At 39.0% G+C, this 144,179-nt stretch overlaps 2 protein-coding genes across 3 annotated transcripts; one reads left to right on the top strand and one right to left on the bottom strand.

Moving 5' to 3' along the window:
- Window positions 1-2,755: 2,755 nt before the first annotated feature.
- On the bottom strand, window positions 2,756-46,985 carry mapk8b (mitogen-activated protein kinase 8b). 2 transcript variants are annotated; one of them, XM_041816424.1, is made up of 12 exons: window positions 46,718-46,985; window positions 37,482-37,662; window positions 35,272-35,401; window positions 34,569-34,627; window positions 33,082-33,220; window positions 27,015-27,180; window positions 24,093-24,164; window positions 21,031-21,213; window positions 17,300-17,424; window positions 13,997-14,060; window positions 11,059-11,136; window positions 2,756-8,652 (listed from the first exon to the last, which is right to left on the bottom strand). In XM_041816424.1, exons 2-12 carry the CDS (start codon window positions 37,601-37,603, stop codon window positions 8,459-8,461), a joined length of 1,332 nt encoding a protein of 443 aa, XP_041672358.1. In that variant the 5' UTR covers window positions 37,604-37,662; window positions 46,718-46,985; the 3' UTR covers window positions 2,756-8,458. The 2 variants fall into 2 exon arrangements, with proteins under 2 accessions (XP_041672358.1, XP_041672357.1); XM_041816423.1 differs by having other exon boundaries at window positions 2,756-8,657.
- Window positions 46,986-47,062: 77 nt separating this feature from the next.
- Window positions 47,063-97,095, top strand: frmpd2 (FERM and PDZ domain containing 2). Its single transcript, XM_041816368.1, has 31 exons — window positions 47,063-47,127; window positions 49,348-49,377; window positions 56,054-56,175; window positions 56,326-56,489; window positions 56,615-56,680; window positions 56,764-56,943; window positions 57,056-57,131; window positions 57,502-57,586; window positions 57,770-57,926; window positions 69,553-69,624; window positions 69,764-69,938; window positions 71,740-71,875; window positions 71,971-72,109; window positions 72,601-72,753; window positions 72,866-73,051; window positions 73,156-73,315; window positions 74,061-74,259; window positions 74,496-74,596; window positions 75,415-75,495; window positions 77,038-77,145; window positions 77,579-77,695; window positions 80,446-80,630; window positions 80,840-80,935; window positions 84,119-84,206; window positions 84,678-84,763; window positions 87,870-88,068; window positions 91,318-91,532; window positions 93,557-93,623; window positions 93,907-94,086; window positions 94,467-94,538; window positions 97,017-97,095. Exons 1-29 carry the CDS (start codon window positions 47,105-47,107, stop codon window positions 93,942-93,944), a joined length of 3,504 nt encoding a protein of 1,167 aa, XP_041672302.1. The 5' UTR covers window positions 47,063-47,104; the 3' UTR covers window positions 93,945-94,086; window positions 94,467-94,538; window positions 97,017-97,095.
- Window positions 97,096-144,179: the final 47,084 nt, after the last annotated feature.

Raw genomic sequence — 144,179 nt, forward strand, 5'->3', positions numbered from 1 at the left:
GAAGGCCAGACAAACTGTATACAATTATTCAGACAATGTGACTGTATTTTACCATTTTTTCTTGAAGAAACATTAAGCCAATGTTGTTACATTAACCACTTTAAATGCACAGGTTTACAATATAATTGAGGTTTTTGTCTTCACTCCATGGACTACCACCACTACATTATTCTGAATAATCATCTTAATCTACTGCAGGTTCAACTCAAACAGACGTTTATTTCCCTTTATGTCTGTCTCATGACAAAGGCTTGGTGTTTTTAGTGCTCTGCTGATCATCTGTGGTGCTTATTTATTATAGATTTCCACTATTGTAATGAACGGACTTGTATGGGAATAAAGATGACAAAGATCATCAGAAGAAATCTGAGCTCTGGGGTTTCAAAGCTGACTGAATTTATTCTTTTTTGAGAGCTTTCAAGCTACATCTTCTTGTTAAACTACAACAATAATTCCAGAAAAAACAGTTACAAAATTGTTTTAGAAATGAAGCACCCCAGTAAGTTACTTTCCTGCTTAGTGTATAGAGCAGTGATACTGACCTGCAGTTCCTGAGCCACATATGACTCTTTGGTGACCAGTTGTGGATCTTATGTTTTGCTCACACCAGATGGGAGTAAAATCAATAATTACATTTAAAGACAATGTAAAGATGCGTGGAGATGAGAGCTCCCTCAGGTGGCAGATTGCATGCCAAAAATCATGCAAATTACTCAAGTCGTGCGAGTGAGGCAAATCTGCCCTTGTGTTAGTTTTACACCAGACGTAACAGCACCAGCTTCCAAAAAGTTCAACTTTTGTCTCGTGTTCATTGTGTTCATTGTGTTCAGCAGCAGGTTTGCCTTGGAACTCTCCCAACTCTCAAGTCATCAGCTGTTGGAGCATTATTCAAATTTTATTCAACAAACTTCACAATGATCACTTAAAAAAAAACTCAAAATACACTGTTCCACATTATTATGCACAACAGATTTTCAAAACATTTTATAGGTTGTAAAGAACTGAAAATGGTCATTTGTTGAATTTGCAGCATTAGGAGGTCATATTTACTGAAATCAAAAGCTATCTCAATCAAAAACATCTTAACAGGCCAAGTTACATGTTAACACAGGAGCCCTTCTTTGATATCACCTTCACTATTCTTGCATCCATTGAACTTGTGAGTTTTTGGAGAGTTTCTGCTTTAATTTTTTTTTTTTTTTTTTTTGGTCAGATGTCAGAATATCCTCCCAGAGCTGCTATTTTGATGTGAACTGCCTCCTACCCTCATAGATCTTTAGCCTGAGGATGCTCCAAAGGATTTCAATAGGGTTGAGGTCAGGAGAGGATGGGGGCCACAGCATGAGTTTCTCTCCTTTTATTACTATAGCAGCCAATGACACAGAGTTATTCTTCACAGCATGAGATGGTGCATTGTCATGCATGAAGATAATTTTGCTATGGAAGGTACTGCTCTTCTTTTTTGTACCAAGGGAGAAAATGGTCAGTCAGAAACTCTATATACCTTGCCAAATTAATTTTCACTCCTTCAGGGAGCCTAAAGGGGACTACCAGCTCTCTCCCCATGATTCCTGCCCAAAGCATGACTCCGCCAGCTCCTTGCTGATGTTGCAGCCTCGTTGGGAAATGGTGGCCATCCACCAACCATCCACTACTCCTCCATCTGGACCATCCAGGGTTGCACGGCATTTATAAGTAAACAAGACTGTTTGAAAATTAGTCTTCATGTATTTCTGGGCCCACTGCAACCGTTTCTGCTTGTGAGCATTGGTTAGGGGTGGCCAAATAGTACATTTATTTACAACTGCAAGCCTCTGGAAGATCCTACACCTTGAGGCTTGTGGGTCTCGAGAGCCACCAGCAGCTTCAAATACCTATTTGCTGCTTTGTAATGGCATTTAGCAGCTGCTCTCTTAATCCGATGAATTTGTCTGTCAGAAACTTTTCTCATTATGCCTGCATCTGCACAAACCTGTCTGTGCTCTGAATCAGCCACAAATTTCTTCACAGTATGATGATCACGCTTAAGTTTTCCTAAAATATCTCGTTTTCATGCTTTGTCCAAGGCATTGTACTATTGGATGCTTTTCAGCAGCGGAAAGATCCTTTTTCTTTCCCATAGTGCTTTAACTTGAAACCTGTGGCCTGCTTGATAATGAGGAACGTCCTTCTTAAGTAGTTGATTTCAGTGATCCAAAGAGCCCTCAGACACAATACCATCCATGAGTTTCATTGAAAAACAAAAAACTGAATGTTTAAGGCACTAAAATCCAATTTGCATAATAATTTGGAATGGGGTGTAAGTCGAGAGAAGCCTGCAGCTCTTTAAGATGCTGTTCTAGTTTCTTTGTGACGAGTCATCGCTTTGTACTTGGAGCAATTTTGGCAGGCCAGCCACTTCTGGGAAGTGGTTTGTTGGAGAGCCAAAGCCTTAAAATGGCTTTGCAACCTTTTCCAGACTGATATATGTCAGTGACTTGTTGAATTTCTTCAGATCTCTGCATGTGTTGCTTAAGATATTCTAGCCTACTTCACTTTATCAGACATGTTCTACATATAAAATATGGCATAAATATAAATGGAAATAAATAAATATAAAAGTTACATGACCAAAAAGGACTAGGTCACCCAGGTCACAATTAAAATACTCTGATTTAATAGATTCTCCATTTCCTTCAAATGCATCAAAGTACTAATTATGGCTACTTAAAAATACAGGAAAGAAGACAAACCACCATCAATCAAAGTGTTTTTTTTTCTTTTATTTGCAGTACATGTTTTTTTTAAACTTTTTTTAAAGAGGTGGCATCATCAGATCCCAGTGCATGTTTTCTAGTAGTGCACTTCTTTGTTGGTTGCGGTTTTTAGGACGCGCAGATCCAGGAATTCTTAAAACTACTTGCATGGCTGGATTCACTAGCAAACATAACAAACCAGCACCATACATATAATGATTTCTTGTACGTATTTACTCATCTTTTTTTGTGTCTATTAACATTATTACCCTTACCACATCCAAATCAAACTCTGTTGGCTTAGGCTGAAACCTGAAGGACTTCCTGTCTCTGTTTCAAACCTTAGCCAACAGGTTTGTATGGTAGGTAAGACTGATTACATAACATCATGACTATAAACAAGTCACAGAAATAAAAATCGATCTTATTCATAAAAAAGGAAAACATGGATTGACAGTACCAAACATTTTCTTTACCTTCAGGAGACAGCTAACAAAGGCTAGGCCCATCACATACTACTAGCACAGTTTGCTGAAGGTATTGCACATTTAGTTTAAAAACAAACAAACAAAAAAGAACAAAAAATACATATAACAATTCTCTTACTTCTAGGTGAAGTATACATAATGTACAAAACTAGAAGTCTGTTGAAACCAACAAATAGTACACTTTCAAATAAATAAATAATGGAATCTGTTATTCACACGTCTTCGATAGCTAATTCTGCAGGCGACTAAGTATTTATGTGAGAACTGGCAGAAATTCAGCATGAGGTAGTTCATCAAAGCCAACTTAAATCAGAATGACATTGTTTGGAGAGATGCAGTAATTATAGATAAATATATAAAAGCAAAAACAATTTAAGCAGAAGAAAAATAATTTGATTAACACCCCAACGCAGGGCCAAGAAAATTAAGAGCACTTTAGACAAAAGTTTTTTTCTGATTATTTTCGCTAAGATATACTGATTGATATGATAAATGGGCTAATATGACAAATGGATACATATTGTTTATTTTCTCCCTTAAGATGTGACACTCTGTGAGTAATAGTTTTACTCCTGTTTTACCATTTACTACAAGACTACTTCATACAAATTCAGGACTAATCTTATGCTCTTTAAATCTACAACAACTAAAAAGCAGACATAGTTTAGCTTTGTACTGTTCCAAACTTGGAAACTGGACTTAGAAATTTGCTGCCCTTCAGATTCAGGGAGAACTGATGTTCATGAACCAGCTGTTTGTGACTAAACTCAGTGAAGTACAAATACAGTTTAAGAAGATCGTTACATATTGAAACTGGTTGTGTCTTGACTTTGTATGATGTATAAAGACACGATACATCTCTACATTTTAAGAAAAATAAAGAAAGGGGTCAGGCTGCAGTCTGTTTATCGGAGACGCTGTACATCTCTAAAAAGGAAGCGCTGTAATTTGCCCGTGCAACGAATTTCCAGTTTGAGATTAAAAAAATGTAAACTTTATTCATAAACAAAGTCTGGTAGTTACACTCTTGAAATTACCGCATTGCAAACATTATGGACAAGGCTAAATTTATGAATAAAACAGAGAAAAAGGTCAGAGGTCTACTCCAGGATTAAAGTATGTACAGAAACGTTTTAGAGGTAAATACACAAATGGTGTCTCGCTTTAGCTTTGTTAGCTTAGCTAAAGCTAGCATGCTAGCTACGTAATCAATGTCGCTACAAAAGCAATGGATCTAAGTTAGCCTTAGAAACATGAGATTTAGCATACATAGCTAAAGCTAACTTAGCTATGTAGATAATGTATCTACGTAGTTCCATTATCTATAGCCCAATTAGCTTTAGCAATGTGAGCTTTAGCAAGCATAGCAAAAGCTTACTTAACTACGTAAATAACAAAGATACAAAGCTTAAGTAGCTGCTTTGTTAGCTGAACTTTAGCTACATAGCTCTGTTAGCTACGTAGCTTACGCACCTAACAGAGCTACGTAAGCTATGCTTGCTGCATTAAAATGTTTTCATAAAGGCAAGCTTTTTTCCATAAGCAGACTGTTTACTTGGCCGTATTAAACGTTTCGTGGTTTTGACTTTACAGGTCAGGTGTTTTACTTTTAACTTTTGGCATCCTATAACCGTTACTTAACACTTTTCCAACCCTTTATTTCAAAAAGTTTAAGCGTGTATTTCCATTCTGAGACATACGGCGTCCCACATGAACAGTCGGCAGCCTGTCTTGCAAATAAAGAAAAATATCAAGCACATGGTGCAATAGAAAAACAATGTTACAGAGGCTACAGAGGAAAACAGAAGTTGACTGACAATAATTAACACTGGTGAGGCAGACTCTGAAAATGAGGTTGTTAGCACTGCCGGGGCAAAAAACTGTGACTGTGGTTAGAGGCCCTTATGTAGCCTGAATTGAACTGGGTTGCATCAAGTAAACCATTTTTACAAAGAGATTTTACTAATCTTCACATTCTGTAACTACCAATTTCAACAGTTGCATAGCTAAATGAAATGACTAGCACATTGTGTGGCTAGTATCCTATATTAAATAATAGCTGCTGCATAGCAGCTGTCCATACTGGCATGACATTGTTAATACCTCTGCCAAGGAGGTTATGTGATCGGCAGGGTTTGTTAGTTTGTTTGTTTTTTAGCAACATAGCTCAAAAAGTTCTAGACAGATTTTGATGAAATTTTCAGGAAATGTCAAAATTGGCATAAGGAAGAACTGATTAGATTTTGGGAGTGATCCGGATCACCGGCTGGATCCACAAATCTTTTAAAGGATTCTATACTATTGGGAGATAGGGCTAATGGCGGAGGTCTGCGCTCTCTGGGTGCTTTTCTAGTTTTAAATATAAAATCTGTTGAAGCTAACTGACAAAGCCAACATTGGCTGAAAATGTTCAAGAAATTAACTGTTGTGTATTCCAGAGACATAACTAACATTAGCTTGCTCATACTTTATATGTAATGGATCTTGGGAGCTACTGACATCCTTTGTTCCGGATGTTTTGGTATTTTGCTGAATGCAAACAATTCAGATTGGAAGTCAGAACTAATCCTTATACATTAGCAGTATTCTACTCCATTCCAGTTAGTTTCTCTGATTTCTGTGATGCATGTAGCATACAGAGAAATAGTATTTTGCACATTAAGAGTTGCATGAGGAATTTGCAACTTTTTCAAAAACTACACTTAGCTAACATTTATTTAATTTCGATGCAACCGAGTTTAATTTACCACTTTACAAAATAAGTGTGATTAGAGAGATCTTAGAAATATAACATGTAAAGCAAACTTCCACTGAAATAGATTCACAAACAGCTTGTTCAAAATTCCAAGAGTTGAAGGGCAGAAGAAGCCACAGTTTGTCAAGTATATTCAAAATCCTGCTGTTCAAAGAATGATAACAATACATCTGTTCTAACCCCTTTTAGACCTGGCAGACAAAAACATGTTGCTTCAGAGCGTCTGCTTTGATCAGAGACAAAGTGTTTTTTGCACAACGACTATTCGAGCACAGTCATGTCCATGCCTCTGCTATCAACATCCACAACACCTGCTCATGATCGAAGGCGGCACAAACATCCTTATTGTGCCTCTTGCACAACCGGTTTAGTTATGCAAATCTTATAAGCAGGCAGCATTGGTGCATGAAACCTCGAAAGGCTGAGGGGAAAAATGTACAGACTCCTTGAAGTTGCCTATAAAAAGCTTAAGCTAAATTTGGCTTCCTTTCTTAGAGGGCCAAAGTCACCAGTCGCCTTTCAAGAGTAAAAAGAGTCCAAAATACTGACGATGATAAAATCTCAAAGTTCAGACTTTAATTCGATCCAGTAGTCAAATTTAAAACACATCTATCCTTTTCATTTTTCTCTCTTTAATCCTCATATTAAATTAGTACTCAAAGAAATTCCAAAAACAGTAACTAACCTATATTCAGTTACTGTCACTGCAAAGAAACGCTTCTTTTACTTTGATGAAAGACCTTATTACACTGCCTGTTCTTCTGAAATGACTCAAACACACGCTTAAGCATCTCAACGTATATGCCATCACCTTCTTACCCCTGCAAGATGAAGCAGTCTCTCGCTCGAGGGTTGAAAATCAAAACAAGTAGAAAAATATATGATACATTTGTGACAACCCCGTCATACATTATTAGCTTGATATGGAAGCTACCGTTGTTTTCCAAGAGAACCTAATGAAAACTCACATACTCAGGAATGAATGACAAACGACAGGCACTTTTCCTTTCAAAGCAAATCAAAAACACTCAAAAAGGGCACTCTTATTGCATACAGTAAGAATCATTAGTTTTGTTTTTTTTTTGACTGGTGGTTGTGCTGCTGTTGTTTAACATGCAAAGTTTTCGCTTCTTTTGATTTATTCACAACAGGAGGCATGTCTGGTACGCCAAGTTTGGCCAACTTTTAGGAAAAAAAATCACTCTAAATTTCCAAATTCACAAAATACATTACTAATAACAGGATCTGGTAGTAGGAAGTAGACATGTTTTTGCACCATCCATCAGGCTGCAGAATTACTTTCCACCCAAGACACTGAATATCATCACGTTCACAAGCTTTCTGAATAGCACAATCCCTACATCACCAAAGCACATTCTACTGACACCGCCAACGATTTTACAACCTCTCACAACTCATCTAAATCTTGAGCAAAACCTCTGAAAAAAAACATTCTCTAGTCCTTTGCCAAAATTTCCCTGTTGTGGGATCATTAAAGGTTTATCTTTAGCAATACCTCACTATCAAAGAACGCCAAAGAGCTTCTTCAATCCAGTCCTCCAAAGCCTTTCCACCAACATTCCAATTCCACAATGTCACAGCCTGTTGCACATAAGAGGAAGAGGTACTTTAAAGCACTTAAAAATACATAAGATAGTAATCAAAGAGCTCCAAGTTATCTCACGGGACCTAATGGTGCCATTATCATTCCCTTAGCTTAGATGTAATAGTCAATGAATCAAGTAAGTGAGAAAAACTATCATTTTTGGACAGGAAGAGGAGGATGAGCTAATCATAAAGCTTACTTTCAATTTAAATTTTACAATGTCTCAAAAGAAAAATGTATGATCGCTGTAAAAAAGATATGTCATATGCATTCAAAACAATAAGCATATTATGCAAGATAAAAAAAGGGGATTACTAAGACCGTACGTTTGTCAATTCAATTATGTTTCAATGGCTCACTGCAAACTGGTATCGAAGAAAAAACTACATCTACCATAAAATCTGTACAAACTGAATCTACATTTATATGGCAAGTTGTAAAAGCAGTAGCTTACCAGTGAAACAACAGAAAAATAGATCACATTAAAACATTTTACAGATACTTCTTTAAATTCTCACTGTCGGTTAATACAAACCGGAACAACGTGAAATCATAAAAATTCTCTTATCATCATCTTAGGTTTCTGAAAAATTAAGAAATGCCACAATAAATTACAGCTAGGACTCAAAGGAAGAGAAAATCCTTATTTAAAAAAAGACTATGACAGTAATAAAAAAGAAAAAAAAGATCTGTCCTTTCAGAAATATTTCTCAAACAGCTAGCTGGCTAATCGCTACACTACTGAAGACAAGCACAGACAGGGGGTGGGAGGAGGCCTATGCATGGGGGCGAGGCCAGGAGCCAGTGTTGAGCTTGTGGTCTTGGATCTGACCAGGTGGCTCTGCCCAGAATCAGGAGGAGGTGTAGATGATAGTCATCTGCAGCAGCCCGTGGGGGCAGCGGCTGTAGCAGCAGCAGCAATGGCGGCAGCAGCAGCGGAGGAGGTGCCGGCCGTCTTCAGGCTGCTGTCGGTGTCAGTCAGGGTCGGGTCGGTGGTCACGGAGGAGTAGGAGGATGTGGAGGTGTGGTGCTGGTGGTGCTGCTCGGGGCTGCTGCTCACTGTTGCACCTGTGCTGTAAGAAACATGAGAGACATGGGGTCAGCCTTTAAATGTGAACATACGGTGCTGTAGCCATGAGGTCAAAGGAGCTGCCTGCAGAGCTCAGAGACAGGATTGCTGACAGGCACAGGTCAGGTAAAGGCTACCTAGAAATTAATGCTACACTGGCTTTCATGTGGAGTTTTTTGCAAACTCCATGAGGGTTTTCATGTGTTTTGCACTGAGGAGAGGCTCCGTCTAGCCACTCAGCCATAAGCCCAGATTGGTGGAGGGCTGCAGCGATCGGGTATATACCAAAAATCTGACAATAGTACCTTTTACAAGACCCTCTTCCTACATTTTAAGACCCGGCCCTGCCTTAAATTTCTTACCCAATAAGCAAGCAACATAGGTGAGGGAAATAGAAAACTAAAAATTATATGGTAACAGCCAACATGGTCTTGCATTTCAGACTGCCTAATACATTGTATAAGCCTTCATGTTTGCAAAATCAACTTTGAATACTTTTCAAGACCAAACAGATACCCTGAGTGACGGTTGTCTCCCCCAATTGCTCAGTTTGGATGGGTGACCAGCTCTTGGAAGAGTCCTGGTAGTGGCGAGTCTCTTCCATTTGACTTATGAATTATGGAGGCCACTCTGCTCTTGAGAACCTTCAGTGCAACAGAACGTTTTTTTGTAGCTTTCCCCAGATCTGTGCCTTGCAACATTCCTGTCTCTGAGCTCTGCAGGCAGTTCCTCTAACCTGGCCTGGTCTTTGCTCTGATATGCAGTGTCAGCTGTGAGGCCTTCCATAGGGGTGTGTTCCTATCCAAAACATATCCTAACAATTTAATTCACAACAGGTGGACTACAATCAAGGTGTAGAAACATCTCAGAAAACATCCAAAGAAAAGGGAGGAACCTGAGCTAAATTTCAAGGGATTTTGCAAAAGGGTCTAAATCATGGGTCATCCCCTAAACTGCAGCTGCCACATTGTAATATTTTGGCTATATATTCCTGGGGCTGGCATGTTGTCATCACTGGGTTTGATGCTAAAATGCTATGTTGTGATTGGTGGGGGAACGGTCAGAAAACCAGTCCAAAATTTAACTCTCGATGTGCCTAAAGTGGAAAGTTGACATGGAAGACAGCCGTTTAATCAAGAACTAATTCATGAGTACATCCTCACCATGCATCATATTTATTAATAATGACCGATGGGTGGGTTTCTGTAAAAGGGATCCAACATTAAGCCAACATTTAAAACCTATTGGGATTTTTTTAAAACCATGCCCTAAAATACCACAACATATGTTTCCTCTGCACATTTTCTGATTTTAAAAATCTTCCGTGTGCCGGATGGGAAGCTGTGGTGGGCCTGATGTGGATCACTGGTCTAAATACTTACGTCTGATATTTCAAGGGTTTTCTTATAAATTCCCCCCAGAAATATTAAACTGTTTTCACGTTGTCATAATGGGGTACTGAGTGTTGATTAATGAGAGAAAAATATCTCTTTTTTTTGGTTGAAACATAACAAAACTGTAAAAAAGTTAAATCAATGCATTCTATATCACCATCAGTGATTTACTCAAACTATGCATACGTCTAAACTTTCACCATTACGTCCAAACGAGGAATTGTACTCCCAGTGTGCAAACTTTAGGAATATAGATGTAAACTAAGGGTCTGCTTAGAGGGCATAATGATCAGTTGAAACTTTTACTGACAGTTAAATATACAATGAAAATGCTATATTCTCTTTTTAATAGTAAAAAGTAATATAAATGCCATATATGCTGGATAAGTGCACTGATCAGAGTGAACTTCTTTGGCAGACACTACTAAGCTTGGGTAATATGGTGATACTGTTACCCAGCTTTATGGACACAGCCATCATGACAAAATCAGCTAAGTATACGTTTAATGTCCTAAGAGCGTGTGTCTGTTTCCAGCAGCAGCACTGTCTTTGTTTATGGATGCTTTAAACGTGATGACAGAACTCCTGTTACTGGTGAAGACCTTATATGAAAGTTGCTGCCCCTGTAACAATAAAGTATCCTTATTGTTTTTTAGACTCTGTGAAAAAAGCTATATTAAAAATTGGATACAGCCCAATCACACTATGTCCTGCAAAATTTCTATTCTACTAAATAAATCCTCTCTTAATAGAAGATTTATGCCAAACATGAGTAGATTCACGACATAGCCTAATGTAAGTACCATACAAGATGCATTAGTGTGCTAATTAAGTCAGTCTTCTGCACTGAGGTTTCATTATGAGACTTAGAGAAACTGAGCAGGAATTAAGGTAAGATTAAGAGTAGTGAATACTCCACAGAGGCATCTTTTGCATGCAATTAAGATTTACATGTTCAAGTCACATGCGATGTCTCTCTCCATACTCAAACTCACAAAAAACTCCACTAACCTATGGATGCTGGTTGTCCTCTGATGACACCGTTCTTTGTCCTCTCTTCCCAGTCCAACACTTCTTTGTATATTAACTCTGCAAAAACAGGAAACAATCATTTTATACAGTTAAAAGATGGAGAAAAATAAAGGGATGCATACGGGAGCAGTTCACTGCTTTCAAATAACGACTATTTGCAGTCACCATTTTGTTCTTCACTGTTTCCATACGTGATGTGATGTTCTTTATGCACAAATACATTTTTCTCTACCTGCTGAATAAAGTGGCAGATTTCACATGAAACACATTTTTTCTGACACACTGTAGTTGTGAATCCCCTGCTGTCAAAATCGCTCTGTCAACACTGAGAAGGAGGATGGTGAAATAGAGGAGACATCTCTGATTCCTCACTTTTCCCAACAATCCTGTTCAAAAACCAAGACTGCTGACATTTTAACTCACATGTTTGTTTTAGGTAAAATTATATAAGAACTGAACTGTTTTGCAGACTCCAGACATATTTTTTACCATTCCAGAAACTGTTGAGGTTATTTGAACATTCAAGGCAGTCAAATTAATATTTGAGATGATAAATGGCTGATTTAAATCACATTTAATCACTGATTTACAACAGTTAATCACAATTAATCATTTTGTAGCACACATCTGTGCATTATTTATAAAGTACTATTATGCAGTTTAGAAACGTTTTTGTGACACTTTTATTTTAAATTTCTGCAATATCGTACTTCGTTTACCTTGTCTTCGGATACAAACGTGCTTTTATTTTAAAATAAAATGAGGAATTTCAGGTAGAGTAAGGGATATGACAGTAATTTTCCCACAGAAAAATAGGGCAGATTACACATCACAAAGCAAAGTAAGCTATCTAAAATTTATGGTGAAAGAAGTTAAATGTTTGAATATCACTTTCAGCTCATCAGCTGAGTCATCTGGGAGTTTATTCTAAGTAAAATGACACATTGAAACGGGAAGCCAGGATTCCTACAAATATACGAAAAACAAATTTTAAGAAAATTTTAAGGCCTCAACTGAGAAAAATTAAGACCACTTTTCTTATGCAGAGCAAACAGGTAGGATTCTTGTTACACAAGACCAGAGCTGAATTTTTCCATTTAATACACCGAACAGTGCATTCAATGTCAAATGGGATGGAACAAAGAAATTTTTGGCCATAAATGCCCAGATTTGATGATTTCTGACACACTATAATACCTCTATTCTGTCAATATGCTACATGGTTCTTTTCATCATAACACATTTTAGCATGTTTCCTGACCTGAGCCAAAACAGTTTCAAAGTAGAATAACTCCTTTAACCAAGGGAAATGTTCAAATAAGGGTGAGAACTGGACAGGTGCATTACAGAGCACAGTGAATAAAACAAAATAATACAGGAGTTCTGGGGGTCCTCCCAGAAGTCTCTAAATTCTGAGGATATATCTTTACAACAATTTGCAGTTGATTATAAATTTTCATTAGCTTGAATTTGTGATTTTTAACATTTTGAAACTGAGTATTTTCACATTAAACACAAATCACAACAGTTCTGTTTACTGTTTTAACACATAGAAAATAAAGACCATCTAAAGCTAACCTACATAAATCCAAACCTCAAAGAGTGTAATCTACAAACTTCACCAAAATAAGGAAAATAATGTCTTATGTTGCTCAGGCAGACTTTATAAGTTTTGCAACCTTAGTAACCAACTATAGCATGCCAACTCCTCCTGTCTCACACTCCCTCCCTGCATTAGTGAATGGTTTCCAGATGATGCGTCATGTTTTTCTGCCATTCACATGTCAATACACTTTGTGTATTAATTGGTCTGTAATGCACGCGGACACACCTCGCAGTACGCCGGCTTTATAAAAAGCAAAAATGCTGGTTTGTTAACATGTGATTCCTATTTTCTCTGAACTGTTATGAGCCATGGTGTTCAATATCAGCTTAAAAAAAAGAAGTCAAAAAGCTCATTATTCTACAAAGAAAGGGAAAGAGACACAGTCATAAGGAAGCAAGTATTAACACATGAACAGACTTCTTGATGCTTACTTTACTTTGGCTGATTTCATTTCTTCTCTTCTTCTTTTCTTAAACTATTCCTCTAATATCTCTCTTAACAGGATCAGGATCCTCTCTGAGCCCCGCTCACACTGAGGGGGCAAGGCTAAGACACAGACAAGCTGCACTGCTGTAAATGCTTTTGATTGTTACATGTACAAGCATTTACGCAAAAAGATTTTTCAGAGTTGTATAATGTTGGCTAGCAATGAAGATTGGATTAAGACATGTCTTAGTCAATGTGCCTTCCAAAATCTAAGACCTCTCACTGGCGAAAAATTTAAGGCCTTAAATTTCAGATGTCCAACTGAACACCTTAAGACTTTTTAAGGCTCCTCAATGCCCTTATTTTTGGTCACAGTGAGAGCCTGAAGATGCTGCCAGGGCTTACCTACAGTGGACCTAAAGACAGCAGAACAGTGTAACTTAAAAGTAAAATAAATCTATTAATTTCTGACTTTGATCACAACCAGACTAATACCCTGCTTTCAAGTCATCACACTTAAACATATTCTTATAAAATCTGCAATGAATTATGGGGAGAATGGATTTAGTACATGAAAGATCTGTATGCAGATTATTTGTAATCCGAAGTGCAAAGTTTAGAAAGTGAAAACAGAAACTTGGAAAACATGAACGCAACATGTTTATAAAGTACGACCTGTTTAAAATGAATCTGTGCATCAAACAGTCATGCAGTTATAAAGTTAAAATATGCAGAGGGAAATATGTATCAACTTAAGAAAGAAGATTAAATGTCCCACTGGCTGCAAAGCATGAACACAGAGCAAACCTTATGCAACACTCTGCAAAAGAGCTAAGTACTTCTGACAGCTTATCAAAGAGGAGAGGGAACAGAAACTCTTCTTACCTTTCCACTCCTCAACTGTGTGCTCTCTCTCATCCAGCTGTTTGTCTGTGATCACAGGTGGTGGCTGGAAGAAAGTAGAGGGAGCCTGTCATTTATGCATTTACTCATTTCACTCTGCATACAGATGCTAAGTCTAAACACACATACCCGTTAAATACATTTTGACTCAAACAAAAACTGTAAAAGTCCCAAAATATCTCATAGAATATGAACATTATCTTACAGCCGGCACAAAGATGCACACAGAGAAGTCTGATTGTTAGGGCTAGTATTATTTTTCCAACAGTAACTTTCCAGGGAAAACTGACAGAAATCTCAACATTTAAAGACAAAACACAGCACACAATAAATGCATAATCTCCCAATGACAAAGTAAGAAAGGAAGTGCAAAATCATCCATGACAACAAGGCTGAGTCATCTTTTAAAACTGCTTCAGTCGAAGTTTAAATGATCCCAGTCTGGATCCAGTTTGAGCTCTGCTGGTAAAGCTTTCCACATTTTGATCCCCTGAATGGAAAATACTGTTAGTCCCAGTGAGGATTTACGAAAGGGCGCATTACAGTCTCTGTGGGACTATCCACGCGTTGCAGAGGCAGACACTCGGAGTGGAGCAACGAGTTCACTGAGCACCTGGGGGGCGTGGCTATTCAAACATTTATAAATTAGTTGTAGATTGGAAAATTTAATAGAATTATCAAAACTTAAAATTTTCCATTTTTCAAGAAAATGGCAGTGATGTGACCTTATTGGCTTTTTATCCAAGATTTTGATTGCTCTGTTGTAAATCATCACCAGAGGTTTGAATGTTGTAGGTGCAGCTTGTGACTAGGGGGTTACACATTAGGTGAGGCTGGAGAAAATCTTTGAGTGTGTAAAAGCATCTGCTCCATGAAATAGTCAACAGTCTCTAATAATCCTAAATGTGTGAAGGTTTGCTTTAGCAGTCCTGCCATTTTCACATGCTTCTTAAATTTAAGCTCTGAGTCTAACAGGAGACCAAGATACATTATTTCAAAAAACTGCACAATAAGTTGTCCATTTATTTTAAGATTAAACTCATTCATTTTAACTGAGAGCCAGGCATCTTTAGGAAAACAGACACTGTTTTCATTGTGTTACGTGTAAGACATGAGCTCTCAAGCCAAGCAGCTATGGACTGTAAACAATGAGAGAGATTTGTAGAAACGGATGTTTTTACCAAAAACATACAAGACTGTATCGTCTGCATACGTCTAAATACCTGCTCCTAGACATGACTGAGGTAAGTTATTGATTTACAAACTGAAAAGGAGAGGACCAAGAACAAAGCCCTGCGGGACACCTGTTTTAGTCTACAGAAAAGATTAAAACCGTTGTAGAAAACCATCAGAGCAGTTAAACTGTGACAATCTATGGATCAGGATTTCATGATTCAGAGGAAGGTTATTACAGTTCACTAAAACTAACATTCAAAAATCATTTTGGCTAACTGAAACTAAATAAAAACTAAGCTTTACAAAAAAAAAAACTAAAACTAAATACAACTGTATATTAAGCAAACCAAACTAAATAAAATAAAATAAAAATGTAGACAAAATGTCCTTAGTCTTTGAAACACCGATACTGACTGGCACCTACACACAAGTCAGAGAAGTGTGAAATTGCCTGATCTGATTGGTTAAGACTTCACACAGTGGTAGTTTAATGTCTGTAGCTGTATTCAACAAACAACTTCGAATAAATAAAATGATGAGTGAAGAGTAGCCTGTTAGAATATGCTTTTAAAAATCTATGACGTTCACTCAGCCCTGACATCTATCTGAAAAAAAAAAAAAACAACTAAAACTAATAAAAAGTAAACAAAATGAAGCGTTTCTGCAAAATAAAAACTAAACTAACAAACCAGCTGTAAAAACCAACTAAAACTAAACTTTAATTGAACATAGAAAGTGAGAACGAAATAAAAATAAAACTAGGTCAGAGCATCTCCAAAAGTGCGGCTCTTGTTAGCTGTTCTATATTAGTGAAAATGGTACAAAAAAAGTCAATTGGCAACAAGGTCATGGGCAGCCAAGGCTCACTGATGCACTTTAGGAGTCTGGCCCATGTGGTCCAATATGAGCTATTACAACTCAAACTGCTGAAAAGTTAATGCTGGTTCTGAAAGAAAGGTGCAAGAACTCGAGATTGGTCAGTGGCCCATGCTGAAGTCTGTTCTCTGACAAAGTATCCACGATGGACCTTCAGAGGTCTAGTGAAGACCGTGTCTAGGCTCTCTGGCCCTGATCTGAATAGAAGGGCGCCCAAAGCTTGTATGTGAAGGCAGTCATAATGGTATAGCTGTTCAGTTGGAACTGTAAACTTTGATTTAAATAAGTTGCTGTCTAGGTTCCTTGGGTTTTTCACAGTAGGCTAAAAGCATGTTTGCATACATCTCAACAGTACAGAAGATAAAAGGTGAACTGCACTTGAACTTTACTAGAAGAGGGAATAAGCAGCAGGAGCTAAAACTGAAAACATACAGACTCACACACCGATGTTACAAGTTAGACAACTGCTGCTTAGATGCCTCTGCATAAACCCACTTAATTCTGACATTAATTTTCAGGAATTTCAAAACCTCCTAAATCAAATTTTAAGCACCCACTGTGCTGGAATAAACAGCTAGAAGAGTTATCAATCCACCATAAAGTCATATAAAGGTTAAGTGTACAAATGCAGTGACACGGCAACATCTGTGTAAAAATCTACACTTTAAAGTATAAACAGTCAATTCTGCAGAGTCATTTCATGCCAGAGAAGAAGGGATGGGTGAAAGCAACAATTCACCTCATCTCTGCTTGATCAAAGGCAAAATCAATTTGCCCTGGCTGAGTCATTGTGCGTCCAAGGAGAGTGTGGTGGAATGACACCCGCCCCATACAGACACTGCTGCTTGCATGCAGAGCAACAACATTTTCAGAGAAAACGGGAAAGAAAACACATTTTCTCTATCAGCATCTTTCTCTGTGTGACTCCTGCATGTGGTCCTTCACCAACATCAATTTTTGGCCAGAATTAAAACAGTTCCAGTTCCAGTTCCACTTATTTTTTAAGTCTGCTCTCTATCTGCTTGGTAAAGTGGAAGAGGTGATGTCATTCATCGAAGTGCACCAATCAGCAACATCTGATTTAAAATCTTTTGACATTTTTTTGGTCGACTGCCCAGGTTGCAAGGCCACTGTCCATCAAATTTGATCACACGAGAACCAGGAAATGGTGCTAAAGCAGATTAGCCCAGGTTGAGTTTTAAAGTCTTAGATAATATTAATAAGAGCACTTACTGCCTCCACTTCAGTGGGGTCATACCACACATTGATGTAAGGATGCTGGAGAGCCTCATCCACTGAGATCCGCTTTGACGCGTCTATTACCAGCATCTTTGATAGAAGGTCTCGAGCTTGGCTCGCTGCAAAGAAAAGAGACAGTCAGTGGTTAATGCTTTGCTTTAAATTAACCTCATTTCTATTTGAAATAAAGTTCCTTAGAAAATGTCTTATAAAGCCAGGAATGACTGCTCAGAACTGGACGGTGGAACAGCAGGTAATACAGTTACAACCATTCAAAAATGATTAATTTCTCTCATGTTAAAAAAAAATGTGTTTTAACTTGAAATTAGTGTACAGAGTTTAAGTGCTCAGACATCCATCTCATTTAAGGGGAAATACATAAAAACTTTCTTCAAAAGTCCAGTAAGGATGTCAGAATTTTCAACACGTTGATACTTGTCAACACCACACTTTAAAAGGAAAGAACTGCTGTTAGATGAGCTTTGAAAAGCCCTAATTACATTATGGATTTTAAGTCTTATTTTTAATTTAAAACTTCCACAGGAGAAAGAGTAACTCTCTTCACGTATGCACAAAAGTCCAAAGATTTCTTGAGTTTTCCTGGTTCAGGTGTTAATGTAAACAGCTGAATTTTTACCCTGATTTTTTTTCCCACCTGCCCCTTAGCGTGTTTTCTACGTGAAGTCGGATAGAGGGCTGTACTATTTGGGAAAATAATCTTATTGAAATTTTTTCCCCAATATTACATCAATTATATATTATAACCAACACAATATTAGATAAAGCTAGGGCAATTTTGAAAAAATGTCTAATTGTGATGCTTTTGACTTGTGTTGCAAATTGGATATGAATTACTGTATTTAAGGGAATGGTAATTTTTATGTCATCCTCATATTTAATCAGAAAAATGTACAAAAAAGAAGAAAGTGGGATTTTTTGTAGATTATTTTAAAAAATGGCTCTTGAATGATTGTATGATATGTAATGCATAACATCTCTGCTGCAAAAAAAAGTTTTAAACTGTTTTTTTTTTTAACTCAAATATCAGGTTAAAGAAATATTGCACTTCTGCGATTTGAAAACTGCACCAGGCCATATTGCAATTTAATCTAATTAATTTCCCAGCCCTAGTCGGATATGAGCCGATGAGAGAATACAGCAGGAAATATTTAGGAAATTCATCATGGGTGAACGGGCAGGGGTGATGAAGAGAATGCACTGTATAACACTGAACAAGAACAATCTGTTTTCATGTAATGAAAAAGCTTCATTATGTTTTCTGTTCAGCAGTATGTTCTCCGCTCTTTTGTTGATATTGTGATTGTGCCGGGCCATGCATAGCACAGATATAAAGGCAAGAAATCTCACTGTAGCAGTGGACAGTGGAATCTGCAGCTCTGTCCTCCATTTTTGCATCAATATTTTAATGTCCAACAGGAAAAGTTTCCTGCTATGAGGTGCATATGTAATCAACTAATGCAACGACAGCATTTTTGGTGACTAAAAGACAAAAAAAAAATACTGAGTACTTAGGGTTTGTCTAAAATAGTCAAAATAGTCTGCACCATGGAGGTTGTCCATGGGGTGATATAACGCGCTGACATCGTGTATTAAAAATATTGCCCTGATAATATTCTTCTTTTGAAATCCATGGGGTTGGTTATTTGGGACTCTTTCCAACTTTTGGTAACGGATTGTGGTTTTTGCAAATAAACTTGTAGCCTGCTGTACCAAAGTGAACTGGAAAGCTCAGTGAAAGGACCTATTACTCACCGAGTTTATCTAGTTTATACTTATGTAAGAGTTCTTTTTACAAGTAAAATCTCAACTTGGCAAAACAATCTGAAAATTCAGTTATCTGTTAGATGAAAGGCTCCTCAAGGTTTCAGTTTTGCAGCATCAAACCCTGAGCAAACCAACATCCATTGTGATGTTTTCTTTCTGCAGCAGTTAAAGCAGATTTATTCTATGAATCAAGGCATGGGCAGAAGCATTTAAAGGACTTAGGGAATGCATGACATTTATTAAAGAGCAAGTAACATTATCAGGATTATTTTTATACTGTATCACATATAAGAAGAATGAACCCTGTTGGACTTATCCAGGAGTGTTTCAGATCATCATGCACATTGCTGCTAAACAGCGGGAATTTATTTCATAGTAGCACTGCAACAACTCTGTAGGTCTCCCAATCAGCCAGAGAGAAGAGAGAGTACTACCACACTACCACCATGGAATCATGGTAAGCCTACTGAAATTAAGACAATAATACATCATTTGTCTTTTGTCTGAGAGACATTAAAATCATAGATATTATAGGGTTGTTGGTGAGGCTGAGCTTTTAAATGAAATTTTAAAAATGTCCTGTTCAAATTGCAAAAGGTGCAATAGCTCTTTAACCTGAAATGTGAGTCAAAATACCAGTTTAATAGATTTTTCTGTATTTTCTACATGCTCTACACATCATGAAAACATTTAAGTGTTATTTTTTAGAATAGTTTGCAAGAAATCTGACTTCTTATCTTTGTAGGCTTTTTATAAACAACATGAGAGAATAAAATTTGCAATATAGCCAGAAATAATTACACTTATTTTATTTCAAAATCATTAATCCCTGATTTGGCATCTGATTTACCTAAATATTTTCGAAGTAGTAAAGGCAGGCTAATTTCCTTCCACTGCCAAGTTAGACTAATTGTCAATTTACTACTGTGACTGAAATAAATAAACACAAATATGTAATTGTAATATTGGAAATAAAAACTGCAATTAGGTTATTTTCCCAAATCGCTTCGACCTAGATGGTGGGATGAACTAAAGACAATATTTTGAGGCCACAGGACTTACTGATACACCTTGATTTTCATGTTTTGTCAGTCTTGTCGATTTGTTATCAAAGCTTCCAAAGCCAAATACTCGCAGTTCAACAGGAGTACTTCAGGGAAACACACTGCTGTCAAACACTCCTGCCCCTGCAAACTAATGAGGACAGAAAAAGATGGGCTTCTTTTTTCCGTGAGATGTCTTGCAACAGCTCCACCGCTCTTGCTGTGAGCGTTCCTGTCATCTTCTCTCCATTTACACATGAACACGCTGGAGGTACATTTTTCCTCACAGTAAACAACTTGGTCCTGAACTGTCAGCTCCCTTAATAAGTGCTTAATCTCAGGCAGCCACTGAAAAGTGATTTGTCACTCGGGCTTCGCTGTCGGCTGAGGTTTGTGCAGCTGCAAACACACAACGTGCGATGTGAACTGATGCAATTCAGAGAAAAAGTTCTACTCTCTGGTTTGTGAGAGCCTCCAGAAATACTCACTTGGCCAACTCAGATCCATCATATTAATCCTTCAATTACAGAAAGAGACATTTGAAAAGTCACACATGATAAGTTCGACATGAACAAAACTCTCTGAAAGAGCTTTTGTTCAGCTTTAAAGCAGTCTGACTGCAGCATATTGTAGCTTTAAAGTCAGGGCTCTGGAAGCAGAAACTGCTGTATTATTCACTGGTTTCCTAGATAAGATAAAGCAGCAATTTAAATTTTGAAATTCGTTACTCTTCATGCTGCTCATTTCCTGCAGCCATAATGGAAGATTCTGCACTAAAATGGTTTGAACTTGTGGCACAAGACATTTAATACAACCGCACACCAATTTTCTGTGCTCCAGGGAGTCTTTAGGAGAGCATTTTTACAACCTAGCATTACATGAGACAAGTATCTTTACCTTTCAGTTTGTTGTGTTCAGAGTCTGCAGGAAACAGGACATCAGGGAAGAGCTTCTCAAAGCTGTAGCCAGCATACCGTGGCCTGTTTTCCACGTAGGTCCTCACTGACTGGTTAAGCTTCATCAGGAACTCCTGAGACGGCGTCCCCAGCTGCTCGATCACCTTGTTCCACTGGTCGATATCTTAGGGTTACAGGGTTAAGAAAAGCGCTGGAAAGGCTTTGGAGGAAAAGGGTCTTCTCAGGTCAGGGTGAATCATTTTCAACAGCATCTTGAGCTTATAAATACTAAAAAAGAACTACCTGATACTCTGGTGTCTAATTCTGTGTTCTGCTGGTTTCATATATACTATTTAAATACAAATTTGCTGAAAAAAACACGTAAGTGTTGTTGGTGATCAAAGCATCTGTCCCCAGATGGCACATTTTAGAAGGGGGTATACCTCAAGTGGTTCAGATTCAGGAAAAAATTGTGCAACCCCTTTTAGCAGACCAAAACACAACCATAAAAACAGAAATAATATGAAGGAATCTACTTAGAGGACACAAACAGGAAGGTTTTTTAGTGTTTTATAGTAGGTTGTTTTATTATTTAAAAACAACACAGACAATTAATTTAATCCTCTCAATATGTGAAATACTTCCTCATACAAAGGGGAATAAGAAGTCACATCAAAATTAGAAGATGATGGGTTGGTCTTTCAAAAGGATGTATTTAACTGAGCAAAGCAAAACAGCATTAGAGCAACACTAAAGCTGAATCGACCCTAAACCCTCGATTTTGGGGTCTATCTGCATATTTTGATCCAAAATGCATCTGACTAAAGCAACATGTAACATTTGATGTGAATATCTGATCATCTGAATCTAAGAAGACAATAAGATTGCAGGATAATTACAGCAATCAGTGCCTAGTTTCCCATTAAGTTCCATTTATTTGCAGTTTTTAATCAAGGAATAATGCAAAATAATGCAATTAAGGACATATGTCTGTACAGGCAAATTAAATCTGAAGAAGTGCTGATTTAATTCAATTAGCAGACAAACTTTTACGTACATACATACTCTATATTCTTTAACAAAATTAAGATTTTCAAAACAACACTGGCCCTCCGTTCTTGGTCAAACAATAAATCCCTTCAACCACATGGCGAGATCCTGCATGAAAACCGTTTCTAGCATTTGATTTTATATGTAAACTTGAAAAAAGAAGTAAATTTGTGTTTGGTAGATTGTTTCTTTCATGTTAAATTGTGTCTTGCCAAAAAATCTTATATCATTAAAAGCCTGATTATTTCCCTTTTAAATGGTTCCATGTTTCTAAGGAACATGCATTTGTGGGATGAGCAGCAGAGCTGAGTATGTGGGCTGCACTCATGAAAAACATGCTAAATCTTCTCTGTCAGTGCCAAACAGCTTATTCTGCCACTGACTCTTGTTTGGTGGATTGAATCATTAAAGAATTTATTCATTTAACAAAGAGCAGCCTTAGTAGGGTGTGGAAGAGTCATGCACGGCCACAACAGCCTGGCACCTCCTCCTCATACTGGTCACACACTGCTGTGGGATGGCATCCCATTCTTCAACCAGCATTTGTCACAAGTCGGCCAACGTGGTTGTGTTGGCCACTCTGGCTCAAACAGCACGCCCAAGCTGATCCCACAAGTGTTCAATGAGGTTGAGGTCAGGACTGCTGGCAGGCCATTCCATCCTCTCCACTCCCAAATTCTGGAGGTAGTGTCTGATAAACCCCGCTCAATAGGGGCGAGCGTTGTCATCTTGGCGGATAGAGTTCGGTCTCAGACTGTGGAGATATGGGATTGCCACTGGCTGCAGAAGATCTCACTGCACTGAGATTGACTCCAATGATGACAAGTCTTGTCTTTCCAGTGAGGGAGATGCGACCCCGCTCCATTACACTGCCTCCACCAAATGACATTACTCTGCTGGTGCAGCAATCAGCATGCTATAGGCATAATCTGGACTCACCCCTGAACATTACAGGTGCCAGTTAGGCATTTGATTATCAGCACCTAGGGGTACCGGAAGCTAAAAACAAGAGTCAATAGCAATAGCAGAACACTTTTTTTGGCAGTGGAAGAAAAGATTTGGGCACAACCCACATACTCAGCTCAGCAGCTCAGCTGCTCATCCCACTCATCCTCACTCATCCGCTCATCCTTACAAATGTGACACCATTTAAAGGGTAATAAACAGGTTTTTCAACAGTATAAGATATATTGCCAAGAAGCAAATTTCCTTATTTTTGTGCTAAGTTTATATCAGCCATTCATACTGGCACTATATAACATTTATCAGCCTTAATGTTGACAAACTATACAACGCCACCATTGGATAAAGGTTGCCTTGAGCGCCACACACTCAAGGGGGCCCTGCATGAGCCCTGAACATTTTGAATGAAGCTCCAAATAGAAAAGAACTACCACTCACTTCCCTGCTCCTCTCAGCTCCCACAGTTGGGTCTGCAGGTAAGACTTCTATGTTGAAGACGTTCAACACTGCACACACCAGGAGCAACCATCATTATAAACTTGTACTTATAAGGATCATGATTCATTAATCTTAGCTAAATAAATTATTTTCAGCCATTTACCCCAGTGGAGGGTACACTATGATACAACTAATAGGGAACAGTAAAGGATAGAGAAGTGTGTTTCATGAAAAACATGCAAATAAACCTTTTACACAATGTTTAACATTTACTCACATCGTGTTCATTTGTTGACGAAAAGAAGGGTAAAATGCAGAAGTTAACTTCCATGGCAAGCATTTTAATACTCCATAGCAGGATAACAAAGGGTATAGTTTCACCTTTGCTTTACCTGCTATGATAAACAAAAGTGTTTGCCATGAGAAAGATTTATTCCTCTCTAACTGAAATGAATGTCGACACTGAAACATAGATGTCATCACTCATTGAACAGGAACAGCAGACTGGCAGCTTTCCCATCTGTGTTCAAAGACATGAACAAGATGTCAGACAGAGAATGAGACAAGACGGCATTTTTGGGGGGTTTGGATGGAGGTTCAACTTAAGGATACGATCAGTGCCTGGAAACAACACACTACCCCGGACCATTTCAGCCATGATGCAGCCAACAGACCAGACATCAACTGAAAAATGAAATGACAACCACCAAATTAGCATGCAGGACTGAAAAAACAAACATAACCTAAAAAAGAACAAAGGGGAAATTAAAAAAAACAGAAACATGATGTGGTGCCAGGTGATGTGTGAACAAGACAAATATGAATAGCATGCAGTTGAGTGCACTCTCAAACCTGGGTCAGCATCCCACAGAGCAAAGGATCATTCTTTTTATGTAGCATAAACTGTCCTTATCGAAAAAGCAGCAGGAGAACTTACAGATGGATGTATGTTTAAGATCATTTCTTCTGCAGGTACACTGAAAACTGAATCTATCAAAAGTAAGAGACTGATTTTTAAGGTCTTTTGAAAATGTTTCCTCAGTATCCTCTCTGCTTTTCTTAAACTCTTTGTGAGCCTGGCATTCTGATCTATATGGCGACATCTTTGAAATGTTTTCCCTCTTTCACACTGAACATTGCATATTCAAAACTCAAAATAGAGCGCCAGTGTATTCAGGGTTTTGGGAGCCAAACAAGCAACTCCTTTGCATCTACAAAGACATAAGGAGAGCATATGAGGATAAATGAGGATTTTTTTTGCACTTACAGACTGCCTATAGAGGAGCAAACTATTAAATTCTATTTCAGGTGTTTCAAGTGACTGTCGTGCTTGAAACAGAGAGAGCAGGGAGTCGTGTGAGTTCATGGATCTGTAGGAAGAGCATGTGGGTGGCTGCAAGTCAAGGTGTCGGGCAAATCTGAGAAATAGAATTTCTATAGTTGCTCTGAGGAAATGATCTCCATGCCATCAATTGGATGAAAAGAAAAACCTGGAGAGACTGAAGACGTTTGAGCGCTTTGTTTTGGTTTTTGCCAGACACTGCTGCAAGCAGCTTAAGGATACAATCCCTTCCTGGAAAAAGGATTTTGTGGCGAACCATTTCTGCCATTATGCAGCCCACAGCCCAAATATCCACTACATATGCGCAGCATTAAAGGAGGGAGAAGAGAATAAGCAAACAAAATGCAACAAGTCAGCAGGAATAAGTAGTGTCAGTGTTTTGGGTCTAAGGATGAGAAAGTATTAGTAATAACAAGATTCTCCTGAGTTCTGCTCTTAATGGGAGCATTAGGGTCACATAACCACCTCATTAAGATTTTTAATGGGACAATTAATTCTATGAGAACTTAAAAAATTCAGAAAGTTGAAATATGTGAACCTGGCTGTTAGGATTTTGTACATCTAACATTTCATGACATAAACATGTTTATTTGTTACAAAAAGTAGGGAAAATTGACACCACTTCCGAGTAAACCTGTGAAATATCAAGCTAAACAAGGCAACAGTGAGTCTAAATTAGCATAAAGACTGAAAACAGAGTAAGGCATAAGATATACTTGCTATTAACTACGTAAATGCAAAGGCTCAATGGCTGCTAGACATGTCGGCCTTGTATCTACTCAAAAATTAATGTCACAGAGCTTAAGAATTGGGAATATTCATATTTCCACACTTTGAACTCTTGGCAGTTAGAAACTGCTAAAAATATGGCCTTTTGGTAGCATTTCTCCATGCAAAAAATCACTAGTTGCATGACTTCATTTTTTTGTATGGCTAATAATGACTCTAAATTGGCCGTAGGTGTGAGTGTGAGCGTGCCTGGTTGTCCGTCTCTATATGTCAGCCCTGTAATTGACTGGCAACCAGTCCAGGGTGTACCCTGCCTCTCACCCAGTGACAGCTGGGATAGGCTCCAGCACCCCCGCGACCCTAAACAGAGTAAGCGGTACAAAAGATGGATGGATGGATGGATGGATGGCTGGCTAATAACATTAGTTCAAAGAAAATAAATGCCTTGACTAAATATAAAGACTAAAATGTCAGGCGCCGTTGTATCTCATCATGCGCTTTTTTAGAATTACCCCTCGTGGGGCTAATAAAGGAATATCTTATCTTTTTGGTGCATGTCTTCTCATATACCCTCTTCCCATTTTTACTGTCTCTCTTTAGCTGTCCTACCAAGTAAAGGCAAAAATGCCCCCAAGAAATAAATAAGACATACTAAAATGTAAGGACTTTTACTGAGTAAAACTGGACTGAAATGGTTCTGATTTGTTGTTGACTGAAACTAGACTAAAACTCTAAAGGTAAAAAAAAAAAAAAAGACTAAAATGTGAGTTACACTAAAACAGTTGTCAAAATTAACAATGCTAATAGCTAGCTTTTCTCTGTACAAAGTTAGAGACGAGTGTTTACCAGCACTGCTATAGCTACCAAACTGATACATTAAATTTTCTTGACTCCCTCACCATACCATAGTTGAAAACAAAACCACTCATAAATTCGGACAGGGCAAGGTTAGTTGATGCTAACAGCCCTAATGCTAAGCTAAGCTAATAGCCATTATATCTACAAATAAAAAGTGGTGTCAATCTTGCCATTAAACACTTATATATACATATTTCCCAAAATGTTGAACTATTCCTTTAATAGTGTGATAGGTTTGGAGCAGGAGCACCATGTGAAACTGCTGCAGCATGCACAAGTGCCTGTATTCATTCTGGCTTTTTTTAGCCAGGCTGTTAGGAGCTCAGGACAGGCAACCTCTTAATAAAACATCAAAGGCATGCTAAAGCACTGCTGGGAACTGGAGACCCCAGACAGGAAGTTTCCCACAAAGCACAAATGCCCAACATGCCAACTTCCCCCCTGAGTGTGACCTTTACAGGAACAAGGAGTGTGTGTGTGGTAGTGTGATTGGGAGGTGCTGAAGAAAAAACATCCTGGGAAGGGGGGCCATGCAGCAGGCCAGGCGCAGCTTGGGAGCTCCTTATTGGCCAGTCGCTGTCAAGAAGCTGCTTTCCCTCACTCACCGTTGGCCTGGTAGCCCATGCCCAGGATGACTTCAGGGGCGCGGTAGTAGCGGGTGACCACATAGGGTGTCATGAGGAGGCCAGTGGCTGCTGTCCTGGCTAAGCCAAAGTCCAGGATTTTCAGTGTGCAGTCTGATTTCACCACAATGTTGCTGGGCTTCAAATCCTGCAGAGGAAACACGTGCTGCCAGTTAAGAGCCTGAATCACACAAAAGAGGTACAAAAGTCAAACAGTGGTATTTTGCTCTGAGGGTGAAAAGAATAAAGACAAAAATGGTCACAAATGTTTTAGAAAAAGGAGGACCCCTCCTAACTTGATTCATGCGGGATGCACATAATAAAATATGAGGCCAATTTTGCTCCTGATTTCCCACTTTTAAATAAACAAAATCATTGTTTTCTTTCTCTATGGTTTAAAGGATCTTGATCCTTGATCTGCTTCAGACAACATTATGGATACACTGATTTTAAATCAGACATAGGGAAGTGCCAAGTTGAACCTTGTATCACATATCACAGGTTTGCTTCCTGACTCAAATAGCTAAAATTGATAGTTCGGCAATGAGCCGATCCTTGAGGCTGATCTACACAGTTCACCTTAGTTCTATGCTGACATGTAGCACATGTGTGCTACATCACTGTCCTCAGTTCTGTGGCAGGCCTGTGCATAACAGCAGTCACTAAGCATTTGAGATGTATTCCACATTGGTCAGGCTAACAACATCCACAGCTACAAGCAATATATGCAGAGCTTAGGCTTCGAGGAGTGGTGGTTTGACCACGAATTCAAGCCAAAAAAAAAACAACAGACCAAATAAAACTAAGCAATCAACTCTGATAGCTGTATTGCAAAAAAAAAATCTACTGACGGTTTGACAGGCAACCGGACACTTGTAACCATTATATGTTTTATTAGCCTATAAAAACTTTCCAGTAGCACTCTGCCTGGCATCTTCATAAATGTATGGGAACATTTATCAGCAGAGTGAATGGATGTTAAGAGCTAAAAGCTTCACCACAGATACCTAGAGCTATTATGTCACAGTTACTTATCATTTTATTACAATGCATGGCATCTTAAGAGACAAAGCTTGCAACATGGAAAAGCTGTGGACAACAACAGAATACAGCAGCTTTGACTGCTTTGCAATGACAGTGCAGCTCAATGAGGGTTTGGTGACAGCAGAAGATGAGTGATGCTATTGCAAGTAGTACACAGGTTGTGGGGCAGGCTGTGATCATTTCAGTTTATATGTATTTATTTATGGACGGACTGGTATTAGATCAGATGAGTATCTGCGGCTATCCAAAGCTCAAAGTCCAGATTCCTTACTTGGATATCAAATGATATATATGATCCAATGCAATGTTGTGTTGGGTGCCCCTTGTGGGAAACTCCAGGGAAAACCAAGGAGCCAAGCCCGCATTCTGTTTGTACTACAGTGGTACTTTTTAGCTGGGTTTCCATCAGGTAGTCCAGTTTGACTGAGTGCAGTTTGGTATGGTTCAGTATGGTGAACCTCAAAATGGTTTGTTTTTCCACTGATATTCATACCCTCGCTTGGTGGGTGGACTGTAGAGGGATGGTCATGAGCAGTCATGTTTTAATAGCTACATCTCGATAATGTTTACCGTGGTCAGTATAAATCCTGTGCTGATTAATATTGATTAATAGTGAAGTGACATGAGTTATTTTTGGTTTAATACTGACGTTATTTCCATGAATGCTTCATTTAGTGAGCGTATCAGAAGCTTTTACAGATTATATGACATAATATAAAAGTTGAGAGTTGTACCGTGTGAATTTGTCACATTAAAAATGAAATAAAGGTTTACATGGGGTTAAAATTGAACTATATCAAGTAAGACATCCTGGGTACATTGCTCTCATTCGAGAATACAACCTGAATTTATTGATTACCTAAAGTAGCTAAAAAGAAGTAAATGAATCACTGAAATCCAGAGAAACAGCTGAACTAAAGCTTAATAAATACAAAAATTTGACATTAATTCAGTTTTCCATCCATCACTGATGCACCAGGCTGTTGTGTGCCTTCAGGTCTTGCTACTGTGTACTCAAAATCAGGTCCATATAATGTCAGTAAACTCAGTTTATGACCACATATCAATGTCTGTGTTCCACTGCATCTTTCGGAAACCGTATGGATCTTTGTTGAGTCCGAATGTCCTTAATTTAAGCAGATATTAGTCTGTTTTTCTTCTGTTTTCACTCCTCATAGGGCAGGCAGAGAGCCATTTTCGCAGCCCAACTGAGCAGTCGTGTCACACGCAAAGTAACATACATGCAAACCCTCTTTTGTGTATGTACCTTCACCTTTTAGAATGATAGGCAAGCTTGGCATCCCTACCGAAGGGTGACAAAAATGGGACAGTGGAAATGCAAATAAATGCGTACCATGCCATACAGAGCTAAACCAGACCGCTCAGTGGAAACGACCAATTAGAGTTACCCAGACACAAGGATGGAAAGGATTAACATAGATTATTTGCTTACTACATGTTTGCTGGTGTACATTCTGTACTTCCTCATGTCTATCACCTCAAAACTTCTCTCAATTCTCCACCATGATATGCAAGCTAAAACTTTCAGGGAGCTATTAAAAAGTTTTTGAACCACCAGGGAAAATCCTCATATGTTCTGTGACTAATTCTGACCAATTAAATCCACGTCATGTTCTCTTGGTGTCTTCAAGCATCCAATCAGTGGGTTCTCCTGTTATAAGTCAAACTCGGTACTTGTCACTTTAATCTACTCATAGCTCTCTAGCTCATTGATTTGTTACAAGTCATTCACTAGCCAAATTCTTGAAACATGGTAGAGCATGACTAACATGGCATTTCACAACAACCATTATTGTCTTTTTTCTGATCTCTTCCTGGTGTGGAGAATTGCGCAAAGCCTGCAGCAACAGCCATCTAAGTGCCATCTTGTCCATCTTGTCACTGATGGTCTAGTAGGTCATAAAGAATCGTCATTGTACATCTAATGTTTTTCATTATTACTTAAAAATAGCTGAGAGTGATTAAAAGACATCTCTTTACTTCCTCTCCAGCACTGTTAGCTTGCAGCAAGGCATATCAGATCCGCTAGCCCATTTGAAAAACTGTGCCTATAGCTGCTGCTGTGTAGAGGGTAATGCTGAAAAAATTTAGTGCTTGTGTCCATGATTAGATCAGAATTATGTTGTGGGCAAAGTAGACCGTCTTTGTGAGCACTTGAGTACTCTACAATCATTTTCATGCAAGTACTTAAATATGGAAATGACTTATAATGCCCCTCTCATCCACTACAAATTGCTCCAGTCAAAATCATAAACATCCCCTCTTAACAATGAAAGGATCAAATGGTGGAGCTAAGGCACAGTCAATTGTGCTCGACTGCCTGGGCTGGTAGAAGAGCATATTGTTAAGGGAATGCTAAGCAACCATGAGCATCTTCAGGAGGACTTAGAGAGCTCTCAAAACTTAGACAAAGCCCACAAGAACAAGAGAGCTGAATCGTTGTCGATCCATGACTCATATTGCATCTGTTCACCTTCCGAAAGCTTTGCGTGCCGAGCCATGCTGATGCGAGCCGTGCTGGTTAGCTCCGCCTGTGGCTCAATTAGTTCTGGCTGGAAGAGCAAGAGGAGCTGTGCTAATCTACTGCAGCATCTTCAGCTGAGGGTGATTGACAGAGTGCTGGCAGTGTGTGTGTGTTACTGAGTCTGTGTGAGTGTGTTACTGAGTCTGTGTGCTTGATTCCAAGAGGGATCATTTGTATACTCCGACTGTGGCTTCAGGGTGTGTGTGTGTGTCATCCTGCATCTGTTCATTAAAAGTCACCAAGCACCTGAGTGTCTGTGTGTGTCTGAGTGTGTGCTTAACCTTCACTGGGGCATCCTTTCAGCAGAGTGACAACCTGTTCATGTTTGGCTGTGTAACTGCTGGGTGATAAAGCGTATAAACTATCGTGTCAATAAATATACATGAAATACTTTTCTAACTGCTCCCACATTGGGCAATGATCTGTGCAAATGGTTTGTTCATCTGCCTTGACCCAGGAGCATGCACTGTCTTTACCATCATTGGTAGACTGACAACAGGCGGCTGCAAAGTGTTTGGCTGATTTAATCAGAACTTTTTCTGTCATTTTTTGGATTGCTGGGACTTAAAAAAAAAACCTTTGTACCATCGCTTTATTCATGCTAAAGTCGCGATAGTTTATGAACAGTGGTGCTTGTTGGTGGATAAAACTCATGCTGAGGTCCGTTGGGAAAAGAAAAAAAAACATGTTTCAGTGTGGCTCTTTGCTCTTGTTTTAATGAAGAAATGGCCTAGCATTGGTAAAACTTCTGCTATACTGCAGCTACATCAGGGCTGGGTATTTCCTCCAGCCTCATAATGTGATACATATCATGAAACATGTAAAACATGTTGATTTTTCCTATACTGAATTCACAACAGCAATTATTGTAGAGAATAACAGAAGAGGTGTAGTTTTAAGGTTTTTATACTTTAAAACAGCTAGATTCAGATCATCAGAGATCCAAGTAAAATGAAAGTCTATATATAATCACTAAGCTATTAAGAATTTCAAATATAGTTATATTTTACTCTGTAGACCTAAAATGTTCCTCTCTGTTGTCGCTCTTATGATGCTTTCATACTTTTCATATAATAATCTGGTTTCACTTTACCGCAAGCCTACTTTATTTTTTCAGGATTACTTTTTGCTTTACATCTGCTTAAAACGTCACCGCTTTTTCTGTAGTGAATGGACGAGTGAAGATTAAAAAGCATTACCAACACTGCCTTAAGCAGCTCCTTGAAGCCTTTATCAGTGCCACAGTTTGGTTAATGTCTTTACAAATGAAGCATAAAGTGCCAGATCAGAAGATGAGAAAAATCTGAGTTAACAGCGTTGTTCTGGGCTGGTTTGGACAACACAACTAATAAGCCTTGTGACTTGTGTCTTTCTGCTGTTTGAAGAAACCCCAAATAATCCAGTATTTTTGCTTTTAACATACTGGCTATAGATAAACACTATGATCCATGTACCAGCCTGTTTTGGTGTAAGGAGTGAGACATCGGCTGCATCGTGCAGTTCTATGACTGCTGCCATCTACTGGCCTTTTTGTTAATTGCATGGTATGTTATAAAACTACCTTCATAGATTAACTGGATGCACCAAATAAAACTGTTTCTTGTATCTATTGCATGGATAAATTTCACAGTCATATGGGAAAGCTCTTTGCTCTTGTTTTAACTAAGTAATGTGGAGCAATTCTGATAAAACAGACACTTTTCTACAGCTGCATTTCAGCTAATTGCTTCAGCGATAGCATTATAGTACAGTACAACTCAACTCACCAAGTAATGATCGAAAACTCAAGCCAAGGCAGGTCGAGGAGAGTGAGAACACATTCTCCGTCATGAAAAACCTTAAATGTGGCTCTATGCTCTTGTTGTAACAAAGAAATGTGGACGAGTTCGGATAAAATGGTCACTATGTGAGAGCTAAATCCGGGCAAATTGCTCCACCATTGTATATACTGACTCATAGCACAACAGCAACAAGTCGGCAGAAGAGGGAAAACATCCTTTCCATCATAAAAAGCTTTCAGTGCTGTTCTCTGCTCTTCATTTAATAAAGAAAGGTCCAGTTCTCATGAAAGTGCCACTACAGGATAGCCATATCGGAGCTTACTGTTACACTGGCAGAAGTATTTCTAACGGCTTCAAGTTCAACTCAACCCCACCGTTAGCTACCGCCTCGTTCCCCTCAAATGATGCAGACTGGTCTGAACGGTGTAGACTGGAGCTTTACTAGATGGATTTGCCTGATGACAGACATGGAGTCTATCTCCTTTGCAAGGTTAGGTTTTTCAGGCTGCAGCAAAATAATTGAAGAGCTTTTACTGAAAGCTACCAGCATTTCTTTGTTCGCGGCTTTGACTTTTTTTAACCATTATTAGTCCTGATGTGTCATATGTGTCAATTTACAGCTGCATATTTTAGGCTTATGTTTATGGAGGGTATACATGAAAAAACTTGCGCGTCTTACTCTGTGTATGATGCCAGCAGCGTGTAGGTGTTTTATTCCACACAGCATCTGGTAGAGCAGGTAGGACAGCCTCTCGTGATCCAGCTCCATCTGAATCACTTGGCAGAGGTTAGCATCCATCAGCTCCATCACTAGATACCTGAAGGTAAACAACACAGGGTCCAAAAATGTTGCAAAGATGAAGCTTTTCAAACAGTATATAATGCAGATGAATAACAGTAAGTACACTGTTTATAGTTATCTGAAAAATTAATATGGAACTTAAATCCCACTTAATGTTGAATTAGTTTAAGTTTCTTAGCTACTATATTCACATCTAAGAGTAATTAAACTGTACTTTATTCTCTCGTCTTCTCTCACATAAGACTTTGTTTTCCTTGGCATTTAGGATGTGACAGTAAGTGTTCTTCTTCCCAAAACAGTGATGATGTTATTCTGTCTGGCAGCTGTTATATCACCAGCCCAAACAATCCTCCTACATACAAGAAGGACCTTCTGACATTTTTTCACTCTAAAAGAAACACTGAGGGAACAGTTTAGATTTTCACCATAAATAAAATAAAGAACTTCTTTATTGCTATAATGTATCAGTCAAAATGAATAACATACCCTGTCAAGTTACAGTTCTGTGCAAGGCCTAGAAAATGTGTATGGTGAAATCTATTTTAATGGTTTAATGCACTCTGTTATGAAAGTATACATTTAGGGACTCAAACACTGAGGCAAATGGAGTGTTTCTCCTTCATCCTCTTACTGTGCTTGCTCTGCAGCCCTCTGGCTACGATTTGTCCAGTTTCCTTTTTAGCTCAAATCAGGCAGACACAGTGCGCGCACACATACACAGAAAGCTTCTAGAGGATGGCATTAATCATGTTTGTTCCCGTCATACTTGGAGAAACCATCACTCCCCCCACATCTCAGTTTATAACTCCCCTCTCTGCAGTTCCTGAGCCACTTTTCACTCACATGGACGTCTTGTCGACTTGAAAACACATCAAGGCTGTACCAAATATACCTAAATGCTGATCTTGTTAAAGGCACTGTCCACATAGATTTACAATTCCCTAGGAAATAAGACAGATTCCAGAGGCTGCCTTTCATCAGAGTCTCATGAGGGTTATGGGCAGATTGTGCTTGATTTGAGCCTTGATATCAAATACGATCATACTGTCTGTCATTGCGGCTTTAGTCTGTGGTCTTGCTTACTTTTAGAGGAAACATTTCCACTGATTGAATGCTGCTTGTAAAAGCTGTTTAAATATTTAACAAAACCTTTCAAATTTATTGCAGGCATTTAGAAATATTCCTTGATTTACTGCATTATGCACTTATCGTATGGTGGAATAAAACACTAAAAAGGCATCCAGCTACACTGCAACTAGTCTCTAAAAGTCAGAGGGGATCATCTCATCCCCCAGCATGTTATATCCTGTATTGATTTTACAAACCAGCAACAAGCACATGTTATTTGGCTCTGAAATACTTACACATCTTGGAATTCTTCCAGTGTCTTCTGTGGTGTGAATACATTTAATAGGCCGATAATCTGCCAAAATAAAAGCACAGTTATTACTCTGTATGTCCGGAGGGGAAATGAGAATCTGCAATGCACTGACGTCATCGTCACCAGCCCCTCTGCATCCCTGAACCAGCAGGAACAGCAGCAGGAGCCGGAGCATCAATAATGAATAACAACAGGAAATTCCTTCATTTAAAACACTTCATATGAAACATGTAACAGCAGCAGGGAGGAGTGATGTAGTCATGAAAAGGTTTCCTGCTTTAGAGATCACTTGTCTGTCAGGCAAGGTGAGCAGGGTATTTTGTTACCAGCCATTCAGGCCTCTGCATTACTTGATAAACTAATCATAACACTTAATATCAATTAATCACAGGTAAAGCAGCCCAATGAAGCCCCGTCACAAAAGGCAGGTTGATTTAGAAGCTGAAAATGTTGTCATCAAAGTATCTTTTGCTAATTCTTAGGAGAAATCATTGCTTTCATTTTTTATTGCATTTCTTAACTGTTTTAAAAAAAAGCAAAGCATTGAAGCCATGACACAGGCATGGTTCAAGGAACCCAAGCATCTACCTAGGAAATCATCAAGGCACTACAGCTAAAAAGCTACCACACACAATGGAAAACACAATAAAAAGAACAGTAAATGTCAGAGAAGTCAGAGCTCTTACATTCTTGTGGTTGACACATTTCATAAGCACCAGTTCTCTGTAGGCCCTTTTTGCATGAGTTTGATTCTGAAACGGCCGGCTCAGCTTCTTGATGGCGACATTCCTTTCCAAGTTGTGATCATAAGCTGAACTGTGGTGAGAATAAAAGTAAAAAAAAATTTATCAACAGTATCAGATTTCAAAATCATACAGGCAACATGAAAACTGTCTTTCGTTTTTGAAGCCCCTCTCTAATGACACACTGATTTTTTTAAACCAGTTGCCAAACCTTTATCTGGTGGTTGAATGAGTGTTGAAGATGTACAGTAATGATGACCCAATGGTTGTGCCTTCAACATACTTAACAGCGGTTTACTTAAAGAAGTAAGTCCAAATTGACATGGCTTTTATTTTGTAGAACTTTAAATAGGAAGTGATGTCAAGTCACACTTAAAATGATAACTGGTGAGAGATCAACTGGCCAAGCATTTGAATGAAAAATGCAAAACAACATTAGCTGCACGGCAGTGTGGGGGTTAGCACTGTTGCCCCACAGCAAGAAGGTTCTTGGTTCGATCCCTGGTCATCCCCTTGTGTGTGTAGTTTCTGTGCATGCTTGGGTTCTCTCTTGGTATTCCGGCTTCCTCCCACCACCAAGATATGCTCGTTAGGCTAATTGATGTCTCTAAAATGGCGGTAGGTGTGAATCTGAGTGTGCCTAGTTGTCTGTCTCCATATGTCAGCCCTGTGATTGACTGGCAAACACTCCCCCAATTATTGGCTATAGTGATACTATTGATATGTATGGTCCATATCAGTAAGCCTCAAGAGAATGGACAAAAAACCGACATGAGCGTAGAGTATTGACAGAAAGGTCAGATGGCACAACCTGTGCATCACTTCACAAACACTCACTCGTCCTGCTTGCAAACAATACCAGTGTGTTGAAGCAGATGCCTAAAATACTGGCAAACACTCATTAACTCAACACGGGGCTGTATAGTGCTACAAGAAAACTGGTCTATGCTATGAGTTATTTGACCTCACCAGACCAGACAGGCATAGAGATAGTGAGGTGTGGCTGTGCTAGGCACATAGCTGTGATTGTTTGAGTCAGACTCAAGTATTTTTATGAAGGCATGTAGGCTATACAGTGTTAGAGCATATAGTATAAGTCATCATAACTTACTCATCTATCTAGGTTTCCCGCAACCACTCACTAAGTACAGTCAGTGAAATGACAGAGCATTAAGCCTCCACAGTAACTTCTGCTTAAAGTTTCATTCATGAAATTAAATACTTTTTCCTTCAATTATAATGTGTGTCCTGTTGATTTTTTAACGAGCCCATTCTGCATTTAAAATACACTTTCAATATGATACAGATAGCAAGAATGGAGAGAGTGATGAAGAGGATACAGCTACACTTTCGACTGAACAAAGCAGCATCACACTGAATGGACCTTTATGTATTTTGAGAGTCAAGATGAGTTTAGGTAACAGGTTAAATTTGTACAATTTAACTCAAATGTTACCTTCTTATTAAGCTACTATCACTCTGTGCTTCATTTATATTAGAAACATCAGTCAGGATCCAGTGTTATTATACGGATGTACTCAAACTCTTAAAAACTTCTAGTTGCTATCTAATGATGTTGGAAATACTTTACTGTTACAGTGAGTGCCATGACTTTGTATCAAGGTTGTCCAAATTACAGCTCTCAGGCCAACTGTGGCATGTCAATAAATTCAATAAATCAACTAAATTTAAGGTTATTTCTATTCAATTAGTGGGCTGTTTATTTATGAATATTAATAGGACCCTCTTTGTGGTAAAATCGGTGTAAAGGTAAAAAACTGAATTCCAAAAAAATTACAATGGAAAAAAACAGAATTTGAGGAAAAAATTAAAATGGTATTTGGCCATAAACAGCAATAGGGCCCTATGCTGGTAACATCAAATCATGTCCTCTGTGTGATGGTAGCAGTTTTGTTTCACGGATTCTGTTTCAGCATTCACAGGTATACTGATCACACTAGTATATAGGATGTAACCAGCTTTTTAAAATACTAAATGACAGTGTGACAAGCCATCTCCATTAAAAACTTGCAAACAATATTCACTGATGGAAATCATGAGATGATACACTAAAAAGAGTTAAAGCTACCACATTAATGGTCTGAAATCAGGACATTATTTGGTTTACTGGCACATTTTTTTCCTCGGCTTACCAGACAATTCCCTGTGCTCCTGATCCGATGGGCCTGAGGTTCTGGTAGCGCTTTAAAACCATAAACGTTGAATCACCCACATCTATACTGTAGTATTCTTTATCACGCTTGTTGCGGTTCATGGTGAAATCCTGGACCTGTGCTGTGGCTGGGCATCAAAGTGGAGCTCTACCCTCAAGACCTGCAGTGTGCAAAGGACAGAGACTGTTTTTATTCACTCATGTTTTGATTTTTCAGATCTACAGTGGTCTTAAATAGTTAAAATACCCCATTTAGATTACAGTGATCATGTTATTTCATACATGCTCATTGTGCATCTTCTGCGTCGTGAAAAGAAAATCATATTTAGCTGTATCCCAATGAAAACCCTTGGTTAAACACTGGGAAAAAAGTGATTTACCATGTGCAAGTTAAACCAGTCAGGCTTTAATCCTTGAAGTTGATCAATGATAATGAGGATGATATAAAACCCAAAGGTCTGAGCGATGGAGCAATGATGCAAGCAGTGAGAGAAAATAGGAAGCTGGGTTTCATGCTGGCTCTGAAGACCACGAATCATTAGTGGAATTTGGAACATTGTACTGAGAAGGTCGGCTTTGTCATGATAGCTGTACATTTCTCGGACAATGATCCGACCTCTAGAGTTCTGAAACAACAGCTAGCCCACCCCCTTCCTTTCAGTATCCATCAGCCTTCCCTTCCCCTCCGCGCATCGGCTGCTCTCATCTTCATCTTCTTGAAACCTTTACTCCAGTTTTTGCTTTCTCTTCTATTTGCAAGGCTGCAGTAAAATCCTTTTGAGTCGGGTTCAGAGCAGATAGAGTGGAAAGCAAGTCAAGACCAAGGCCAAAGCAATTAAAACCAAAGATCAGTGAGCATATGCGCTGCTTTCTCTGCATTCAGACACACTCATTTATGACTAGACACTTTGACACACAGGAAATCAAAGTCTAAAAGTGTCAAAAAGCAAAACAAGACACCAGAAAAGAAATCTTTACATTGAACTCTGCTTGTATATCCTCCTGCTGCCGTCTCTCCTACACTTCTGTTTAATCCTTTCTGCTTCTGCTCATCTTTGTCTCTCCTCTGTCTCAGCTGCAGACAGGGAGCTGAGCCAGGTGGTGCAGAAGCAAAGAGATGAAAAAAAAGCTTAGAAAAAAGAAGCTAAACTCACTTCTCTTATGTTGCACTGAGGGACATACTGCTAAATGTTAGTCAGAAGGCCAAGCACTTGACAACACCCAAAGCTACATGAATATGTTGGTCTGACTGTAACCTTTACAAACCTTATTCCTCAGCCCAACCCAAATATGAATCTGAACTGACATTTACCCCAACCTGTTCTCTCTGTTGATACTAACGCTCCTAAGCTGAAACTGAAAATGTAAATAGATGTATCTCAACCACCTACTGTTGTTTCATAACCACCCCGTGTTAAAGTCAAGGCTGTGGCTTTCCTCTGAATGTGAAAGATACAAAGTGGTTAGACCAAGTCATTCTGCTGTTGAGCTGAGTGGTAGAAATGCTAGCACAGGTGTTACACAGCCAAAACACAGTCTATGTAAAGAGGGCAGCTGGCAGTATGGAACAGTGTCGTGTGTGTGTGTGTGTGGGTGGGGGGGTGTGTGGGTGTGTGTGTGTGAAGCTCATGCTGTTAGTTAATATGTTGCACCTCTTTGTAATACACATACATAAGAGTGACTTAGCCTGTGTAAAATCATGTGGCACAAAAGTACAAAAAAAAGACCAAATAAAAAAATATATTGTGCAGGTAACTACAAAACTGTCACAAAAATTGAATAATGTCACTACATTAAGCAAAGCACAAATGTTCATAATCCTGTAGGTCCCATATTCAGTGTTTGCCTTAGGTTTAATTTCACATTTTTGCTCAACTTCCATAAAACAAAGAATTGTATCTATATTCTTTTTTAAGTTCTGTCTCTATATGTACATTTAGGATTAAGGCTGTTGGAATGAATTTTAGCAACAAATGCTGGTTGAAGAATGGGATGCCATCCAACAGCAGTGTGTGACCAGGCTGGCGACCAGCATTAGGAGGAGGTGCCAAGCTGTTGTGGCTGTGTATGGTTCTTCCACATGCTACTGTTTGTTAAATGAATTAGTTGTTAAATTGGCATTATGTCATCCAGTCCACCAAACAAGAGTCAGTCAGCTGCTTGGCATTGGCAGAGAAGATTTGGAAGAATTTTCAAGAGCGCAACCCACATACTCAGCTCTGCTGCTCATCCCACAAATGCATGTTCCTTACAAATGTGGCACTATTCATAAGAAAAGAGGAGGCTTTCCAATAGAATAGGATTGGTTGCCAAGAAGCAGTTACAACAAAGGAATAATCTACCAAACACACACTTCCTTACTTTTTGTGCTAAGGTAAGATATGATAAATGGGGACAGTAAGGGTTTGTAAATGATTACCATTTTGTGTGTCTGCACACAAACTTCATGCCAACCCTGGAAAGTCAGAGTCCCAGCTGGGCGCACCAGTCAAAATGTCTAGATCCACCCCTGCCTCTTCAACTAACACTTTTTTTTGTAAACCATTGCTACTGATGTTAAACCAATGCATGGGTGCATGTCAAATCCTGATTTTAGCCATAATCGAGCAAATACTTTACACAAACACACGGTGAATGTGGTTGGACCAGACAATGGTAATATAACTAGCTTAGAAAGCCCACTGAAGAACAAACTAGCTTATAGACAGAGTAATGCAGAGCTATAAAAATACACCAACACAGAGGTATCTAGTGTGCACAACTGCATAAGCCACTAAAGTGTAGAAATGATCCAGAAATATTTCAGGCATGAGGGTAGCTGGAAATTTTTGGATGAAGTTGGAACGAAGTTCAGAGTCAAATGTATGATAAGATGTGGAACTGACCACATTAATCCTGGAGAGGTGTTTTGTATTTTTCAGTTTATTGCATATCATGACATTATGTGACACTATGCCCAAAATCAGTCATTACTTTATTGTGAGATTATTGCTACTGTGGTCCATACTCTATATCACCAAACAGAACTAGATCAAAACCGCAATTTCCACTGAAATTGCGTGGGGGATGCTGCGAGCTGAATTGTGGAAGAACTGCTGAAAATAGCCAAAAGCACAAAAATAGATGAAGATAGCCTAAAAGTTGCTGAAAATGGCATTCATTGGCTGAAGAGGCATAGAAATAGTCGAAGATAGTAAGGAAATAGCTATATTTTAAAAATTATAAAGGTTTAATGATGAAGAAACTTAATCTTTTAAAGTTTAAATGGTATAGATACAACAAAGTTTGAAAGAGGAAATAGCCGGTGCGGAAGAATAATAAACACAATGGCTGACACGAATGTCAATAGTGTGGATGCTCAGCATCCCCACTAATAAAAAAACTGTATGCAAAAGCTAATGAACACACTTCAGTATGTGTCAGTTTTCACATGCATAAATAAACATATTGAATTATTTTATAGAGCACATTAAAGGTTTGTAGCTCATGCCTAGTGGGTAACCACGTCACACTTCATACTGATCCCCACAGCAGCAAAAATGTCAACTTCATTTCCAAGCACTACCAGGCTTCAAAGGAAGCAGAAATAACATGTGAGCCACTTCAAGTATGCTTTTCAGAAAAATAAATCAAATATAGGCCACACTGGTGAGAGGGTGTGTACTCATGTCAGGTTCTACAAGCTACAGGTAGGCTTTTTTAACGCTGTTGAATATGTGTAAGATGATGTTAGGCTTCAGCATGATGTGCTCTCTTATCTGAAGAGAGGAGAGGACGGGAGTGCTGCTGGGAGAGTATGTGGCTGCACATGAATATGGGGCTGGGGTTGTCATCCCTTTTTAAGTGTTGGAGGCAGATTTAAACTAGTGTGGCTCATGTGAAATTATACCCAAGGTGTTAAGTTTGTAGTTACGTTCAGTTCACTTAGACATGACAAAACTACAGTTACAACTACACTTTCCTTATCTGAGTAAACCATACCTTTAAGGGTCAAGGTTCGTTCAAATAGATTGATTAACACCAATGCATCTTTGTCATATACATGCATTGAGGGATCAAAAGCATCGTTGCAAACCACAGCTGACAATGTTGTCATCCTCTGTTTAAAAACACTAGTGGGGAGGGACTGTTCCTGACTACATGACAGAACAGAATACAAAGCTGTCATGTCATAAAGTGTCAGGTATGGCTTATGTACAGGTGAACACATTATCTGTGGCAGTCCTGTCCACATTTACACCGCTTCCTCCCTCACAGCTGTCCATCACACTGTGTCTGCAGGGAGTCGATCTGTCTCTCAGTGGAAATCACAGGTCAGCTCTGTCACTAACTGACTTTACTGTCCAGTTTTCGTGCAAAAAAAGGAACAAGGTTTGTGTTATCTGCAGCCCAGATCGAGACCGCCAGCAATCTGGCAGAGTTGGATTTTATCTTTGAACTGCTCACATTCAGTAGTAATGGCTGCTGACAAGAGCCATGAGGGCAGAGTCAGTGCCAACTTTGGGTGCAGATAAAGGCACTGAACCACATTTCTCTTCTCTATTTGTCAGAAGGGGCTTTTTAAAACTCAGACTCTCTTTAATCTGAACCCAACCTTAGCCAGTGTCCTCATAATTAAAGGAAATATCTATGCGCTATTGTGAGCGGTAAACAACACATGCTCTCCTGTAATCATGCTCAAATACAAATTATGTGGTCTTATTCTATGATATTGGATATATTAGATATAAGTCTTTTTCGCACTCCTGAAAATTCTCCCAAAAAATTACAAGCAGGTCCCAACGAAACCCTATGACTTGCTTGGATCCCAACGGAATGGAGGCAGATCCTGGGAGGCAGAATGTAAAAAGGACAGTGCAGACATGGCAGGTAAAGCAACAGAGTTACATGCTCTAGTTTGAGTTTTTGCCTTTGTACCAGTGCTGCTTGTTATTGGAAATATTTATAGAAACAACAGATGAATGGAGAAGAACATACTTGCAAGCAAGAAAAAAAAATAGGGAACAAAGTGCACATTACTATCTGTCTGGTATTCCAATGATGCCAATAAAGAAAGCATACGGCAGAGCAAGTGAAAGAAGCAGCAAAAAACCCCGGGCAGAGCAATGACAACAACTGGATTGAAGGAGGAGCTGGGGTGGAGGAGAGCAGAGTATAGCCAGGCGCAAGCAGTTTATAAGGCAGCATGAGCGTAATTAGCCAATAGCCGCTTAGAGCAAATCAGCTGGCTGTCAGCTGATGAGGACTTCCGTGATATCCACTGATTTCAATTATGGCAGCGCTCAACTTGGTGGCCCACCTAAACTAATGCTATCCACGTGATATTTTTGTTTTTTCCACTTATTTGGGACAAGTGGAACCCGTTCCTACTAGAAGTTCTTTCATAAGAATAAAATGTTATGGTTATTATTTAAACTTCTATGGAAATTGCAGACAATTATCTTAAAAATACAAATAGTGCAATGTAGGGCTGGGCAATTAATCGCAAATTAGATTAAATCGCAATGTGCCCTGCTGCAATTTTCAAATCGCAGAGGGTGCAATATTTCTTTAACCTGAAATTTGTGTCAAAATATCAGTTTTAAACTATTTTGCAGCAGAGACGTTTTGCATTGCATATCATGCAATCATCTATACTTCATCAGCTCACCCTGACACCAGAGATTTAAATAGGTGGCTTGGAGGAAAAATTCCAGGTGAAGACGGTGTGTAAAAATTTGTCTGTATGCATTTACACATGCAATTTACCAACCTGTTATCAATGGCAAAGATTTATGCCGAGACTCTTGCAATCAAATCCAACACCTAATAACAACAAATGCTGAAGACAGCAAGGCTCACCAGCACAACCAGGGGTAAAACTGGAAAGAATTATTCATTTTTGATTCCCTCTCTTAAAAAAAACAAATCTCACACCTCTGTTGCCTTACTTCATGACAGAAAAAAATTACAACACCTCAAAATGTTGACTTCAATTCATAGAGATGGCTGTTCTCAAGAAAATGTCTAATCCCTCAACTATGACCATTTGACATTTTGTATGCTGCTGTTATAATTCTATCATAGGTTGTAGCTGTCTGGTGGTTAATGCTGGATAACTAGTGCATGCATGTTTTTGGGCTCGACATGAATGGTATTAGGCCTGCATGGCATGACAAAAAATGTGTAATAGGATTGTAGAATACTGCATGGAAAATTTGACATGCAATAAAGTATATGTTCAAGTTAGCATTAAAGCGTTTATCTAGAGTAGCCACACATGGTACACAGCTGTGACATATACTGCGTATTCATAAAGAATTCAGACCCCCTTGACTTTTTCAGTTTTGTTATGTTGCAGCCTGATGCTACAGTGTGCCATCATGACAAAGTGAAAATAAAACTGTAGAAATTTACACCACTTTTTAAAAATAAAAACTGACTCTTCACATAGACCCAAGTATTTAGAAGCTTTTTAACGATACTTGAAATTTAGCTCAGGCGCCTCCCATTTCTCTGGATATTTCCTTAGATCTGTCTACACCTTGACTGGAGTCCACCTGTGATAAGCTGAATTGGTTTGGCGATATTTGGAGAGGCTCACACCTCCGTAGAAGGCCTCATAGCTCAGGACATCTGGCCAAAGTGAGCATAAGTAAGAGAGGTGACCAAGAACCTGATAGTTACTCTGACTGACCTCAAGAAATCCTGTGTAAAGATGGGGCAAAGTTCCAGGACAACCATCACTGTAGCCCTCCACTTATCTGGGAATGGCTAGACAGAAGCCTCTCGCTAGCTTTCATGTGGACTTTTTTTGCCAAATCAAGAAAAATCTCAGCAATCATCAAGAAAAATGGGAGGAATGTGAGTGAAATTTTAAGTGTTTCTGCAAAGGGTCTGAACTGTAAATGTAATATTCCAACTTTTTATTATTAATTTGCTAAGTTGCAAACATTTCTCCAATTCTGTTTTCGCTTTGTTATGACGGGGTACTGCAAGTAGATTACTGAAAATAAACTTTTCTTAACAGTAGCATCAGGCTCTAACACAGGGGTGTCAAACTCAATCACAGCAGGGGCCGAATTCGGGATTCAGGTCTAACCTGAGGGCCTAACAGGGTCAACATTTAACCATAACTGTCAAACTCATTTTCACCAGCAAAAAAAACTAAAAAAACAGCACTGATGATAGATCATCTGGAAATTCAAAAAGTAAAAATGATGAATTTAAGGGCTCATATCTGAGATAAAAATTCCAACTTATTAGTTCAAAATATCAGAACACAATATTAGAAATAGAAAGTTGAAATCATAAGTTTAAAAGGTGAAAATATGAGATCAATTTTGAAATCATGAGTTTAAGATTCAAAATATGATTTCAGATTTTAAATTGTGAGTCTGATAGTTCAAAATATGGGATAAAAAAGGCAAAAATTAGGAGTTGAAAATGTCAAAATATGAGCTAGAATTCAAAATGATGACTTTAAAAGTTAAAAATATGACTTAAATTCAAAATTGGGAGCGTAAAAGGTCAAAATATAATATAAAAAGTAAAAATTATTCATTTAAAATATCAAAATATGAGAAAAAAGATTGAAATCATGTATTTTAAAGTCAAAATATGGGATTAAAAAGCCAAAGTTAGGAGTTAAAAAGGTCAAAATATGACTTAAAATTTAAAATTGGGAAGCTAAAAAATAAAGTGTGACATAAAGTCCAAATTATGAGTTGAAAAGGTGAAAGTACGAAATGAAAAGTCAAAATCATAAGTTTGAGATGCAAAATTGAAAATATGAAATAAAACACCAATGTCTCTCTTTCCCCACATTCTTGACTTTTATCATTTTTTCTCACTCTTTAATTTTTCAGATTTGTATGGCTTAACAAGGATATTTTAAATAATCATGTTGAAGTTTACATTTTTATACTGGAGGAAATCTGCAGACCTCATACTGATGGGCCACTTATAATACAAATATGATATGATCTTGCGGGCTGGATATATTCATTCCACGGGCCAGATTTGGCCCATGGGCCTTGAGTTTGACAACCATGCTCTAACATAACAATAAGCCCATCCATTAAATAGATAAAAGAGCTAGGTATTAATGTTATTTTAAAACCATTATAAAAGATGAGAGATCTATGTTAACTGGTAACTAAACTGTGAAACTCTTACCCAATAGGACCTATAGATTTGTGGATGTATCATGAGTAAACTAGGACTCACGTTTTCATCTCTGCAGGCCAGCTTTCACTTTTGGTGCAGGAATCATATTTCTTAGTATTTGTGTTTGACCACTGCTGGTTTCTTGGCACGTTGCTTAGAAAGCTTTCCAAGCAATGTGCATTGCAGTGTATGGGCTACGGGAGCCAGAATGGACTTCAGGAATCATACGTTCACAACAAACTTACTATTACTGTTTAATAAAGGGTGACTGGCCATAAATCTGACTTTATCAGCTGGCCTGATAAGCATTTCTACTTCATTCAATTAAAAGTAGCTGATAGCTGAGTACAGTTAGATCAATATCACACAGATAAACCACACTACAACATTATGCAACTGCTAAGAAAGAATTTCTGGGTTCAAACCTAAATGTGTAGTTCACCGAGGGCTCTACTTTACATGCATAACATGCAAACAACATACACAAGCACGTTTAGCTCTGTATAAAGGGACATCTGATATTTTATATACGTGGTCTTATATTGAATTCTCGTAAACAGTGTGGAAACCAGGGTGGACACAGCTGTGCTCTGTCTGTGCACGTTTCAACCTGACAAAAGCATATATGCATGATAATAACATAACGCAGAACATTAGCAAACTGTTAGCCAAACCACAGGGTGTATTCAAAGGCGTGTACGTTATTCCTGCTCATACTGTTAATATCTTTAGCTAGCCACAGACTGACACACAGCATTTCTTTTAGACCTTTAGCTAGTTTTGTGACTGGCACAACCGGTTTCAGAGGTTACAGTATAACGGTGCTAACGTGTGTAGCATTACATGGAGAGGTTACAGTAGAGTGCTTCCCAGTGCCACTCGGTCTGGTTGTCTTTTACCAGTTAGGCCAGACCTGTCCTGCCTTCTGTGGTGGTCACCACATACTACAGTAACACCTACTTACAGTAACGAGTGTGACCCACATTTGACCATTCCCATCCCCCAACGGCTGACAAAAACACGTCAAACATGTCTTACAGGAAGAAAAAATCCATATGTCGAGCTCACCCCTCTCCGGTTAATTCCAACAGTGTCGACCCGCAGTCGCCGTTTGCTGCTTCCCGGAGACACAACCCGGACGGTTTTAGAGAGTAAACAGCTCTTTAATCCTTTCTTCCTCCAGAAACACTCCCGTCTCCCTCACTCTAGCAGGCCATGATCATCACAAAAAACATTAGTTGCTTCTTCGTAGCCTAATCTTTGTACTTCCGTGACACAAGCAGTTTCTGCCATTTCATACCAACGTCGTCGAAACCTTGCGATGTTTCCTCGGCTGCACAATGAGGACCAGGGAAGCGTTCAAGACCGCTTGCGCGTTCCCGGCAGCCACTCCAGGAAAGCGGAAGTGACGGTTTCGCAACGTTTTGAACTGAAACTGGAACTGGGACGTAAAAGATGCAAACTGGACCCAGTTCAAGGTGTGTTTTAAAAAAACACATTGCAGTGTACGTAAAAACAATCAACTTTACACCCAAATATTTTACATACAGAAGAATTATAAATGGTTTTTGCCTCAGGGTTAGCATTTAGCCAGCAAGTAGCTAGTAGCTGCTGTTGTTTTTTAGTCCTATTTAAGTCGTTTTAATTACTAGCTCTTCGAGACAAACCCACTTAGTATTTAGTAAATCCAAAAAAATACAATTTCAGTTAAGGAGGTTATAGCTTAACGTTTAACTTTGGCTCAGTATTTTACACATTATGCTTCAATCAGTGTAACTATTCTAATAATAGTCTATCATTTTTGTTCCAATTGCCTGATTAATTCCGTTACTACATTTGCTTTACTAAAAGTAGGGATGCTCAGTATTATCGGTTTGATTTGGCAGATATTAGCAAAACAGTGAATTATCAGTATTGATATTCACAAGTGATATTTTGTCTATTAAAACTGTCTATTACCTGCAAATGTTGGCCCTAAAGCAAGTAGGTTGTTGGAGTTTTAGTCTGTTTTTTTTTTTTTTTAATTTATTCATCATTCCAGACACTTTAAAATGTGCTTTCAGGACTAAACTTTATTAAATTTGGTCATCCTCAAACTTTAAATTGTGTTTTTTAAGGACTGAAGTTTCAAAGTATGGACTACATTTAAATAGCAGTATAGATATAAGTATTGTACGGTGGCCTGGAAATGAAATACAAAATTACAAAGTCTGAGTCACTTTAACTTAATTCCGTTTTACAAATTCCATTATAAAATTGCATGTTCTGAAACACTTTTATAAAACCTGAAACAAATATATGAAGTCCAATACAAAACTACAAAGTCTGAAACACTTTAACAAATCCTCAAATACATTTATAAAGTCCATTAAAAAGATGCCATTGTTTTTAAATTTGTTTCAAAAGTTATAGAAAATTTGGGCCAAGTCTGAGACACGTTTGCTAAACTTGTAATAAATTTACAAAGTCAGATATAAAATATCAAAGTCTGACAGTTTTACAAAACTTAAAACAAATTTACAAGTCAAATACAAAATGAACAAAGTTTGAAACACTTTTACAAAATTTGAAACTTGTGCATGTACTGCATTCCCTTTCCATAAGATAACTTTGTACATTTGTTTTGAAAGTCATTAAAGTGTTCTACAACTTGTAAATTTGTCTCAGCTCATGTAAAAATGTTTTGTCAAATTGTTTTTTTAATGTAAATTTGAAATTTTTAATGTGTCCTCTTCAATTCTAAATTTGTTTCATGAAATTTATTTATTTATTTAATTATTTATTTATTTATTTTGTTAAAATTTTTCAGACTTTGTAATTAGTATCAGACTCTGTTAATGTGTTTAATGTGTAAAAGTTATTGCTTATTTTGTTGTTTTTATTGGATTTTTTAGTTGTTTTTTTTTCTTATGTAAATTTGTTTTGCCATTTGTAAAAGTGTTTTGCAAATGTTAATATGTTGGATGAAATGTTAAAATGGTTTGGTTACTGTAAATTTGTTTCAGGCTTTGTAAAAATATTCCAAACTTTGTAATTTTGTTTTGCACTGCCAGGCCACCGTAGTTATCAGCTGAAATTATTTTGTAAATATCTGCATTTTTTTATATCCACTATCAAGCATCCCTAACTATAATTATGTAAGCCTTTAGCAGACATACATCCATATCTTTTATTTCACTCGTTTCTACTGTGATGTGTAGCCAAAATGTTTGTGCTTTTTTTAGATCTTGACTTAGCATAGCTATCTGTCATGATATTTCTGATTTCCTCCCAAAAGGTGATCTTGAGAGCGTTACTGAAATTAATTGTTTATTTTGGGGTAATAGGTGTTTTTTTTTTAAATAACAAAATAACAAATAAATTGGGCTCTTAAGAAGACAAAATGTATAGGATGGTATGTCCTCTTAGGGCTTCCATATAATTTATATTAATATCAAGTATTAGGAATCTATGGTGGACTTTCACTGTGTTATATGTTCTATCTTTCTCTCTGTCTAGTACTTCATTTCCAGTTTCTAAATCACTGATAAAAATAATACAATCTAGTTGTGTTCTGCAACATACTGTAGGATTAATACTTAAGACAAATTTTGAAAAAAACATTACATCCTTGCCCAAATAAGCTTTGTAGATAAACACAAGATACTTGTGCCCTGATGCTGTGTTTGACTTTCAGTGTCATCCATTGATCCTTTAAGGTTGCCATGGTTGCAGGAGATCCCATGCAGGTGAGGTCTTTGTGTTAAATACCCTTGATGCTTTAAGGGGCAGAGGCCTGGATAATACCTCAATAAGTTTTAAGGCTTTAACCAATGATGTAGCAAAGGGTGAAGCAGTGTGTGTGCAAATAGGCTACTTCATAATAAACATCAGCACAGGTTATCGCTTCAATGCAATAAACCGACACACAGAGACAACTGAACAAGCCTGGAGCATGTTCCACAAAACCTGCTTAGTCATCAAGCCTTGGGGACTGGCCAACCAATTGTGTGTTAATCTATGTACAGTACCAAAGAAAGTGGGATAATTAATGTGTCACTTGTCGCAGAAACATCAGATTAGCAGTACCGCCTACAATGGACTGGTCCTTTGCAGCCCCATCTGCCATTAGCTTGCCCTGCAAATCCAATTATGTTCTTATGTTCCCTCGGCTAAAAATAGTAGAAAATAAATGAAAACACAGAAACAACACGTCAGTAGCGCTAGGAGGAGGACAAATTATGTTATGGAGCTGATGTGTCCTTTCTGTGGAGACACTTGAGGTGCTAGGAGGGGATGAGTTATCAATGAAAGGCTGTCATGATAGGCAGTGCTCGGACCGGGGAGAGATGGCTGGAATGGCAGGAAGGGATGCATAAGAGGAAGAAGGATTAGGTCTGAAGGAACTTAAGAACAATCTCTTCAGATACTGGATGAAATAAGGTAGGACACATTTTGCGTCACAACCAAGTTTTCAGTCTGAAGTCATACCTTTAGACCTTGAAAAATAGTTTCCAGACATTGCAAGCTGCATTCAGCACAGAGCTCTTTATATATTTTTCTGCTGCTGTAATAAAATTCAGACAGTAACAGTGTGCACACAGGAGTGAAGAAAAATGAGTGACTAAGGAGTATTATGTCCAAAGCATTTAAGCATGTCATACAGTTTATGCTTAAAACATGGAAGAAGAGCCTGCATGCTCAAATTGTCTGGATAAATGAAGCTAGCAAACAATTCAGAGTAAGCTATTGCATGCCTTTTAGTTAACATAAAACAAAGAGCATTTCAGTGAGTTTTTATCATTTTCTTGTTTGAGATAAAATAAAAGGATAAACAAATGTTAGCCTTTCGATCATTCATACTTCTTTAAACAGTTAGGGGTACATATTAGTATGCATACTTGTGAAACTAATTCAAATAATCTGCTATTTAAGCTAAGACATACTGACATGTCAAAGTGGCTAAAGCACAGCTTTTAATAATGTCAGTCAACGATGGCTGTGTTCCATTTAGCTGCTCAAGTTTCAGGGTCCTACTCCTTTCACGCTGACTCACTTTGCAATGACTTATTCGAACACCTAATCAGGACAGAACCACACTAATGTCATTAGTTACTCATGTACCTTTCCTTTATTGGAAAAACAAAACGGCTTTGACTAATTGTTGATCGCATAGACATTTCACCCAAGGTTATATTGGCTGAATTAAATCAAAGTGTTCTTGATACTTGGAATTCTATCATGCCACCTGACATGCCACCGTAAGCTTGTCTGCTGTCTGTCCGAGTTTTAATTCTATTCATGTGTCCCAAAGGTCACCGAACGGAAATCCCAGTGACAGCAGCGGCAGTAGTAACTAAGACAGCACACTGTAGTGTAGTCACACTTATAGTAACATTAAAAGACACCGAAGAAGCATGTTATAAATGTGTTAAATAATAAATGCAAACATTTGTCTTCTGTTTTTGTTTACTAACTCTAATTTAAGAAGGAATAAGATGATTATGATTAGACAGTCCTTGGAGGCCGCCATGTTAACGTCCGGATGTTAATCTGATTTTGGAACCGAGAAGGAAAACTGTGCAACTGTTGAAAACAAGCTAACTCCTTATAGTGCTACATTTATGCAGTTATTAGCCACAAAATTATGCAAAGGACAAATAGATTTGAAGTCACTGCTTTCAGCCCAATTTCCATCCACCACCATAGGAGACTCCCTCTTTTCAGAGTTCAGTCTTATGCAGTCTGTGTTCTCTTTTCTAAAATAAAGGTGGAGCACAAAGTTTTGGCTCTTGATTTGCTGGAGCTATTTGAATTTGTAGCTTTTTAATCCTAAAGACAATATTTCGTATGCACAGGTGTCCTGGCACTATATGCATGAAGCCTTCAAAAATAGTTAAATCATTTCAGGTATTGCCCCTCTTAGTGTGATGTTACACTCAAGCCACCTATTACGGTGGCCCAGAGGTGCGATGAAAAATTACAAAGTATGTAAAAAAACAATTAAAGTCTGACAAAAGAAAAAATTACAGAGTTTGAAGCAGTTTTTTTTTTTTAATTCAGTTCATGTCAAAGTGTTTGGTAAATTTGTTTTGTAAAATGTAAGTCTAAGGTTTTACATGTAGTTTTTTTTTTATTTAAGATTTGTTTCATGAAATGTAAAATGTTTTTTGTTAAAACTTTTTCAGACTTTGTAATTTTGTATCAGACGTTGAAAATGTATTTCAAGCTTTGTTAAAATGTTTCAGACTTTAGACTTTTGTTTTGTACTTTCAGCGTATCAGATATTGGTTAAAAAATGCCTATCATGTGTCAAATTTACAAAGTCTGATACAAAATTTCATACTCTGAAACACTTAAAAACTTAAAACAAACAAAAGGACAAAGTCCAGTAGAAGATTAAATAGTGTGAAATGTTTTGGGAAACTTATAACAAATAAACAAGGTCAGATTCAGAATTACAAAATCCGAAACATTTCTACAGAACTTTAAACAAATTTACTAAGTCTAATACAAAATTTCAATGTCTGAAACACCTTGAAAAACAAACTTGAGACAAATTGACAAAGTCCAGTAAAAAAATACAAAACTTGAAAAACAGAGTTACAAAGTTGGACATAAAATAAAGTCTAAGGCACTCTACCAAACTTGTAACATATATTCAATATACAAAATAAAATAACAAAGTCTGAAACACTTTTACAAAACTTGAGGCAAATTTACATAAGCTGATAAAAAATTACAAAGTCTGAAACACTTTAATATTTTTTTAAGCTAATTTACAAAGTCCAGTACAAAATTACAATGTTGGAAACACCCTTACAAAACAAATTGAAGTCTGATACAAAATTATAAAGTATGAAGTACCTTTACAAAACTTGAAGCAAAGTTATAAAGTTTAATATAAATTGCAACATCTGAAACACCTTACCAAAACTTGAAACAAATTTACAAAAGCCAATACAAAATTACAAAGTCTGAAACAATTTAACATTTTCTTAAAAGAAATTTCAAAGTTCTGAATTAAAACTACAAAGTCTGAATAACTTTTACATTAATTAAAATACTTGAAATCTACAAAATTACAATGTCCAAAATATTTATACAAAACTTTAAACTTTGGTAACTTTCGGCATTTGGTACATTCCCCTTTTGTAAGATACTGTTGTCTGTAATTTTTGTTTCAGAGCTTTGTTGCTAAAGTAAATTTGTTTCATGAAATGTAAAAATGTTTGGGTTATGTAAATTTGTCACAAGTTTTTAAGTGTTTCAGACTTTTTAAATTGTTTTGCACTTCCAGGCCACCATAGCTTGTACTTTTCCCATCAATATTTATCAATATCCAGCTGTCCCTTGAGTTCCTGTCACAGAATTACAGAGTTCAGCAGTAAGGTTGTCAGTATTTTCTACCTTAATTTATGTTCACCCCACAACCAAATGTCTGAATTTCAATGCCAATATGCGCTAGTGAAGGAAGTGAGCATTATTATACTGTTTTTAAGGGGGTGGGAATTACTGAATTACTCATTAATTTGATCAGATATTGTTTGATACTGTTTTAAATTGTTTTTTTTTTTCAGTAACAATGAGAGTAAGTCCCAGGATGATTGATTCAGTTAAGTCTACCTGTGCATATTACGTCATGTATCAGTGGGGTGCCTGGTGTTCAGTTTGCTCAAAGGAAGAAGGAGGACTGCTGAGCAGCCCTCATCCGGATAGAGGTGTCCCATGTTTGGAGCTTTGTCACACCTGCATTGCCAAAATATTCTCCAAGCACTTGTCATATCTACCAGCCAATGTTTCAACACAACAGAAGCAATGCAAAAATAGAGCAGCAACTAACCAATCAAAAAATGGCAGTAGATTGACATTACAGTATTACAATATAAGCAAATAATATCTGCATATGACTTTAAAATGAGCTGTTAATGAGGGTATGCATTGTCATTCATTTTTCTTTTTTCACTCACATTATAAAAAAGTGAAAGCATATGTATTAAACCACTTGGTTTCAGTGTACTATCAGGAGTAAACTGGATATTTTCTGTCACCAGAATCCCCTCAGGGTAATTTACCGTTTCAGTAATCCTTTAGCCTAAGCACTTGAGTGCTTTAAAACTGCTCACTGGGAAAAACTGGACTGACTAGGTACAAGTAAATTTAGTATGCAGACTCTTAAAGGAACAACCAAATTTTACAAAAAATACACAAAACTAACTTGTGTATTTTTTTCTCAACCTTTTAATGCAACAACGGCAACTTATTGGAGTGATTTATTTGGTTGATTAAGCTCAGTTAAAGCTACTTAATCACTCAGATCATCATTTTCTGTGACTGTATTGTCAGTAAAAAACACTTTAAATTTAAATGTATAGAAATTGTAAGTCTATTAACGGAGGAGTTGGACGTGTGAACTATTAGATCTAATTCCACTAAACCCTAAGCTTGACCGTCTAAAACTCTGACCTCTGAACTAAAGATTCTCACTGTGTCTGATGTCTTAGGGGTTGCTCAGTGGGGCTTTGGCCAGTGAGAACATGTTGCCTGCTGGTTATTAATATTTCTAGAATAAAATACGATTTGCCTGAATTTGTTATGTCATATACCATATTTTGGTGTGATTACCACTGATTCTTTTATGATACCACTAATAGTTCATGTGTGAAAGTAGATATGGAGTGCACACTGCAAGTTTTCATTCATTCATTTGGCATTAGCGCCAGTGAACTTTAATTTCCATTGGTAATTATCTCCTGACAGGTGACAATGAGACACTGTACCCTATGTCCATTTACAAATGTATAGATACTAATAAAGTGAGGAAATTTGTGTTTGGTAGATTATTTCTTTGTTATAACAATGCTTATCGGCAATAAAGCTTACACCATTAAAAATCCTGTTTATTTCCTCTTTAAATTATGCCACATTTGTAAGGAACATGCATTTGTTGAATGAGAAGCAGAGCTGAATATGTGGGTTGTGCCTATGAATAATTTGCCAAGTCTTCTCTGCCAATGCCAAACATCTTATCCTGCCATTTACTCTAGCGTTGAGCTTCTGGTACCCCCAGGTGCTGACAATCAGGTGTCTGATTGGCCCCTGTTTTGTCCAGAGATGAGTCCAGACTCTGCCTACAGCAGTTGGATCATAGGATCAAGGTGTGGAAAGGATGCAGGGAACAACTGGTGATTTTGCAATCAGTGGCAGTCCCATATCTCCACAGGCTGGGATCTAACTCTATCCTCCTAGAAGACAACACTGGCCCCAACAGAGCGGGTTTTATCAGAGACTACCTCCAGAATTTGGGAGTGGAGAGGATGGAATGGCCTGCCAGCAGTCCTGACCTCAACCCCATTGAACATTTATGGGACTTGGCTGACTTGTGACAAATGCTGGTTGAAGAATGGGATGCCATCCCACAGCAGTGTGTGACCAGGCTGGTGACAAGCGGGAGGAGGAGGAGGTGCCAGGCTGTCGTGGCTGTGTACGGTTCTTCCACACATTACTGAGGCTCCTGTTTGTTAAAGGAATGAATAGTTAAAACACCAATATGTCTTTTATTCAGACTTTAATCATCCAATCCACCAAATAAGAGTCAATGACAGAATAAGCTGTTTGGCATTGGCAGAGGAGATCGGGCAAGCTTTTGCCGAAAAATTTGAGCTACTCTGTTCTCAAATTTTTCATGAGCAGCACAGACTTAGCTCTGCTCCTCATCCCACAAATGCATATTCCTTAAGAATGTGGCATCATTTAAAAGGGAAATAAACAGGCTTTCCAACGTTAAAAGATCTCTACCAAACACAATTTTCCTTACCTTTTGTACTAAGTATTGAATAGATGCACATAAACTATGGCTGTCAGAAGGTTAAAATTGTAATCACAATTAATCTTAGGATTTTTTGTAGTAAATGTTGATCAATTGCACTCTTTTTTTGCACTTTATTCTGCTATCTTAAACTAAGGGTAATTGACTTCCAGTTTGCATACTGACCTGCTTGTAGGTAGATTGAAGATTTTAACATGAACCTAACGACAAAAGAAGGAACTTGTTTTTTACTGAAAAGGAAATAAGTGAACAAAAAATAATAAATGTTTAATAACACAAGGTTCAGATGAACTTTGACCCGTCAGCTGAACTATCAGTGAGTTTTTTTTTTTTTTTTTAACTTAAAATGAGTCATTATGGAGCAGTGGTGGACTTACTTTACATCACTGGCTGCAGGGAGATGCTAAAGCAGGTTAACCAAAGTTTTGTTGAAACGACAATAAAGCATGCAATTTTTAAAAAAATACTTATAAAAAAAGTGTGCACTAATTGTGGGTCATAGTTAATTGAAAAGAATGTGATTAATCCTGACAGCCCTAACATAAACTTTTCCCTTCATGACTGTGTTTCCCTGGTGTTTGTGTATCTCCCAGCAGGATGGGTACATTTGTGACCCTGGCAGAAGTGTTGGAGGCTCGGGGTTCACCACTGGACGAGGATGAGGTCTGGTGTCTGCTGCTTGCCAGCACTGAAGCCTTACTGGACATTTCAAAAGAAGGTAACAACTTATCATTTACCATCTTCTTGTTAGTTAAAAGCAGCATTCAGAGTACATTGTATGTTAAAATAATTTCTTTATACAACAAGTATCAGATAAGATAGTCGCTTTGGTCAATGTCAGAAGTGTCTTTTCTTAATCTCTGTTTAGGTTCAGGTAACATGTGCAATGTGCTGAGCCCAGGCTCTGTGCTACTGTCAGCCAATGGCAGTCTGGCCTTTAAAAGCTGTGCCAGATATGAAGACGTGGCCTCCTTCACGGCACCTGAAGCTCAGCAGAGTCACACGCCCTCCTCCAGGACGGCAGTTGAAAAGGTTGGAAAACTCAAACTCAATAAAGCACTTATTACAAAATATAGACATGAAGATTTGGGGTTGAGGAGCTGGGAAAAGGGATTTTAAAGTGTTCTTACTACGTGACTCATTTCCTTGTCCCTTAGATGGTTGTGTACTCTCTTGGGATGACTCTTTATTGGTGTGTTGATTATCGTCTGCCTCAAAACCAGGTGATTGCTCCCACCTTCTATCTCCCACACATATCACATATCAAGTTCATGCACATCATTGGTTTTGTTTTGTTTCCTCCTAGCCTGTCCAGCTGAGTGCAGAGCTAGAGGGTTTGCTGCTCAGCATGTGTGAGGATGTGGTGGTCCGGCGAAATGACCTGCTGACGGTGCTGGAAACCTGTGAGCTTCACCATAAGGTCGCGATGTTGCCTCCTGCTGAGCAGCTGGTCAGACAGCTGGTAGAAGATGTCTACAGAAACTCAGTGAGTTTGAATTGCTTTGACCCAGAGATAGACGTAGCCGTATTCTGTTTTGCTAGCTTGTTTATTGGTGCTACATCTCCATGTTTCTTTGAACTTAATAATGTGATTGCAGGTGGATCATGTGTCAGTGTCTGAGAATGGATCCCCGCTAACAGATCGCAGTCAAATTGTCAGAGACAAATTGCACAGTAAGTCACTGATCCTCCCAATTTTAAAGTCTCTTTTGTCTGTAAAAACATGTTTATTAACTCTGTTCAACAATGAGGCTTAAAGCTAATAAGCTGCCCATAAAGGCTGAAGTGAAATACTGTAGGTACCCTGAACCTTCAGAATTGAGTGCTACGAGATACTTCCATGCAAGCCATGTTCATTTCTTCTCCTTTAAGGAGTGCAATGCTTGCTTTCCCCCCATTTCCAGTCTTTGTACAGCTGTTAAGCTAACAAACATCTGGCTTTACATTCACTATGCAGAAACAAGGGGCATCTACATATCTAATCTCCTTACTAGCAACCACATCAAATGTAAACATGGGTGATGTGGTGCGCGTTGCTTTTCAGGGGCCTCATTTAGTAACTCAACATGGGCTTCGAAGAGGATCTCTCGAACATTTTCAGGAGCATCTTACACATGTGAACCCATACGGTATGAATTTACATCTTAAAACAGAGCAATTCATTTCATTTTCATTTGTAAATGTTATTGTTGGGGTTAAGAGGTTCAGCTAACAGGCAAAAACAGTTTTCTTACTTCAAACTGTGCTTTTTGTCGGAACTATCATGTCATGACCGGCTCACCTTTCTTTATTGAAACACTTATTTTTGCCAGGATCCCCTCTTCAAGTCGTCACAGAGAGACTTACAGCAGCTGGCAGCAGCTGAGTCGGAGCCCCTGCAGTCCTTTCCTGGATAGCAATCGAAATTCCAGCACAAGACCGCTCACACAGTATGGTTCCACTGCGACTCTGTCTGACAAGAAATCAAAAGTAAGCCAGGTCACTGTGTTAGAAAATAAGACCATACTGTATTCACAGACATTAAAAGATGGACATGGCTAACATCTTTGGTTCGTGTGTTTAGTCACAATTAATTTGGCAATGTGATTAAAAAGACTCCTGGCTTATTGGAGCCAGAAAAGGTCAGGTAGATAGTTGACAACTCAACTCCAGGTCTCGCTGCAAACCGTCCATCTGAGGTGCCATCTCTGTCAGAGAGGAAGTGCCATAATTTGCCTATACAAAGTTTTAGGTTTTTTAAAATTAAACTTTATTCATAAACAAAGTCTGGCAGTCACATTCATGAAATGACCACATTGCAAACATAACAGACTAAACAACATTTCAATAAAAAAAACAAAAAAAAAAAAACAGAAAACGATCAGAGATCTAATCCAGGATGTAATTATGTATAGACCCGTTTTAGTAGTAGTTACCAGAATTGTGGCTCGCTATTGCTTTGTTAGCTTTAGCTAAAGCTAAGCTATAGCCCCGCAAGCTACAGTGCTTAACAAATTTATTAGACCACCGGTCATATTTGTCTTAGAGACCATCCAGCATCATAAAGTGCTTTGATGCGAACTCTTTCATTTCCAGTGAGCTCTCCACGTTTTACCATTTTGAACAGGAATGAGGGATTTCAAACTGAATTCACCCAAATTTGAGCCGGCTCACTGGGCTTCTCTGAGAAGTCAGAAATGAATCAAGTATAACTTTCAACCACTAAAACTCATTTTTCTGTTCAGGAATGCAAGTAAATAACTATAATTTGACACATTAATCAAGAAATGTTAATGTGTTTTACTATTTTTTCAGTTTTTTTGTAAATCAGTCAATTTGAAAATTCATGGATAACAACAGTAACTAGATCAAGATTGCAATTTCAGCTGAAATTGCTAAGGGGTGCTGAGAGCTGAACTGTGGAAGAACTACTAAAAATCGCAGAAAAAGCAAAAGATTTGCTGAAAATAGCATAAAATAGCTGAAAGTAGCCCGATAATAGCTCAAAATAGCCTATAATAGCTAAAAGTAGCATAGGCAAATCTCAAAGTAGCCTGATAATGGTTCAAAGTAGCCTAATAAAAGGTCAAAGTAGTCTAAAAATTGCTGAAAGTAGCATAAACACAGCTCAAAGTAGAGCAAAACAGCTGAAAACAGCAAAAGAAAAGCTCTGAGTAGCTTAAAAATAGCCTTAAAATAGCTGAAAGTAGCATAAGAATAGCTCAAAGTCACCCAAAATAGCTGAATATAGCACAAGAATAGCTCATAGTAGCCTGAAATAGCCAGAAATAGCCTAAAAAAGCTAAAAGTAGCATAAGAAAATCTCAAAGTGGCCTAGAAACAGGTCAAGGTAGTCTAGAAATTGCTGAAAGTGGCATAAGCACAGCTCCAAGTAGAGTAAAATAGCTGAAAATAGCAAAAGAATAGCTGAATATAGTCTACATAGCTCAAAGTAGCATACAAATAGCTGAAAATAGCATAAGAATGGCTCAAAGTAGCCTACAACGACTGAAAGTAGCATTAATATTGCTCAAAGTCGCCTAAAATAGCTGAAAGTAGCATAAGAAAAGCTCAAATTAGCCCGTGATAGCCAGAGAGAGCCTTAATATAGCTTAAAGTAGCGTAGGAATAGCTCAAAGTAGCCTTAAATAGCCAGAAAGAGCCTAAATATAGCTTAAAGTAGTATAAGAATAGCTAAAAGTACCATACAAATAGCTTTAAGTAGCCTAAATAAAGGTCAAAGTAATCTGAAAATATCTGACAGTAGCATAAGCACAGCTCAAAGTAGACTTAAATAGATGTAAATGTCATCAATGTAGCTCAAAGTAGCATAAAATATCTGGAAGTGGCATAAGAATAGCTCAAAGTAGCCTAAAAATAACTCAAAGGTTCATAAGCACAGCTCAAGGTAGACTAAAATGGCTGAAAATAGCATCAATATATCTTAAAGTAGCCTAAAATAGCTCATAATAGCATAAGAATAGCAAAAAGTCACTTATAATAGCTGCAATTAGCATAAGAATAGCTCAAAGTAGCCTATATATAGCTGAGAGTAGCATAAGAATAGCCTAAAGTAGCCTATAATAGCTGAAAGTAGCTTAAGAATAGTATAAAGTAGCCTATATTAGCTGAAAGTAGCATAGAAATAGCTGAAAGTAGCCTAAAAAGTGCTGAAGAAAGCAAAAGAATAGCTTAAAGTAGCCTATAATAGCTGAAAGTAGCATAAGAATAGCTCAAAGCAGCCTATAATAGCTGAAAGTAGCCTAGAATACCTCAAAGTAGCCTTTAAAATGAATTGGGTTCAAAAGTAGGAAAAGGTGCTATTTAATGGCAAAAGGTAGCTTAAATGGGTGAAAAGTGGAAAAAACGGTAAAACAGGGGCAAAAATAGGATATAGTGGCAAAAACAAGCTAAAAAGAGGAAGCAAGTGGTATTTAATTGCAACAGGTAGCTTCAATGGGTGAGAAATGGCATCATAAATGGTGAATAGGAGCAACTATGGGAGCTATGTGGAGATACATGTATGTAATAGTTAAGGGGAGTTAATCCTTGTGTCTGTGTAGGGGCTCCGAGGTTGCTATGGTGATCAAAGCCTGCATGACATCATTGTTTAATCAAGGCTGAGATCAAAGCATAATTAGAAACACCTGTGTTAGCTTCTGTTGAAACTGCACAGAAAGCTCAGTTTAGTGGCCAGAACATGCACTCAAACAAAGTCAATTTAAGCTGTTGTTGTGAAAGCTAGCAGAAAATCAAAGGTACCGTGAGAATCAGCAGAAGTTGAGGAACGCAGTGATATGTTTTTTATGTGTGGGAAGTGAAAAATCATGCTACAAGAGCGAGTTAAAAACAGTGGTACCGAAAGCTCTCACTCAGGAGTCGTTGATCAAAAAATGCATTGCTGCAGATTAGGAGCTGGAGAGGAGTTGGTCACGCTTTGAAGATCACTGTGCCAAAACCGTTGATCCTATTGACCTCAAATCTTTTTTGTGAGCAAGAGGAGAGGTGTAGCTACATTTTGCTGTTAAAATTATTTCTCTGGAGCCAATATTTGTCTCAGGAGAGCAGTTTGTTCACAGAGCTGCCTCTAGTTTTGAAGAGTCTGTTTCTCACTCTGGCGGTGATGTCATCACTCTAAGTCTCACTCTAAAACGTCTGAGAGAGCCAAAATTTAGAAAAAGTTTGATCAGCAAAAAGCATGATAGTTGAAAAAGTATAAATAGTAGAAAAGAGTATTATAGTTCGCAAAATTCTACAGAAGAAGCTGAAGAGTATGAGAGTAAAATAGTGAAAATAGCCCAAGGAGTGCCAAAGTTATGAGCAGTGGAAAAAAGTGCAAATTTGTGAATTTTTTGCCATCTGCTTAACATTGTTAAACAAAGTTAAATATTTTAAAAATTATAAAAGTTAGAAATGAGAAAAGTCATAGCAGTCGAATGGCGGAGAAATGTGATTTTTTGAAGTTTGAACGGTGTCGATACGACAAAGTATGAAGGAGTAGATAGCCGGCGCGGAGGAAGAATAATAATAAAGTTCAAGATGGCCGACGTGGATATCAATAGTGTGGATGCTTGCCAGCATCTCCACTAATTAAAGCTGCAAGCAGCATTGGACGGGTCCTTGGTCTGTCGCACGTCCCTCATGCCCGTTAGACCTCCACTTTGAGGGTTTCATCCCTTTTTGACCCTTTGACCTGCTCAAAGTTAGACTGAGGTGTGTACCTGCAGCTCTGTCAGAAGCCTCAGACTTTATAATGGGTGGGTATTAGACATTCCATTTTCCCGCCTTCGGTGAGTCACATGACCAGCTGCAGGGTAAGCTTATTGTAATGTTCAAAAAACCTGCATCTGTAAGACACACAAACACACACTCATGCGTGCTTTGCGCGCTAACACACACACAAATGCACCATCTCACCCATTCACTTCATATGGGATATATGTGTGGCTGTCTTTGGCGACTGACGTCGCCAAAGACTTTATGGGGGACTGTATGTGGATGAGAAGCCACCCACAGTCCCAACCATCCCGTTAAAGCATTGCTTAAATGGGCTGCTTTATTGGAACAGCTCCATGTGTGTGCGTGATCAGAGCTCATTAAAGGGCTTCCCCTGGTTGCCATGGTAACTAATGCCTGCATAGCAGCTGCTTTGATCTGTCAGTCAGTGGGTGACATCATCACCAACTGCTCTCTTGATCAGGAGTGAAATTGACTGAAATCTTTTTGAATCTCACCTCACAGATGCCACAATTTTGACCAAATCTCTCTAAAAATAAGATATTTTTGTAGTAAATTTTGTCAGGAATCTATCCATGTCATTTTTAAAGCTGTAGGACCTTTTTTTTTGTGTGTGTGTAGAGGCCCAACTGCCACAGCTTATGCAGAGCCCTCCCTGCTGCCCCCATTTATTTGAATGGGAGCAGCAGGGAGGGCTTCTTCTGGGCTGACCAATTTTGAGGGCTTGGCTTTTGGAAAACGTTTGAGAAACAACAAAATCCCAAATAACTTTTGATCAGCATGGCCTAGTGTGTCTTCTCTGCGAGTTTCAAGCTGATACAATTTACGGCCTAGGAGAAGATACATTTTGTTCGGAGCCCTTTTTCCTGGAAAATTTTATTTTGAAAGGCAAATTGCCGGCTTCCTGTTTGAGATAGGTTAGGGGTGTCAGTGCGTGATTTGTGGGTCTCGATGAGACGAGCGTTTCAATGTTGGTTTGATCTCTCTACGACATTCCTACTGGCCGTGAGGGCCTTTTGGGGTGCCTAGGTGGCGCTAGAGAGCACATTTTGGCATGTTTGGGGTTAATTTTTTCATTTTATCAAATTTTTGGCTGAATCTGAGGTGTGTGCCAATTTTGGTGAGTTTTTGAACATGTTTAGGGGGTCAAATTAAGGTTCAAAGAGGCGTGGGAATAATAATAAGAAGAAAGAAACGGACGAATAACAATAGGGCTAGCTCCTGCTAGAAGGGGTCCTTGGACCCTAATAATCCGAGCAATTATTATTAGGTCCCCGCACCACTCGGTGCTCGGGCCCTAATAAATATTGGAGTTTGGGATCTCGATCATTTTATTATAAAACAACTTGTAGCTTAAGAATAAAACTTTATATGCAGGAATGTAACATTGAAGGTCTTTTATTGTTTTCTTTATTTTATTTGTACAGTGTTTAACACTGCACCACCATGCTCCCTTTGGAAACTGTGTACTGAGGTGGAGAGGTGGAGGCGAGAGTCATTCAGATACAGTGCTTAACAAATTTATTAGACCACCTGTCATATTTGTCCCAAAGACCATCCAGCATCATGAAGTGCTTTAATGCTGACTCTTTCATTTTCAGTCAGCTCTCCACATTTTACCATTTTGAACAGGAATGAGGAATTTCAAACTGAGTTCACCTTTTTATACCCAAATTTGAGCTGGCTCACTGGGCTTCTCTGAGAAGTCAGAAATTAACATTCAACCACTGAAACTAATTTTTCTGTTCAGAAATGCAAGTAAATAACTATAATTTGACATATTAATCAAGAAATATTAATGTGCTTTAGTATTTTTTCAACTTTTTTTGTAAATCAGTAAATTTGAAAATTCATGGATAACAATATTAATGATATTTTAGCATTAAAAATATCATTTGGGTTAAAGAGCTTCTGCATATTGGTGTATTAACCATTGCAGAAACATAAACCTTACTTTGGGTGGTGGTCTAATAAATTTGTTAAGCACTGTAGATGATTTCTTCACATTTCTGAATTTCTCGTCTCAACTGCCTCTCACTGCTCCTCTAGTCGCCGACGTTTCCTTTTTGGAGGCATGAAAAGCTCTTGAAAATCCTGGAGTTCTTTGGAGAGCTTTGTGATTTCTTGGAGCTGGAGGGTGAGCTGGGACCTCAGCTCCTCCAGCTGCTTTGCATGCTGCTTCTCCTTCTCCTCAAGTTTCTGCTGCAGGATGGCAACATCTTGAGCAGACGTCTGATGCGGGGCGTCCTGCTTGATGACCTGGCTCTCTGATGTTTTCTGCTGATCAGCCTGATGTTTTTGAGAGAGAACATCAGACTGATACTTCTGAATCAGTTTATTATGAGCAGCTTCCATTCTCTGCAGCTTTTCCTCCAGAAGGTTGCTGGTATTTCTCTCCTGCAGGATCTGAGCTTCAAATTCCTCAGCACTGTTTTTGTACACCATTTGAAGCTCCTGGAAATCTTTCTGGTTGGGACGCTGGGATTGGAGTTGGGTTTTTTGGTTCTCAACCTCTGTCAAAAGCGTCTGCACCTTCTGCAGCAGGGCGTTGTTCTCTGCTGCCATGTGCTGACAGCGTGTGGTGTTTTCATTCATTAAGGATGTTACATATGACTGGAAGTGAGAGTCCTTGTCAGTGTGAGCCTGCTTTTGCTGTTGCAGCTCACGCTGAAGGCTCTCCAACTGCTGTCTGGCGTCCTGCATCTGGGCCTTGTGGCGCTCACTCTCTTCTGCCAGCTTTTTGTGTAGAGCATCCCGTTCAGCGGCCTGGTCCTGACACACTTTATTGACGTAGTCCTGCGCTGCTTTCTGCAGGTCACTTTTAAAGGTGTCCAACTGCCGTTCAGCATTCTGGATCTCGGCCTTGTGTCGCTCACTCTCTTCTGCTAGCTTTTTTTGCAGAGCGTCCCGTTCAGCGGCCTGGTCCTTACGCGCTTTATCAATGTAGTCCTGCGCTGCTTTCTGCAGGTCACTTTTAAAGGTGTCCAACTGCCGTTCAGCATTCTGGATCTCGGCCTTGTGGCGCTCACTCTCTTCTGCTAGCTTTTTTTGCAGAGCGTCCCGTTCAGCGGTCTGGTTCTGACACATTTCATCAGCGTAAACCCGCGCTCGTTTCTGCAGGTCACTTTTAAAGGCGTCCAACTGCCGTTCAGCATTCTGGATCTCAGCCTTGTGTCGCTGACTCTCTTCTGCCAGCTTTTTCTGCATAGCGTCCTGTTTGGCAGCCTGTTCCTGACACATTTGGTCAACGTAGGCCTGCGCTTGTTTCTGCAGGTCACTTCTCATGGTGTTGAACTGCATCTGATATTTCAAGTCAAGCGCTTTGAGATCATCTTTGGCTTTCTTCAGCTCTTGTTGCACAGGATTGAGACGTTTTCTTTCCCATTCTCTTTGTAAGTCAGCTGTACTCGTGCACATGGGTTCGGGGCTGTCCACCTGCATGTCTTCTTCGGTGTGGTACCTCTTTCCATTCTGTCCTTGCATGGAGACGTTGCCATTCTGCTGTTTCTCCAGCTGAGTGCATCGGCTCTTATAATATTTCTTGTCTTTTTCCAATTGAGTCACCTTCTTTTTGGTGTCCTCCAACTCTTTGATTAGCGCCTTCTTTTCCCGTATTCTTTGCCCCCTCTCTCGGTTGAGGGTCTGTCGCAGCCTCATCACTTCGTTCAAATCACTCCCTCTATATGGACCATTGGTCCTTCTCATCACCGGCGCCTTCCCAATTTGTTGGTTTGTGGCTGGCGCCACTCTTCCATTTCTCTTTATTCTCATTTTTCCTGGTTTATGTATTTAGTGGTGAAAAAAATCTTCTGACTGTTTCTGAATAACAGAAAATTGATATCAGGTCAGATGTCTTCAAAAATCGTACTCAGCATACGGACAAGTAGACAAGTGTTTAATGAACTCACAGTCTGAGCAGCCTCATCCTCAAGAACTGTGCTTTCATGTCTTTCATGTCACGTCATTAAAGGACAGAACGGAATTCCCCTTTGCTAAGCCCCACCCCCCCTTAGTTACTGTTGCTATGCTGATCAAGCTTGTTTGCCTGCCATATTGAATATGGAATTCCCCACATAAGTAGGGAAATTTTCAAGGAAATAAAATTCTAGAAATAAAAAATTTGATGACAGTAAGACTCCATTTTCATATGAAATGCTGAGTTTTGATGTCGGACAATAACAGACCAGTGGTTAGCTATTAGTTGTGATGGTTGTTGATGTTCTCTGTGGACGATGTTATTTGACTGGTAAATGGTAGTAGCTGATGTGCTAACAGGCTAAATGAGAGCTAACCTGAAACTCAGACATGAAAACCCATTCCATGAAGCTCTCTACGCACTGTTCTTGAGCTAATCTGAAGGCCACATGAAGTTTGGAGGTCTGTAGCGATTGACTCGGCAGAAAGTTGGCGACCTCTGCGCACTATGCACCTCAGCATCCGCTGACCCATCATTTTACCTGGCTTACCACTTGGTGGCTGAGTTGCTGTCGTTCCCAGTCACTTCCACTTTGTTATAATACTATTGACAGTTGACTGTGGGATATTTAGGAGCGAGGAAATTTTAGCTCGCATTTTGGCTCTCAAGGGCACTTTAGAGTGTGTTTTTGTTTTCACTTTAACACACGTTTTGCCTCCCAAGGGGGCACTTTAACACGCATTATGGCTCTCAAGAGGGCACTTTAGCTTGTGTTTTGGCTCTCAAGGGCACTTTAGAGTGTGTTTTGCCTCCAAAGAGGGCACTTTAACGTGTGTTTTGGCTCCCAAGAGGGCACTTTAACATGAATCATGGCTCCCAAGAGGGCAATTAAGCTCACGTTTTGGCTCTTGAGAGCACTTTAGCTCACGTTTTGGCTCCCAAGAGGACACTTTAATGTGCATTTTGCCTCCCAAGATGGCACTTTAAAACACATTTTGGCTCTCGAGGGCACTTTAGCACGTGTTTTGCCTTCCAAGAGGGCACTTTAGAGTGTGTTTTGGCTCCCAAGAGGACACTTTAACATGTGTTTTGGCTCCCAAGAGGGCACTTTAACGTGCGTTTTGGCTCTCAAGGGCACTTTAGAGTGTGTTTTGCCTTCAAAGAGGGCACTTTAATATGTGTTTTGGCTCCCAAGAGGGCACTTCAACACCCATTTTAGCTCTTGAGGGCACTTTAGCTTGTGTTTTGGCTTTTGAGGGCACATTAGCACTTGTTTTGGCTCCCAAGAGGACACTTTAATGTGTATTTTGCCTCCCAAGAGGGCACTTTAACACAAATTTTGCCTCCCAAGAGGGCACTTTACTAAACAAATTATTATAAATTTAAAATGACAACTGGGCAGAAATGTTCATTAAAACCCAGGTTGAAAATCATGATTTGCATTGAAAGTTTGCTTTAATTTCACAAAGAATTTTTCAGCTTATTTTCTCTTTCTCAAACTGCATTAAGATACATTCTTCTGTACTTCTACGCAGGGGCATAGCTAGGGATTTTGGGCCCCCAGAAAAAATATCACACAAGGCCCCCCTTAAGCAACAAATGTTTTTACAAATATCTATGCATTTAATGTGTTTTTTAACCATCGTTTTCCCATTTATGAGCTATATTTTTATTATGGTTAAATAAAATTTACTTGCATTATTTTGCAGCTTTGGGCTACAACATTTGGATATTTTCAAGTGAGGAGCAGGGGCCCCCAGTATTGTATTTTACTCTATTTGTTTAAAAAAATCAGTCTGTCCAGTCTGTTAGACACTTTTGATTCAAAAATGACACAAATAATAAAATAAAACTAAAGCTGTTCCTGTTACCACTAGGTGGTGCTTTGATCTGTAAGAAATCAGACCTTATGAATGGGTGCAGGCCATGACTGTCAATATACCTGAGCAATATTAGTCCAATCGGACAATGCACGGCTGAGTTATAAACAACTTCCTGTTTACCAGAGACGTATGCAAATTTGAGGGCTTGCCATGGCCACACCTTTCGACTAATGAGAAAACCCCGGATAACTTTTCATCAGCCATGTCTCATCTACCTCTGTGCCAAAGTGCAAATCGATCGGATGAGTTAATCCAGATATGACCCCCTGGAAAAGGCCAAAAACTGACCCTTTTTTGCATATTTATTCAAAATGGCAGATTTCCTGTTGGAGATAGAGTGTAGGCCCAACAGGCTTTTTTGTAGATCTCCCCAAGCCGCACCTGCACAAAAAATGTTATGAATCTACGACAAAGTCAAAGGAGGGGGCTTTAACTTTGAAAACTGTTAGGGGGCGCTATTTTTGCAATTCTGAATTTTCATGTTGGAGACCCAAAAAATATCAGAATTTTCTTGAGACCAGATGTACGTGCAAAGTTTCTGCAGATTCAGAAATGTTAAGGGCCTCAAAAGTCCGTGCATTGACGGCAAATAATAATAATAATTAAAGCTGCAAGCAGCATTGGACGGGTCCTCGGTCTGTTGCACGTCCCTCATGCCCATTAGACCTCCACTTTGAGGGTTTCATCTCTCTTTGACCCTTTGACCTGCTCAAAGTTAGACTGAGGTGTGTCCCTGCAGCTCTGTCAGGAGCCTCAGACTTTATAATGGGTGGGTATTAGACTTTCCATTTTCCTGCCTTCGGTGAGTCACATGACCAGCTGCAGGGTAAGCTTATTGTAATGTTCAAAAAACCTGCATCTGTGAGACACACAAACACACATTCATGCGTGCTTCGCGCGCTAACACACAAAAATGCACCATCTCTCCCATTTACTTCATATGGGATATATGTGTGGAAAATTTTATTTTGAAAGGCAAATTGCCGGCTTCCTGTTTGAGATAGGTTAGGGGTGTCAGTGCGTGATTTGTGGGTCTCGATGAGACGAGCGTTTCAACGTTGGTTTGATCTTTCTACGACATTCCTACTGGCCGTGAGGGCCGTTTTAGTGTGCCTAGGTGGCACTAGAGAGCACATTTTGGCATGTTTGGGGTTAATTTTTTCATTTTATCAAATTTTTGGCCGAATCTGAGGTGTGTGCCAATTTTGGTGAGTTTTTGAACATGTTTAGGGGGTCAAATTAAGGGTTAAAGAGCTTGTGAAATAATAAGAAGAAGAAGAAGAAGAAGAAGAAGAAAGAAACGGAGCAGATACAATAGGGGCAAGGACCCCTTCTAGCTCCTGCTAGAAGGGGTCCTCGGACTCTAATTATATTTTAGTATCAAAAATATCATTTGGGTTACAGAGCTTCTACATATTGGTGTATTAACCATTGCAGAAACATAAAAAATGATTTTGGTTATTACCAATGCTCTTAATTTAGGGCAGCTGTGGCATAAACCTTACTTTGGTTTGGGTTAGGGTGGTCTAATAAATTTGTTAAGCACTGTATATAATTAACATTACTACATACAGTAAGCCAATGTATTTGTTTGTATTTATCAAACATTGCTAAAGCTAATGTAGCTACTTAAAGAACGTACCTGCATAACTTACATAGCCACTTTGTGAGCTTAGCTTTAGCTATGTAGCTACGTTATCCATATAGCTTATGTAGCTAACAGAGCTACGTGAGCTACGCTTGCTTAGTTAGAAGACTTTCAAAGTAGCTCTTCATTTCATAGAGTGATAATCAAAATGATTGCTTTGGTTATAAATCAGCGACTAGAAGGGTAATTTTCTGACAGACTTCTATTTGAATTGAAACATTTTTGCATCCTTTTGTTTGTCCCAGTGACTCAACTCAACAGGTTGTTGCTGGCTATTAAAATGAATACAACTATAAGGAATGTTCATGCCATCTAAACCTTTCAGACCAAGCTGCTTTGTCCATGTCTTTACACAGTCTTTGGTAATATAATTAAAACTTTATGATGGGGGAGTTCAAGGTATCTTTTTCTTTGCTTTGTACTTTGTTACAGGAACTGGGCCCAGAATTCATTAGGATGCTAGATGAGCCTCAGGTTGTCCTAGAACTGCCTGGATCCATTGTGGTGAGTTCTAGAAAACACATTATTGTATCTTGTATGGTTGGTGGATCTGTTTGCTTGATGAGTACAGTACAATCTAGTCCTACAGACTGTCATGAAAGCCAAATAATGTATTTAACCCTGTTTTTACTTCTACATGAAGTCAAAGAAAGGAAAATCTCCAACCACTCAGAGGGAACTGAGTGTGGTGATGCCGAATGGTCAGAGCATCCTGGTCAAGTGTGAGGTGAAATCCAGAGGAGGGGACGTCTTTGACATGATTGTTGCTCACTCCAACCTGATGGAACATTTCTACTTTGGCCTTGCTTATATTGATGGTAAGAATGAATCTGTGAGGGTGGAGTATGAAGAAAGAAAATTAGACAAAGACCAATATGAGGCCCTTTCTATTTAGCCACAAGCAATCTTAGCAAGTGAGCAGAATATTTCTAAGAATCTCTTTTTAAGTCGCAAAGCCAGAGAACTACGGGACATACACAAATCTGAAATATAGATTTCCAAATACCCAACAGTACCTGCAAACAGGCCTGCCCACAGAATTTGCCAGACCCCTGAAAAACCCAGATAATAGACCTTCCCCAGTTATGATTGATTGATGATGTAAGTGCATGTGTGTTGGATCAGAAGCATTGGTACGTCCAAGCTAACAGTTATTTCATTTTGGACATTTAAATTGTGTGAAACTGTAACTGGGTTCTGATGTTTAAATCACGTCTTTCAAGACACTTTTTAACTCCTTTTCATCATTGTTTCCCACCATTTTTTCCACATTTGACCAATTTGAATTCCCCTTGGGATAAGTAAAGTGTCCATCCATTCATCAATCCTGTTTTTACAACTTTTGCCAATTTTTACACATTTTTGCCACTGTAGCCTGTTGTTGCCTCTGTTACTCATTGTTGCCTGTTCTTGCCCATACTGGTCATTTTTCACCCATTGTTGCCAGCACTTTTTTCCCATTGTGACCACTGCTTTTCAGCCATTGTTGCAGCTGCTTTTCACCCATTGATGCTAATACTGTTCGCCAGTTGTTGCCACCACTTTTGGCCAGTTGTTGACACAATTTTTCACCCATTGTTGTCTACACTTTTCGCCTATTGTTGCTGCCACTTTTCACCATTGTTGCTGCCACTTTTCTCTCATTGTTACCACTGCTTTTTGTCCACTGTTGCCATAGATTTCCACCCATTGATACCTCTGTAGTCACATTGCTGCCATTTCTAGCCCATGTTGGCTGCTTTTTGCCCATTGTTGCAACTGCTTTCACATAATGTTGCCACCATTTTTTGTCTATTTTTGCCGCCCCTTCACCTTCTGTTGCCACTGCTTTGGCCATTGTTGCCATTGTTTTCACACATTGCTGCTGCCACTTTTTACACATTGTTGCCGTCGCTTTTCACCAATTTTTGATGACACTTTTCACCCATATTTGCCACTTTTTTGTACAATTTTTAAACTGTTTTTTAAAGATTAAATAAAATTAACTTTTATTGATCCATCATAGGGGGACTTATTTTTGCTATTTGTATCCAATTTTTGTTTCTTTTTCCCCTACCCTGTAACCACTTTTTACAATTTTGTTTGCCAACATTTTTTTTGTCATTATTTTTCCCTGGGTCTTTTTGTGGGGCTTTAGCCTGTTGGGGCCAGTAGTCTTTCTAAGTGACTTTTCAGATATCTGTTTTAAAGCTATTTTATTCACTCCGAACACCTTATTTACAATCAAAGTTTGAATGTTAACCACTGAACATAATGTTAGACTTATACCTCGTACCTCCTATTTGGTATCAGCTAAATAATGAGGCCCATGGAGCATGAGGTCCCAGGATAGGGCCTAATTTTCTCTAATTAAAAACCACACTGCCAGATGGAGGTCTAAAGCACTTGTTCTTGAGGGTTTTGAAAAGAAATTGAATTCATTTAAACACCCAATTTGAACATTTAGATAACCTATGCCTTTGTTTGAAGATTTCCACAGTCAATTTTTTTGCACAACTACCAGCAAAAACCCAAATGAGTGCAAATTTATCAAAGGTCAACATCTAAAAATGTACTATACTGTAGGGAGTCATGACATTTTAACCAACTAACTATTTCTTTTCTCCTTTCTCTCATCAGATAATGAATTTTTCTTTGTGGACAATGATACCAAGATTTCCAAAGTTGCTCCAGATAGCTGGAAAAAAGTGCCTACAACCACCTTTGTCCTTTTCTTTAGGATTAAATTCTTTGTTAATGACATTTCTCTTCTTTTGTAAGTCTTAAATTTATTACATTATTTTTAAAAACTGCTCACCAAATTTGCCTCTAAAGAATAGTTCTAATGCATGCTGTTTTTCTCTCTATCAGGCACAAACAAACCCGTCACCAGTATTACCTTCAGCTCAGGAGAGACCTTATAGAAGACAGACTGTCCTGCCATGAGGAGACGGCTCTTTTTCTGGGAGGTCTGGCTCTGCAGACGGAGTATGGAGACATCATGCCTGAGGTTGTACAATATAAATTGAAACTTAACAATGACTTTTTCCCAGAAAAATACATGCTAAAATAAATTATGTAACCATAGCATCTTAGGTTAACTGAACCCAGCCTTAAAATCCATTGTTAGTTTAATTTCAAAGCAAAAGTATGGGGAATTACTGGTGGGTAATGCAATTATACCGTTGGAAAAGTTAATGGGGGAATTTCAAGGTGTGTATCAGAGTTTGTAACAGAGGTGTTACAAAGGCTGGATGAATGAAGCCAACTGTGGAGTTCAAGATAGCGTGATCTCCCACTATGCTGTGCTCACTTGAGTTTCTGCAATTAACAGATGGGACACTAGAATTCACGCCATCATGACAGCAACACTACAGTGCTTTATTAAGTCAAAATTATTACTGACATTAAAACCTATCATTTCAAACATTTACAAAAACACAACTACACTGTGATGCTTATCACATATCACTGTTTTGCTCTGGTGTGTGTTTCAATCAGGTTTACGGTCGGAACTACTACCGCCCTGACCAGTATGTCTCCAAGAGTGTGATGGAGAAACGTGCCTTGCCATATATTCAGGGGGAGCTGCTACGACTTCACACCAACAATTCTCAGATGCTTCCTGATGAATCGGAGCTCGAGTTCCTCAAGGTAACAAAATAGTCAAATTTGAAAATGTTAAAATGTACCTAAAAAGCTTTTCTCTGAAGTCTTAAGAAAACGTGCCACAGCAGAGCATTTGACGTTTTCTTTCTGTTATTAGGTGTGTCAGCAGTTGCCTGAATACGGTGTGTTTTTCCACCGTGTGATTCGTGAGAAAAAGCCTTCAGAAGGGGAGATAATCCTCGGTGTTTGTGCCAAAGGAGTCACCATCTACGAGGTTAAAGATGGCTGCCGGTCAACCAGCCAGAATTTCTTCTGGAGGGAGACTTCGACTATCTCATCAAGTGTAAGTTCAGTGATTTTCAAAAAAAGATTCCTCTCAAATTGCAAATATTGTTGTTATGTTTCAGATTTCCATACCCTAAAAATCCTATCTTTGTGTTCCTGCAGCGCCGTAAATTTATAATAGAGAGCAGAGGCAGCAATAAGAAGTACACCTTCATCGCAGAGAGGTCAAAGATTGCAAAATATTTGTGCAACCTTTGTTCAGCCCAACACAAGTTCAACAATGAGATGAACTCTCGCCAACTCAGCCACAGCCTGGTCTCAGGTTAGTTACTGCCTTAATATTTAAAGCTTTTTAGCATCAATATATCAAATATTGTCACTATTTTCAGAAGGCTGTTAAAGGGATATTTCAGTATTTTTGAAGTTGGGTTGTCTGAGGTACTTGTCGATAGATGTGGCATTAGCTTCCAGTTATTTCAGAGGGCATTAGCCCCTCAAACAGGATGTGCTTGGGGAAGCTAGGCTATACAATGTGGCAGATGGGTACAGTTTGACTGCATAATTTAGGAAATTTAAGGTTTGAATCAACTGGACGCTGTACCGAAAGTTTTTTGAGTGTTTTATTTTTCACCCAAAAAGCCTTTGTGTTTGGCACTATTTTGCGATGCAAGCTTCGGCTACCAGCTATGTGTCCCTCCGCCTCAGGGTATCTGAACAGCTGTTTGTGCCGAACACAGAGGCTTCCTGAGTGAAAAATAAAACGCTTCAAAAATTTTCAAGCTAGCTTATAATTCAGCCAGCTTTGTTTTTTGGCCCATTTTTACCTAAAACTCTCTAAATTACGCAGTGAAACTGTACCCATCTGCTCAATGCATAGCCTAACTTAACCAAAACCCATCCTGTTTGTAGGGCCAACGCTCACTGCAACCACTGGAGGCTAATGGCACTACTGTTGCCAAGTACCTTACACAACCTTACTCAAAAACTACAGCAATATCCTTTAAATAGCCACACAGTTCTCGCTGACTTCTGACTGTGTCCTATGTGGTTTTTAATTTCACCTCCAGAGGAGAACATTGTCCAGTATTCTGCAGTGTGTCGGGCTCAGAGTGGCCGACCCAAGTCCTTCTCTTGTTCCGAGACGCCTCAGGACGACAGCGGTCTCACCACACCTCAAGATGAGTCCCTGACCAAGTTGTGTGATGATGTTGCAGCGAGGATCGAGGCCCGAATTAAACAGCAGCGCCAGAGCCTCAATGAACAGAGGTAGATGTCGTATAAGTCTTTGAATGTTCAGCAAAAAACCTGAACCCCATTGAAACAGTGAGGATGATGGAGGACATGATGGTAATTATTCTATATGTAAATAGTCCTTTCTTCTTTCAGGTATTCCAATCAAACCCGAGCTGTATGAAAGCAACATCTCTATTCTGAGTAATGTCTTCTGTTGACCATTATCCCTCACGACTATCACATTTGTTTTATCTGTGTTATATTTGCAGCACCTGTTCCAGCAGTCAGCGCAGCAGCCTTGGTATGCGTTCCCCATCATGCTCTCAAAAGAGCGGATCTGAAGCACCTTCAGGCTCCCCAGCAGCCAGAGGTAGAGTATCATTTATGTCAGAACATAAAAGAAAACTGTCAGTTGTCTCTTTTTGCATGCAAAGGCAGACATTTGTCTTTGAGATGCATTTTCAAATGTATGCCTTTTAAGAATGCAAGGTAACAAGATAACACATTTCAACTATTAAACGCAAAAAAGGTGCGCTCACACTAGACAGTCATGCTGATATTTATATTCTATTTATATTTATATATTTATATATATATTTATATTTAATTTTCACATACTGCAGTAGAAGAAAATCACCAAATAATGTCCATTTGTCCAAGAAGCCAAAATGTGATTAATGTTGGGTCTCAAATCCAAACTTCAGCAGCAGTGCACTATGGGTTTTGAATTTAAAAAAAAAGCCAATCAAAGAAACTCAAGCCATATTCACACTTTAAATTTCCTGACTTATCTAGATGAGCTGCCTGTGTGAACGCAAACAGTTAAATCTGTCACCCAGACTTCATGCAGAACTTTCCCACAAGCCCCCCTGGTATTTTACTCTCCTCCATCATTCCCTTACCTGATTAGCAAACTTCAGGTAAACGTGCTGCCTTGAGGCACAGGTGTGAACACGCAATTCAGAAAATGATGGTGCTCTGGGGTGCATGTGTGCTAACAATTTGTTTCCATTAGGATGCTTTATTTCCTAACACAAGTGACTGCCGTGTCATGTTTAGATGGCAATACATGTGGGCTGATACTCTGCAAAAGGTCATTGCAATGACATGGTGTGAGTTTTTTATAGTGTGGATATTTTCACTTTTTTAAATTGGTTTGATGTTATTATTCGTCTTTGTGTCTTACAGACACTCCAACAAAATTCATGTCGACGTCAGAGAGAGAAGTGATCTGTGTGTCTCTGAGGAAAGACCCAAAGCTTGGCCTTGGTAAGATTGAATTCTCATTTGTATTTAAGACTTGTTCTTACTATAAACATAATATGGGGGTGCCTCGTTAGAATTGCTGTTACAATGCTCCCCTTCTGGGAGCAGCTTGGTTCAGTGGTGGAGTCAGCTGGAAGGTTGGAGTTTTGATCTCCAGCCCATAAGGTCGTCTGTCAGCGTGTCTTCAGGCAAGACACTGAACCTTCCTTTGCTCCTGTTGCATCAGTGGTGTGTGAATGCATATGAATGAAATAAGGTCGTGCTTACGAACACTTGACCAGTCTCTGCTATCAGTTTGTGATTGTGGTGTGCATGTGATGTGTTGAAAATAGGAGAGGGGTCTGGTTGCATGTCTGATGGCCACTCTCACAGACTGTTCATCTGAGACGCCAACTCTGTCAGAATGAAAATAAATGCTACACTTTCTAAATAAAATTTAGAAAACCTGCAAAAACTTTTCTTTTTTCTTTTTCTTTTTTTTTTTTTACATTTTTTTGGGGGGGTTTGGTGCCTTTATTGGACAGAGGAGGACAGTGGATAGAGTCGGAAATGGAATGACAGTGGGAAAAAACATGCGGCAAAGGACCACGGGCCGGATTCAAACCCGGGCCACCCGCATACATGGGTAGCGCATTGGACCGCTAGGCCAGCTGTGCAGCCAAAAACTTTTAATAAAGCAGAGTAGACAGTGTGCTTACTGGACAAAGGCTTGTCCTTCATGAAAACATTCTAACCCAGCAAGTGTAGCTTACGTAGCTCTGTTGGTGAGTAAGCTACGTAGATAACAAAGCTATGTTGCTCACATAGCTACGCTTGCTGTGCAACCTACAAAGACAACTTAGCTATGTATACAACATAGCTATGTAGCTAATGTAACTACATAGCGAATGTAACTAAAGCTACCTTTAGCTTTGGCTACAATTGCTAAAGCTCCCGTTGCAAAAGCTTACTTAGCTACATTGGCTTATGCAGTAACAACAATAATGTTGCTAGTTAAGCTATGTTAGCTTTAGCTAGAGCTAACGAAGCTAAAGTGAGCCCCTGTTTGTGTATCTACTTCTTAACTGGGTCTATGTGTAAGAACCCTATGATTTTTTTGTGAAATAACACTTAGCCTGTAATGGTTGCGATGGTGTTATTTCATCAATGTAACTACAACACTTTGTTAATGGATACAGATGAATCAAAAGAAAAAAATCTAGAACTGGAATTGCGCTGTACAGGCAAATTACAGCACCTCTGATATAAACAGCGTCTCAGAGAGTGACCACCAGAGAGATGTACAGACTGCCTAGCAGATGGAGAAAAGCACTTTTAGGAGACCAGACAAGCACTGTGCATTTACTATTTTAAATAGATGTTCAGATTGACAATTGTTTATGTGCATTTATTCAAGCATATGTGGCTTTGCTCTGTAGAGAAGAAGAACTTTTAAATTGTTGGATTTCATACACAATGCATGAACAAAACCAATTGAAAAGTTTTCAGATTGCATCAAATCATCAACCAGTCTGTTATCAATGTCTGCTGTCTGTGCTCTAACAGGTATAGTTATAGTGGGAGAAGACACAGTGGGGCATTACGACTTGGGAATCTTTGTTGCTTCTATTGTGCCTGGTGGACCTGCAGATAAAGATGGACGCATCAGACCAGGTAAAGAATCATGTTGACGTTTAGAACCTCAGGAACACAGTGTACATGTTGGTGTATTTTAGGTTTTGCAAATGTTTGTTTACATTAAGAAATCAAACTTTTTTGATAAGTTATGTCATAGAAATAACAATTTTGTTGAGTTGAATCTCTTGTAATTACTTTTTAAAATGTTGGATATACCATTTTGGTGTAGATCCTTTGAATTTGAGGTTTTTCTTTGACTTTCATCTAGAAGTAGACTGTTTCTAAGAACACAGATGCAGTAGCAGAGAAGTGCAAAAGAGGACAGAAAGAGCATGTGAGGTTTTCATGGGGGTTCAGTCACAGGTCTTTAGGCTAACAGGTGGTTGTAGTGGTTAGAGGTGTTACTGCTGTCTTTAAGCTGCTCTGTTACCGAACACCAGCATCATTTTACTGTGACCTTTGCTTTCAGGTGGTCGCCTGATCTCTCTGAACCACATCAGCCTGGAGGGTGTCACTTTCAGTGAGGCAGCAGAGGTCATGCAGAGCAGCCCCGAGGAGGTGCAGCTCATTATCTCACAGCCAAAAGGTGCACCATGTGTGTGTCGAATGTGTGTAAAGATACTGAGCTGTGACCCCTTACCCTCCTTTGTCTGCATGTAATGTTGGGGGTTTAGCTTTAGCTTGTTCTACAGATGTACCTGCTTTGATTTCCTAACATATATTAGGTAGATCTGTGACTTTCCTTCCTTTCTTTGTGTCTTGTAGCTCCTTTTGGTGCTTTTAATCTTTGCACTTTTTGCTATGCTTTCTGTTTTATATGACATGATGTGTCAAAACTGTTATGTTTTTGTTTATACCATCATCCCACTTGTTTGTCCTAGGGCAAAATGTCAGTTTCTGTTGACTCGTCTTGCTCTCAAGGGCATAAACAATTCCTTCCTCCACATTTCACAAAACTGTTATCATTTCAAACTGAGTCTGCTATGATTTTTAACACTTAATGGTCCGACTGAAGTCTCTCTTCTTTACAGTTAAACTGCTTTCCTTTTAGATATGATTATAGGTGGAACTCCCACCCACCGCAGAAGTAGATAAATAATATTTTCAAGTAGCTAACACTAGCGGCTCCCCATTACTGATGACTGTTTTGACAGGATTTCACATCTAATATAGTGAACCCTGCTTCACTTTCAAAATTAGATGTTCAACAAATAATGTATAAGTTATAGATTACAAGTTATATTTTCTGAAATGTCCTTGCAGAGTTCTGGTACCTGAACCCTTCACAGTTGTACAACCGACCAGACAGAGCCAAATTTGTGTATTTACAGCAGTGTTGTAAACATGCTGGCCCCTGTCTGACTGATTTAAGGGTTCTAATCTTCCAAAGTTAATCCTGACCTGAAGAGGTGACCCATGTGACTCATGAATCAGAGTAAAAACACATTTTAAAAGAGGGACTGATTTAATACGACATATATGAAGCTTAATGTTAGTTCATACAGGACACAGTAGTCATACGCCCAGCCATGATCAGCTGATGGCCAGCTGATCTCGATTATCGCCCTCCTAGCTCCAGCAGCCAATCACAGCTTTTTCTCTACGCAGCAGTCCATTTGAATATGACGTACTTCTCACTAATCCCTGCTTGCATTAATGCTGATACACCACGCTGCTCCTGCTGCTGGCAAAGCTTCACCTCCACCACCCCAGCCACATCCTTTATAGCATAAAGCTTGTTGCAGCCTCATATTCAGAATCATGCTACAATGGATTTATGGCAGATTGAAGATATTTAGTCAGTAAAGTTAGCCATATATTTTTGCATAGGACATTTTTTCATATTTTCCTCCTATCACTTGATAGTTTTTATTGTTGATAATAGTTTTCTTATTACTATGGGACACACTGATTCCATATTAAATGGCAGAAGGCACAGAAGTCACATAGCAATACATGATAATTTAATAACCCAGAAATGTGGTAAATTAAGGAAGTATTTATCTAGTAATAATTGTTAATTATCCAGTAATTCCTTCAGTAGTGTGGCAGTTCTCTGGTAACCAGGTGGTATATTACCCTAACTGGAATCCCAACCCTAATCCCCCAAAATACTTGAAAATTGTTCTGGGAGGACTCACTTTAATTAAGTGGGCCAAAATAAAGTACTCTGGGATTATAAAGATTCTTCTAGAGAAAATTATCATCTTATTTCTAAGATAAAACTTGGTAAAATACCAACTCATTACCAGAGAACTGCCACAAGAGTACAAGGGAAAGGGTTAGAGGATTAGGGTAGGGGTAAAATACCACCTAATTACCAGAAAAGTGCCACAGTATTACAAGGGTTAGGGTAAGGGAAAATATCACCTAATAACCAGAAAATTGCATTAATATTTCAAGTGTTAGGGTTAGGGTTAGGGTAACATACCGCCTTATTACCAGAGAACTGCCACAGTATTAAGAGGGTTAGGGTTAGGGTAAAATATCATCTAATTACCAGAAAACTGCCATAATATTACAAGAGTTGGGGGGGGTTAGAGGGTAAGCGTTATGATAAAATACCACCTAACCAGAGAACTGCCACAATATTCTGGAGTTACTTAATAATTAATACATTACTTGGTAAATGCTTCGGTACTATTACTGAGTTAAAACTTTATAAAAACCTTATTAGGTAATTACGACCTTAATTACCACCTTATTTCTGAGAAATTACACTATAATTACCATATATTACTATAAAGTCACTTGGTAATTAGGGCCCACTAAAATAAGGTGCTACTAAGATCAGCTTTAGATCTATAGACAGCTAATAGCTCATAATTACATAACAGAAGCAGGAGAATTAATCCACATGCTGAGAAGAATGCACTGAAAGCAAGTCTCAGTCTCAGTCTCAGCAGTTCTAGACCCCAAAGTTCCTAGACTTTTGAAATGTACTACCCCAAAGGAAAGGACTTTTCGTGGGGGACTATGGTTTCAGCGATCAAAACGCATTTCTCAATAGGTTCCTTCTTCCTTGGTAAAGTTCCTGCTTTAGTGCCAAGCTAAGCCTACCTGCTTATTCAGTTGCCAATTTGCTCTGCTTGAGGTGCCCAAACCCTAATGTGAGATTAGACAGGCTGACCTTTGCAACTTTCAATTACAGAGAAAGAACTGTAAACACCATGAGCTGGGCAGCCTGCTGTAAAAACTATCCAATATACGTTTATGTTTTCAAACCCAAGAGAAGTATTGATCTCAGTTCTGGCAAATGAGCATTTATGGGAAACCATCAGCCATAGAAACAGATTTTTTTTCATGACATGGACTGACTTTTGTTTTTATCCACAGCCCGCCTCAGCCCTATCGGTGTGCGATCTTCAGTGATAAGGAACTATGAGTCCCAGAGTACACTGTTGGCAGATGGACGATTGGGAGATGATTGCCTGGATGAGATTGTTTCAGTCATGATGACACCAAAGACCAGCAACAGGCTTTCTGTCCCCCGAGAAGTACGCGCCCTTGGTGCACAGGTAGTATCACATAGTGGTTAAGCTGTTTTAAGTCATAGTCATAATCAATATCAACAACACAAAATACCTACTGTTATTAAACATGATTGTTTTTGTTTGCCCACATAAAAGTGACTTTTTAGTCAAGATTCATGACCATTGTTGTCTTTGATTACTAGTAAAGACAGATTTAGATGTAGACAGGTGTTGTATAGTGTAAAGACTGATGTAAGTGTTGCTTACAGGACAGCCCTCTGAACTGTGGGAGGATGGAGGAGATCTCTGTTGAGCTCAGGAAGATATCAGGAAGTCTGGGCATCAGCATCTCTGTAAGTGAATTGATTATTTTGCTGTTAGGAACTGTAGTGCTCACCCAGGCCTGCCTTTGCACTGCTCTGTTTTTCATTACAGATGTTTTATTTTGATTCCAAAAACACCAACACAAGCACTAGAACAATGGCATCTGTTAATGTCTTTTCATCAGAGTGATGTAACTGCTGCAGTCAGAGAAAGACTGATCAGGAACTGTTGGCCAGTTTTCAATTGGAATACCTATGTATAAATGTATCCAGTCACCTATCGCCATAGCCTCTTGTTAACACCTCTCCAACAACTCTGTACTCGAAGATTTCAGACCCTTTGCAAAAACACTTAAAATTTTGCTCGGGCTGCTCCTGTTTCTCCATGTCTTTCCTGAGATGTTTCTACACCTTGATGGAGTCCACTTGTGGTAGATTAACTTGATTGGACAATGTATATCGGAGCTAAAACCAAGCCATGACGTAGACATATCTGCCTGCAGAGCTCAGAGACTGGATTGTTGCAAGGCACAGATCTGGAGAAGGCTACAAAAAATTCTGCTGCTTCTCAAGAACACAGTGGCCCCAGTAATTCTCAAATGGAAGAAGTTTGACACAACCTGGACTCTTCTAAGAGCTGGTCACCTGGCCAGAGGATGGTCTTAGTAAGAGAGGTGACAAAGAACCCGATAGTCACCCTGACTGAGCTCCAGAGGTCCTGTGTGTAGATGGGACAAAGTTTCAAAAGGACAACCATTACTGCAGCCATCCAACAATCTGGGCTTTATTGCAGAGTGGCTAGGTGGGAATGTCAGGTTGGTGCAAGACACATGAAAGCCTGCTTAGTGTGAAAGCAAAGCAGGATGGTCACCTCTCTTACTAAGGCTCTTCTCCTCCAGTTGCTTAGTTTGGCCAGGCAACCAGTTCTTGGAGGATTCCTGGTTTTACCAAACTTCTTCTTTCTGAGAATTAAGGAGGCCTCTGTGCTCTTGGGAACTTTCGGTGTGACAGAAACTTTTGGTAGCCTTCCACAGATCTGTGTCTTGAAATTTCCCTGTCTCTGAGCTCAGACATAGACTTTTTTTCTGCAGGAAGGTGTAGAAACATCTCAAAAACGATCAAGAGAAATGAGCTAAATTCTATTTCAGCATTTGTTTTTGATAAATTTGCAAAATAATGTCTCAAATTCTGTTTTCAGTTTGTCATGATGGGATACTGAGTGTAGATTAATGAGAATACATCAATTTTTTCATCAGGCTGCAACATTAAAGTGAGGGAGGATTGAATACTTTCTGAATGCAGTGTTAATAAAATATGATATATTCAAATGTGGTTTTAGTGGAAAAAAACTTAAGATTTAGCAAGAAACTTGAATGATTTCAGTTGTTTGGGGATTCAATTCCTCAGCGACAGATAATAGCCGTGTCAGTTCAGTTGCATATGGAAAATAAGTTAATGTTCTGAGACCTGTTTATCTACTAGGCTATTTCAGCCTATTGAACAGGATTAATATTTTATTTTCAGTCTGTTGATAATTGTTTTAATAGATTTACATAGTTGCCCGCATGGAATTAATGACTCATCACCTTGTGTAACTTAGTTGTCCTTGATTGTTGCTGGGCAATCAGAGCAGTTGGCAGCAAGAAAGATGCACTCTCAAGTTATATCTTGGACTTGTAGTGTTTTTCACAATTAAGTTGCCAGCATATGTTGAAACCTGTGAAAAAAAAGAAGATGGATGGTTCAGGGGGCGTGCAGATGGTGGTGTGGTTTAAGGCGCTAGGTTCGAATCTGGCCTGAGGCCCTTTACCTCATGTCTCTCCCCACTCTCTTCCCATTTTCCGAGTCTATCCACTGTCCTTCCTCTATCAAATAAAGGCATGAAAAGGCCCAAAAATAAATCTTAAAAAAAAAAAAGGATGGATGGTCCAGGACACTTTTGAGAGAAAGAACAGGAAATTTCTATCAAGAAAAAAACAAAAAAAGGTGAAAAGAAGACCTCAGTCTCAACTACAACTCTTGGCTAGCTTAAAAGCTAACAACAACTGCCAGTAACTGCAATGGAACACTGCCTGATCAACAGGAGACTACTGAATGCTACCTACTGAGGTAGCATGGGGCGGCGTGTATGAACGCAGCAGCCTGGCACTCCATCACTAGCAGAAAAAAACCAAGCCCTACACTTACACCAGAACTGACAGCGTACCCACGGAGTTTACATCTTTCCTGATGGAGATTATCTGGAGAACGGGCGTTTGGAGACTGACAGGAGGAGGACGTGGAGCAGGACAACACCTACAGCCAGTGGGGTGGAGGCAGTGACGGCATTGTGCGAGAACGCCAAAGTGGGGCAAACAAGCCAGGCTGCAGGTTAGGCTAAGAGGGGCCCCACACAAACCTGATGTACTGAGCATCTTTCTTCCGGATGCCCACTCCATCGCCAGTAGGATGGATGATGTGAGGCTTCGGATTTCTAACCACTGCTTGGACCACTGTGTTTGCTGCTACAGAGGAGACTGCCAAACACAATTTCGTTGCATTTTTACAATGCAGTGACAATAAACGACTATCTATCTATCTATCTATCTATCTATCTATCTATCTATGAAGTAGACCTGTTGTAATGCTCCTTTGGAAGTTTTTTTTACTGTTGAACAAAGTAAGTAAGAATGTGGTTGACAGTTAGATGTTAATCTAATCAATTTTACATGTGTAAAAAAGCTTCTTTCATACCTTATTCTGTTTTTACTGAGAGCGACTTTCCAGAGAAAGCTAAAATAGGTTGAATGAAAGTTAACCATTACTGTTCGATGATCCTTAAGACACCCTAATGGTGTGATTTCATCATGACAACACTAAAACATGGGGAGGAAAAAAGTCTGAAAAAAGATTTGTTTGGATCCCTTGTATAACCTGTAAAACTCTGTATCACCAAACTATTTTACAACTCAAGTGTTTGATGCAATACTTTGATTGTAAAGGAGGGTAATCACCAGTACTACGACAGCTCATCTCCAGCAGTGGGTCACAAAGTCTACTCTTCACAATCTGATTAACATCTGATGAGATTAGACCGACAGGTTAGCCGACGCTACCTTGCCATCATTGATCAACACTGTTCTAGGAGCTGAGCTGCAATGACCCACAGAATATCCACATAAGCATGGTACTAAGATATACTCTTAATTTCCTTTATTTGTCATGATACTTCAGGGTGGTAGCAACACTAATCTACAAGGGATCTACATCAGAAGCCTTGTTCCAGGAGGAGCTGCTGAGAGAGATGGACGCATACATACAGGTATTATCATCATAAAAACTACACAGTGACATAAATGCATGCATGTAATTCATAACACACATTTGCCATCATAATAGATGCATTCAGATATGAGACATGACAAGAAAAACTGCACTTTAAAGCACTCAGAACAACTGCCCCTTGTTGCTGCAACACTTTAAAATTGAATTGTAAAAAGGAAAGACACACAGATTTAGAATTAAAGTTAAATGAAAGTTTTGAGCGTTTTCCCCAAAGCCATAACAGGTCCCTGACTGTAGAAACAACACACACTTTTACACTGTCAATGAAATTCATCACTCATTTTGATGGAAAAAATGGTTTAAGTAAATTTGACCTTTAGCCGACGCTCTCAGGAGAGGAAATAGAATTACATATATTGCAAAGTAATGAAACAGATAGAAGGGGGAAATATAAAAGAAGCTAAATATTTTTGTTTGCATTTTCTTGTTTCCCAACCTTTTACTACAGGTGACAGACTACTGGAGGTGGATGGGATTAGCTTCCAGGGCTTCACCCATCAACAGGCTGTCAGCTGTCTGAGCAAAACAGGGGAGGTAAGGGACTACATGTGGATGGAGTTGTGTTGTGTCAGTGTGTGAACAGTTAGTGCATGCATTTATAAGAAGTCAAATTATTGTGTTAGTCCGACTAAAACTGGACATCTAAAACACATGTAAACATGTTAGTCTGACTGAAATTGTTCTGAACTGAATTACTCAAGACTGGACTAACACACCTAGAAAATGTAGATAGAGATTGACTTTTTATGTGTACATCTCATTGGTTTCAAACTGGACTGGGTGCTCTGCATATGCTTTACAGTTTCCATTCAAGACTATACGTTCTAAATTGATGAGCATGAATGCTTATTGTAGCAGAAATCCGGTTGTCATCTTCCGTTGGATTTCACCTTGAACTAGAGGGATAGCATGCTGCATTTGTGCCAGAGATAAAGCATACAGTCTGTAAAGTTTGTCTACGCTTTTTACTCTTTGACATAAAATCTCTTCACTGCAAGAACAACAAGAACGTCCACAACTAGCTGAAAGGGGATGTATTGGAAGACAGCATGCTCAAGACAATAAACATATAATCCCTCTGTGTACATATACTGAGGTAATAGTCATTACTAAATTCACAAGACTGATGCATTTCAATATGACCATAAGTCAAAAATTTGAACTTGTGAAGAGTTACCAGCAGATTAAGTTGAAGAAGCCACTGAAATCTTGAAATATTGGGGGGAAAAATGTGTTTTTTTTGTTTGTTTGTTTGTTTTGTTTTGTTTTTGTTTTTGTTTTTTTTTTCAAGTTATTGGCATTAAGGCTGAATCACTTCTGGCTCCAGCGGTGCAACCACACACTTCTTACAAGCAATAGCCATGACTCCACAAAGAGTAAAAGTTTTCGGAGGGTTTGATAGTTTATTTTAAACATGCAAAAAAAAAAAAAAAAGAAGAAGAAGAAGAAGCAAAAAGATTATTCATATTGTAATTGGCAAACTTAAAAGTATACATGAAATAGAAATGAGAAACAACAATTAATGATTAGGTATACACATTTGAAATACATACAGAAAATGATAAAAATGACGTTTTCCCTTAAACAGTGAATTAATAAATCACAATTTATATAGCACAATCCAGGAAAATTCAGTTGTAGTTCAAGTTGCAAGGGACTGGAAATGTGAAAGTACCAAAAAGGTTGAATCTAAAAAAGTAAAAAAAAAAAACAAAAAAACAATAAGATTAAAGGTTAAATATAAAATAGTTAAGAGACAAAACATGATTGACAAGACAATAAAATTACGAATAATAAAACATTAGTAAATAACACTTGTCAATGAAAGTGCAAAAAATGCTAAAAGGATTTTAAATTCTAAATCACAAAATAAAAATTGTCAGCTTGCCACAATTGTTACAAATAAATATAGATACTTTTAACTTATTCAAACACAGAACAGTTAGGCTTTTTAAATCTGTTATTTTCATACATTTTTTAGCTTTGATTCCACATAAAGGCCTAACTGTGACTGTAAATACTTTCATCAATAAAGTTGGTCTTCCTACAATAAGAAAATAGTACAATGTTAATTTTATCACTCTTTTGTTGCATGGAAGTCATTATAGTTAAAGTTCACACTGAAATCTTAAATTCCCTTTTTTAAATATAACTGATATGTTAAAGAAAACAGAATTATCAGCTCTATCAGCACCTGGGCAAGCAGTGTGTGAGGTCATAGATTATATTCTATTGATTATCTTTATATGCTGATGATGGTTAACTATTTTCATGAAGTCAGAAGTTTCTGTTGTTACTTAACTGTACTTTGTGCTTATAATAAACAGCTAAAAATTAAAACTAAGATAGTTATCACAGTCAGCGCTGTAACTGGCTGAACTGTCAATGTAAGGATTGGATCACTGGATGCGTAGTTCTTTGAAACTGTCCCACAGAGCTGCTGTTTAGGTAAAGTTTAGGTTGGCAGAAATTAGAGGTAGGTATTGTGGCTGGATGCACTATACCCCCCTAGCATTCACAATGCAGACAGTAGTAAGCATTAGAGCTTGCAGAATTTCATTGAGCAAAGAGTTTGCAAGGAGTTTTATGTGAAGGAAGAATATAAAAGGAAAACATTTGGACATATAGAGTTAGGGTCAGAGGCTGAACAGCAAGTTAGGGTCAGTCTGGTGGAGGTGGGATGTAAAGGGCTTATGAGTAGTGGGGGGAAGTAAAGCATAGGCCTAGACTGGTGGGGTTGAGTGCTAGCTCCAGTACCTGACTTACTAAAGCTTTCTCTTCTGATTTTTCCCCTCTTTCTATTTTCTCATTTGCTGTCTTTGCTGGTCGTTTTCATGAGTTATGTTGGCCTCAGGAAAGGATTGTCATTGTGTCATTGTCATTTGAGGCACTTAGGGACCATTGGTTAGTATCAGCAATGCAAATACCTGGGGCTTGCATGCTCTGAGCCTGGGTCTGTTGAGGGAATGTTGTTTGGGCATTGATGGCCATGTGGTAGAAGACAGAGAACATCTACTTGTTGACATTGTGGGCAGCAAGAGGTAACATGATGGCAGGTGTCTGCAGGATGCTGGAGACCACTGTTCAGCCCTCTGGAGGTGTCATAGAGGTAACTGACCAAAACACCAGCAAAGGGTACCCAAATCCTGCTCAACAGGGCAATTAGACTTGAAATTCTTGAAAGCAAGTCCAGTTGCCCCCTTGACCAAGAATTGGATACCCTGTCTACCCTTTCCCATGGTGAAGCGCTGACTTTTTCCTGCTCATTAGTCAGTCCAGTTGACTTGTGGGGGGCAATATAAAGAGCATAATTGGGTTTAAGGATTTTTTTTCCAAGCTCTTTAACTTTCAGAAGGGCAGAGGTATCATGTGAACATGAATTAAAATTAGCATGCTAAAATTTGTTTTAACTAAGATGGTTTTCATGGTCAGCATTCTTGTTTTCATGGCTCCTTCTGTTTGAAATCATCCCCATGACCATCTATTTGCTTCTTTGCCTCCATTAATCCTCTTATCACATACTTTCTCTCCTTACTGATCCAATTGTTCTTGTCCTCTCCCTTTCCTTACAAATCCTTAATGTCCTTCTTGCATTCCTCAAAACAACATTCTCAACATTTCCTCCCCCACCCCCCTTTAGGTGGTAACCTTGACCGTGGAGCGACATGCAACAAACATACCCAGGGTTTCTTTAGATACCAGCAGCATTGGATCCAGTCAGGGCATCCGTCCTGCTACAAACCGGCTAAGGACCAACAGCTGCTGCTCCTCCATCAGTCCTCCTCCTCCTTCAAACATGAACTCTGAGCATCCCAGGGTCTACAGCTTTGTCAATGATGGTAGGTGACTACAGGTACGATTTAGACCTACTGTCTGTTAACACAAATTACATAAGCTTAGGCCAACAGGCTTAGGACTCTTTCCAGGAGCTGCTGACAGATATTTGCAGAGCAAAGTGCTCTTGCAGACTTTGAATAACAACTAAAAAATGGCCATTAGATCAATCTGCAGTTCCCTCAGAGAGACAGAACATAGTGTTGCACACCTCACACCACTGGGGAAGAATCTTCCAGTCAGCTCTAAGCTGTTTTGTGCATTAATATCCAATCAGGCTAGCCTTGCTGCTTCAAGGTGAACTTTCACACACTTCCTTTTCCTCATCCTGATCTTCCTTACCAACCCTGACCTTCTTCTTCTTATCCCCTCTGGCCTCCATTATCCTTTTGCCTGTCCTTCTTTATCAGTCAGTCCCCCTTCTCTTCACTTCCCTTCTACAAAGTAGATCACAACTTAAAACAATGGACAAGCAATTTCAGCTCTGCCAGGGATTATCATATTGACAATCGATCATTTAGAAAACAACTGTTGGGTCTGAATAGCAAACAGCCCCAGTGATTTAAATCAAAAGAGTCCCTTCTTCCTCTGCTATTTATCTTTTTAACAGATTGTCATAAATGCACCAGTCATTAGATTGATTTCTTATTTTTAACTAAGAAATGAACACGTGTTTTCATCTTAATTAGCTTCTGGGAGGAGAAAATAGCTATTTTACGATCAGGAGAATTTGTTTTAAGTTTGGTCTCTGTTCATATTTTTTGTTCTGTGGAGATTCTGTGTGAGTTTTTTTTTTTTTTTACCGAGTTGTTTTTCAGTGCCTGAAACCATTGCAATAGTAAGGTGTTACGCAAAATGAAAAAAAAAAAAAAAGGCGAAAAAATGGTGAAACAAGGTAATGCTTTGTCTATGGGGCTTCCAAATTCAACACAAACTAAGACATCTTCACAGTACCCTTTAAAACCAAACAAGTTAAAGATACTCAACACAAATGGGACCCAACACAAATTTCATGGGAGCAGGTGGTTTTGACGTTACTGCTGGTGCCAAAAAAATCATTTTTCTTAATGGAAAGTTAATGTTTACTATGATGAATCAAACAAATAATACTGTTCTTTTACAACACAAACACAACAATGCCAATCTGCGAATTCATTTTTCATAAGAGTAAATGAATGAAAACAGCTGGACTTTGTTTAAACACGCCCACCAGGAAACGTATTTGGATGTGATAATACACCTGCTCCAAGACCATAGGGGTCCACAATCACGCTGGCGTGATTTCATCATCTTTTTGTCACATGATTGCATGAAAACAAAGCTACCTTTTGCTTTGCAATCACTTAGTGAGGAAAGCGTGATTTTTAAGCTTTCTTTCAGTTTTTGTTTGATATCAATAGACCAAGTAAAACAGGAAATATGATCATTTGAATTTTGTATAAAATTTAATCTTACACATGGCAGTGTTAGTTTTGGCAGCTATATTTAATTTTAGTCATAGTCTTTAGATGAAATGTCTTTTAGTTTTAGTCATATTTTAGTAATTTCTATCCTTTTTACTTTAAGTCAAGTTTTAGTCGACAAAAACTCAAAAATTTTAGTGCAGTTTTATTCCATATAAAGTCCTCACATTTTAGTCTTTACTTTTAGTCCAAGCATTTATTTCTTGCCTAAATCTGGTACTAAATCATGGTAGTGTGTTTTTTGCACCCTGCCAAACCAAGCTGCTTTCTACAGCTGAGAGGCAGAATAGATACAGATGCATTATTTTTTGACAGATTTACCCACAGTGGAGAAATGTCATGGATTTAGAATGTCTGAAAACTACATTACATTTTAGTCTAGTTTTATTCATCTTGACGAAAATTAAGCTTAGTTTTTGTCAGGTTTAGTCATCAAAGATCTATTTTTGTTAGTCTTGGTCTAGTTTTTGTCATGGAAAAAAAGGCTGTCGACAAACATTTTTAGTCATAGTTTTAGTCAGCGAAATTAACACTGACACATAGTGGACAATGGGCCATCCTGTACAGGGCAAGCATTGGTATTTTTTTTTAATTTCACCCTTTTGTAATTTCTTTTTAAAAAATGACAATATATTGTGTTGAAAAACAATTTTAGAAAATATATATATATTTTTTTTTAAGATTTATTTTTGGGCTTTTTCATGCCTTCATTTGACAGAAGAAGGACAGTGGATAGTTTTGGAACAGGGAGGAGAGTGGGGAGAGACATGCGGTAAAGGGCCACAGGTCGGATTCGAACCCTCGCCGCCTGCGTACATGGGTAGCGCCTTAAACCACTCGACCATCTGCGCTCCCTTTTGAAAATATTTTTGTGTGTTTTTGGAGGTCCTATATACAATACAATAAGTTACATTTAAAAAGATAGTTTTCATTTCATAAAGTTGAGGTACTGTAGAAAAAAATGATACCAAACATGAGCATAGTATATATTTTCTGAGTGGTTTATAATATCAAAAGACAATTCTTAACAAAATGGCAAAACAGCTGTGGACTTCTAAGGGTTAAACTAGATACTACAGGACATGTGTGTCACATGTTGCAGTAAGAATCATTCACTGTGAAATCACGGTTTAATCGCAGTTTTGTCAGCTGTAGTCGCTGGTGCTGTGTAAACATGTTTGAATATGCATCTGTCTCCGTGCAGCCAGTGTCACTCAGCAGGTGGGCCATATGATGCTTTGTAAAAGCTCCACAAAAAGTTTGTGCAACTAAACCTTTGTAAATAAGTCAAAAGGCACAGCATTAATGCTCCCTTTACTGTGGTGTTGGCCTATCACTGCAAATACACACCTGTATTAAAGGTGCAGTGTAAAATCATGACTTAAGCATTGAATAAGCATTTTCTATCTATTTGTGAGGGTAGACATTGGTATTATCAGCAGCATGTTAGCTTAGCATCAAAAAGCTTGAGAATGGGGGAAACAGCTAACATTGCGAAGGGAAAATAATGTGAGATGTCACACATTTGCTTTAATTGCCATTTAATGTATTTGAAGACAAAGTTACAAAGATTTGCTTGTCTCAAGTAAGTTTAAGGAAACTCTTTTGTTTCAACCTTTTAGCGACCTTGTTGGGAGTTATGAGGTCAGAGACAATTATACTAAACAAGGTAATAAGCTTTATCTTTTCTCTTTCCTCCCCATCCTCCTTTTCTGTATCTGTTAATTTACTTCCTCACCATGCTCCACCTCAACATCATGCCATTACTCCCAACAACCTCCAATCCCTCAGACAACACTCAGGAAGTGACTCTGACTAAGAGCGCCAACGGCCTGGGCTTCAGCTTTCTAATGTGCGAGCTGGATCCGCCCACACGAGACTTTGGCCGCCTGGTCCGGATAAAGGAGCTTTTCCCAGACCAGCCTGCGCAGCAGAGCGGCAGGATCCAGGAGGGAGACGTCCTGTTGGCCATCAATGGCGAGTCACTCAAGGAGATGTCCTATCCTGTATGTGCAGACTTAAAACTTAATCAATTACCGGTAGAGCTTGATAACATCTTCAATTAAAGCTTGCCCTTGACTGTGTAAGGGACTTGATTTCTTTTGTTTTTAGTAGTTGTAATCATTGGGGTAAATATATCATAAATGCAAAAGATAATTCAAAATAAATTAATAATCTCAGTAGCTATAGTTATTTGGACATATCAAATGTTTTAGCACCAAAACACATGTTGTGGATCTGCAGTAGAAAAACATGGAGAAAAAACAATTTCTACTGGTGTATTTTCAACAATGTGTGGACAGTTCTCTCTCCTACACTTCACTCTCTAGCCTCTTAGTCTACCTTCAGAATCAGTGCTGCATTTACCCCATACACATAATTTGACCATTTTTCTACAACACCAATCCCCAAAAAGTTGGGACACTGTGTAAAATGAAAATAAAACAGAATGTGAGAATTGGAAAATCTCATAAATAGATAACTCAATTCACAACAGAACAAAAACAACATATCAGATGTTGAAAATGATACATTACAATGATACAATGATACAATTTGATGACAGCAGCACATCTAAAAAAAGTAGGGACAAGGCTGTGTTTGCTGTTGAGTAGAATCCCCTCTTCTTCTTACAACAGTCTGTGAAAGTCTGTAAAGTGAGGAGACTAGTTGCTGGAGTATTTGGAGAAGAAATTTGTCAGAGTCTCATCTGATATAGGATTCTAGCAACTATACAGTCCTGGGTCTTCTTTGCCCAGGACTTTTTGTTTTTTGATGCTCCAAATGTTTTCTTTTGGTAAACAGCATGGACTTCAGGCAGGCCATTTTGAGAGCTAACTCTTCTATTGTGGAGCCATGCTATTATGATGGATGCGGTACGTGGTTTAGCATTGTCGGCTGAAATATGCAGGGCCTTCCCTGAAAGAGACGTTGTCAGGATGGGAGCATATGTCGCTCTAAAACCTCTATAAAAATGTCAGTATTGGTAGTGCCTTTCCAGATGTGTAATATGCCCAAGCCATAGGCACTTATGCAACCCCATACCATCAGAGCTGCAGGCCTTTAAACTGTGTGCTGATAACAAACTGGATGGTCGCCTCTCCTCTTGAATCGGCAGGACATGGTGTCCATGGTTTCCAAAATGAATTCAAATTTTGATTCATCTGGACACAGAACAGTTTTCCATTTTTCCACAGTCCATTTCTAAGTACCGTTGGCCCAGAGAAGACAAGCTGTTCTAGATCTTGTTCACAAATGGCTTTATCTTTGCATGATTCAGCTTTTACTTGCATTTTTGGATTGCACGGCGAACTGTTACTGATTTTTGGAAGTGTTCCTGAGCTCATGCAGTGATTTCCAGGACCATTTGAGGGCTCAGAGATCCTTAGAAGCCGATAATGACCTCTGGCCTTGTCCTCTGCATCTTTTGACTATATTATCTACTGTAAATGGTGGAATATTCCGTTTTCAAAATATTTAATTGAGGAATATTTTCTGAAATTATCTGAAAATTTTTAGACACAGTTCTTCGCTGATTGGTGGATGATCTCTGCACATATTTAATTCAGAGAAACTCTTCCTCTCTAAAATGCTTCTTTTATACCTAGTCATGCCACATGTGACCTGTTGCCGATCAAGCAAATTGGTTGCAAAATGCTCCTCTGTTTTTCATTAGTACCACTGGCTCTTCCAGCTTTTTGATGCCCCAGCCCTACGTTTTTATGTGTTGCTGCCATTCAACCATTGCATTGTGTTTTAATTTATATTCTGTACAGTGCCACAACTGTTTTGGAATTGGGGTTGTAAGTTTTATCTGCACAAATTACAGTAAAACCACAGTAAATCCAACATGTCCATTGCTTTTCTATGGAAGTCTACAAGCCAGGTTTCCTATTGCATTTTGTAGCTGCAAGATTCATACAGAGAACCTTTATTTTAATTTTTTGACATGAAAATTGTGTGCATAAAACACCAAATCTACTGCTTCCTTTTTAATAACAATGGTAACATTCCTCTTCTCTGTCTGTAGAAGGTGCTAAAGCTGTTCAAGAATTCGCCTCCAGAGGTTCGTCTGACTCTGTGTCGGCCTGCACCAGGTAAACATTCTGTTATGGCCTTGATTTGGCATCTGTCTTGTTTACTTTATTAGCAAACAGGGAATGATACATGTTTTTTTCTTTGTGCATATGAAGTGGGCTTTTAGTGGCATTAAGATCAACAGAAGACAAATGGAGATACATTCTGATAGCAGGTGCTATTGATATACTTCAACATGTTTGATTGGGATCTGATTACTAAAAACATGCTAACGTAAGGGGCAAACACACAAATAAATTTATATGTACTGAATTTCCTTACCTGTTTCTCTTTGTTCCGTAGGGATCCTTCCATCCATTGATCAGTTTAATGGTACATGAATGTTATCACCGTGTTGATAAGCACCATAATCAATGGATTTTGAGGAGCAACTCTGTGCCCCTTGATCAGTCAGGACATGGTGATGCAGACCAGGGCACGATGAGTGATGATATTATCGATGGACTCCAAACCCACAGAAAGGTCAGAGAAGCTCCACAGTGATGAGATGAGATTTGACACGACATATGACCTCCTTAATGACTCGCCAGAGGCGTTTAATTTATCAAGTGTTTACCCAGTCCAGAGGGATAAACTGATGTTTTCACTCACAACACTGCAGCCCGGCACTAAAAATACGTGAGGAAAGACAACACCTTCAAATCATTCGACATGACGTGACACAATGTGATAGCTTACACAATATATTATGACATGACATGATAAGATGTGACACTCAAGCATCATTTTATAACAATATTTACTTCTGGAACTGATTTAGTGCATGCTGTTTGCAGTGTCCTGAGTTTCACAGCAATTCCAGTAACTTTTGCAGTTTACAAATTTGAATTTGTGTTTTCCAGGCCAGCTGAAGGACAACTGAAAGACTGAATTCGCATATAGGCTGGTGGCCGGACTTGAAAGACGTTATGGAGGTAATACTGGAATGTAAATGTTAATAATGCACCATTTAGTGAGTGTTTGTTAGGAAGTCAAGGACATCTGAATACAGACAACCTAACTGGCAGCAACTGTGTGATTTGTGGGAATATCATGAAGCAAAAGTTTACAGATAAATCCTGCAGATGTGCTAAGGACCAACTAAAAAGAAGGAAAGAAAAGAGTGCAGGCTAATAGGTAAGGGGGGATAAAGGGGAAAGCTTTCTGAGACTTTTTCAAAATACTTGGGATACTTGAAAGAAAGGAAAGATACGAGAACCCAAAAATGACTTGTTCAACTTTTTCAGTCGGCTGTAAAGTTGAATCAAGCCTGGCCTGAGAGGAGAAAGTTAGCCAGGATGCTAGAGCTAACATTGCTGAGCCATGTGGTAATATTATCAATTCAGATCTGAGGAGGGCCCTTTAAATGAACCTATGAGAGCCCAAGTAATTTGTGTTGGCAGGCCTGCTGGCAGGTAAACAGACTGGTTGAAGTTCAGATTCCTGGAAAGCAAGGTGTGATGCAAGTGATAATCTGTTTGAGCGTAGGTGAAGAGGGCAGTAAATACTGTGGGAGGCCGTTTTCAAATTAGGAACACATCTAAGGTGAAAAAGTTACAGAAAATATTGTGGATGATTTGAGAGTAACATAACATTATGAAACCATGCTGCATTTTTAATCATTCCAACCTCATCATCCAGTAATTTTCTACACAGACCCTTGCAGATTTGACCTTCAAATCCAGCATTTGTTAATCAGAAACTTTAATTTCAATCAAAGGAAACTATTCCTCTCTGTTATTGCCTGCTAAATCTTTTTCCATTATCAACACGAGGCTTTTTCCCACATAAACAGAACTAAATTACTGCTAATTTTATTTGTATTTTTTCAGTTGCGAAATGGTGGAATTTTAAAATGCTATAACAAAGATGACATAAATTGCAATTAAATACAGAAATTCTGAGATTAATCACAATCAAATAATTGTAATCTTTTGACAGCCCTTGGTAGATTATGTTTTTGTTGTAACAATACTTTTTGCCAATAAATATTATACCCTTGGAAAGTCTTTATTTATTTCTCTTTTAAATGGTGCCACATTTGTAAGAACCATACATTTGTGGGATGAGCAACAGAGCTGAGAATGTGGGTTGCGTCTATGAAAAACCTTTTCAGATCTTCTCTACCAATGCCACTGTACTCTGCTATTGACTCTTGTTTTTTGTTGTTTGGTGAATTGGATGATTGAAGTCTGAAGACACAAGACATATTGGGAATTTAAAAAACAGGAGCCTCAGTGGGGAGTGGAAGAACCATACATAGCCACAACAGCCTGGCACCTTCTTCTTCATACTGCTCACCAGCCTGGTCACACACTGCTGTGGGATGGCATCCCATTCTTCAACCAGCATTTGTCACAAATCAGCCAACGTGGTTGTGTTGGTCACTCTGGCATGAGCACGCCCAAGCTGATCCCACAAATGGTCAATGGGGTTGAGGTCAGGACTGCTGGCAGGCCATTCCATCCTCTCCACTCCCAAATTCTGGGGGTAGTCTCTGGTAGACCCCGCTTTGTGGGGGCGAGTGTTGTCATTTTGGAGGATAGAGCTCAGTCCCAGACTGTGCTGGGATTGCCACTGGTTGCAGAATCTCATCTTGATATCTCTCTGCATTGAGATTGCTTCCAGTAATGACAAGCCTCATTTTTCCAGTGAGGGAGATGCTGCCCCACACCTTCGAACTGCCTCCACCAAAAGATGTTACTCTATCGGTGCAGCATCAGCATGGCATTCTCCACTTGTGCTCCACACTTTGACCCTATGATCCAACTGCCGTAGGCAGAATCTGGACTCATCACTGAACATAACAGGAGCCAATCAGACACCTGATTGTCAGCACTTAGGGGTACCAGAAGCTAAAACTAGAGTCAATGGCAGAATAAGCTGTATGGCATTGGCAGAGAAGACTTAGCAAATTTTTTCAGGGGTGCAACCCACATACTCAGCTCTGCTGCTCATCCCACAAATGTGTGTTCCTTGCAAATGTGGCACCATTTATAAGAGAAATTAACAGGCTTTCCAATGGTATAACATTTATTGCCAAGAAGCATTGTTACAACAAAGAAATGATCTACCAAAGCCAATTTTCTTCAATTTTGTGCTTAGTTTATATCATTGTAGTAATATTATATGTGTAAAATTCATATTTTTTTTATTTCAAATCATCTATTTCAAACCAAATACTTTGTGATGGTACTTAAATGAACAAGACAATGTTTGCAACTCATTTTAGAATCTCCAATGTTAATCCTCACAGATTAATTTCATGTTTTAGCCACAAGGTGGCAGCAAAGCCCATGTATGTCTTTAAACTTGCCCTGTATGTAAAGCAAACCATTGTAATCACTGTTGCAGTGTCACAGCTTTAAATGTTTTATGAGAAACTAAAAGTGTATTTTTTTTCTCCTTTTCAGGAAATCCTAAAGAAACATTTTAAGCCACCAAAAGAAGAGGACGACTGAAATAAACTGTGGCATACTTATTGGAATGAAGATTGTCAATGACATCACGATGTTTCATTGTGGAAATAAAGGTTGATTTAAAAATGTTGATCATTAAAGGAAACTGACCTTCTCAATTGATTTCTCTGTGTTTGCTTTAGTTTAAACTTGAGGGTTTTTTGTTAAGAAAGTCAAATGAGTACACACATTTATTTCTCACAAAGACAAAAGCCATTAAACCGAGTCCAGCCTGAATATGAATGATCCATCCCCAAACTCTCATTTAGTATCTGAACAAGCCGGGCAGAGACACACACACCTCCCTGGGTGAGGAGCCAGTAATGGCCCCTCGTAAATAAGGGTTCCTGTATTTCGGTGAAACCCAGTAGTGCATCTGGATCCCATCAGAGCTCGTGTTCCTTTTGCAAATGATCCCAAATGTTTCTAATTATGCCAGTGGAGTCGGCACGAGGCTGTGTGAGCGCTTTTGTTTTTGTGTGCGTGTAATCTCTCTGACGGACACGCACACCCACACACTGGCCTCTGTTTATTCATGAACGCAGTAACAGAGATGGACAGCGTGGTCTTGACCTCGGCAGCCTCTGCTTAGGTCACTGCACGTGGTGTTGACTGATGAGTGAACGATGGGGTGGAGATGGATTTCTCCAACAGTCTTGTCTGCTGACATCGCTGTCTCTTCACGCTGCTCTCTAGTGAGTTCTAACTTTAGGGGGTGGGGGTGGAACTTTACTGATGACTGAGGCTGGAGTTGGTTAAAAGATAATGTTTAAAACATGCTAATATATTCTGAGTATTTACCATCACTGCTAGGTGAACATTATTGTTGAATGCAACAGAGAAAAGTGGCCTTCCCACTTTTATTTTCATACACTGCATATCAGCATTGCCAGATTTTCAAATGCAAGCCCTGTGCCATATTTAATCTTTAAAAGTTCTGAATGCATTCTGATTTAGCATGCAAACATGATTGTTTGCTCCCATAATATCTTGGTATAACTTCTAAAAGTGCGTGACTGCACTCACCAGGGAACATTCATTAACTGCTAAGATTATAGTGGACTTTTTTATGGAGCTTTAGATGAATATGCTGGAACTGAGCCACTGTTGTTCACTATGCCAAATGCTCTGTGAGACTGAAACAAAGTACAACCAAAAGAAAGGGGGGATAAACCACCACCCGTTTACTGGTTGACATTTTTCTGTTATTTTAGTGAACATACCAGCAAAGCTGTTTTCATGGGCAGGTGTTCCCAGCAAATCATCTGGTTCCTTTAAGATTTTCAGAGCCATTTTATCACGGTTTTCTGGGACAATTTCTAGGAATTCCCGTAAATGTTTTTAAGAATAGCCCTGGCGAACTTGGATTTCCCCCCTACCAGACACAATGATTTAATACAGGAGCATTAAAAGTCACCACTGTGGCAACTTCCACTTTTACCTCTCCTTAAAGGTACAATCATTAAGATTCTTTATTTCAGATGTACAGACTAAACAGCTATATCATTTGACAGATGTCCTTAACTCTGTGTTGTATTCAGTATCATTAATGCAAATGTTTAGTTTGGAGGCTTTCGAGGCCAGCTTTATTAAACCTACTGACAGAGCAAAAGTACATGGGCAATACAACACAAATTTACTCACCACATATGCATGTTTTAATGGGGCATGCCTGCAGAATATCTGGTAACACTACCACCCTGTTAATTATGCTGCAGTACACTGTAAATCCCAATTAGGGAAACTCACTTAAAAAAATCATGCATACCGATTGCCTTACAAAAACTAGGCAGAATAACTTTTTGACCTCAGTAAAGTAAACAAGATATTGTTTCAGTTGCATTTACAAACGTGTATTTCAAGTTATATCAACTTAATTTTACTTGTATATTTCTTTTAGGTGAACATCTTTTCTCTGTAATTTTCACTTAATTCTTTACATATTTTAACTTCAAACTTGTATGCCACTCAAAACTTTTGTGACTTGAAGTGGCAGTGAATGGAAGATGCAAACTGAATCAGGAAGTGCTTTTCCATTGTGTTCAGTACACCAGCCCTGCTGTGTTAGGGTTCCTCCACACAGGTGGGACTCCTCTGAATGGGCAACTTCACGCATGGTGCAAAATGTGCAAGGGCATTCTGGGAAAGTTGTGCAGATTGAGAGATGACTGTAAAAAAAAATTTGAGTAGAATTCAAGTGACTGAGTACTGTTTACTAGTGGTGGGCGTATCGATACTACAGTATCAATATATAGTTATTTACAAAATACTCTTTTGGTATCAATCTTTTTAACAAAGTATCAATACCAAATGAATACTTTAAAAGGCGTCCTGCCACCGCTTCTCCTCCAAGTATTTCCCTGTTAACTTGACATGTCAGATGGATGTGTGAAACACATCCATCTAGAAACCCTTCAATACTAGGCGTTTGGGAAAGGGCAGAGGATTTGAAAAAAGCTCGGAGTGTGATCGGATGAACGTTCTGTCTGTCACATCTTTACGGGCCAATCAGAGCAACAAAACACGTGACGTAGCCACGACTGAAGTGCCTGTGCGCAGCTGCCAAGGAAGCGTGTGCATTTTCATACCAGGCGCTCCAGACCAGCAGCGGCGCAGGCCTGGACCAACACTTTGCTCCACTCTGTTTCAGATACGCTGCAGGTCTATTTTCAGCCCCGGCTGCTTCCAAATCTTGTAAATTCACTGTCGTTCAGAAAGCACCAACCATGGAAGTCACAAGAGTAGAACATCCAGTTCTTTCAAAATAAAACACAATGCACGGACTCCTGATTGTAAATCATCACTATATCAACATTACATCTCATCCTGCAGCGAGAGCAAAGGGTCACCAAGAGGTCAGTGGGTCACAGAGTTACAGTGGCATCATTGACAAGGAAAAGTTAACTTTTGGGGATATTTAGCCAAAGAATTTTGCATAAAACCACAGATCCTTTAAGCAAACATTAACCTCCCTAATGTACTCACCCAATGGCAGAAGCAATAATATCATGGACTTATACCAAAAGGATGATAAATTAACCCCAAAAGGTAAAATAGTCCGCTGTTTACATACTATTCCTGCGTGAACTCGCAGTTCTCCCATGATCTCTGCCCGCTGACCAGGGCTGCGCACCACGGCGCTGCACTCTAGACTCGACTTCTAGTGGGCGAGGTTGCTCTCCTTTGGTCGGAGCAAACCCAATTTGCTTCGCCGCTGATTGGTCCTGTCATTTTCTAACCGGGCCCAAACAGTTCAGATGGGAGCTTTGCAAGATGGAATCGCCAGTAAAAAAGAAACAGGCGTATCCATCTGCTTTGCAAGGTTAATGATTACCTGTAAGTAAGTTTAACACACATTCTTCATGTAGATAAGATTGTTTTCTAAAAGCCAATGCCTAACAACTTTAATAACCTCTGAACAGGTATGGCAAGCAGCCTGGAAAATGGATTATGTCTATATTATGGATCTGTATAAATTAAGATCTTTCCTTGCAAAAACCCCCACAAAATTACAAAGTAACATTTCTTCTTTCAGACACCAGGATACTATGCCTTTTGTATACAGGGACATAAATAGCCAGGTTTCTCTGTCCACATGTAAACACAGCTTCCCAAATCTGATCAAAACTGGGATAATGCTCATAACCACGATACTGAAGTCCATGTAAACACACTCATTGAAATCTCCATTTTTATAGCAGATACAGTTAAAGTAACAAGCAGACTTAGAGCATGCATGGTACAGAAAAGGATTTGTATATGAATAGCTAATCCCTGCAGCAGCACACACTGTGCAGGGTGGTCATGTTTCAAAACTTATTTGTATTGATTATATACAGGCTAAGAGTGTCGTGACTGAGTTGACTGACAGTTGGGTGTATTGCAGCTTTAAGTCAGTCTATGTTTCTTACTATGGATTTTGTTTTATATTGTGATATTTAGTGCTGCTACTGCAGACAAGGACAAAAAGATCAATTATATCTGTTTAAATGTTACTAATAGTTTTTCACTCTTGATCCGCCCTCTGTTATTAAATTATAATAAGCTCTGACACCAGACTGCATGTAAACCTCACTAAGTGTTACAGACAGACTCAGAGCAGGGTGTAACGATTTCCCGCCCTCACAGTGTGTTACATGCTTGTGTGTATTAAAAACATTTACAAAGAAAAGCATTATACTGTAACTGGAACTCAAACAAGTGGTCTGGCCTGACCTCACCCTTACCTTGATGTAAGCGAGGAGAGTGTGACATATGAGAAACCGTCTCCTTAAACCATAAAAGTAGATGATTGTTTCATACTGTTTCCAACACATGGATATGGATAAATGTCTCTGCCCCTGATGTGGAGTCTCACGCCGGAGCTCCATGACCCCCAAAGAAACATGAAAAAACACCACCCAGACAAATGGGCACCATGATGCAGTGTGGCAGGCGTCAGAGGCCTCTCTCTGCATTACAAGGCATTGTGAACAGTTCACATTTTCCACTGCAGCCAGTGTGACTCACGGCCTTGTCCAGTGGCAGTAAAGGATGCTGGGTGATTGCATGAGTTGGACTGTTTGCCTCCATCTTTGATGTCACCTCTCGCTCAGCTATTTCCCCAATTAAAGAGAATTTGCTAATGTGTAAAATGGACTGCTACGATTAAAGGTAAGGCATGTTGTCTTTTAGAAGGGCCTCAAATTCATCACCATGGCTGCAACTCCAAGCATCCAGTGACACAAACCCTAGTTGGGGAAAGTCCTGCAGTACTGTTTGAAATGTGAAAGGGAAATCATCAAATTTGACTTATTACTGGCAACTGGAAAAGGATATTCTAATTATGATTATATCCTGACCAGGACGGTGGATATTTAATAAAGAAAACAGAAGTAATTGTGCGTTTTAATAGAGTGGCAAGCCAAAGAATTCCACCTTTTTGTTGGAGTCAAAAAAGCAAAAGAGATTGAAAAGGTAATTGAAGGGACGTCAGTGAAAAGGAACAGCCAAAAGGGAATAAAAGTTCAATGTGTTGAATAGATGAATAGAAGGTTAAGGGGTAAGTGGCTGTGTATGTGTTCGTGCACACATATACGCTTTAAGGGAAAGTGAGAGAATCAAAGGAAATAGGAGTAACTACAGCTCGCTCATGAAGTGTTAACATTGTTCAGAGTGGGAGGTCGCCCCAAGGGAACGCTGCATAATACACACGGGAGAAATTCAACAGCTCTTTCAGCGGAAATCCTCATCATACATCCCTACAGCGTCAGGAAAGCAAAACAACCTGATGGAGCCGTGAGTTGGAGCTTGGGCTGCGGCTGTCTCCCTCAATGAGGTGAAAAGACAGATATATTCATTTTGATGATAGAAATCTGATACTTCCAGTGTCAAAACTACCCCAAAGCATAACATAACCATAACACGACTGGCGGGGGCTGACACAGTTTCTGATTGATGCCTAAGGATCAGCAATTACTTCATTAGCTGAGATTTACAGCTTTTTTTGCTTTCTTTGAAATAAATACTCAGCTTCACCCCAAAGACACTGTACATTTTGACAGTATCCACCTATCCTGGGAAAGGTGACTGTAATATGTCATGCATATGCTTTTTCTCAGTAACACCCTACTTCACACTTGGTTACACCCATTTATATGTAGGCGCCATACACTACATCAACAGTCTTACTGGCTGGCTGCTGAGCAACTCCAAATTAAGCTAAAGTTGCTGGTTGAGGGCATGTCTGTGTTGCGAGACATTCAAAACACAGAAGACGTCAACAAATCTTTGTCCTGGGAATTCTGAAACAAGCATTACATTTGAAATTTCAACCTCAGCTTAAAAGCAGGAAACTGTCAATGTCGCACATAGCCTACCTGTGGCCCCTCCCTTTTTTCTGATAATTTTAGCTGACAGATTAGCATGTTGGCTAATGGAACAATTAGCAAATATATGACCACTGTCTGGCCAGCTGTTGTTTGTGAGCAAGTAAGCTGAAAAAATATAATTCCACTATGTGACCAGCTTTTATGTGACTTTTAAACAAGTGAGCGAGCAAGAAAAAGTAAGCTTAATCACTATCAAACCACCTGTTAGCTTATATGTGACTACATTAGAAAAATAACAGGGTTTCACTATCTACCCAGCTGTCATTTTGTTTGCACGTGCTCAAGTAAGCTAGGTTTCACTATCTAACCAGTTCTTAATATGCTTGTGAGCAAATTAGGAAAAATATGCTAGGTTTTTCTATCAGTTAAAATTTTGTTTGTGAGCGAGTTAGCTAAAGTAAGCTAGGTTTCACTGTCTAACCAGTTATAAATCAGTTTATAGCCAAGATAGCTACAGTGAGCAAGGTTAAGCTAGCTGACAGGCTATCATTTTTGTGAGCCACGGTAAGCTAGGTCTCACACTACCTTACCATTTATAATTATTTGTTAGCAAGTTAACTAAAGTGAGATTTTACGATGCAACCATTTATAATTTTGTTTGTCAGCTAGTTAAGTAGATTAAGCTCGGTTTTACTATCTAACCAGTTGAAATTTCGTTCGTGAGCAAGTTAGCTACAGTAAGCTAGTTTTCACCAAACATTTTATACATGATAATAATATATACATGTGAGCAAAGTTTGTGACCAAGATAGCTAAAGTGAGCAAGGTTTAACTATCTAACCAGTTATTGTTTGGTTTGTGACCAAGTTAGCAATGAAAGCTAGGTTTCACTATCTAACTAGCTATCATTTTGTTTGTGAGCTACAATAAGCTATGTATCAAAATCTTAACCATTTATCATTTTGTCTGCTAGCTAAAAAAAAACAAGGTTTTAATACTAATCAGTTGAAAATTTGTTTGTGAGTGAGTTAGCTTAAACGAGCAAGGTTTCAGAAAAAACAGTTATAAATTTGTTTGTGAGGATATAAGCTAAAGAAAACAAGGTTTCACTGTCTGCCAAGCTATAATTGTTTTGTGTGCTGTAGTAAGCTAGGTTTTGCAATCTTGCCATTTATAATTTTGTTTGTTAGCTAGTTAGCCTGAGTAAGCTAGTTTTTACTATCTCACCAGTCAAAAATGTGTTTGGTAGCAAGTTAGCTAAAGTGAGCTAGGCTTCACTATCTAACCAGTCATAATTCGGTTTTTGACCAAGTTAGCTGAAGTGAGCAAGGTTTAACTATCTGCCAAGCAATCTTTTTTGTTAGCTACAGTAATCTTGGTTTCACTATTGTGCCAGCTGTAATTTTGTTTGTGGGAGTTAAACTTTAGATTTCTCTATGTAACCATTTATAACTGTTTGTTAGCTAGTTAGCTTAATTAATGAGCGAGGTTTCACTATCTAACCAGTTTTAAATTTATGTGTGACCAAGTTTGCTAAAGTAAGCTAGGTCTTTCTATTTGCCAAGCTATCATTTGTGCGCCCTACAGTAAGCTAAGTTTCTCTATCTAACCAGGTATAATTTGGTTTGTGAACAAGTAAGCTAAAGTAAATGAGATTCAGCTATCTAACCAGATATTTCATTTTATGTGAGCTGAGCTAACCTGACATGCCAAATTTCACATATCTGCATGGATGTATTTCACATTTATCCGGGAAACCTACCATTAAGAGGGTTTGGAAAGGGATTTTCAAAAAACTTCTTAGAAGGTGATTGGACAGGTGTTCTTTCACATTCATCACAGGCCAATCAGAGCAACAAGACAAAATAAGGTTGAATGCATGCTCAGCTCCTGGAATACAGTGGATTGGGTAGGCAAAGGTTGCTGTACCATGAAGAGTGGAGCATGGTGGTGATAAAACTTGCGCAGGGATTGATCAGCAGAGTAGCGAAAACATCTCTGTCATGAAAAATCTGTCAGTGTGGTTTTTGCTCTGGTTTGATCAAGAAATGCGGCCCAGTTCTGATAAAACTGCCGCTATACTAAAGCTGCATCTAAGCTAAATTGCTACATTGGCAGCAGCCATAGTACACCTCCCAGCCTTTCTCCCTGTAACGACTGCAAACTCATACTGAAGCAGGACTGGCAGAAGAGCGAAAACCTCTTTTTCATCATGTGAAGCTCCAATGCAGTTCCTTGCTCTTTATTGTATAAAGAAACTGGGTCCAGTTATGATAAAACTACAGCTATAGTAAATCTACATATGAGCTAAATGCTACATTAATCGACAGACTTCTCTCAGCTCACAGTACTACGAAACTTTGCCCGAAGCTACAGCCTCATATTCCTCAAATGACACCGGTTTGTCCGAACTGTGTTCGGTTCAGCACAAATGTTGTGGATTGGAGCTTTTCGAGATAGATTTGCCTGATGATAAACATGGAGTCTGTCAATCCATCGGCTTTGCGAGATTTAAAGTAAGTTTGGTTTCACCATCCAACCAGCAATCATATTTGTTTTTGAGCCAGTTAGCTAAAGTAGGCAAGGTTTGGCTTGATGACATTCCCAGATTTTAAAAGCAGCCCAGTTTCCCTGTCTCCCCAGCCAAGAAGCTACACAATAATCTACATGGCATCTTTTTACAGGTAATGAACAACCTGGCTCAACTGAAGAAAAAAAATTCAACAAATCTAACAGCAACAACACTGAAAAACACACCAGCCCTTTTTCTTGACCCCACATATGCTAGAGATGCATTTGGCTCTTGTAATTGTGTTCATATTATGTTAGATATCATGTTATGTCTTAAATGTTTTTTTTTTTAAAGTTGGCTTGTTGGAATGAAAGTTCTGTGTTTGAAATAATCTGATTGTCAAAGCACAAAATCCATAGTGTGTCGTTACAAGAGATAGTCTTGAGGCCTCCGCAAATGTGCACGTTACCCCTTTCTTTATCCAGTAATGTACCGTCAGGATTGTGTGCTGACAACACACCCTCTCTTCACAGTGTAAATTATTTCCCAAATACATTTTTGACTTGTCAGACAATGAGAAAGTAATCCAAGTTGCCCTCTTGAATGACCTCAGGCCCAGATAAGGCAGCAGTGTTTCTGGATCTGGTTTATACTCTGTGTCCTCCCTGGCTTGGAAGAATTTTAGCCAGCATTTGTGGATTCAGTGATGAACTGTGTTCACAGAAAATGACCTCTGAAAGCTTTTCTTGGTTTCTTCAATGCTGTCCAACTCAGAGTCATGTCTGCTTTTAATGCAGCGCTGTTTGAAGCCCATCATAACTCTAAAATTGCTTTTCTGCCTTTCCCTGCATCAAGAGATTTCTGCAGATTCTCAGAATACATTAATAAATTATGTACTTCAGATGAGGAAATACCAAGATTATTTGCATTTTTACACTAAAAAACATCTCTCTTGAATTGTCTAACTATGTTTCAGCATAGTCACAGAGTGGTGAACCACCCCCAATCTTTGTTTTATAAAGATTCTATGCTTGTTTTATTCCCAATCAAGTAACTAACCCATGGGCAATCAGCCTATTTGTTGTGAGATGTTCTATCAGATGTTCTCTTTCAGCATTTTACTTTTTTTTTTTTTCAGTCATTGTCCCAACTTTTTTGAGACATGTTGCTGGCATGAAATTTTAAATGAGCACATACTTTATGCAAAAAGACAGAGGAGTGTAAAATATTTGGGAAAACTTACACACCATTTGAGGTGTGTCCAAAATATTTTCCTGCTTCATAAAGCTGAGCATTTTATTTATGAGGGATTGGGGAATCTATGGTTCTTAAGCTCCCAGTTGAAAAGGTATGGAAGATTTTATCAAATTGTCCAGACATCATGAATAAGGTGTACATTTTAAAATTTATCAGTAATATGAGGAGTACATCCTGCCTGCATTACTGTCATTCACTTCATCATTGCTACGAATGTCATCCAGATGTGACCATTAATGGAAGAGAAGGAATATTTGAGTGTCATCAGCATACATGTTTTATCGCTTCTCTCCACATCACTTGTACATTAATAAAAGCTGAGGTTTGGACTAAAGCCATATCCCCCCTGAAGTTTCAATTCACTCTGATTGAAACTTCACTCTGGATTGATTGCAAATTTAAAGGTTCAGTATGTCAGGAAAGATAAAGATGTATTGACACCATCCAGAGGGCATTAGTATCATTGCAGATGGATCCTCAGGACTACGCTGAAAGTTCATATTTAAATGTTAAAGACTTGGTTAAAGTTCAACCGTACGTTCTGTGGTCAGGCCTGCCCACAGATTTTGCTGGGCCCCTGATAAACCCAGAGAGTGGGCCCTCTCCAAATGGTTTTTATTGATAGTCTCAATGTGCGTTGGATCAGAAGCACTGATGCGACTTTGTGCCACTTTTTGTCAATTTTATGCCCTTTGTCTGCCTGATTTTGCTCATTTCTGCCTACTTTTGCCTCTTTTAACCCATTTTTGCAACTTTAAACACATTTTGGCTCTATCAACCCATTTTTTGCCAGTTATAAATCATATTTCACCACCTTTTCTGCCAATTTTTGCCCATGATATTCTATTTGTGTCACTTGCAACCTTTTTTCCTCAAGTTCTGCCTATGTTTGCATTTTTTTAAATAATTTCTTCCTGCAGCTTTTCACCCATTTTGTCACTTTTTGCCACTTTTAATCAATTGTTCCTACTTTTTGCCCTTGTAATTCAACTAGTTTGCTCTTTTAAACCCATATTTATCCTTTTTGCCTATTTTTACTGTCTTTTTTCAAAATCTTTCTTAATTCACCACTTTAACTGCCCATGTTTGTCTCATTTAACCAAATTTGCTCCTTTTAATCCAATTTAACCAACTTTTCTGCCATTTCTTAGCTATTTTTATGCTTTTCTTTGCCACTTTAAATCCAGTTTTGGATGAGTAATAACTTTCTTCAGCTAAATACTGATAAAACTGAGATTCTCATCATCGCCTCAGAGAGCATCTCCTCTCAAGTTGAGAAATGTTTTGGATCCCTTTCTTCCTCCTTAAGAAAAAAATGTAAAAATCTCGGGGTAACACTTAATAATTTAATGCTTTTTGATGAACACGTCAAGTCACTGACCCGTTCTTGTTTCTTTCACTTAAGAAACATCTCTAAATTGAAATCTGTTGTGTCTCAAGCTGAGTTAGAAATGCTGATTCATGCCTTTATATCCTCCCGGCTTGACTACTGTTACTCCCTTTTCACCTGCTTGAATAAATCATACCTTAATCGGTTATAGATGGTTTAAAATGCCGCTGCAAGATTACTCACTCGGTCCACTAGAACAGCTCATATCACTCCGATTTTATTTTCCTTAAATTGGCTCCCAATTAATTCCCGAATTCATTTTAAGATCCTTGTTTACGTATATAAAGCCCTTCATGAGCCTTCTAGACCTGCTCCATCCCTACAGCCCTAGTCGATCATTCAGATCTTCTGACCAGGGTTTACTTGTTGTTCCCCGAGTGCATTTAAAAACTAAAGGCTACCATGCTTTTGAATATGTGGCACCTCTCTGGAACTCTCTTCCACTCCAGTTGCGCTCATCTGCTTCGGCAGAGGTTTTTAAAAAGGAGCTTAAGATGCATCTTTTCAGATTGGCTTTTGAACATCTATAACATTGATTTGGATATGTGCAATCGTTCCATGGTTTTCATATTTTTGATGCTTTGCTGTTGTTTATTTGTTGTATTTTCATTTAAACTGTTGTGAAGCACTTTGTGACGTTGTTCTGTGAAAGGTGCTATGCAAATAAAATTTACTTACTTACTTACTTACAGTTTTGCCACTTGTAACCCCTTTTCACCACTTTTTCTTGATGTTGCTCTTCCTAACCAGTTTGTGCCACTCTGCAAGTTTTTGTTTTTTTAACTCTGTTAACCCATGTTTTCCTGTTTTGACCCACTTTTGCCACATTTTACTCCTATTTCACCCATTTTACTACTTTTATCCTAATTGAACCCATTTTAGCTGCTTTATGCCTATTTTAACCACTTCTTTAGACATTTTTATCCCACTCATGCCACTTTCCTCTCTTGTGTTAAACCAATTCCTACAATTCATACCTACTTTTTGCTCCCTTTTACCAATTTTTGTCACTTTTTTGCCTGTTTGTTCCACTTTAACCCATTTTGCCAATTTATTCCCCCCTTATTTTTCTTATCACACCACATTTAATGCCCATGTTTGTCCCATTTAATCAATATTTGCCTCGTTTTAATCAAATTTCGCCACCTTTCCTGCCCTTTTTTTTGCCACTCTGACTTATTTTTAAATCTGTTTTAAGAAAAGGGGTTTAGATTTTGAAAACTACAGTATTTTCTTTGGCATAAATAAATAAATAAATAAATTGTTGCGTTGATAACAGTAGTTATACAGCTAAACAAATAAAAATGGTTATTGCAGCTTGACTTTACAGTGGGCCATGATTATCCTGACCTCCATGGGCCCCCATTTGGCTGGGCCCCAGAAAGCTCTCTCCTTCATCCCCCCTCATGGACAGCCTTGGCTAGGGTATTTTGAATAATTGCACAAACATAACTGACAACACTCATAATTATACGTTCACTGATCATTTTATTAGGCATACCTGTTCAACTACTCATTTATACAAACATCTAATCTGCCAATTACATGGCAGCAGCCAGTACATTTCAGTATGTAGACATGGTAAAGAAAATCTGATGAAGTTCAAACTGAGCATAAGAATGTAGACGAAAGGTGATCTAAGTCACTTTGAGCGTGACATGATGAGCGGTTAAACACGTCTACCTGTTAAGGGATTGGTGAGTGTATTAAAGATTGAACGAGCAGTATTTGTTAGAATTAAAATTAAACTGTTATATCTATAAAATCTGCCAAGTTACATTACCAAGAACTAAACATTCATGTCTGGTGTTAGATTCCCTGCAAGAAGCATTTTTAAAATTTGAAGCTAAATTGCTCATAAATGATCTTATACACTTTATAACTCAGAATTCTTATTAAACACCACAGTTAAGCTCACCTTCAGTCAGAAACCTTTGGTTTGGCTATTCTGCTATAATCCTGAAGCTGGAAAATCAGCAGGAATGGACTGTATTCTTGGGTCCTTTTGATACCATAAACCTGGTTTTTCAGCTCTCACTCATCACCTTTTCCTGAAGAAAACCATCTGTGTAAAGGATCGAACAGCCAAAAGGAAAGAGACTCGATCTCCATGCAGCAGAGGTTAGGCCAGGGCTCAATATTCTGTGCAGATCAAGGCCAAGAATCCTGCTTATGGACTTAAAATGAGAGAGCAATGGTACTTTTAACAGACAGGGGATTGATGGGACTTTAATGTCCCTGAATCCCATCACAGTGATGATAAGACCAGAAAAGATGAGGTACTGTGTGACGAATTAACTCATCTTTCCAGTCTTAATGAGGCTTACATACGGGGAAGGAGCTCAGTCATGCCAAAAGCTGAAATCACTGTGGAATCTGCTGCTATTTGAAGTGAAAGAGAGATGTAACAAATAAAACAGAACTTTAGCACATTATCATAAATCTTTGATTACCAAAGGTTTAATCTACCGTATCACTCTTACTTTTAAGAGGTTTGATCAAGTCTTTCTCCAAACAGGAAGCTTTAATGAATCCCTATTTAAATGCAGGCCTATCAGTGTTTAACTCTACAATTATGTCACAATACTACATCCCCATTTCAATACTTTGTTAGTCCTCTAATTGCTAAATCAAACCTCGGATAATCTTTGCAGTCAAGAGTGAGATTAGAGAGTTAATTCTCCACAGGAAACCAGGAACCTCCACACAGGTTGACCCTGCACAGGGACTTGCACCGGGTGTGTTAATGCTCCAAATGTTCTGTGTTGTTGAATGAGACACGCTCCATTGGATCTTTATGGTTCGAATCCTGATGTAGTGCACCACCCTGATCTGCATGAGAAAATGAGGGTGGGAAATAAATCAAGGTGAGGATTGTTGTTTCACAGTTGAAGGAGGCTGCACTTAGGCTGCACACATGCAGAATTTGTGCAAAGATGACAGAAACTTCACTGATCTGTAGAATATTTTGACTTGTTTCACATGCCTAGATGATAATATTTGTAGTCCATGAACTGAGCTGATCAGGACCCCCTTTAATCTGAACCAGAATGATCTCTACATTAAAATCATCTCTTTTTTTCACTTTTTGTCCCGGTTTTTGGGGAAACATTGATTTGTACTAAGCTTTCCCAGGCTACCTGGACTTGATTACCAGCGCTCCCAATGACACTGAACATCATAAATAAAGACCTTTATTTAAAACTAAATAAAGCAAAACAAGAAAAGCATACACTCAGCTTCTTTAAAAATTTAGAATCAACTGAACTACGCATGTAGCTACTGCCTCTTTCCTCTAAAATGATCAGTTAAGTCTCTCTCTGACCAGAAACAAGCATTTCAGGTTGTACTTTTGCAAGATGGATTTGCCATGATAACAACAAAAATAAAATGTAATGTTTGCAATGCTATACATCCCATCAAACAGACTCTATAATGGAATCCAACTGTTTCTATAAATTTGTCCTTATACATTGCATCAGGTCCGGCTGTAGACCGTACATCTCTCATGGTCACTCTAACAGACCATTCATCTGAGAGATGATATATCTCAGGAAGGAAGTGCAGTTATTTCGTCTTTACATTGTGTGTCCAGTTTTAGATTTATTTCAAATTAAATTCTATTCATAAACAAAGTCTTTAAGTTACATTCATTAAATAAGAACATTGAGAACATTACAGACTAAGCAATGTTTCCTAAATAAAACAGAAAAAGGTTAGAGTTCTAATCTGGATTTAAATTATGGGTAGACCCATGTTAGAAGTAGTTACAAGAACAGTGGCTTGCTTTAGTTTTGTCAGCTTTAGCTAATTCTAGCATATAACACATGCTATGTGATTAACATTAATACATGAGCAAATGTAGCCAAGTTAGCTTTATGTGAACTTTAGCAAACACAGCTAAAGTTAACTTAGCTACATTGATAATGTACCTACGTAGCTTACATAGCTGCTTTCTGAGTATAGCAGGGGTGTAAAGGTACAGAAAAATTTCGGTTCGGTACGTACCTTGAAGTCACGGTTTGGTACATTTTTGGTGCAGTAATTGAAGTGAATAGATAGAATTATTTTTTCTTTTTAATTAAATTGTATCAGAATAAATAGGCTGAATAAATTACATCTAAATTATTAACAATGCTGCGACCTCCTTCCAAAATTTCTTCAGTGATTAAAAATATTAATAAATAAATAAATGTTTGAATTAATAGGTTTTTTAATTGATATATTGACTTACTTATACCCATTCTTTAAACACTAAAATTTTCCAGCCAACTTGAACACATCATCATCATACCACAGTGCATTAGCTTGTTAAGTATGCAAATGAGCATCTCTCCTGCTGATTTCAACACAGACTTCATTATTGTTTGAGTGGTGCTTTTTAAAATGCTTTGACTGGTCCGCTGGATGACGTGCTGTCAGCGACACACCTGCTGAATAATGTCAGCGCTACTGTTGTTGTCTTTGTCCACTGTTGTATTTCACTGGGAAACAAAGTGTTCCTAAACAGGACACTTTTATCTGGGAATATTCAGACTGTTGCTGTCGTTTGCTGTGGTTGTGTGGTTGCCAGGACAGTTTGACAGTGAGTTGTTCTCTGGTTTTCTGTCTGTATGTGAGCTTCGTTCCACATGTATTTGTTCGGTACACGGTACACGAGAGGCTCGTACCTAATCGGTACGGTACGAATACATGTACCTTTACACCCCTAGAGTATAGGCTTAGCTACAAAAGCTATGTAGCAACATAAGCAATGTGGCTCCCTTATCTAATGCTAAGGTACATTTAGCAATGTGAACTTTCATAAATGTAGCAAAGGTTAGCTTAACTACAAAGATGATTTTGATACATAGTTGTTTTGTGGGCTTAGCTTGAGCTACGTTAGCTACGTAGCTCCATTATCTCTGTAGTTTTGGCAGCCTAATGGAGCTATGTAAGCTATGCTAACTGTGTTGGAATGTTTTTATGGAAGACGAGCTTTTCTCCTGTAAATAGACTGTTTACTCGGCTTAGTAATCAGGTTTGCAGGTCAGGTTTTGACTTTTAACTTTTGGTATCCAAGCCCTCACCCTAACCCTAAATGGAAGTTAAATCTGATTTTCTTCTGAAAATGTATTTCCTCTCTGAAATTATATGGTCCGCAGCCAGAGTGGCTTGAATATTGTTGCCCCCGTATGATTTCACATTGCATTATTGAAGTAGAGTCAAAATAATTCTCAAAGCACCACAGCAGAATCTGACCGAAGTTCTGTGTTAAACCGTACAAATCACAGCAATACAGAAATCACCAAAAATATGATTAATTAAAAAACTTGAACCAATCTGAGCACTGTAAGCATTTCACATTACACTTTGCCTTCACTCAGCTTAATAAGAAGGTAATATGTGTGTGTATTTTAAAAAAGCCATTATAAATGATGTATTTAATAGTGCAGGATTTGAATTACATCCTGTTAAAATGCTCTCAGTGCTGGTTGAGTACAATGTAGAGGCAATAATCCTTGTAGCAGTGGGGTGATGTAAGCATCCACCACTGAATATATGCAATGAACCCCTGCAGTACTACCCCTATGTACTACTGTATAAAGCCCACCCATCTGCAGTCAACATCTCTCTCTGTACACCCAGCTACCTTCCCATCCAGGATAAACACGCTGGGATCAGACCCTCCACCTCGCTGCAGCAGTAAACTTCAGCCTCCGTGAAACACAGCAAGACCGCATCAGCCCCAGAGAAGTTTTACAAGCCCAACGTTCCCTCTCCTGGCCTGGTCCTGCACACCCCTTTACCCCAAAGGCCCCATTCCCCCTCCCTGACCACTCCCAAACTTGACATTCTAACCAACAAAGAAAGACCAAATCAAATTTTTGAGTTTGTTTCTGTAAAATATTCTGACTCTTTTGGCTCTGTAGAAGTTTTCGTAGTATACGTTTTCATTCTTATCCTGGCTAAATGTTTATGACAGGCAGGGGAGACGGCTAAGAGAAAGCAGTTTCTGCAGAAAATTGACCAGAATTCCATGCAGCTTTCCAAATCTTTGGCTGCAGAGTGAGGCTTCTTGAGCTCAAAAACAGTCATACAGATGGTGAACTACTACAGACTTTGATAATGACAAACTAAGGGCACCTGGATGGTAAGCTTTTAAAGGTTTATTCAAATCTCTCTGTGTGTGCATGAAACATTTGCTTATATTTGCAGTTTACTTATGTTGGGGCACTTCATCATGTGTTGCATACAATTTTGTCAACCAGGCATTCAGTGTGCAAATCAGCTTTTTTCTGACCCAGTTTTTGAGCTACATGGCACAAATTTGAAATCATTTGTCATTTGTAGTGTTCAGGAGGGCTCAAGGGAAGAGCCTGGCCTTGTTTGAGCTGCTCCAAGTTGGACTCATTCCTAGTGTGTCAGAAATTCAGGTAGACTTAAAAAGCAAATTCTCAAAGAGCAAAGCCAAGAGCCAAACCTCCAACTTCAAGGCTTTTTCCTGTGTCGAGGCAAAATGGCAGAAATCTGAAAGCACCATGGCAACACAGCACTTTTGAATGTTTCAGCACACATACCAGAGTAGCACATTTCTGCTTTGTTACTATTGTGACATCCATCCTTCTACTTTTACTTTTCAAGCGCACATTGTCGATAAGTGTCAGTGCTTGACAATCTGACTGTACTGTGTCTACATAAAATCTGAGATTTGCTTGTGCATCATAAATAATTCACTCGTACAGACTGAGACGGCTTTTGACATGGATGTGTGTTTTTGTGTGAGGAGAGGGAGAGAAAGCGGGCTGATGCTCTAATGCAATAGTTTGCAACTGGTGGGTCAGGACCCAAAAGTGGATCATGGGGGTGTTTTCAGTGGGTCGCAAAATGGTTTCAGTAAAAAAAAAAAAAAAAGCCAAAATATCTGATATTGAAGCCCTAGGCAGACATATATCCATATACTTTATTTTGCAGGAACATTTGTCAATCCTGATGGTTTTCTTGAGGTCTTCCCTTTATTTTTGATTTTATCGTGGATGGAAATATTTTCAAGAAAGTTGGTTTTCATTAACCTGACATGCCAGATGAATTTGTTTCACACATCCATCTGGAAAACCTTCAATACTAAGCGTTTGCGAAAGGGCAGAGGATTTGAATAAAACTTGGAGTGTGATTGGATGAACGTTCTGTCTGTCACATCTTTACGGGCCAATCAGAGAAAAAAAACACGTGACGTAGCCGTGACCGAGGTGCGCATGTGCAGCTACCGAGGAATAACACGAACCATGGCGACTGTAGACACGTCAGTACACGACTTTTGTCATTTTTGAAAAGAAAACAACTCAATTCTATTCATTGTTCTTCTTTTAACGAAGAAATGTCGTCAAGTTCTGATAAAACTGGCGCTTCAGCAGCATCCACGCTAAGCTCTTTCGCAATAATTGCACCGGCCTCTTGTTGCTGTTTGCTTATGTCTCGACTACACTGCACCTAAAAGTACTGCCCCTCATCGCTGATTGGTCCTGTCACTTTGTTATCGGGCTCAAACAGTTCAGAAGGGAGCTTTGCAAGATTGATTTGCCAGTGAGAAACAAGGAAACAGGCGTATCTATCTGCTTTGCAAGGTTAGGATTTCACCATATTAGAAGAAAAAAATCAGTGAGAACTTTGAGTGCGCTATTGCACAGTAAAACACCTTAGAGGGAAGAATGGAACTTGTACTTTTCTGAATACATTTTGAAATCAATACTTTTACTTCTACTTAAGTCAGTTTTAACCAAAGTAACTGTACTTTTAGTTGAGCTATACTCTTGTACATTTTCCACCTCTGTGACAAAACCAGGGGTTTTCAAACTTTTCAGCTGGTGACAGCCAAAATAAAGGTTCCAGAGACCAGGGGACCCCTACTTAACCTCACCGTAGTCAAAGCATAGTTAAACACAGCCATGCACATTCAAACCATGTGCAGACTTACATTTTAAGCTTTTTTTTAAATTACTTAAAATACTTCATTCCAGCATGACACTACCATGTTTTTATTTAAATGTAACTAATTTTAAGTATATTTTTTGAGAAAACTGAGTATTCAAAAATATTCATTGTTCTTTGTAAGGCATCCTACTATCAGTGTCTCACAACCACCAGAAGGGTTACATTTTTTAGAGTTGATTTTAACTCCTAAAGTGTCATTTTAACTCCATTCTGAGTGAAATGGTCTTCAATGATAGTGTTGATCTACCAGTATCAGTTCAACTCTGTAAAGAGTCAATTGATCGAAGCTTGCTAACGTACGTCAGCATAACCTTGTCTACCAAGTGCTTTGAAATTTTTGCAATCATAATTGCTGTGTTGAATTTTAAAAGTAACTGTGTATACTATAAATCAGTGGTTCTCAACTGGAGGGTCGGGACTCAAAAATAGGTTGCGGAGCAGTTTTCAGTGGGTCGCGATGAGGTGTCTGAAAAAAAAATGTTGGCAAAAGTTCTGAAGTCTTTATTGAACATGCATCGATACCTTTTGTTTTACCCTGTTTTTACTGTGAAATTGGCTAAATTTAAATGTTGTATCAGTATTTCAACTAATACATCTTCTCCTCTAAATTGCTACTTTTCACATGATAATGAAGTGATTTCACAAGTTCTCTGGAAAACTGGTAAAAACTTACACATAACGAAAGGGAAAGAGGGTAGAAAATTTGTCAGTTTGGTTACTTTCCTTTTTCATGTCAGGTGTTTTGGTCCAATCATGCTCCAAACTGCAACATATTCAACTAAACATGGGTTGTTGAAAATCTTTTGGAAACAGGACGACAGACTGGTGGGTCCTGAGTCTGGACCAGTTGAGAACCACTGCTTTAAATTGTAGCAGAATTAGAGTTAGGTTTTACTTAATATGTAATGTTAATATTATGTAACGTAAAAAAGAGAGCTTAAGAAATGTGAATCAGTTATTATATATATATATATATATATATATATATATATATCCTTTATTTGTGCCTTTAAGTTTGTACATTGTGGAGACATGATATATAATGCATACCTATTTTTGATAATGTTTAAATTGAACAAATATTACTTCAGAGGTTTACCAGTAGGTTATTGAAGACAGCTGTAAAACAGTAAAAACCCAGTGTGGTTCCTACTCTGACTCAGAATGGATAAGCATCTACATTCCTTGCTATCATCTGCAAAAATGTGTAAAAATCAGGGCAAACACGGGTCCAATAATTTCATCAGAATGTGGAAAATGGTTTAAGGCATTGTTTCAAAACTCTGAGAACAGAATCAGTGTCAACCGTTCAAGGGCAAACTGAAGCTGCTTGAAAGCATTTCTGCTCCTCTGGGCTGTAACTCTCTCTCTTTAGGAATGTACTCTGAGCTCTCTGGGATGCTCCACCTGCAGTTTTTCCCTTTAGCTTCCACTGCTTTAGTCCTCTTTTGCAATCTCCTCTCCCTCTTCCTCCTTCTCTATCTCCCCCTCCCGTCTTTTCCTTAATGCATCCCTGCAGACGTGCAGACCACGCAAGAGCAATAAATCTCAGCTCTGTATCTGTCCATCACATCCCATAAAAGTCTTATTCATCCCAGTAAAATCTCCAGCTCCTCCCTCTATAAATGTATTCTGAGTAGCAAGAATCTCTGTGAATAATTTGTTGCCATGTATTTTACAAATCATCCTCCCTGCGTGGAGTCCATCTTGCTTCAATCACAGTTTGGAGAAGGATGATTTGATGCACAGCATGCACAGATTGTTACAAGGTGGACTGGAGCTGGAATCAAGGATGGATGCACACATGTAAGAATAGAAGAAGACTGTGTGTGCATAATGCATCCTGACCTGTGGGGTCAAATTGTCTCCACCTGTGAGTTGTCTCATGTTGCATTTTGTTTTGGCAAATTCAGAGGTACAAAGGAACTTTTTAGCATGTTGATTTTTTGTGAAAAAGGACTTTAGGCAAAATCTATACACATTTTTTTGAGATTATAAAGTTCATTATTGACAAGAAAACTTCAGAGTTTATTTCTAGAGGGTGTATTTCTATAACAGGATGAGTGCTAGTCATTTTAAAGATGATTTGGTGCTAAAATCTAGAATAAAAAGTGATGAAAATTGGGTTTATGTGTCAAAAATGGGTTAAAATGGCAATATTGGTCATTCATGGCCGATAAAGTTTTTAGGAATGAGCAAAAATGTGTTTAAAGTGGCAAAAAACTGAGAGAAGGGTCAACAAAATTGGATTTTAAAAATGGCAAAAAGGTTTTAAATGGCAACAATACGTTAAAGAGATGCAAAACTGGGCAAAAAGTGACAAAAATAGATGAAAAGTGCCAAATATAAGTGGGGGAAATGCATTGAAACAGACATAAATAGATGTAAAGTGGCAAAGTTGGGCTTTAAACTTGTGAAAAGCAGTAACAAGTGGTAAAAGTGGGTTTGAAGTGGAAAAAAATGTTGTAGCAAGTACCAGAATATGGTTAAAAGTGGCAAAAATGGGCATTAAAAGTGGTGAAAAGAGTTTTAGAGGGGCAAAAATGGGTTATATTGGTAAAATGTGTTAGTCATGGCAAAAAAATTGGCAGATAACACCAAAAAAGGTTTGTAAGTGGCAAAAACGGGCAGAAAAGGTGGTGAAGTTGCATTTAAAATATGGTAAAAATTGATTTAAGTGGCTATAATGGGTTAATACTTGCAATGATGGGTTGTAAATGGCAAAAAATCAATTCAAGAGAGGCAAAATGGGCAACAAGTGTCAAAAATGTCTGAAAAGTGGCAAATCAAATTGGCAGAATTTGGTTAAAATGAGGCAAAAGGGGCATTAGTATAAATATTGGATGATATGGTAGATGAAGAAATCCCCTTGGGGGACATGAGCCAGGCCACCATCCCTAAAGAGGAGGCCATGATTACTGAAAATGACCCAGCACCAGCATCCGTGAGCTGGGGCGGCATTGTCAAGGCTGTACTACCTCTGGAGATTCAGTCCTCAGATATTCAAGAGCCAGCTCTAGTGGACGACACACCGGCACCAAGACCTACCGACCGGGCCGAGGCTAAACGGACTTTGGAGCTACCCTACATAGAGTCAAACTGTCCAAGGCGGTCATTTAGACCCAAGAAGACTCAAAAAAGGCAGAAAGATGTCAGACGTCATCTGGTCCAAATGAGCTGCAGTATGTGTTTCCACAACAGGCTGAGACTGGTGGAATGTGGGCCCCAAGTCACTTCTGGGAGGACAACCAATGGGAAGGGCACCTTCAGATGCCTTTCATAAACGGGCCACAAAGATTTGGAGGACACAAGGTTTACAGCCAACTGAGCTACTTCAAACACCAGGTAGAGCTCCAGAAGAATGAGTGTTGGTACCTGCAGCACCAAAGTAATATTGATGAAAACAAGGTTGAGAAAGCTGAGGAGAAGCTGCAGAAAGAGATCGACCACAGAAAGGCCTGTGAGAAGGAGATCAAGATCCTCAAGAAACAGCTGGAAACTCTGAGTCGGTCCAGCAGCTTGAGACAAGGACAGGAGATGAGTGAAGAGGAGCTGCTGGCGATTGTCACAGCTCAGAATGACAAACTTCAAGCTCAGAGCAGCCAAATAAAAGATCTGCTTTGTCAGCTCCAGGAAAAAAGTTTCCACAGACCTGAAGGTGGAGGATCTGGAGCTGCAGCTGAAGGGCTGGATCAGCCATGGCAGCAATTTGGCCTCTGATCTGGTCCATCAGCAGAACGCCAGCAAGGAGCTTTAGAAGAGGTGGATGAGCTCCAGGGACAAGTAGAGATTTCTAAGAAAGAGACAGAGGAGGTCCAAGAGCTCCAGAACCTGGTCTCAGATTGTAACAGCCAACTGATGACTGAAATGAGGGAGAATGAAGCTCTCAGAGAGGAACTCCGAGATGTCATGAAAAAGCTCGATGAGACATTGCTTAAAAAAATGCAAAATTGCTTAAAAGTTGAATATAGCGGTAGAGAAAGTGGTGAAATGAGATTACAAAATATCAAAAATGTGTTCACAGTGGCAGAATGGTTTAAAATTGCAAAACATCAGCAGAAAGTTGCAAAAAAATGGTTGAAAATGGCTAAATGGGTTGAAGAAAGAATAAAAGTGACAAAATGGGAGGGAAAATAGTGGTTAATAGGTATTAAAAAGTGGCAAAAATAAATAATTGTGACATCAGAACCCAATAATAGTTTGACATGCTTCAGTTTCAAAATGAGGGGACTGTTAGCTAGGATGCTAGCACCAATGCTACTGATCCAGCACACATGCATTGATGCCATCATTAAATCATAATAGGGGAGGGCTCAGTCACTGGGTTTGTCAAGGACCCAGCCAACTCTGTGTGCAGGCCTGATCCCACTCTGGACTGTATTTATATATGAGGTGTAGACAGCCAGGTGGTGAGGCTGTGCCTTACGTACGGAAGCTGAGCATAGGTTAGAATCAGACCTCTGCAACATTTCCACGTCATTTCCTGCCTCCTCTACCTGATTTTCTACACTATCCACTGTCATGTCTTCTTCAAATAAAGGCAAAACTCCCAAAACTGATTCATAAAAAAGAGACATGATATCATATTCACCATAGATTTAATAAATGAAATTTGATATGATATTAGAAATCCATCATTTTTGGTACCCATGTACCACAGTCATGTAATGAACACTGACATTCACATTTAGGTTTGGGATCCAATGTCAGACCAGTCTCATCCTCCTGCTGAATTGCTTGCAGCTACAGTCCTCTCCTACTCGGCTCGTTGCTTTGGTTGGGTAAATATCAAACTCAAATATAAAAGATTCAGATTTTAAAGTTTATTTTTAGTGCACAAGGCCACACAGCAGTTCTTTGGCGTTGAGGTTAATGGTTTGTTTTCCCTCTCAGTGTGAAGCGGATGTGACATTTTCTTGGCATTGAAGAACGAGTCAATTGAACAACGTATCATTTCAGTTTTTCTACTAAAACATGTTTTATATTGCAACTTTGTCTCCAGGATATTTCCGGCTGATTTGGTGTGGTCTTTCAGCTTGTCCTAGCCTGTTCTAAGTCTGCAGGAACTCTAAAAAAGTAGCATAACTTTATCTTCTCCTTTCCTTCTCTTTTGCATGTTTCTACTATGTGTTAATTGAAATGCACCTGAAGACAGCAGCCAAATACCCTCCTGATCAAAGTGTCATTTTTTACAGTTTGTCCAAAGCCAGGAGATGGCAGTGCAGAGCTTCATGTAGTGTGATTCTTCCAGCCTTTCATTCTCCACATGTCTCCCAGCTGTAGGCCGGGATCAGTGCTTACAGCTAGAGGGTCTAAACCTAGAATAAATCATAAAGCACAGTTTTCAGGACTTCTCTGATTAACTGATTTACTCTAGCTAATGTGTTTACAAAATGTGCCTTGATGGAAAATGTACATTTACAGAACACACGTATACACATAAAGGCTCTGTGTGGTTGATTACTGTTAGTCAGGATAAACTGCTGCTTTAGTGACAGGATTCTGCAGTTTATTACCTGCATACTTTCTGCTTCTTGTGCGTCCATTGTCAGTCTAGTCTTGTATTTGTTTGCATGGTTATTACTGAAGCAGACGGACCATCACATTGTCTAATACATCCTGTTCATCTGTGTACTCTTGTCTATTAGTCTGCATGTGAATTTATGTGCATGCATGTGTGCTGCACTTACCAACAGATGCCTCCATGAATCGGACTCTGTGCCCTGCTGTGACCAGTGTCCAAAGACTGAAGCTGAGCTTGAGTCACTCTGGTTTAATTAGAAGTGTCAGAATAAACATGGAAAAAAATAGTAAAAGGACTGAAAGTAAATAAATTATTGTTAACTCTTGTCAGGAATCCAAATGATCATTTAAATCAGTTTGAAGCTAAAAACGTAACAATGCTGGAAAGATAATTTGTTAACAGACTTTATGTTTATTTTAGGGAGGGACTTGGCAAGTGGGCTTGTACAGCTTTTAAGCCATTTTCTAGTCATCAGACTCAAAACACTTTTTACAACGCAAGATTCATCTAACCCATTTAATCCTCATTCACACACTGATGATGGAGTCTAGTATGTATGGTTAATTATCTTTCCCAAGAACACATCACCATGGGACTGTAGCAGCAGGGGATCAAACCCCTGACTTCCTGGATGAGAGAGAACAAACTCCACATATTGATCCAGAGTTGTATGGCAACATATATTACCTCAAATATTTCCAGCAGTTTTCTAATAAAGAGAAATGCAAAATCTTTATTGTTGTCCCAGACAGTGTTACTGTGTTGCATACTGAGAAGAGTAACTTGTTAGAGTACTTCTGTGTTTCCATATATTAACTACTTGTTGCTCATGTTGGTAAGAGCATGCAGCTTGTATTATGTCTGACTTTGAATCTACCCACTGTTGTCATTGAGAGCAATGGTTTTCAAATGTTTTTTTTTTTTTTTTACCCAAGGCCCACCTGAGATTGAGTTAAAAGCTTAAGACACTCGCATGCTTTGACTTTTAGGGAGCACATAGCCAAAAACCCCTATACATTTATGGCAATGCATATTGAAGACAATAAAATTTGTTCAAAAGCAATCAATCCATTGTAACATGATTCTGAATATGAGGGTGCAACAAGCTTTATGTTATGAAGGAGGAGGCTGGGGTGGAGGAGGTTCAGCTTTGCTGGCGGCAGCTGCTGTGGAGCACCAGCATTAATGCAAGCAGGGATTAGTGAGTCTATCATATTTAAATACACGGCTGTGTGAGGGAAAGAGCTGTGATTGGCTGTGGGAGCTGGGAGTATCTTCAGTAATTGTACAGTTGCATTGTTAGATTTCCAAGGCACTTGTCTCCAGTCACACAAGTGTGACTTGCCACAGCCAATGACCTTTAACTTTAAAACATCACAACAGATATTAAAACATTTGCAGCTCTTTTAGATGCTCACAATCTGACAATGAACTGGGCAGAGGTTTGCAGAATTACACGTTTTACGTGCCAAAACCTGTATATGTCTTTAAACTGGCTGCACAGCTGTTTCTAAGGAAACAATACAAAACGAGCATATGAACTCTCTGCCATCTAACTAGCTACAAAGCTTGACATAGCTGTGTTTACCCTCTGCTAGCATCCAGCTATGCGCCAACAAGTAGGAGAGAAACAGAGACTGTGCTAATGCTTTATATAGCTTCTTTTGTTGTGGCTACAAAGAGAAGGGAAAATAGGGCAATTTTTCCTATTAGGGATTATTTTTTAACGCACTACCTCCACTGGTCACAGGACATGCCTTGGTGTTGCAGTTGCCATGACTAAAGCCCGTACTTTAGTAGAAATAATGGAATCCAATCTAATCAAAACCCCACTAATGACATGATGACATGTAGACTAAATGTGTACTGATACCTTTCACCATTGCCATAGATTCAAGAAAGAGAAGTTGCTACTGTGGTAATGGCTCATAGGGATCCCCGAAAAAAGATCAAGGCACACCCTCCACAACCCATGATTTATGGTTTAAAATATCCCTTAGACTTTTTATACTGAGTGAGTTTGAGTGAATATATCAGCTTCATAATGAAAATGATAACTGACAAAAACATGTAACTTAAACAATAACTTTTCAAAGCGTACCACTGCTGTTTGCATTGTTTTAAAGAAGTGGCTAGCCTCAGTATCATTATTGTTCATACACATGCATACACATTCACACACTACTGAGGAAGCAGTGTGAGCAAATCAGCGTCAAATGTCTTACCCGAGGACCCACCGTTACAGCAACATTCCCTGAGGGGGCCGCTGTCTTGATGAAGCTGAGGCGACAGGTATGCCAGGGGTGTGGAACACTGCAGGGCTGAGAGCTACTTTGTGGAGAACAAAAGACTCTCTCCCCGTTATATTTTTTCTAAGTTTATCGTTGAGGTTCATCATGTGTTTATGTTATAAACAATGAACTGTCATCTGACATCACTCTGAGGATGAAGTGGAAAGTGGAGTGAGCTGGTCAAGGCGGCATCACATTGCAATTGTGAGGAGAAGCTGCAGCAGGTAAGATCCGCCTCCCTTCCCTCGAGCTTGGCAGCCACATGCTAGTGTAACGTACATAAAAAGGACGCAACATTTTTTATTGTGGCTATACCAAAACGGACATTAGATGGCACCCTAGCGCTGTGTAGCTCTAGGGATTTTTCATCATGCTAGATGGAAACTGAAATAGACCGTCTGAACAGACAAACCAAGACAAACATGTGCTGAACAGACAGACTAAGGAGTTTGTGGTTAATTTTCTTAAACTTTTATTTTGCTGTACTGTGAACCAGAGGATCATTTTTATTTTTTAGGACGTTCTCTGGTGAGTAACATTCTGAATATAGCATTTAAGCTCGCAATTAGTCGCATGCTAACAGTAGCTGGGTTTCCATTACGCTTGGAAATGCGCAAAATCAAAATAGCGCAATAAAAAACTGGTAATGGAAACACTTGAATTTAAAAAAAAACCTAAAATATCGCTAAAAAGTTTTTATGCTTTCATGAAGAGGTTTTTCAGTTATTTCAATATAGAAATATATCGCAAAAGTGTAATGGAAACACTTTTTCCGCATTTACAAGTCACGGGAACGTACGGTGTCACGTGACCACTCACTCCGAGACAACATGGCGCGGTACGTGTAGACAGAAGAAGAGACGAGACTTTTCTTAACATCATACTTCTACCCTTATGCGTGGCTTTTGCCATACATACGGACTTTACCTCTGGACTATCATCTGCTGCCTTTGTTTTTTGTTCAAAATTATCAAGACAACAGCTGTAGATGTAACCAAAACTGTACCAACACGAAACAGGTTTTGAGCAAGCTTCCCTGCAGCGGATTCACACGAGATGAGATTTTACGAGAGTTGCAAGGCCTATGCCCAAAACTCCCTTCAATGGAAACGCATTCAAAGCGCAATTGTACTTAATCGAAATTTAAGGAATATTGCTTTTATTTTGCGAAAAACTGTAATGGAAACCCAGCTACTGATATCTTGTTATCTGTAGAGACCACTGTTGCTGCTAAGGTATGTGTATTTATTTTGTGAGTACCATAAACAAATAGGAGATATTTCCGTGAAACTGTCGAAGCAAGTTTCTAAGTTTTATTTCAGTTTGTCATGAGTAGTAAACTTGAACGATGTTCAAAAATATTTGCTAACACCATATTGTTAACCCTTGTGTTGTAACGAGGCAGATTTATATGTAACAGAAAAGTGTTTTTTGTGTCATTCACAGAATGTAAAAATGTTCAAATGGGATTAAGAAACAATTTCAATTCACATGTTTATGGTATAAATTCGTATGAAAAAGGGTAAACTCCATGTTAAGAAGACATTTCATTCTTTTGACTAGTAAATTAAGTTACCTTAAAAGAGACTGAGAAAGACATTTAAGGTAACTAACAAGGATTAAGAGACTTATTGTAAAATAAGTAATGAGAGATTTTTTTTCCCCCTGTGATGGGCAGATCATTTTTTCATTTTCATGCTGAGTCTGAGATTGTTCCTGAGTGAGGTGATCCAGCATACTGTGAGGAAGAGAGTCCAGCTGACTGAACGTATTCCTGTAGTATCAACAGCATTACATCTGACAGATAAGCACACAAGCTCTCATTCATTCACACTACCTGGGTAGAACTAAACAAAGCTATAGCTCAAAGAAAAAGAAACACATTCACACTACACTAGAACTGAAAAGAAAAGGAACATTAAACTTGACGGACTGAACGAAACTGTTGATGGAAACACTAAAGGACTTAGAGAAACACGGCGTCTTGCTGTATGGGAAGAGTGAATTTTTGTAACGGTTATTGTAACAGTTTAAGAGTTGTATGTCACTGCTTGTGGGCCAAGCCTAGATGTGATTGTGGTAGTTAATACAAGACCTCAACCCAGTGTATTTTCATCAGTGTCTAAGTGCTAAGTGTTAAATTAGTATGGCATTGGCAGCAGACGTCTGGAAGCCCCAGACAAATGTAACATTGCCCAGGGTTGTGTTTGCCGTGACAACACCAATATATGACTGCAAAAGCTGGGAAGTAAACCCACAACTCCCAGACTGCAGGAAAACCGACTCTACCTACTGATCCACAGTTGCCCAGTTCTATCATCATTATACTGTATGATGATAGCACTGAAATATAGTTTCACCATCTGGGACAAGGAACTTGAATGAGTCAATTCCTGTTCATATAGGGTTCAGTAGTTCTGTCAGTTGATTGAGAGGTTATACTTAGTTTTTAAAGAGAAAGCATTTTCAATGCCCTTTTTTTAACATTTTTAATTAAATATTAAAGAAAAGGTCATAAATGCTTTGTTTTACAAAGCCTGTGCAGTTTGTATCTAGACTAAAATTGATCATAACAGGATGTAAAACAGATCCCCTATTCTTCCTCTTACATCACTTTCTCTCCATTTAATTAGTTCTCCACACTTCTGCCTTTATGCAACAAGCTGCACATCTGCAGACAGGACAGCAGACTGTGGCTCTGTGATTCCATCCACTGAAGTTTGCAGTCAGCTAATGTGATTTTCTGTGGCTTAAGAGCAGCTTTAAATTCATCCAATATCAACATTAATAATGTCTACAGTAAAGTCGGAGTGGTGAGAGGAACCCAGCGTCTGTCACATTTGCACTCAATTCTGCTTCCTGCAGGGGAGCGCAGCACTTATCCAAACCCTCACACCGCCAACCAGCAGAGCAGTGTGTGGTTGGGAGCATGCTTGTTTGAAGCTCCGTTTGCCTGCTGCCTTAAAAAGTTCCAGAAAAGTGTGTGGTAGTAAAACCTACTATTTCCATTACAGCGTCACAGTGTGCTGATATATGCATACTGTGCTGTGGCACAGTATTTGCTCCCTTCATGATTTATTTATTTATACATATTTGGTAACGTGTCAGATTATCAAACAAACTTTGTTTTTTCATTAGTAGTAAATACTAAGTGCAGTTTTGCAGTGGCCCTAAGAGAAAAAGTAACTGCCCCTAAACCTAATAACTGCCTCCCTTGGCAGAAACCACTACAAGCAAGCATTTGTGATAAATTTCAGTGAGTCTTTTGCATCACTGCAGATGAATTTATCCCACTCTTCTTTGGAGAATGGTTTTAAATCAGTCACATTGGAGGGTTTTCAACCATGATTGGTCTGTTTAAGGTCCTGCCAAAGCATCTCAAATGAATTTAAGTCTGGACACTGACTTGGCCACTCCAAAACCTTCATTTAGTTTTTTTTTTTTTTTCAACACTCTTTTTTATTTGATTTTTGGCACTTAATTTAACAAAAATTTCACATTTGTTACAGAGAATGTGTGCATTCTGAGATTGGCAAACCGTATAAATAATAGAAATAACAAAGCCGGTAACAACAGTTATAATAAAAGATAATCTGATCGAAGACAAGCCAGAATAAAACTAACAGAAAGAGAAAAAAACAACAACAAAAAAAAAATGAACAAACAAATAAATAAATAAATAAATAATAATAATAACAAACAGGTAATTAAACAAAAGAACAAATGATGTAAAAATAGAAAGTATCATAATAATAACAGTAAAACTGAGATATAGACATACACAAACATATGTCCAAAGACATGGAACATACCTTTATACAGAGATATGCGAATAAATTGTGAAAAATATATAAATAAATAAAATAAATAAGTAGATAAACACAGTCTAGCAATGTTACCCATTTAGTTTTTTTAAGCCATTCAGAGGTGGTCTTGCTGGTGTGTTTCAATCATTTCTCTGCTGCAAGTGTGGTCACGAATCAATGGCCGGACATTCTCACTTTAACTTCTGTCTTCATCTGTTTTATAGTATGGTTGATATACACATAGTTGGACAAATAACAGTGTTCAAAGTGAGGTATCACTGCGAGAGAGGGGAGGGGGGCAAGTGAGTGAGTGAGTGAGAAGGGAGCAGCAGACACTGAAATTAATTATCAATCATTTAAATGACTAAGACTGATGCAAACAAAAACAAAACTGAACCTGTTAGGATTAAAAAATACGTATGAAAGATTAGACGAGGAGATAGTCACTCCTAGAGAAGAACCAATCAGATTAGAGCTCAAAGCAAATTGGAAAAATGTTACATTTGAAGTAGACATGGGCTGTGGATACACTATAATGTGAAGGAGAGCATTTTAAAAGTTATTCCGTGATAGACAAAAAGCCAGGCTTGCTTAGTGGAGGATTAAACTTAGAACACGGTAGAGCAGCTAAGGTTAAATTGAAATAATAAGGCTCAGAAACCAGTCTAGTCTGTTGATTCATAATTTAACGTGGGCGTAATAACTTTTTTCACATAGGGCCAGGTAGGTTTGGATGGCTTTTTTCTTTAAGAAATTATATCATTTAAAAACTGCATTTTGTATTAATAATTCTGGTTGTTATTGTCTAACATTAAAATTTGCTAATCTGAAACAGTTAAGTGTGACAAATGTGCAAAAAAAGAGACGAGGAAGGGAGCAAATACTTCACAGCACTGTAGTTCTACAAGGGAGTGTGAATTTCTGCTTAGTTTAGGCTTTCTGAGTGTCTCCTTTTCTCTATGAACAGGTGTATTGTTTTTTTATAGTGTGTTTTCTGTGTATGACATCGACCCTCCATCTGCCATTACCTCACTGCAGTAATAACGCCATAATTCTCACTAATGAAGATTCCATGTTTGACTCTCTGATGACAGTTGAGGCTCCTCCAGCCTTGGTGGAACTGTGTGAATTGTGTGAGTTTCCCTGGCGGAGGAGAGAAAAAAAAAAAAACGCCCCAGGACTCACAGCTGAGCCGGCTGGTGGGGAGGTAATGTTTCACTGCAGAAAATGTGTCATCTTTTTCTCACTGTGATGGATATTATACCCAAACCTCCTCCAGGTGCACAGGCTCTGTTTGACTGCGTGCGAAAGCATGTTTATGTGAGTGAATGTATGCTTGCTTCCCACCTTACTGCAGCCTCACTGTAATTTCATTAATCACAACCCTCTGACATTCTTCTTCCCGTCAGAAGAGCAAAGAATTGCGATAGATGATCTTTGTTTCCACAAAGACGCTTCTTTGATTTCCGACAGCGTCTTTCCTCTCCCAAAACCGCTAAATGGGATACAAAACATGATCTCTTTTGACTCCCATTCAAAAGCACTAGTGGTGCTGCAGTTGGCCCGTTAGGCAGTGTTGTCTTTAGATATGGGCTAGGTCGTATAGAATGTGCATGTGGTTTTCCTGGCTTGGTCTAAATGCAGGAGGGAGAGGAAGAGAAATGTTGAATAGACATTACTGGAGTCATTTATTTTACATTGCTGAAGGGTATCAGTATCAGGGAGGGATACAGACCATTTACTCAACCTCTGCTTTTCCAGGTTAGATTCTCAGATTCAGAGGTGCACAAATCTGCACTTTAAAGACCTTGGATTGTATCGCTGTCCTGGCTAAAGTTGGATGTCATAAAACAGAAAATAAACGGTAAGAATAAGTAAGAAACCAGATTTGTTAATAAAATTTACAACAACTTTACCCTTTTAAACTCATGCTAGATAGAAGGTTTTGAATGAATTAGTGAATTGGAAAAAGGACAATGTATAATAAAATATTCTTTTACATTTTACAATACATAAAATCTTTATCATATATCTTGATCACTTTATTGGGTACTCCTGTTAAGATGCTCATTAACTCCATGCATCCATCTATCCATGCATCCATCCATCCATTATGCCATGCATCCACCTACAAGTCCATCCATCCATGCATCCATCCATGCATGCATCCATCATCTATCATGCATGCATCCATCCATCAATCCAGCCATGCATCATTCCTCCAATCCTTCCATGTGCCCATCCATGCATCCATCCATCCATCCTTGCATTCATCCATCCATCCACCATGCCATGCATCCATCCATGCATCCATCTATAAGTCCATCCATACATGCATCCATCCATCCATCCATCATGCATGCATCCATCCATAAGTCCATACATCCATCCACGCATCATTCCTCCATCCATCCATTCATCCATCCATCCATGCATCCATCTATGCATCCCACCATTCATCCATCCTGCCATCCATCTCCCTCCACTTATCCGATGCAAAGTTGCAGTGGCAGCAGGAAAAGCAAGTCATCCAGACATGTCTCTCCCCAGTGACATTTTCCAGCCTTAACTTGGGGATCCTGAGACATTCCCAGGCCAGACGGGATATATTATTACTCCAGCAAGTCCTGGGCCCATTGAATCTCCCAGTTTGGCACACCCACACACTGTAAAAAGCAACATCCATTTTACTCATAAACACTGAGTTGAAATTACTCAGTTCTTCTTAACCTGCTCTAAATACTTATTATAAACAAGTTAATTGTACTTCTTGGCCATAACAGCAAAAGGGCTTGATTTACTTAAGTTTACTTAGTTTAAAAAAAATTAAGTAAAAAGGGGGTATAATTAAGTTGTGTTAACTTAAAACTCGAAAAACAGCGATTTGAACTCTATTTTTATGAGCTGATAGAACTTATTTCAGTTTTAAGTGAACAGTACTCAAACAATTTAAGTATTTTTTGTTATAACTCATATTATTTGAGTTGTGGCAAATCTGCAGTTTTCCCAGAATGCCTTTGGGCACTAAACCTTTATGCACTCTGTTTGCTGCAGCTGTCTTTGCCAGGACACTTTTGAAAAAGAGATTTTTAATCTCAATGAGGTTTTCTCTAAAAAAAGGTGAAATAAAATAAATAAATACAATGCACCATGAGTGAAGTTGCTGTCTCAATTAAAGATGTCCCGCCCATAGGGGGCACTGACACTGTTATCAGCATCAGTGAAAGTTGTATGGCACACTGTCATTGATGAAGTGGGTCACCAACAGCCATTGTTGCAAATGGTGGCACAAGATAGTCCACCATCATTTCAGTCCAGGTGAAATGATGACTTACAAAACCTTTGTACTGGCTGATGTTCTAAGGTAATCAGTTATCTAAGATATTTTGAGTGCTACTAACTTATCAGTGTGTACAATGCACTAAAAATATTAAGTATTACACACTCAAAGTAGATGATTTAGGCTAAGTCCTGCAAACTTAAATTAACATTTGAATCTCAGTTGTGAAAACTTAAAATAATTGATTTTAAACTAGTAGTGAATACTTAAATAGTTCAAGTAGAACAAGTACTGCACACTACTAACAAACAAGTTTTTATAACTCACAAAAGTCAAGTGTAGTTTACTTGTTATTTTTGAGGCAACGACTTTCCGTAATTTTTTTAAGTAATCTCAACTAATTTTTTCTTACAGTGCAGGGTCGCATCCTAATCAAAACCACCTCTAGTGGCTGCTTTCAACATGAAGGAGCAGTGGCTCCACTTTGAGCTCCTCATCTTTCTCTAGGCTAAGCCTGGACACCCTCCTGAGTAATCCCATTTAGACTGCTTGAACTCACAAAGTCATTCTTTCAATCACTACCCAGAGTTCAGGACCATTGGTCAGGAAGGAAGGAAGACCAACCAGTGAATGGAGAGCTTTGCCTGCTTTACCACAATGGTCTGGTCCAGTCTGTTGTACTGCCAAAGCTGCACCAATCCACCTGTCAATCTTATGCTCCCTCACTCATGAACAAGCCCCCAAGATACTTGAACTCCATTCCTTGAGGCAAGGATTCTCCACCCAAAGGCAGCAAACCACTGTTTTTAGGCAGAGAATCCTGGTCTTAGACTTGGAGGTACTGGCCCTCATCCCAACTGCTTTGCACTCAGCAGAAAAACACTCGAATTTCTGCTTGAGATCCCTGATAGAATAAGCCAACAGATCTACATCATCTGCAAAAAGCACACATGGAATTCTGAGGTCCCCGAAACAGACCCCCGAAACCCCAGATCTGTTGCAAGGCACAGATCTGGGGAAGGCTACACTGAAGGTTCCCAAGAGCACAGTTGCCTCCATAATTCTCAAATGGAATGAACAACCAGGACTCCCGTCGCCTGGCCAAACAGAGCAATCAGAGGAGAGGGCCTTAGTAAGAGAGGTTCAGTCAGACTGACCAAGAACCCAATGGTCAGTCTGACTATGCTCAAGCGATCCAGTGTGGAGATGGGACAAAGTTCCATTAGGACAACCATCTTCAGCAGATCTGGGCTTTATGGCAGAGTGGTTAGATGGAGGCCTCTTCTTAGTGCTTGGAGTTTGCAAAAAACTCCAAATAAAGAGCCTCCAACAATGGCTGAGCCACAATCCACTGGTGATTTGTACTGCAGAGCAGTACGAGGTAAAAAGCCGAAGAATTTTATAAACAAATTGCACATTCTTTGTAGCAAACATGAACTTTTTAACTTCATAATGTACTCACACATGGCAAAAGCAATGAAATCGTGGAATCATGTCTAAATGAATGGAAAATCAACTCCAGAAAGGCAAATAATCCGTTGTTGACATACTATTCCTGTGTGAACTTGCAGTTCTCCCATGATCTCTGCCCTCTTGTCTTAAGCTGATCAGGGCTGCACTGTGTAGTGCAGCGCTATAGACATGCTTCCATTGTGCGAGGTTGCTTGCCTTCAGTCAGAGCAAAACCGTGGCACTATGTAACGCAGCACAGCCGGTGTATGTGGAAATTATGGGTGAGTGTCCATCTGTGCAAGATGTTCCTCTGCTCTGGGTCATAAAAGTGGTATAAGTAGTAAAGTAAATGGCACCTTATCAGCACTCAGGTTGAAATCCCTCATTTTGGTTTAGTAGCTGATTAAAAGATGGCGATATGCTGTAGTGGAAGAACACCATATAAGTACTGTATATTTGCAGTTATGTTCATGACACAGTCAGACACATGCCAATGAAAGGTGAAACAGCAATTATATCTCTGGCCTTAAGTCTTCTTTTAAAGAAAAAACAAACACAGTATCCAACAACCTTAGTTATGTTTCAACAAAGCAGATTGTAAAACTCAGAAGAATTACATATTTTGCTTGTTCAGAAAGCCACAAGGCTCCTCAATGTCCAGGTTTTTCCCAGTATCAAGGGATGGGCGCTCTCAAAGTTTATGGTCAGTTGTATATCTGGCTGAATTGCTGCGGTTTGTTCTTTATAATTTAATGGTGGGAAAAGCTCAGCCCGAGGCCAAGGGTTTGGACACATACAGTTATCACCAAATGATCATAATTATACACTAACCCACAAATGCATAGAACATACTTTTCTACTGTCTTGTCGACTGTCAATCTTCTCTGCTCTAATAGGAAGTGAAAAAAAGCCTTCCTGTAAAAGGTTTAGAGCTTATTAACTCGGAAATAAACATCTTAGAGAAAGGAAATGGTGAATGAAAGTTCTGGGCCAGTTTCCAAAACCCAGGCTGACTGACCCGCATCATTTCCAGTGAAGACGCTTAAGCTGAAGTCATTTCTCGGCCAGATAAGGCGTTATCAGGATGTAGACATACATCAACAGTGCGGTTCATGGTTTGGACACAGGACAACCACTGAGGACAAAGCCAAGCATTATCCACATCCATTCCTGGGTTGGTGAATCTAATCATGCTAAATACTGTTTATGTATTCAGTGTGGAACTGATTTAAGTGCATATTTTCTCTTAGTCCCTGGCTGCAGCAGTGATAGCTGTAAGTGAAATCCTAGTTTGAATTCAAGGTTATTTATTTCTATGAGCTGTCATCACAGACCTGTCTCAAATCAAACTAATCAACATTCAATTACAGAGGAAAATGCAGCTATACAATATTAAACATGTATGTATGGCAGACATAACAAGCCTTCTTAATCTATAGAAGCCAGCCCAGGCTACCTGGCTCCACCAAACTCAGACCTTTATGTGTGTTTAAAGAAAACTGCCATGAAAACCTCATACATTTATTTATCCTACATCTTTCATAAGCATTGAAACAAAAAATACAGTCACTTTTGACTCTCTCTGAGTCAAAACTCTCTGACTTGCTGCCAAAATCCCTGCTCTTATGGAGTAATTGCAGAGGTCAAGCATGATTATAATCCAGTGCAAATCTGCCCTATTTATTATTTGTTCGGTTAAAGTTGAGTGCAGACCGACCCTCCACATGTTCTTAAAGACAAATCCCCCTTGTTCAAAAAAAACCCTGTAAAATTACAAAACATAAATCTTTTTCAGATGAGTTTGTTAGCGATTATTCATATATTTCTATTTCTTAAAACCCTATGAAAGGAGAAGTCATAAACCTTTTATTCAGTTACCCATGAGGGATGCAATATCTGGTGATTTAGAAGTTCTGTGCAAATGCATTTGAGGAAATACCAAAGTTGGAATTTTTAAGAAAGTGGGGAAAAAAAACATAAAAAGTGATGTTGTACAATCTGGTCAAATAAAGGTTGCATTACAGGGCTGTATGTTAACTTTTTAACACATAGCACTGGTGCTACAGAGGTTTAGGCCTATAGTCTTGTTAAATTAACCAAAATTAACAAATTAATAAAAATACAGTTTGCTAGTTTGAACAATCCTGCCCCAATTCCTAAAGCTGAGTTAAGTTTTTATTGTTTTATTCAAAACAACCAAAATATCACACTGAAGTACGTGTAATGTAAACTATACTATGCATGACTGTTATCCTGTTTTGCTTGTGAAATGTAACAGATTGTGGCATGTTCGCGGGCCATCTAATGGATTAGGAATCTCTCCATCATACTTTGGCAAACTAAGGGCCCCAAACAGCATCTTGCATAGGGCCCCAGCAAAGCTAATAAAGGCCCTGCCCATCAGTTACGCTGTAGCCTAGCTATAGCCTAGCTTCCTGGCTGGTGCAACCAGCGAGTCAGTCTTGAAGGGGCAAAGCTCACTGAAATCATCGGAGGCTTAATACCACTACTACTGCTATGTACCTCATACAACACAACTTCAAAATTACTGAAGAATCACTTTAAAGTGTACTGTATTGTTTTTATTGTAACACTGTTTAGGTTACTATCCTTCATTAAAACTCAGGGTTTGAGGCGCTGTTCCTCTTAAACATTGCCACACCCTCTGTTGCATTTGACTTGAGCCAGGCACCATCAGTATCAGCTGCTGCAACAGTTGACTTACCCGCAAATTCCACATACTCCACCCGAGCAACATTCTGCCCGTGTCTGTGGGCATGCAGCAGTTTGCCCTGACTGACTGTATGTGTCCTTACTCACTGGTTACATTCCTGGGGCGATGCGCAGTGAAATGCAGCCCTGAGCAGCTGGAGACAAGGTCACAAGATCATGGAAGAGCTACAAATTTACATGTGAATAACATGTAAACAGCTGATTACACTGCCTTTATAAAATTGATTTACTGTTATTATTCAGGGGTTTTTCTTCTACGGGGATACATTGGGAGGTTAAAAGACATGTTTTTCTTGACAAAACGTGTGGTTTCATTTAAAATTATGGTTTTTCACCTCAAGGGTACCCTGTGAGACCAACATTGTCGTATACAACAAGAGGAGACAAAGGTTACTGAAAGCTAATTAACTTTTGAACCATAAATCAGAGCAACTTACTCTTTTTACTCCAGAAGCCCTACATTATGCCATTCCAGTGATGTTATCCATGCCGTCATATGAGCTTTTCTAGCAAACCTGGAACTTGGGTGACTTTCAGACGTCTTTAAAGATTTAATCAAAACAGGTACCTCTGATACCGAACGTCTTTTTAAAAATCCATTTTAAATCCATTTTTGATCAATTTTGTTGCTAACTTGGCATGCTAACTGCCATATTGTTTTCCCACAATGCACTGTAACAGGCTGTGACGACCAATGGCAAGCTGTTCAGTCATTATGTCATACTTTGCCAAAATGTGCATGTCTTTACACTTAGCTCATACAGGTGAAGGCCTGAATAGCTCAGAAAAGAGAGAGGGAGTCTGTGATGTGACCCTCTGTGGCTCTGCAGACAGGAACAGCTGTGAATAATGACCCAAAAGAGCTAATACAAAGACGTGCAAGGACATTTTTGCAAATATAAAGTAATATTCCAGGGATGGCTTTCAGAACCATCGGCACATTACAGAAACATCAACAACAACAAATACACCAGCAAAATATATCATATAAAGAATAATAGACAACAACTAAATACAGGACCCAGTAAATAAATGTAGTTTAGAAATAAAAAAAAGAAACAAACTAAAATGCCTCATTTCTTTCAGTTCAATTGCAGGCAAAGCTGTACATGAAAACCCTTCCTTCTCTTCAGTAAACATAGAGATGAATGAGGGACTCCAAACAAACCAGAGGTCAGGACCTGGATCATAACTTAGTCTCTTTGAGGTCAATTTTCCCACAGAAACCATTCATCCCCCGGTCCTTCATGCATCAGTTCTCATTTAATAACATTCTTATGAACTGAGGATGGAAGTGTCAGAGCTCAGATAGATGCGAGGCAGACACAATGGTTGCTACTGTGTGATTGTGAGATGTTTGTGTTTTCTAGACAGGACCATTAACCGGCCCCTAACAGAGAAACTCAGCAGGGTTCACATGTGTTTTGTTTTGCTGTTGATTCAAGCTGTGTTACTTTTCAGGCGCCACAGTCATCATGGGTGGCCACATTGAGATTTTGGCATGGCGCACATACACATGCTAACTAACCCTGTGATAGACCGTATGACCTCTTTTATACATGCAAACTCACGAATGCATGAAGAAATATGTGCTGTTTGGAAAAACTCTACATGCTAACCTTTACACTCAAACCTACCTGAGCATTCAACTGAAATAAAAGGACGGAAGAGAAATGTTCTTAATGCATGCATATATGTTTACATAACCTCCGCAAAAAATCTGAAAGACCCTCACACACTCAGTAATTCAGATGCTCACACACCCCACTGTGCTGTTAAAACAAACTGCTCAAAATATGGTATTTGTCTTTTGATTAAACACTCACATTCCAGCACACTGCGTTCGGCCTGCCAGGCAACAGCCGTCATATTGACAATCAGACATGCAGTTTGTCCGGGTGATCTCTCATGAAGGGAAGCTTTATGGCACAGCCAGCTCCATATAATCAGCTCTAAATGGCCCAAATGCTAACGAGAACGACAGCACCCGCCCACCCTTCATACCAGCCGGCTGGCCCCAGGAGTCAGGAAAGACGGAGACAACAGTGAGAGGGGCCCTGAAGACACGAGGAATGTTGGGAGACTCACAGATCCGCAAAAGTCACATTTATTGATGTACAAGTGTGATAAAGCTTCAGAAAAGACCTTAACAGTCATTTTGAAGGCTAGAAAGTGGCTACAACTGTGTACACTCAAGCTTTCGGTCAATATAATCTCTTAGGTTACTTGAAAATACGTGCAAATGAAAAACAAACTTTGTATTATTAGCAGGGCTCAGAAAGTAAGCCTTTTTTGTACATGCAAATTTCATGACGTCACTTGCAGCAGGAGACTTTCTCTTCTGCATCAGGCAGGAGTTTCAGCCATGAAATTAATAGAAAATTTTTGAAAAGACAGATAAAGGGCTTATGTCTGTCAGTTTTTTTGTCTTTATATCGATGCAACATGTAACCAAGGTCGAGTTATAAGGGATGCATGCAGAGAACCATATCATTACTCTGTGACAGTCACAGGGCAATGCAATGAGTCAACAGTTAGTTGTATTGATGTAAAGCTGGGATTTAGTTGCCGAAAAGTCCATACCCATCCAGTGTTAATTTTGAAAGATATTTTAAATTTTAGTCTAAGTTTTAGTCTTTAAATGAAATGCATGTCAGTTTTAGTCACTAAAGTTTTACTCTAGTTTTAGTCGGTGAAAACTCAAAACATTTTAGTCTAGTTTTAGTCCATAAAAAGTCCTCACATTTTAGTCTTTACTCTTAGTCCAAGCATTTATTTTCCGGCCTAAATTTGGTACCAAATCATGGTAGTGTGTTCTCTGCACCCTGCCAAACCTAGGGTCCCTGCTCTCTACAGCTGAGAGGCAGAATAGCTACAGCCACATTGTATTTTGAAAGATTTACCCACAGTGGAGAAATATCACAGATTTTGAATGTCCGATGAAAACTACATTACGTTGTAGTCTGGTGTTAGTCATCTTGATGAAAACTAAACTTATTTTTTGTCAGTTTTAGTCAGCATAGATCTATTTTGGTTAGTTTTAGTCTAGTTTTTGTCGTGGAAAAAAGGCTGTCGACAAACATTTTTAGTCATAGTTTTAGTTGACGAAATTAACCCTGTACCTATCCATCCTGAAGTTGTTAAAAAGGAAAGATGATGGACTTTTGTATGTTAGGTTGCTATAGATAAAATGGGCCACTTGGGGAGGGATAACTAGTCAGCCTAGCTTGCCAACAGTCCTGCAGTTCACCTACAGATCTTTAGAAAACCCTGTCAGCCTCGTCTTCCTCGTCATCTTTCACCATCTGGACTCAGAGAGAGCCTACGCCAGGATCCTGTTTGTGGACTTCAGCTCTGCTTTAAACACAGTGATCTTGGCTCTGCTCCTGCTCTGAATGTGCCCGACTCCACCTGCACGTGGATCACAGACTTCCTGTCTGATAAGAAGCAGCAGGGGAAGCCTGAAGCTGGGGAAACATGTCTCTGACAGCAGAACTGTCAGCACCATCTCTCCCCAAGACCCTCACTGGACTCATCTCTGGTGGGGATGAGTCTGCCAACAAGTGTGAGATGGACCATCTGGTGACCCAGTGCAATCAGAATAATACAGTTGAGATGGCTGTAGACTTTAGGAAGGACTTTGCAGCTGATGCCCCTGCCCCCATGGCCTTTTGTTATTCTCCAGTTTCCATTGCATCCTGGGGACCTTCACAACCCAGGGCCTCAAAAAAGCCCAGCAGAGGATGTACTTCCTGGCTTTTGGAGTCCATCTTCACTTCATCCATCACAGTCTGGTACACTGCAGCCATAGTGAGGGACAGGAGCAGGTTGCAGCTTATCATTTGCTGTGCAGAGAGTGTGGTTTGCTGCATTCTTCTATTTCTCCATGACCTGTACACCTCCGGTACTCTGAAGGGTGCGGGTAAAATTGCAGCCAACCCCTCTCATTCAGGTCATGGACTTTTTGAGGCCCCCCACTCTAGCATGAGGCTGAGGTCCATTGGGACCAAAAACTCCTGCCACAAGAACGGTTTCTTCCCCTCTGCTGCAGCCTCATGAACAGTACTCTGGCCCTCCCCCTGCAGACTTTCACTACAGTCAGATCATCCTGACAGTTTGATAGTATTTACACATTCAGGTGGACAATCAGATTTCCTTGTGGGCTAAAAACAGAATAACTGGATGCTAAAGCCAAAGCATCTGCTCAGACATTCATATTTTCAAATTAATTGATCCACAAAACATGCTTCAATGCCATAAGGCCAACATTTTCCCTTTTTTTGGTCATTCAGTATCGGTCCAGTTTTTGTCCCGGTAATTCTCCAAACACTTATTCCAAACTACTGAATGACAAACGCAGAAAAAAATAGCATTAAAGAACACTCTTCACTGCTTTAGACAAGAGGACTCTATAGATTTATAGATCTGTGGACACCAGCCACCTATGTAAGAGGAAACAGGGTGCTATGTTACCTTAACTCCTTCAGAAATGTGGACGAGTGATTGAGATAAAAAACAGACAGGAACATTTTCTGTCCATTTAGAAGAGGAAGACATGGGTGTAGGAGCTGTAGTGGGTAAAAGTCTAGTGAGTTTACCACACATAGCTGTGGGGATCTTCTTGAATTGTTGACTTCATGTTCAGCCATGCAAATCTTATTAAATGAGCTGAATGACAATGGGACAAATGGGCTGAAGTTAACAAGGCAGAGAGCATCTGGTAAAAGTAAATCTTTACAAGTCCATGACACACAGACAGAGCTTCACAATGAAAGAGACACTTTCTACAGAGATAGGAAGAGGAGGACTTTATGGGACAGCTGTGTAACCCAAGAGAGCGGGAGGAAGTGTTAAAGATGCTACTGAGGCATTTTTACATGGACTGTCCTTTTGTCACATTTTGTTTCAGCATAGTAGGCGCCTTTCCTCCAGTCATCACTGATGATAACACGACTTTGGATTTTCTGTTGAATAAAGGACAATAGGACAGAGTTTAAACCTTAAGAAGATGCTAGATGCTTCGTTAAAACTGTTCTTGACCACTAAATTCAAAAGTAATTTATGTGGTTGTAGCCACAGTCAGTTCAGTTCAATCCACTTCCAATTCTTGGGGATCACTCTTCAGTTCAGAGTCATTTTTTTATTCAAACCATTTCCTGATTCACAGTACATTCACTATTTGTTGTGTAGGGATGCATATTTAAAGATCTACTCCAGTCTAGTGTGCCACAGAGAGTTCAAATTCTTTAGCTTTTTTTTTTTTAAGATCAAAAAGCTTAAGAAAATATGTCAAAGCAGCTTTTTGCCAACATTTGCAGCGTTTTTATGCTAATACACAGAGGAAAACCCAAAACAAAGATGTTTTTTTGTGTTTGAATTGCAGCTAAATGAAGCTTAGGTTCAAGCAGGAAGACTGTTTCATTTTCATTCTTCTTTCATTCATCAACCCTAAGAGCTCACAAACCACATCATTGGTAAGTTGCTGTGGGAATCAAGGTTATAATAGTTGTGGATTTTTCATTTGTTCTTTTTTCTTAGTTTTCCCTGCTGGATTACTAGTTAAGTTTAGTTTTTAGTCAGCAAAAATGCTTTGTTTTAGTTTAGTTTTTGAAGTTTTAGTGTTAGTATTAGTTTTATCTGCAATATCATATTGCTGTCAGGGGTGAGACCTAAAATGGCTCTTTTTTCATTTCATTTATTCAATTTTGATGTTTTAATACAACTTAAGTGTTCTCTAGTCAAATCAGTGGATTTTACTCTGTCCAGGCTCAGGCTTATGTCAGTTTGTAAGCACAGAATTTAGTTTTAGTTAGTTTTCTTTTTCAAACTAAGTTTTTTTTTTTTTTTTTTTTTTTTTTGTTTCAGTTAACTAAAATGATTTTTACATTTTAGTTTTAGTTATTTAGTTAGTTTTAGTTAACTACAATAACCTTGGTGGGGATAATACACAACAACTTAAATGGACATCCAGGTGGGGTTTGTTTATGGGTCACATCTTAAGGCTTAACGAAACACATTTATTTTGTCTTCTTTTTTGTTTTTGAGTCAAAGTTATGCTTAATTTTATATCGCAGCCTTTTTTTTTTTTACACTGAGGATGCATTGTTGTACGCGACAATTAGAGATGTGTTATTGAAATCTGAATAACTTTTGAACTGTAAATTGTAGACACTTTCTTGCTTTTTCCTCTGAAAGCTCCCCGTTCTGCTGTTCTCATGACACCTTTCACACCTTCGTTTTCATCTTCTTGAACTTGGCTGACTTGCCAGGGTCTTTAAAGATTAACCCAAACCAGTAACTCTGATATTGAGCGTCTTTTTATTATTTAAAATCCATTTTTCAATCGTCCCTGCAGTTAGCCCGCCACCAAATTGTATGTTTATATCCCAGGATGCATTGTGAATGGGCTGTGATAACCAATGGGAGGCTGTTCGGTATTCCTTCATTCTTTGCCAAACAGTGCATGTGCATGGACTTCATGAAGCCTACTTCATGAATATGTGCTCCCTTCAGCTACAGTTGATGCACATTTTACCCCTAAATTGAGCTGGTGTGAAAGGGCAAGTCCAGAAAATATCAGGACTTCAGTGTTCGATATAACTGTATAAAGATATCCAAAGCTGATGACTAAAAGGAGCCCTAATGTTGCCGCATCTCTATTAAGGTGGAACCAGGTTCTTAAGGTGATAAAATAAGAAGGAACCATTAATAACAGAGCCTTTATGTCTGAATAGGACTACTGGAGATGAATTCAGGGAGTTCAATACAGAAAAACACTTTGTTCTACTGCATTCAAAGCTGTTATTATAGTCCTCATAACTCAACTAGATGATCTGAAGCGAGCAGCTCTCCCTGTGAGTTCAGCTTGTAAAATATCACCGCTGCTTTGCGGCTGTAGAGTCAAACGGCTGTAAAAAGCTCTGTGTGTCTGCTTCAGTGTGTGCTTGTTTCAGAGCCAGTGCTGGTTGCTGCCTGCCTGTTTGATTACTTAACCACAAAATACCACAAATTTACAGGACTTCTATTTTGCATAGCAGACATAATTGAAGCCATAAAAATGTTAGTCATCCTGAAGGAGGCAGACTCATTCATTTAAAGTATTCTAATTACTGTTATTATAAAATAGTTTTATTATTTGCTGAGAACAAAAAGAACCGTTTGTGACAGTTACTGAATTTGTTTACCACTTAAAGAGTTAGGATGGTGTATAAACACCTTTTTTGTGCACATGCATAAGTCAGACTTGCATCTTGCCTGCCAAAAGTCATACCTGTTTAACCTGGCACACAGGCGGTTTCACTGATCCAGTGCATTGGATTTGTCTCGCATCCCTCTGGACGGCTGCTTACTGAAAGTATTTGGGAAGAGCAGAACCTTTGAAAAAATCTGGAGTCTGACTGGTGAAAAACATTCTGACTGTCTCATTCCAGTCAAACCAATCAGAGCAATGAAGCATATGACATAGTGGGCATGCCCACCTCCATTGTGAACTAGCCACAGTAGCTTCTATTACTGGAGAAATTTGGTGAACAAACTCAGGCCAGTTAGGAGAAGAGCACACCCATCTTTACTGCCAAGAAAAACTTTCAGTATAGTTCTTTGTTCTTCTGTTAATAAAGAAATGTTGAGTTCTGATAAAACTGCTGCTGTAGCTATTTCTAAGCTAATCTCTGTCAGCAGTCATTGAACACCAGCTAACAGAACGACTAAACCCTGCCTGTTACTATCCCAAACTCATGTCAAAGCATGAGAGGAGCAAGAAAAGATTTCAGCATGGTTCTTGCTCTTCTTGTAGTAAAGAAACATGGTTCGGTTCTGATTAAAGCCTGCTGCTATACTATAGCTACATCCTAGTTAATCACTACACTGGCAGCAGCTACTGCTACTGGCTTGCAGTATGGCTAAACTCCATTGGCTACTGCCTCGTTCTCCTCAAATAATGCTGATTGGTTCAGCCCATTCTCAGACTGAGCACGGTTGTTTCAGAAAGGAGCTTTGCAGGATGGATCTGCCTGACACATGGAATTGAGCCAATCTATCAGCTTTGCAAGATTAACACCAATTTGCCACTTAAAGAATGAGAGAAAAGTTACTGTTGCTCCTTCGCAAATGATCAGATTTCTAGCAGGTCCAATTTTTTCTTATTTTGAGCAATTCCACTCTCTCATCTGGCTGCTATCAGAAGAATTATTACTGATGTCATTAACAATAACTCCTGTCCCAAGCCGTAGATTTCCTGCAGACTGAATAAGATTGTCCTCCAGGATTTTTTTTAATCTTTCATTTTACCCTCTACCTTTAAAAACATTCCTAGGCTGGCTGTTGAGAAGCATCCCCACAGCGTGATGCTGCCACCACCGTGCTTCACAGTGGGGATGGTGTGTTTGTGGTGATGTGCAGTGTTTGCTGTCCACGAAGTATGTCTGATGGCCCAAAAGCACAATTTTGGTCTCCTCAGGCCAAAGAACTTTCTTCCACTTGGCCATGGAGTCTCCCACATCTTTTGGCAAACTCTAGTCCCACTTTAATGAGCTTCTTCAACAGTGGCTTTCTCTTTGCCAATCTCCCATAAAACTTTGACTGGTGAAGAACCTGTTCAACAGATGTTGTATGCAGACGCTCTCCCATCTCAGCTGCTGAAGCTCTTTCAGAGCAGTGGTAGGTGTCTTGGTGGCTTCTCTCACTAGTCTCCTTCTTGCACGGTCACTCAGTTTGTGCGGACGGCCTGATCTAGGCAGATTTACACGTGTGCCATATTTCTTTCATTTCATGATGATGGATTTAACTGAACTCCAGGGGATGTTCAGCGCCTTGGAATCATTTTGGTATCCATCCCCTGAATTTTACTTTTCATTAACCTTTTCTCTGAGTTGCTCGGAGTGTTCTTTTGTCTTCATGGTGTAATGGTAGCCAGGAATACGGATTAACCAGTGACTGGACCTTCCAGACACGGGTGTCTTTACTCTACAATCACTTCAGACACATTCACAGCACTCAGGTGATCCTCGTTTCACTAATTGTGAGACTATTAGCACCAACTGACTGAACCTCAAATGAGTTAGGTCTGTCACTTTACACCGTGTTCCAAATTA

The sequence above is a fragment of the Cheilinus undulatus genome, linkage group 20 (assembly GCF_018320785.1).
Source record: "Cheilinus undulatus linkage group 20, ASM1832078v1, whole genome shotgun sequence".
In the NCBI taxonomy this organism is placed as follows: domain Eukaryota; kingdom Metazoa; phylum Chordata; class Actinopteri; order Labriformes; family Labridae; genus Cheilinus; species Cheilinus undulatus.

Excerpts from the sequence above, each read along its gene's own strand:
- mapk8b (XM_041816424.1), bottom strand. The coding sequence starts at position 37,603 with ATGAACCGCAACAAGCGTGATAAAGAATACTACAGTATAGATGTGGGT. Across the intron at positions 27,181-33,081 it reads CTGCTGGCATCATACACAGA|GATTTGAAGCCCAGCAACAT; the intron begins GTAAGACGCGCA and ends TTTCCTCTGCAG. Across the intron at positions 14,061-17,299 it reads ACCCCACTGAAGTGGAGGCA|CCACCACCTGTGATCACAGA; the intron begins GTAAGTGCTCTT and ends ACTTTCTTCCAG.
- frmpd2 (XM_041816368.1), top strand. The coding sequence starts at position 47,105 with ATGCAAACTGGACCCAGTTCAAG. Across the intron at positions 72,110-72,600 it reads ATGGAGACATCATGCCTGAG|GTTTACGGTCGGAACTACTA; the intron begins GTTGTACAATAT and ends TGTTTCAATCAG. Across the intron at positions 75,496-77,037 it reads AGACCCAAAGCTTGGCCTTG|GTATAGTTATAGTGGGAGAA; the intron begins GTAAGATTGAAT and ends GTGCTCTAACAG.